Genomic DNA, 131,555 nt, shown 5'->3' on the forward strand with positions numbered 1-131,555 from the left:
ATTACCTACAAAGTATAACATTAAACAGGAATATGTTATTGAGCTGTTAGAAACTATGCAATATTAGACCGCTGCAAAAAATGACTTTTTGCTCTCATATGTTTTTTTCGATGCCTTTTGGGTTGTTGGGAGTTAGCGCAACGCGTTTCAATTTTGTGTGGAAGTTTGTATTGTGTTTGTATTTTTATCATTTTAACTGCGAATCTAGGCTCTAATGAATATACCAAAAGAGATCAGAAGTTCTCAAAACAGATTTGATGAAGCTTTCACTATGGATGAACTGATTTCGAAATATGGCAACCCCAACTTTTGCTTTATTCTATAAATAATAAAAAACGAAGATTTTTATTAATTATTAATTACATAAAACAAAAAAGTTATGGCTGTTCCAAGATTGTATTTTTGTGGCAAATTGTCGTTTAACACACAATGAGTACTTTTTACTCATTGAGTTTTACAGGACAATTTGTAACCAAAATACAATCTTTGAACAGTCATAACTTTTTTGTTTTAAGTCCAATCGAGTTGCAGTCTTCAGGTGAAATGTTAGTCTTAATTGAAATTTTAATAAAACTTACATAACCAAGCAATCGATTGATAAAGACAAAAATGTCTGATGGAAAACCAGTTGTTTATGCTTCTTTAGAACACTATGTCTCAGAATCCCTTTCACACTTTAGATTCAGTGCAACCCCTTCCTGTTGTCCGATTCTGCTCAAATTCGGCATATGGCCTTCTGATGACTCCTTTAAACCATCAAAGTCCTTTTTTGCAAGTATTTTGATTTTAAAGTAGGTATTTATTAAGACAAATTTGATAAATTAAATAAAAAATATTCTTAATTGTGATTTTTGTTAAGCATTAAATCGTGAATAGCTGTTCACACGTTGATACAAACCACATGTTTTGTTCAGCAAAGTTTAAGTGCACAAAAATCCGCATCTTTTGATGGCATTGGTATTAAAAATATTCTACGCTTGGTACACATTTTGGTCGGTTGAATTCAAAATTTTTGGACCAAAAATTTTTTTTTCCTTGAAAATAGCTTGCTAGTTTTACATTTTGATACAAATTTGGTTCATTTTGTATTTTTTACGTGTAGTTTTTAACTCAAACAAAATTAAAAAAATATAAAATATATAAATTTTATGAAAATTGTTGGACCCAGAATTTATTTAAAATCAAATCTTTTGAAAGTGGACTTTTTTTAAAGATCGCGCTTGCGGAACCTCTAAACATGATTTTTTTTAGTCGGCCCCATACAAAAGTTTGTTCGGCACATCCTAATCTACCATTTGGAGGGTGAGCCCCCAGATTCCCAGAAGTAATGCAATTTTGGGACACCCTACTGAACACCCCTCATTTTGAAGGTGTGTATTTTGATTTTGGAATTCTGGCTTGAAAAGCAGCATTTTCATAGCTTCCGGGACTGTCAACCAAGGAATTTACGTGAAAGAGTGTTGGAATAAACGTCTGCTGCCTTTCCTGAAGAAATACGGTTGTTCCGTACTGTTTTGGCCGGATTTCGCATCTTGCCATTACGGTAAAAAGGCCATGGAGTTGTACGCCGCCAACAACGTGCAGGTGGTTCCCAAGAACAAGAACCCTCCCAACACGCCAGAGCTCCGCCCAATTGAGAAATACTTGGCTATTGTCAAACGGAACCTAAAGAAGACCAAAAAAACTGCTAAGGACGAGCAGCAGTTCAAGGCAAACTGGCTTTCTGCGGCGAAGAAGGTGGACAAGGGGGCTGTACAAAATCTGATGACAAGGGTTAAGCGTAAGGCCCGGCAATTCGGATTTTGAAAAGCGGAAGCCTAACTGAATATTTTTCCTGAATTTTATACTAATTAAACTTGAAAAAGAAATTTAATGTGATTTTTAAATAGACGACTTCACCGATTTACACGCGTTTTCCCTGGACCAAATTTTGACCGTATCACCCTTTATAAACTTATTTGTATCTATTACCATAAATTTTCTACTTATTCAAATATAATAAATGTTATAAGCTGAACATCCACTATTTTCTTCAAAACTGGCATGAAAGAATTTAGGGAAGAATTTTAATAGGCATGTTTTCTCTGGTCATATTCCAAAAAAATATTATAAAAGTTATGATAATAGAGTATGTTTTGAAAATTTCCTCATTGAACTAATAAGAAACATAATCATATGGAGAATCAGGACAAATAGTGTAATATTGGGTACGCTGATTCATATTTCTTTTATATGTCCATAATTAGGAACACATATATTAACAATTTGGAACAATTAGGGCCACATTAGGAACATCGACACACTTTAAAAAACACGTTAGTTTTCGAAAATTAAAGCCCAAAATGATTATTTCAATCTTCAACCGAGTGCAAAAAAGAATTTGGAACTTAGTTACCCAAAAATTGTATGACTTACAATTGAAGATTTAACTTACTCTTATCAAATCTTAAAACCCCTGAAAAAAAGAATCTACCGCCTAGTAGTGAGTTAGAAAATTATCTGTTAAATTTCACTACTTTGCAAGCTATACCTCGATAGGCACCTGCTGTGATGCCAGTTCACTTGATTGTTTTCCAATGCCAAAAGATATACCTTCTAACCAAAACAGAAGTCTTTAGATCCCAGGTTATAAAAATTCGCACTACCATCTGCCATGCGGAGACCGCTCCGTCTTAGGGCATCTTGCCTTTGCCTTTACAGTATGACCCATAAAAAATACGAAAATCTGTCACCAAGGATTAAAAACACTTTTCTTGATGTTAACATGATTTAAAAACTTTTTTTTTAAAAGTCAGGCATGTAGATAAACATAATAAAAAACAATCACTCGATGTGTCCACTTTCGTTGTCAACTATTCTCTACAAGCAAGATCTGAATCGGAAGCCAATGAAATAGTCGAGAGGGTTCAAATCCATACTGCTAGGAGGCCAAAGATCCTTCGGTTGAAATTTCATATTCTCTTACAGCCAGTGTTAGCGAAGGCCGGAAGTAAAAATCGGTACAGACTGTTTCTGACAGTTTATTAGCTTCAGATCTAAAAAGTATAAATAATTTTAGTAAGGATTCCTGCGATTATAACCCAACTTACAGTCATTATACCGTTCGGATTCTGATTTTCCCTTCGCTAACAGATTGCGTGACTTTACGGTTCCTGCTAATAAGGGTATTCTGAGTTTTACAATAAATCCAAATATTTACCAATGTTCCGAAAATCAATCAAAATAAACACTCAGGATGCGTTTCCTGTTGGATACATTCTGATTGTATAATGGGATAGTGCCTCTCGCAACTGTTTCGCCCGACTGGTATGCAATCTCGATCAGCGCTCTACTCAGCAATGCCAACCGAGTCCCATCATTCAGAATCATCGGGTTTGCAAACATCGCATATCGGAGATGAGTGAGATACCAACTGATCCATTCTGTATGTCTTTCACTCAGTATCCGCCTGGCTGATCAGAAATTGAAAAGACGGCGGAAGTGACCATCTTTCCATCACAAACACAACTACAGTTTTAATTTTATTCTTACTGTAGTAAAAAAAGCTGTAAAATCGAATAAATTTCTTAATTGGCTAAGTTTAAAATCAAACAACATTTGCTAATGATCGGTTACATGTATCACTCGCTCACTGCATGAACCATTCACTCCTGATCCTAGCCCAACATGATTCGCCGTATGCATCGCTCAATGGTGAGGTTCCAATTTAATGATAGTGCTGCACTGTTTTGACAGCTAGCATCGTGCGAGGCGATCTGTATTTTAGCGATGAATAGAACGATCGATGATCGGATAAGTCCAGTAGCAATCAATAACAAAACCCGATCGCTGTACGTTCAGTTGCGAAGTGCAATCAGGAACATTCATTGAAAATGAGTGATTTTCGGAACACTGATATTTATCAACAACTATTCTGACTCTTCTCGTATGTTTACACTACGGAACTTTTTCCGAAACCCGTTCAGCACTCGTCGGCTATTGCTACTAAATCTAGGTTATTTTAACTTACTCAGACGAATATCTCGAATGTGTAAATAAATATCAATCACTGATTGAAGATACTACGCTTCTTTTACTCTAAGAATCACTTAAATTGTCTGCTGGTTCTATTCGGTAAAAATACGTTTGAAAAACGGTTCTTGCTTCTCTTCCTCGTTTTGATATTACTTTTATTCTAGCGGCAGAGAAACGTAAGGAGAGATGTCATTTACAGGTGCACTCATAATTATAGATTCGCCTGCTGACACAGCCACAGCCAGGTTTGTGTCCATTTCGAGATAATGCATGGGATCCATCTTGTTGAAAAACAATATTCTCGGGTTCACCTAAGTTTGCCCGAATCCACGAAAACACCTAATTCTTCAAAATGTCCATGAAGACTTCAGTAGATATTAACTTTTACTCCAGCTTTGATGAAAACAGGAGGCATCTCCAATCCCTTCGAAGTAACCGTTCCAAATACCGTGACTCCGGTTGGATGCTTGGTAGTAAAATTGAATTATACATCCTCTAGAACGTCCTTAGCCTTCAAGTTTTAAAATACCGATCCGTACATGAATTGGATACCGGCTAAATCGGACAAAGTTTCTCGTCTAAGAATACGCCGATCAGCTGCTTCGTCTTAAACTTTGACAGAAATCGTTCGAGCGCTCAAGCAGCAGTGCTTTTTTTCGCTCTGTTCTCAAATGGCGCTTTGCTTTTGCCTTTGATGATACATTCAAGTCATCTTTGGCAAATCGTTGCATTAAAAAATTCGAAATATTCGCTTCCTTAGACAGCATCTGGATTGATCTTACTGGATTCCACTTCACTAACGTCTTGTCCAATTTTAATACTTTTACCGAATGTTTTCCACTACCCGGCCTCCGTTGACATGGTCCATCAAGCAAAGAACATTTAACGCGGTACACTATCGTTCAACGCGGTAAAGCAAACTGGACACTATCTCCTTTGTGCGTATTTTGTCGATATAGCGTATACTGTATAACTGCATTGTTTATGTCAATTGACATATGAAGGTTAGAACTAATACATCTACAAAAAATATCCTCAAAAATCATTAAAAACAACCCAAAACATTCTCTTAAAACATTTCGTATTTTGTGCATTGGTTAAACTGTATATTGGTCTGGGTCCTACCGAAGTTTAGAGCCAAAATGTTTGACGGGCGATACCTGTATTGAGCCACCTTTTACAGCATTACCAAGTGTTCTCGAGGTAATATTCTTGACCCCTACCCCAGAGTGAATTCCCGATCTTTGTCCCTTGCACATTTAGGGTTCCCGAAAGGTGAAGATCCTTTACTTCCTGGTTCTTATCTTTCTTCGGTTTTTCTAAACTCATCTTTCCGATTCTTCATCATCTTTCTCTTAGATAACCGCTTAGCGGATGCTTCCGTTTCCATGTTTACTCCCACCCATACACTTGAGTGGAGTTGAGAATCTACCCTAATCTAGGCTTGCCAGATACTCTCAGAAAAAAGCGGGACATTTCACGAAAAAAGCGGGACAAAGCCGAAAAAAGCGGGACATTTAAGAAAATTTAAAAAAAAGCTTAATCGCATAGCCAAACTTATACGTATACCATCAACCAAAGTTTTTCATAGAAAGTACACTAATGTTTTTTTTTTTCACGCGGATTGATTTCGCCCAGTTTTATCTCACATGACTTTTACACGGGTTTTTGACGCGAATTAACAAATTAGAGAAAATATTTCAAGTGCTACATGTAAATGGTGAATTTAATACCGCGTTTAAACCTTTGTGTAGTAACATATATATTTCGAATTTGTTTTAAACATTTGAAAACCCAAGAAAACTTTCATAATTGTACACCTTGGACAATTGCGTCTTAAAAAGTGGTGCATAATATAAGGCAAGTTAATTAAGATTCCGGCAAAAAATTAAGATCTTTAACAAGAAGTCACAATATTCTAGACCACTTTATTTGTAAAGTAAATGATGTTGCGCGCGTGAAAAACAAAACTATCATTAACGATGTAAGTGATCATCCCAAATTATAACTTCTTTCGAATTACTATCAAACAAGAAAGTAGTTCAACTTTCAAAGACCGTAATTAATCACACCAAGTTAAACGACTTGTTTGTAAACTATTTAAGACAAGAAGTTTCTGTGGCTAGCCCTTGATCAAGCTCAAAAATAATTACATCAAAAGAGTCAAAAATAACCCCGAAGATTTTCACCTCAAGGTAATGCTCACCCATGTTTCAACAAAAGTTGATATCTGTAAAAGAAACTGTAAGCGTTCGTACTATGAAAATATTCTTAACAATACAACGCACTCGAAATTATGGAAACAAATTAACTCAATGTTGGGCAGAACAAAAAATGTGTCAACAATCACTCTCAGAATTAATGATATCCAAACCGACAATAAACGTCAAGTGTGTCAAACACTCAATAAATTCTTCACAGGCATGGGCAAATCTCTCGCCCAAAATATCAATGTTGATCCTTCCTACGAGTACTTTTCGAGAATTGATCGTATCTCTAGTTCAATTTTCTTACGACCGTCAACTCCTGCTGAAGTTATGCTAACGATTCAGTCATTGAAAAATAAAAAAAAGGTGTGAACCGGATAAAATTTCGTCTAATGTTTTGAAAAACCACTCGGAGTTCTTTGGTCGCATTCTTTCAGAATGTTTCAAAGCATCGCTTTGAAAAAAAAAAACTACAATTTTTAGATGATTCAAAAGATAATTTTACACCTATTTTAACCCTGCTGAAAGTATGTCTGTCTGTTGTTTACTGTCGTTGCATTGAAGCTTTGTCATTGCCCTTAGCTCGAATCTTCAATCAGTCGTTTCAGCAACGTAAGTTTCCTGATATATGGAAAAAATCGTTCATGTTTCCGGTCTTTAAGAATGGCGAACGTCGTAACGTGAAACAATATCGTGGCATTACCAGTTTGTCAGCAGGATCAAAATTATTTAAAATTATTGTAAAGCTTAGTTCTTTTAGAAATGGGACACTTTCATTTGCTAATAGCTCGTTAACTAGTTATTGGATATTAAAAATTTTAACAGCATTTTGTTGCCTGTAAAAAGTACTATTCGACCTATTTTTTTCAAAATTTAAAATTTACGCGTTTTTGAGATATGTACGATGCAAGAGAAAAAGAAAAAAATAATTTTGCCCAGTTTCCTATAAAATTCGTCATTATCAAATTGATAGCTGACAAAACCGTTGATTATTCAAAGAATTACTGAGTTTTTGTGGTGGATAAGTATGCAAACACTGTCAATAATGTCCACAAAGTTCAAATCAAGCATTGGAGTGAAGCAGATGATCGGCAACAACGGTTAAGGATCATCAAGGAATGCAAGTCTCATACCAGCATTTTTAATTTTCAATAAACGAAAAACTAAGGGTAGATCGCTGAAATGTCCAAAACAATTTTCTCCGATAAGCTGAAAGTGTTGCCTAATGATGACTCATTGAAATCCAACCTCAAACAACCATTTTTTGATAGTTCCAAAGCTCTTAAGCTGTAAAACCGGTACCGAAAAAAAAACGTTTAAAAATGTGGTCAAAAATAATCAAATTTGTTCATTTCGAAACAACTGTATCCACTAGAATGCTTCCAGTTTCCAGTTTCCAGGGAAGTATTGGACCAAAAAGTATCAGAAATTGAAGAAGGAAGGTGAAGCCACCTAAAATATAGATTTTAAGAAGTATAAGTTGGAGAAACTGATCAATACCATGACTGAAAAAAGTGTGCGCCGGCCAATGGGAGATACCAAGAATAAAGTAGAAATTTCTTTAACAAAAAACGGTAAATATTTTTTTTCAAATTTTTTCATGAAAGATCATAACATTGCCTTCTTTTTCTTCATAGAAAGTATTTCGTTCAAACGAATGGTTTTTGAGATACAGGCATTCGAAACTGTCCCATTTCTAAAAGAACTAAGCTTTAAGTGATGCCCTTTTACGCGCCTCATCACAGTATATAGCCATTGAACAGCACGGGTTCATGCCAGGCAGATCAGTTTCTTCGAATCTTTTGGAATACACATCTTTTTGTTTGAATCAGTTGGAAAAAAAACAAGTTGACGCGGTGTACACCGACATCAAAGCTGCATTCGACACAATTGATCATGGAATTCTACTAGCTAAGCTGGCTAAGCTTGGAATCCATAACAACATGATTGTTTGGCTGAATTCATTTCTTACTGCGCGATGCATAAGAATAAAGCTTGGCAATAGCATATCTTTTCCCTTCACGAATCAATCTGGCGTTCCTCAAGGAAGTAACTTGGGACCTCTATTGTTTGCGCTATTCTTTAATGATCTAATTCTCAGCTTAGACGACGGAACCAAAATTGGATACGCTGATGATTTAAAAATATTTGTTCCCGTTGAAACCACTGCTGATTGCGTTCACCTTCAAGTGCTGTTGCATCGTTTCGGAGATTGGTGTAAACTAAACAAACTGTCCGTCAGTGTCTCGAAATGCACTGTCATAACATTCCATCGAGGTAAAACGCCACTTCTTTATGATTATAACATCGGCAACCAGATTTTGAACCGGGTTTCGGAGGTAAATGACCTTGGAGTTATACTTGATTCGCAACTCACGTTCAACAGTCAACGCTCTTCAGTCATCAACAAAGCTAATCGTCAACTCGGATTCATCACCAAAGTGGCACGTGATTTCTGTACTGTGCCCTCGTCAGGTCAGTGATTGAACATGCTTCTATTGTCTGGGCTCCTTACCAGTTAAGTTAGATTCTGCGAATAGAGCGTGTTCAGAAACGGTTTATCAGATTCGCCTAGAGACACCTGCCCTGGCGCCATCCCGAAGATCTTCCTGCTTATCACGACCGATGTCAGCTCTTGGGTCTTGATACTCTTGGATGCCGCCGAAAGACTCAACAGGCCGCATACATCGCCAAAATAATGAATGGAGAAGTGCAATCGCCCAAGCTGCTAAGTTTGATAAACTTCAGTGCCCCATCGAGGAATCTACGATCTAATTCGTTACTCGCAAGTCAAATTCACCGAACTTCATACGGCTTCAACGAGCCACTAAGTGCAATGATGCGTTTGTTCCGGGATACTGAACATCTATACCAGTTTGGAGAGCCTATTAGTCGTTTTGTTCGTCGTATACGCCAATCCAGGTTTTTTAATTCAGTTTGACTTTGTTTTTAATATCCGAACCATCTTTGGCGGCGTACAGGAGAACGGAGTATGGAGGCGAAGGATGAACCACGAGCTCGCGCGGCTCTACGGCGAACCCAGTATCCAGAAGGTGGTGAAAGCTGGCCGGATACGCTGAGCGGGACATGTTGCGCGAATGCCGGACGACTGTCCTGCAAAACAGGTGTTCGCTACGAATCCGGTAGGAACAAGACGAGCAGGGGCGCAACGAGCGAGGTGGTTAGACCAAGTGGAGCGTGATCTGGCGAACGTGGGGTGCCCGAGAAATTGGAGAACGGTTGCCATGGACCGAGTGAATTTTAGGAATTATGTTCGTCAAGTTATGTCGTACGACGGAATACTATGTAAATAAAATAATTGTTTTTAATATTCATTTAAACTTTAATGTTCGATGAATTAATAATAATAATAATAATAATAATAATAATAATAATAATAATAATAATAATAATAATAATAATAATAATAATAATAATAATAATAATAATAATAATAATAATAATAATAATAATAATAATAATAATAATAATAATAATAATAATAATAATAATAATAATAATAATAATAATAATGTCTTCGTGAATTTGATATTAAAGATTTGAACTCTTTTAAGAACTTTGTCGAAAACTGCAGAATGATTAGACGTATGGTTTGAGAAAAATCTAAGATTCAATTCGGATCAAAATTTTCTAAAAATTTTGTTAAAATTCATGTATTTTGCAGAACAACAATAAACAATAAGAAAACTACCAAAAATGTTTTTCTCAGAATTCAAAATGACGCGCAGTCTTGAGGGAAAGTTTATCTTTGAATTAAAACCTTTAATTTACAAATTTTCACGAATTTCAAAGATTTTTGATATTTCAAGTGTAAGTCAGTTAACATTTTGCAAGAAAAAAGCGGGACATTTTGAGGAAAAAGCGGGACGGCGGGACATTCAACAAAAAAGCGGGACATGTCCCGCTTTTGCGGGACGGATGGCAACCCTACCCTAATCGGGGCTAGAATTATGTCGTCTTCAATTATGTGGTCGTATTTAATATTCCACAGGCAATCTTGTTGGAGGGTTTGGCATATAGTTTACCAGAGGCATCCGTCGCCTGCATCCTGTAATTAAAATTTTGGAAAAAAAACCTTCAAAACAATATTTTTTGTTTGAATTTAGTGAATTCCGAAGTGATCACTGTTCGGAACCAACCCAGATCGTCAAGCTTTAGCTCAAGTAGAGCTTTACCGCTTCTCAAAATGAAAGAAGAAAACCCCGCAAGGGGAAAGATCCCCCACCCAGACAGGGTGTGCTGGACGTAAACAGATTAACTGCCTTTTATGGGCTTCGAAGTCGTATACATACAAGACGATCTGCTGGGAAGTCATCCTACACGAAAATCGAAACACTTTACAAGTCGACCCGCGGGCTGGCTGCCGGCTGGAACCAATAATAATGGTGGCACTCAATGAATATGAGCTGATCGTTGCTGCAGGAGAGAAATGATTTCGAGCGTTATTGGTGGTGGGACGCCGGGGAAAAATGTCGCCCGGTAAATCGTACAGGTCCTACGTATAGCAGCTTAGCGTTATTCCGAATAAGTAAGATGATTCCGGTTAATGGCGTTATGGCAAAGAAGCTGAGATTATTCAAGCAATGAATTTTTAATTGGTTCGAAATGAATAATAAAACCCCATTGTCAGCCCAATGGGGAGCTAAATTGTTCGATGAGCGAATCAAGACATTATAATCTTCGGCGGGAAGAGTGGAAATTAAGTAAATATTAATATTCATTAACGGTTTGGAAAAAATAGTCTCATGGGAGGAAAAGTAACGTGGAATTTGACAACTTACTTAATAACGAAGCGTTTGTTGTTGAAACAATTTTTGTACATATCAAGTTCTAAACCAACCAAGCCCTTCTTCCCACACGCCTGTACACATATTGTCAAAGGGTCTAACCAGAGTCAAGGACAACATGTTAGAGACCATTCAAGCCAGGGTCAAAAGATAATTGGCTTAGTGCAAAGTTTAGTTCATGCGCTACTCAACAAAATATTTAGAAAATGTCAAGTCCTCGCCAAGCCGCTACGAGACACAGATAGTTTCTTCTTTTTTTTTTACAAACTAGTAGCAAAATCCAGCTGGAAATGGTACAAATTGAGGTGCGATTCTAATCCCATCAAGACCCAACATTCCAATTACCAATCTTTTCTATACCGCCCAGTGAGCAACAGACAGTGCAAGAGCGCAAAATCAACCGCTCGCCGGAAAGATATCGACTTAAGAGTTTAAAAGACAGAAAACCGGGTTCAACCCGCGCGCCAAAACCAAACGGTAACCGAACAATAAAATGCACGTGGGTGTCTAGCTGATTTTTTGCATTCTGCGCACCTCAACTTCAAGCAGCTATGTCGATCCTTCTCACCTTTCGTACTAGCAACAACGACCCCTCGTTGTCAGTCCTGCCGCAATCGTCGTAAGCTCTTAATGGCCCGCAGATATTGAAGAGTAACTGACTCGTTATGGCCATATATGAAAACAAAACACGAGAGAAAAACAACGCCGGTCCACCGGTTTTGCGTATTCCTATACATACTTGAAGTTATTGTGGACATTCTTTCTTCGAAGTCAACCTACCCGATTGCTCGTCTTACTCGATGATAATCGGATGGAGTTGCGTTTGGCCAATAATTCCGGAGCTGGGATACCGAACCGTCCTGATCTGGGGGTTCGTCTCCAGAACTTATTCGTAATACATCCCAAATAACCAAAAGTTCCTTGAAACTGACTCTAAATGGCTTACGTTGCCCTTCTAGATTTGAATGATAAAGCAAAGTTCATCTTAAATCTGGACGCATTGCAACGGGTCTATCTCAGAGCAATGTAAACAAAATAATAATGTTATAAACTTCAATTGCACTTCAAAGGAGAAATAACAAAAAAAAACATTCCGATGTGGTTTTGATGAAATCTTGAACTTTTAGGCAAGTTCCACTTATCATAGTTTGGACACCCTGTTCGCTGACCTCATCAACTATTTTGTTCCTCCATTTTTTTTTTCATTTTTTCTAACATTTGGGGATCGACTGGTTTTTGTGTTTTTCTTGGGAAATTCCGGCAGTCTATTTTAGAGCAAAAACGTTTTCGATTTATGTATCCAACGTTTCAATCCGGTTTGGATCTTCTTCAGGGACCAAAAAATTGTATTTTCCAATTAATTTTTGGCCGATTAAAAAATGTTCGTTGTGAGATTTTTGAGTTTTTGCTCTAAAATAGACTGCAAGCCGGAATTTACTCCATTTCTTCATCTTCGTTGCATCCTGAGTCGTCCCACCATTCTTCTTCATCTTTTGCTTGACAATTTCCCAATATGTTTCGATATGGCGGAATTGAGGACAGTTGGTTGATATCCTCTTCGATAATATCCATCCCGTTGTCTCAATACCACTGTAGAACCTCCTTGATAAAGCTGGCCAAAATTTACTGGTCCTTTGTGAGGTCTAATGAACGGAAGAATACGTTTTCTCAGACACTCCTCCTTGTACATTTTGGAGTTCATAATCTTGTTTGTACCTTGATAAATCAAACACTTTCTTGCAAACTCATCGGCAAAAAGGAATTTGAACTTGCCGAAACATCACCGCGAATCCAAATCCATCTTCACGTAAGTTTCGTCATTCATGAGGATTAGACTGCCCCAAAGTTTTATGGGAAATTAGAAACCTGTGAAACGTTATGCGCTGCAGGCACAAATTGATCCTAAGCCTCGAATAAGATTTCATGCCAAATTTGGACCAGATCGGATCACGGAAAGGGGTCGCTCAAAACAGCCTGAAGTTTGTATGGGATTTTGAGACATTTCGTTCGGGAGAAACATTGAAAACCAGTTTTTCATCAATAAGTTTGGTTACCTTCGGCCGATTTCCTTTGAATATGGTTTTATTAAAGTCCAAACTACTACAAATATTTTATCCGAATACTGTAATTCGATAATAGTTAAGATAGAAATATTATTAGGCGCGACTTATATCAACGATGCAGTTGGCAAACAGTCATTGAAAAACATATCCGGACATCGGCTCGGGAAGCAACTGACTTGCCAACTGAGCTATATCATATACAAGGCATATAATTAATATTAGCCTGCAGCGCATAACTTTTTTTAAAAGTCGGGTCATTTGGGGCATTCTAATGAGGATGCATCCGTTGTAGTTCGGTAGAACCTTGTTGTATAACTTCCGGGCACGTTCTTTGGCTGCTACATTCTGCTTCAATGTCCGGTTTCGTTGCTTACTGGCCCGATAAGATCGCATTCCTCCGTGCATATGAACCCTTCTGGCTGTGCACAGGTTGGTTTGATCGTCCTCAACACCTTCAAATGCAGTTTCCGATCCTTAATTCCACTATGACGCTTGGTATGAACCTGCCGATCGATAGTGTGCACCTCACGAAAATGTTTGAGAACGCAGCACATGGTCGAATTGGACATTTTTAACGATTTCGCAAATTTTGAACCCAACCCCGTCGGGTTTTTGACGTGGGTGTCCAAAATTTATTACAGAATCGACAAATTAATAGGAGCGCTATGGTATAAACAGTGCGTCCAGATTTAAGATGATGTATGCTTTAATACCGTATTTGTTTATGCCGAGTGTTGCACTAGTGTTGCACTAGTGTTGCACTAGTGTTGCACTAGTTGCGCACTGGTGCTGTCAAACTGTTTGTTTATTCGGACAGTGTTGCTCTGGTTTTGACCTAATGTTGCACTGCCATCGGGCGGTGTTGCCCCGAAAATTTTGTCAGTGTTGCGAGAAAGCGTGTGAGTGAGTGAGGTAGCAATACACTGGCGACGATTTGTGTTTGTTTTTATCGAGTACGGTGGAACAATGAACGAGGGGAGAAAACAAATATGGTATAAGTATGCTTCGTTCGTTGCTGAAAATCGTCGTTTGAAAAGAAAACAGACTTTCTATGTTGATGCCTCGTTGGTGACTAGGACGGGGGTAAAAAATCATTCGAACGAAGATCAGCAACCTTGGCTGGAGATACTGACTTACCAGGCAAGTATGGTACCCCTGATTGCATTCCTATGCCTGATGATGTTCTATCTTCCAGTGCCCGTCTCTTCAGATCCGCTCCGGGTCCTTTGGATTCCGTAACCCTTCACTAGCTGAATGTAGGGGGTATTAATTCCTGCCTGACCGACTACCTGCTCGCAACTTCGTGTTCCTGCCATGACATCATCGCCTTCACTATCAAGTCAGATCTTCGGCCCTGATTACGCAGTGTTCCGCTGTGACCGTAGTGCCCGTAACAGCAAAAAATCCAGTGGAGGCGGGGTGCTACTTGCCGTGAAGTCGAATCTCCCAGCGCAGCTCATCGACAACAATTCCTGGTGCGATCTGGAACTTGTGTGGATTCGCATTAACCCTCATCCGCATTAGATTTCATTACCCTAATCAGCACTTGTGGTGTCAATTTGACACCATAAGCTCAAATCGTTATAACTTTTGGCGTGTTAGACCGATTTAAACAAAACTTACATCAATAAAAACCTTGTAATGTCAGTAAAATATGTTTAGAACATTATATACAGCTAAAGTTACAAGTTTTCTCATTATTCAGCATGAAAGAAAAAAAATCCGAAAAAACATGCCTCACGAAAACTGCTGTAGTTCATATGTTACACGTCCAAAAAAATATTTGTCTTATGCATATGAAAGCTGAAGTTAATGCCTACATCATGGAGACAAGAAATATATTTTTAAATTTTTTTTAATGAAATGGTCACAAAAAGTTTAAAAAAGTGGTCTAAAAAGCCTACTTTTCATTCGATTGCTAGTAAATACTGTTTGAGCGATGGTAGAGTTTTGAAAAAAATATGACTACAAAATGTATTAAAATTCCAACATTTTGCTGTCTTTAGATTTTTGATGCAACAAAAATTGAATTAACTGGAATTTTTCAAATTTCACTACTTTGCGCGATTTTTTTACAAATTGAAATTTCATCTGTTTTTGTGGTCCACTGTCAGGTTGTACCCAGATTATCAGTGCTTTCTCTTTGTTTGGACCAATCAAGAGTATATTCATTGGAAAGCACATTTAATCTACATTCTTGTGAGGTGCTACAATTCACGCTGTGAGATTTCACAAAAATATGAAAATTATAAACGTAAAATCATTCCTGAATTTCTAGAACTACAAGCACCGCGTCCAGCAAATCGTGTTTGTTTGCTCTCCGAGTAGGTACGGTGGGTGGTGATTCGGGCAGAGAGCGAAGCCGACAGACGAAATAATGATGCGTGTCGTGACTAGCAAACGAGAACTACTGTCAATAGAATATTTCCAACCGCGAAACGTACGACACGCATCATTATTTCGTCTGTCGGCTTCGCTCTCTGCCCGAATCACCACCCACCGTACCTACTCGGAGAGCAAACAAACACGATTTGCTGGCCGCGGTGCTTGTAGTTCTAGAAATTCAGGAATGATTTTACGTTTATAATTTTCATATTTTTGTGAAATCTCACAGCGTGAATTGTAGCACCTCACAAGAATGTAGATTAAATGTGCTTTCCGTCACTTCCATCTGTACCGTTGAGCCGTCAACACGTACGCCGGAGCATCGTATCGTTGCTGTGTACCTGCAGGAACATTTTACATTATTTATTTTTTCCTTACCTGTATTTCAATCAGCACTTTTCAGTGCTAAAATTATTTTCATTTTCTTTTATTCATATTTTCTCTTTTCTTTCCAGCATGGGGAAGTCATCGGCTGGCTCAAGGGCCGGTAGGAAACGAATTGCCGAGCCTAATTCAGGTCCATCGCCCAAAAAAGTTGAAATTTCCAACTCATTCGATGTCCTTCATAACATCGGTGATGAGGAAATATTCATATTTAATTCTGATAAGAGTACTAAGAAACCTTCTTCTTCTTCTTATACTCTTAAAAACGAAAAGATTCCACCAATAACGGTCACAATTCCTGACTTCAATGCCTTTCGAAAAGAAATCGTCACTTCCGTCAAGGATGTGAAGATTTCTTTTCAGATCGGTCGAAGGGGAACTGCTCGTATATTGGCGGAATCTTTTAATGATTTTCAAAAGGTTTTAAATTATTTGAATAATAAAAAACACCAATTTTTTACGTACGACACTAGAAGTGATCGTCCATTTAAAGTTGTACTTCGTGGTCTCACTGGCGATCAAACACCGGATGAGATCACAACTGAATTAAATTCTTTGTTAGGTTTTTCTCCAATTCAAGTAATTCAAATGAGGAAAAGAACCAACACGAATAATACCAGTAGTGTTGGTTTTGCTCCTGAGCTTTATTTGATCCATTTTAAAAAGGATCAGGTTAATAATTTGCAAATTCTTGGAAAGGCTCGTCTTATGTTTCATTGTCGAGTCAAATTCGAACCTTTTCGTAAATCTTCTACCAATTTTTTACAAAACATTACTCAATGTCGTCGTTGTCAAGCTTTTTGTCATGGCACTAAAAATTGTAGAATGAATGCCAGATGCATGTTTTGCGGCTCATTCGATCATGAAAAATCTAAATGCCTTTTTGGTGGTGATAAGCCAAAAACAGAATTTTTTAAGTGTGCGAATTGCGCAGGTAATCATTCCTCGAATTCTCTAGATTGTCCCGTTAGGGCAAAAATTGTTGCTTCTAGGAAAAACCCCAAAGTTTCCAGAAAAGTTTCTTCTCCTCCTTCCTCTTTTTCGTCTACACACGTCAGACCGGCAAACAACCTGCCTGTTCGCAGTCAGCCTCGGCCTACATTGGAATCACGGCTGGGTAATACCCGAAGTGATTTTAATGTTACCTGGGCTGATTCTGCGCCACAGACTCGTTGTTTATCGTTCTCAGAGGTGGTTGAAAATGGGTTGCCCTCTTCAGGTTTGACTAATAAAAATGGGAAAAAACCAAGTCTCAACGTTCATGCGAAGGCTTGGGAAAATCCCCGAAATTCAAATACTTTTTCTTCTCCTTCCTCTTCTGATTCTAACAATTTTGTTGATTTGGGTGAGATTACTGAGGAAAAATTAAAATTTTTGCATCAAAATTTAATGGAAATGATGCAACTTATGTTGAAAGCAAATTCAATGTTTGAAGCTTTCCAAACTTCTTTTAATTATGCTAACAAAATTATTATGACTTTACGATTCCCTCATGGATCCAAATAGATGTTTAAATATTATGAATTGGAACGCTAGATCTTTGCTGGCTAACCAAGATGAGTTCTTTTTATTTTTGAAAACCCAAAACATACATATTGCTGCCATCACTGAAACTTTTTTAAAGCCAGACAATAACTTGAAAAGCAATGCTTTCTTTAAAATTTTACGAAATGATCGACTTGATCGACAAGGTGGGGGTGTAGCTATTGTCATCAATAGTCGTCTCAAATTTAGACTTCTTCCTTCTTTCAATACAAAAGTCTTAGAAACAATTGGAATTGAATTAGAAACTTCTATGGGGAAAATTATAATTGTTGCCGCATACTTGCCTTTTCAATGCAGCGGTGAACAGAAAAATTTTTTGAAGGGAGATTTACAAAAACTCACCAGAAATAAATCTAAATTTTTTATTATTGGTGACTTTAATGCAAAACACCGATCTTGGAATAATATTTCATCAAATTCTAATGGGAATATTTTGTTTAATGATTGCTCTGCAGGTTATTATACTGTTGAATATCCTAATGGGCATACTTGTTTTTCTTCAATTAGAAATCCTTCCACAATTGATTTGGTTCTAACGGATTTAGGCGAGCATTGTAGTCAATTAGTTACTCATGCGGACCTTGATTCAGACCACCTTCCAGTAACATTTTCTTTATCCCAAAGTCCCATTGAAAACCCTTTAAAATCAACTTTTAACTTTCAAAAGGCTAACTGGGAGCGATATATGAATTTTATTGAACGTAATTTAGATGTAAACGTTCCACTGAATTCAATAGAAGATATTGATTTGGCTGTAGAAAATTTGACAACTTCAATAGTCAATGCTAGAGCCGCTTCAATACCTAAAGTTAAACATAAATTTGATCAACCTTTAATTGATGATGATCTTCAGTTTTTGATACGACTGAAAAACATTCGTCGACGCCAATATCAACGTACTAGGGATCCTTATTTAAAATTTATCTATTGCGATCTTCAAAAAGAGATCAAACGTCGTTTAAATTTCATTCGTAATGAAAATTTTGCTAAAGCAGTAGAGGACATAAAACCCTACTCAAAGCCATTTTGGAAATTAACAAAAATTCTGAAAAAGCCCCAGAAGCCAATTCCTACTTTGAAAGATGGGGATAAACTTCTTTTAACTAATTCAGAAAAAGCTCAAAAATTAGCCCAACAATTTGAGTCTGCTCATGATTTTAATTTAAACGTTGTTAGTCCTATTGACGCTCAAATTTCCCTAGAATTTGATGATATTCTTTCAAAGCAAAATGTGTTTGAAAGTTCTTGTGAAACAAATATTGATGAACTTAAATTGATTTTCAAAAAATTTAAAAATATGAAAGCTCCGGGGGAAGATGGGATTTTTTATATTCTTATTAAAAAGTTGCCTGAAAGCACTTTAAATTTTTTAGTTAAAATCTTCAACAAATGTTTTCACTTGGCTTATTTTCCCAATAAATGGAAAAATGCCAAAGTAACTCCAATTTTGAAACCTGGAAAAAGTGCTTCAGAGCCTTCAAGTTATCGACCAATTAGTTTGCTTCCTTCTTTAAGTAAACTATTTGAGAGAGTTATTTTGAATAGAATGATGATTCACATTAATCAGAATTCTATTTTCCCTGATGAACAATTTGGTTTTCGTCATGGACATTCTACTACACATCAACTTTTGAGTGTAACTAATATGATTAACGCTAGCAAATCTGAGGGTTATTCAACTGGTGTTGCTCTTCTTGATATTGAAAAAGCTTTTGACAGTGTTTGGCACAAAGGTTTAGTAGCTAAATTAGCTCGATTTGATTTTCCTGTATATCTCACCAAAATTATTCAAAATTATTTGACTAGGCGAACTTTGCAAGTAAGCTATCAAAATTCATGCTCTGAAAGGATACCCATTAGAGCTGGTGTCCCTCAGGGTAGTATACTTGGGCCTATTTTATACAATATTTTTACTTCTGATCTTCCTGATGTCCCAGAAGGAAAAGGTAGAAGATTATTTGCTGACGATACTTTGCTTTCAGCCAAAGGTCGAAATTTACGGGTGGTACGCAGTAGATTGCAACAAAATTTAAATTCCTTTTTGAATTACTTGAAAATGTGGAAAATTTCTCCTAACGCTTCCAAAACTCAACTTATTTTATTTCCCCATAAGCCAAGAGCAAATTTTTTAAAACCTAATGAAAATCATTCCATAACTTTTAATGGGGTTTCATTAGAATGGTCTGATCACGTGAAGTACTTGGGACTTACACTTGATCGGAATCTTACTTTTAAAAATCACATTGAAGATATTCAATCTAAATGTAATAAATACACTAAATCTCTTTATTCTCTCATCAACAGGAAATCCAGGTTGTGTCTGCGAAATAAGATGTTAATCTATAAACAGGTCTTTCGACCAGCGATAATGTATGCAGTTCCGATTTGGTCTAGCTGCTGCGCGACGAGGAAGAAAGCCATCCAGAGGATTCAGAACAAGATTCTGAAAATGATTTTGCGGCTTCCACCTTGGCACAGCACCGAAGATCTTCATCGGATTGCAGGCATTGAATCTATCGAAGAGATGGCCAACAAAATCATCTCCAACTTCAGAGGCAAATCGATGCAGTCTCCCATCGCAGAGATTCGTTCTCTTTACAATTAAGTTAGTTTTTAGGATTTAGGATTAAGTTTATACATTTTTTTTTTGCTCAACAGGATATTCTCCTATAAATCAAATTATTTATTGCTTAAGCAAATTTAAATCAAATAAACAATGTTTAAAATTAACTGTATCAAAGAGTTGAACTGATCATAATTGATCTGAACACTTTAATTTAACTTTAATAATGTAACTTAAATGTAATGATTAAAAGACTAATAAAGACATATTTAAAAAAAAAAAAATGTGCTTTCCAATGAATATACTCTTGATTGGTCCAAACAAAGAGAAAGCACTGATAATCTGGGTACAACCTGACAGTGGACCACAAAAACAGATGAAATTTCAATTTGTAAAAAAATCGCGCAAAGTAGTGAAATTTGAAAAATTCCAGTTAATTAAATTTTTGTTGCATCAAAAATCTAAAGACAGCAAAATGTTGGAATTTTAATACATTTTGTAGTCATATTTTTTTCAAAACTCTACCATCGCTCAAACAGTATTTACTAGCAATCGAATGAAAAGTAGGCTTTTTAGACCACTTTTTTAAACTTTTTGTGACCATTTCATTAAAAAAAATTTAAAAATATATTTCTTGTCTCCATAATGTAGGCATTAACTTCAGCTTTCATATGCATAAGACAAATATTTTTTTGGACGTGTAACATATGAACTACAGCAGTTTTCGTGAGGCATGTTTTTTCGGATTTTTTTTCTTTCATGCTGAATAATGAGAAAACTTGTAACTTTAGCTGTATATAATGTTCTAAACATATTTTACTGACATTACAAGGTTTCTATTGATATAAGTTTTATATAAAGTTCATAATAATTCAAACGACTTAAATAGATTTTACTTTTGTGGTGTCAAAATGACACCAAAAGTCGGAAAAGGGAGTTTTTTTTGTCCGGGCTTCCAGGGTTCGTCCATAAAAAAAAGTAGAGATGCAATATTGAAGAACTTTTGAATTCATTTAGGGTCCCCGAAGAAATTTTTGTATTTTGAAGCTTCTGAAAGAAGTTACAAGCCTTCAAACTTGCAATGGTGTCAAAATGACACCCTAATGCGGATGAGGGTTAATCTTGTAGACCGGAAATTGTACGTATGTGTGCTGTACCTGCCATCGATCACTCAAGAGATGTTGCTTTCGCTGAGTCGTTTTCTCTCTGCATCTTCAAAGTTAGTTCCTTCTGCGCTCCAGAAGATGACTTACTTGTAATTGGCGACTTCAATATGCCCGGTTTGAAGTGGTGCTCTAACCATGCAGCTTTCTGTACCCGGACCCTGCATGCTCTCCTTTTTCGGCGCCTTCAAATATCATATTGGACTCCCTGAGTACAGCGACCTTACGCCAGATTAACGGCGTGGTGAACGAATACGGTCGTACGCTGGACTTCTGCTTTGCCAATGATGGATCTCGTTTACCGATCATCGAACTCGCCTCTGCACCGCTTGTTAAAGTAGTTCCACATAACCCTGCTCTATCGGCATCACTTAAAATAACTAGTCTGAACGCTACAGTAGAAAAACCAGCGACCTTCTATCTATACTTTAACACGTTCGTCGCCACGTCACCCATATTCGGCAGACGGGTGTATTTCCTGGGGGGCCCCGTCACATCAAAAAGCAGGTGACGCTCTCTTACTTGAGTTTACCGCTCAGCTTCGCCACACGTTTCAAATATGGGAGTTCTCCCTCTTTGCTTTCTCTCTCTGAAAAATTGTTTGGGCCCGGCTAGCAAAACTACCAAAATGAGCGTGGCGACGAACGTGTTAAGAACGCTAACTTCGATGACATCTCACATTCTGGCCAGTATCGACTGGGTATCTGAGCTTGATCTATCAAATCCCAACGCTGCCGCTGATACATTCTGAATTATGTCATCGATCGCCACGTTCCAAAACGCTCTAGTGGCGGAAATACGCGAATCCCCTGGATCACGACTGAATTGCGACAACTGAAGACGGCAAAAAGGTGTGCTCTTCGAAACAACAAGAGCAAAAATCATCCTACACCAAGGATATATATATATGTATATCGTAAACTTAACTCCGTTTATAAAAAAGCCAGTGAACGTTGTTACCATCACTACCTACGTCGCGTACAACGTAACCTTAAGTCTTTTTTTTTCTTTTTAGCTGGCCCCCCACACTCCCCCACACCAAGAAGCTCGAAAAGCCTCCTGGTAATGGACACTTCAGTTCTCAGCATGTCTGACAGCAATCAGGTTGAATTTAATTTAAAAACGCGAGCAAAAACACAAAATTTACGCATGCTGAGAACACAATATATACTAACTTTTAAGCTCGGAAGAATGTAATCAAATGTAAACAAATACAGTGAATCTCAGTGCAAAAAAGTTTTCCTTTTGAGAGATCCACTTCTCAATTGAAGAAATTCAATATAATATAATAAAATAAACTAAGTTAAAATAAGGTGAAATTAAACTAAACTACAGACAAACAAGTCATGCCCAACTCTGGCAAAGGTGGGGGCGATGGAAGGCGACACGTATCAGCGTGAAATCGCCTTCAACGAATTTTACTTTTTAGTTCGAAGAAACTCTCTTGTCAACTGGCAGCGCGAATGGGACGAGGATGAGTTGGGTCAATGGCTACACTTGATTATCCCAAGGGTAAGCCTTAAACCATGGTTTAATAGATTGGACCTGAGTCGAGGTTTTATTCGTATATTTTCCCGTATCATGTCAAATCATTGTTCCTTAGACGCGATACTCTATCGTTTTGATATTGCTGGCAGCAATTTGTGTAGTTGCGGCCAAGGTTACCACGACATCGAGCATATTGTTTGGTCGTGCGAGGTCCATCTTGTCGCTAGAACGAATTTGATAGACTCCCTTCGGGCCCGAGGAAAACCACTCTATGTTCCAGTGAGAGATGTGTTTTGCTGACCCTTATTCGGCTCATTTTTCAAGCTTCGTTTGATAAAGCCACCTTCTCTCTACTATGGAAGGAAGCTTACATGTTCCTGGTACATAAAAAAGGAAACAGGAGAGATGTTAAGAATTACCGTGGAATCTCTGCCTTATGTTCGATTGCCAAACTTTTTGAATTGGTGGTCTTGGATCCTTTTTCACGTCCTGCAAAAATAACATCTCCAATGATCAGCAAGGATTCATGCCCAAACGCTCTACGACAAGTAGCTTGCTAACGTTCACTTTTTGTGTGCATGAAAGTTTTGCTGCCAAATCTCAAACTGACGCAATCTATACCGATATGTCCGCTGCATTCGACAAGGTGATCCATGAGATTTCCATCGGAAAACTCGAACGCTTAGGATTCGGTGGTACTCTACTTGGTTGGTTCCGCATTTACTTTACTGGTCGTAATTTGATTGTTTTAACAGATGACACCTTTTCCAGGCAGTTTCCAGCCACCTCCGGTGTGCCCCAAGGCAACCATCTAAGACCGAATATTTTCCTAATTTATTACAACGACGTGTTGTCGCACCTCGACGTCCCCAAACTTTGCTATGCTGATGACCTAAAACTATTTTACACCATAAACGACCACGACGAGATAAATTTTCTGCAATGTCAATTCAACCTCTTCGCTGATTGGTGCGAAAAGTGCCAGCCATTAAACCGCAGCAAATGTTCAGTCATCAGCTTCTCTCGTAAGCGGTAGCCTTTAATTGCGGAGTACTTCCTTGGAGACGAATCCATCTCATGTGTGAACCACGTTAATGATCTTGGCGTAATCTTAGAAGAGCGCCTGGAATTCAAGGCACACACCAACTACGTGATTGACAAAACATCCAAAAGTCCTCATTGCCTGAAAAGCCTATACTGCAGCATTGTTCGTTCTATCCTTGAATATGCATCAGCTGTCTGGTGTCCCTACAACCAAAACGGTGTCGATCGGCTCGGACTATGGCTATATTCAGCGGCGATTTTTGCGATACGCCCTAAATAGACACCTGAGCTGGTATGACTCTTGTCGCTTGCCTAGCTACGAAAATCGATGCCGCCTCATAGATATCGACACCCTTCAAGTCTGCAGATAAGCAACACCTGCCTCATTTGTCGCCGACCTTCTGACATCGCGAATCGCGAAAACTGTCCCACGCTTCTGGAGGCTATTTCGCTTAGTGTACGACCCCGTGGTTTTAGAAATCAGGATCTTCTATTGTACATTCCCTATCGAATGAACAATTACGGAGCTAACAGCGCCCTCATCGATGCAATGAGATCGTTCCACCGTTTCTCGGTGCATTTTGACTTAGACGTTTCGAGGGATGTTTCCGAAGAAATGTGATAAGGGACTTGAGAACCCCATAGTTAGACTTAATGTTATGTTTTTAATTTTAAATTTAAGTAATCATATGGATCAGCATGTAATCCGTTGATCAGAAATAAATAACACAATTTATTTTTCACAGTTTTTCAACACAGCTTTTAAAAAAAATACTGGACTGAAAGGTTGATCCTTGGAAGTATCTTACTAACAATCCTTCCTTCATCCCTTATTGACTACTAGGACGTGGCCGGCGCTGTTATTGATCTTGTTTTTTTTTAAGGAGAGAGCATCAGTTTTGTGCACTGAGTATGTGTCCCAAGCTCCATTCTATTGCCCTCTGCGCAAAGTTGATGGCCTTGGTCAATCACGGAGTAACACCCATTGGCGAGGTAGAACTTGTTCTACTTAGCCACTCCAGCGATTGTGAGATTCGAAATGCACACATTTAAGCTTAAAAATTATAACATGAGATTAGGCTGGAACAAATATAAATTTCTTCTTTTGTCACCCCCCCCCCCCCCTCAAAATTTTTAAAAATCCGAAGGGGGAAATAAATAAAGTATGAAGTATTTTAGGTAAATTTCGAGAAAAAAATCCAATATCCGAAAGATTACAAATACAAAAAACAAATTTGTGAAGATTGGAGCTGTTTCAACTTTTGTATTCTTGATTGGATTAAATTTTTCGATAAAAAATTTCTTGATTTATAGGTTTTGTGCAATGATATAGTATACAATTTTTTTTGCATACAAGCTTTCGTGCAATTTATTCCAATTTATTTGTTTTTCGCATTATTTTTTTTTCCCCCCCCTCGCGATGTTCCAACTCCGAGTGACAAAAGAAGGATTTAAAATTTGTTCCTGCCTTATTGAAAATGATATAAAAATAGTTATTTGAATTCTGCGTTTCGGGTTCTGCCATTTGAGATGGATATAAGTAGTAAACTAAGCTAAGCCAAGCTATTATGTTTTACATTAATTTTAATTAATTTTAAATATGAATGAAGTTTAAAATGTTTTTCTTGGAATGTTGCCAAAAACGAACGGGGTCTGATTTGTTTCTAGGCGAGTTTTACAAATTTTACTTTTACTGTCCAAAAATATCAAGAGACAATAAAGACGACTAAATCAATTCTCAAGTTTTTAAGCTTCGAAAATGAATTCAAAATTTGAGTTTAAGAAATTCACCTAACCCAACGGTATTGCTTCTTTCAGATACAACATTTGCTGTCCATGAAATTTGGAAGTCAATGAGGATTGCACTAAATATTTTTCTTGCTAAGCATGGTGTTATCTTTGAAGAGAGATATCTAGTACCTAAGTTGATTATTTTTTAATCCTCATGATACAAAAGCCTTTGAATTGTCAAAAAGTTTCATTCTTCCTGGAGGTAACATTTAGCAGGCAATGCTAAAAAAAATTTAGTTGCAAAACTTCCCCAAATTTTACCAAAATAAATGGTTCTTACAAAATTTTATAGGTACAGTTTATTAATATACTTATTCTCCGTGAATATAACAAATCAAGTTCTATTTTTTTGTGTCGAAAAGAGAAGTAGGTGAATCTATTTACGTCTATATTATCAGATACATTGTCACGTATTATGAATATGCGAATAAACAATCGTGTGGGGGGAGTGACAGTGATATTGATTCCAATTGATTCATAATTTGCCGTATCAATTAATTTATACCTACTCCAATCGCTAACAAATCGATAGTGAATGGCTCGGAAGAAATACAACATCATTACTCCACACAGAGCCATATACGATCGCATTCAAATATACGACCACCATAAACTTTCGGCGACTATATCGCGGAAATTCTAATAGGATTATTAATTATTTCTTTCGTTTTTATCAATGCTGTTATTCACACCCTCAGAGCGCCATCCAGCCAGTCAGTGGCAAATTCGACCGACAGCAGCAGGGGACGCTAATGGACAGGTGAAAAATCGTTTCATTCCGAAAAGTTTTAAAACCGAAACGAAAGCGGAAACCCGAGGAGCTCTGTCATCAAACGCCCGAAATCGACTCTGCGCAGAAGTGAGTGTTTGCGTGCGCGTTTCGAATTGGAATTGGGGGGAGAGTATCGATATTTATGGTGGCAGGTCGATAAAATAATCCCCATTTTCAGCACCACCACACGCTGTTTTATGGAGCTCCATAATGATGAACTTTAAAAGGAGAATGAAGAAAGAACACGACTGCATCTCATCATCATCATCATCACCGGCATGGTCGAAGTCAAATGGTCAACAACAGCAGAATGGTCCTGATACCGGAAGAGCTTTTTAACGGTTCCCATGGCATCAGGCGAAAAGCGAGGTGCATCTACTTAAGCTGAGGCGCGAAATCGTAGAAGACTTAAGCGGAGAGCGATGTAAATAGTATGCAGTTCGAGACCTCAGTCAGACCTTTCAGCTGAGAGTAGGAACACTCGACGCGACGATATGAAGCTCTTGCTCAGCTGTTGTAGGTATGTTTATGGACTTAATCCCGGTCCATCCGTGTTTGTTGTCCGTCGTTCGTCCGTTCGTCCATTGCCAGTTCAGGAAGCGTACCAAATTTGGCATTAATCGCTGCTGTCGCGTTGAGGCGTTCGAGTCGCTAAAAAGGAGCAAAGCGCGAAGATGTTTTGCGCGCAGACTTGATGCGGATTTTTGTTGAGAAAAAGAGAACTGATCGGGAGGGCGATCGTTAAACGGTCAAAACTTCCATAACCTTGGACGTGGATTTTGAGTTCAAGCAACCGGCCATCCAGCGCAATTATGAAGTGAAACAGGCAAAACGAAATTCATGCCCCTCTAGAGAGATGTTTTTTTGGCGGGGGTGGTCAGCAAACAAAGATTGCTCATTGACCGTAATCAACACCGTTTGTAGGTAGGGTAGGTTGTCTGTTTATTGGAACATTTTTCAACTGAATAAAATTCTTCGATGTCATTCCTGCAGAACGTCTGTCAACTATTGGTATTCAACCTTTTCGAGCTGAAATTTATGGTCGGGGGAAAACGTTTTAGTAGGTAACTTTGATTACTGTCCGGAGATATGAGTGGAGCATAGATAGATCTACCACTCTCACATAGTACCACCTCTTATGGCTTTGACATTTGATTCGAGACTATGTTTATGCCTCTGCTGGAGGTGTGGGAGTAGGCAAATGGATATTTGTAATTAATCGTTACGAAATGTAAACTACCTTGAATGGATTCAGAAGAAAGGTTTAGTTCAACATAATATTCTAAATTGCTTTTAGGATTTGATGAAAAAAAAACAATTTTATAGCTTAGCCTTTCTTATTCAGTAAGGCCTCTATGAACATCAATACACTTGCTCCACGAAAATTAAATTAATAATTACCATCGCTAAGGTTCGAATTTGAGCCAAGCCTTCGAAAGCTTTTTTTTAAGATCTGTGAATCAAGAAAGTCGCTAATTTGTGGTTTTGAGGAAACCGATCGATTTTTTTTCTTCAATTGACCTATGTGTGAGGGTATAATGAAAATCGTGATTTCTTGTTCTTAAATTCGCAAGTAATATACGTAATGTTCAAACTACTTTTCAGTCGCTTGATTTCATCCGTACTAGAGATGTTCCGAATAGTGGTGTTCGGCGAACAATTTTCAATAGAAATACTTCTATTTATTTCTTCTTCTATTTCCAATAGAAATCTTCTATTTCTACCATCTTAATGCCCCTCACGTTTTTAAGTTGATTTTTTCCAACCAGATGTATCAGATCTTGAAACTAATGAGTTTACCCGACAAAACTCAGTAACACGAGACTCTTTGACCTGGGTCTCAGCGGGAACAGGGCGGACCAACCTTTCACTTTACCAAGACACTTTCCTATCTGTCAGTAGAAAGACTTAATTTGTTCTGATGGGTTTTTATTGGTACAATGATTTGGGTGTGGGTGTGGGTGTGTAGTGTGATTGATTTTTATGGGCTTTTCTGGGTACATACCATCGATGGTTCTCTCGTTGCTTGTGGTTTCCGGTGATGACGACCTTCACCAGGCCACCAGGATTGGCCCAGATGAAGGCAGAGCTCGTCTGGTGAGCGGACCTCGGCTGGACGCAGCAGCACAAAATGGCGGGGTAAGTCCTGGATTTGTTGGCTTAACAGCTCGGAAAAAGGCGATTCCGAGCTGCGTGGAGTGTGGATTACAGGCACTTCCTTCGTTGGCGAAATCGGTTGGCTCCGGACGGTACCGGTAGTTGCCAGCCCGAGAAGGGTAAGGTCTCCTTTATAATTAGAGTCAATCTATGACCCGAGACGTCCTCCTTAATAGTTATGGGGCGCACCCCAGAGGACAAAACGCTGGTCTTTTACGGTTAGACGTAGGTGAATCCCTGGGGCCACCTAGGCCGGGCGTGTGCGGTCGAACGATCGTAACCGACGACAAGAAAAACTTCAAAGTATTCGAAGTGTCCCTAACGATGGGTACACTTCACACTCCACAAGGATGCACACGCTTGCCTGTTCAAACAACTAATGATCGATGGCGCACCACTGATCGATTGTTGGGTTTTTCTTTTAGAAATCCAGCCCTATTCAAATTTTCCCGCTTTTCAACAGCTTTTCCCCGCTCATGCGTCTTGCTCCTTCCATGCGTAGTTGCTCCCACGTGAGCAGCCATGCTGCTTGGTATGCGGTACGTGTTCGCAGAGTGCACCCAGTAGCCCAGGTGTGTTCAAAACTGCTGTTTTAATTGTGGGGAAGTGAATGGTCGATAATCAATGTGCCGATTCAAAAAAATAAATTTAAATTTTGTAACCTACTGGTTACAATCTTTTTTAAGTAGAGGTCTCTTTGATTTTCAAAATGCCACCATTAACTGAAAGGACATCAGATGAAAGGAATCAGATGATGAAAGGGGGTATGGCAGTTTGTCACGGTTTGTGAATTTTTGATAGAAAATTTGATAACAATGTGTTACGTATGGGGGTGTCGAAAATGATCGAAAACTGTGTTACGTAATATTTGAACGGCCCCCATCTATATTTCTGGCCAAATATGGAGGAGTAATCCATGACTTATTGGCAATAGACGTGGTTGTTTTTCGCTCCGTCGGTGAAAATTTCATTTTAATATTTTGCTGGTGATTTTATTCAAGAATTGTTATTAAACTCGGTGCATTTTAGAAAATTGACAAAATGAAGTGAAAGATAGTTTAAAAATGTGTTAAGTTATATTTATTCGTGATTGAATCAAAGGTACTACGCTTTCCGGATACCGTCAAACGGGGCATCATGAAACAGCAGGGTTAGATGCAGCATTTGTATACCACAACACTCATTCAATTTTAATTTCAATATACAGTATTAAAATTATCATTGAATGATAACAAATTGATGAAGACATAGTTTTTAACACCGTGAAAAGTTTTTGATTCTCATAAAAAATTAAAAAAATCGTGCAATAGATGCAATAGGTGCCATTTTCACATTTTTCGATGCGTTAAAAACTATACCCAGTATGACGGATTGGCTTTAGATATCACCTACAAACTTTATAATGCTTTCATTATCCTACAATTTTTTCGGAAATATTTTCGGACAATCACCAATTTTTTTTTAATAAATATTTTTATAATTCGGTTACCTGCCTGGGGCAAAATGCAACAAAATGAAAATCAAAACTAAACCTCATAAATTTCGTTTCCATGTGCTGGGATATGATTGTTTGCATTACGCGATTGTTAACATTAAAATTTCACCCATCCTAATATTTATTTTCATGATTTCAATTAATAGAATATTTTGTAGTATTTTTTCCCCCTAAATGTATGCAGCAAATCTACGCTTTTTGCTTAAAAACATTTTTGACAGAAATAAATGTAAAATTTAATACGAACATAATGAAAAATTACTGCAATGTGTGCTTCATGCGTTATGACATCACTAATATATAAAAAAAACTTTAAATTTTCAAACGTTTCCATTTGCTTTTTCATTAATAACCCGTTTTTCCTAGGAGGGTGAAAATCGCATGTTATTGTAAATTTAAAATACACAGTAAACGAAAATTACCGAGTTCGGTAATTATTTTACCGAAATCCTAACATGTGGAGTTCGTTAAACTGTTCGGTAATTTTTTTCATGGCCGAGGAGTGACAGCTGTCAAATATTACGGACCTTTTTCGGTAAAAAATAACCAAAACTCGGCAGATCATCTGTCAAAATATTGACAGTTGTTAACATGACAGCTCGTTATATTACCGAAAACCGGTTTTGTGGAACCGAAATGTCTTTAATTATTACCGAAAGGTCGGTTATTATTAACCAAAAAACTATAAAAGCTCGGTTATATGAACCGAGCAACCGGTACAGTTCACCGAAACACCTGTAATTATTACCGAAATACCTAAAACTCTAACCGAAATCCCTAAAATTTTTACCGAAATCCCTAAAATTTTTACCGAAATCCCTAAAATTTTTACCGAAATACCGTAATTATAATCGAAATATGGATCATTTTTACCGAAAAAACTGTAAAATTTCGGTAATATTTACCGAAAAATCTGTAGAGTTTACCGAAATATCGGTAATTACTACCGAATTACCGGTAAATTTTACCAGACAACTTCAAAAAGTTCGGTAATATTTACCAAAAAACCGGTGATTTTTACCGATATGTCTGTAATTACTACCGAAAATCCGGTAACTTTTACCGAAAAATGGGTATTTTTTTATTTTTACCTAAATGACGAACTTCGATGTGAGATAACACGAGTCGATTCCAGAAAGTGCTCCATGCAAAAAACGTCGTTTTGACTGAGCTTCTCATGCTCATCAGAATGGATATGTTTCACTTGTAGTGTCGTTTGAAAATGCCGGTCGGTTATTTTTAACCAAAAAACTATAAATGCTCGGTTATATGAACCGAGCAACCGGTACAGTTCACCGAAACACCTGTAATTATTACCGAAATACCTAAAACTCTAACCGAAATCCCTAAAATTTTTACCGAAATCCCTAAAATTTTTACCGAAATACCGTAATTATAATCGAAATATGGATCATTTTTACCGAAAAAACTGTAAAATTTCGGTAATATTTACCGAAAAATCTGTAGAGTTTACCGAAATATCGGTAATTACTACCGAATTACCGGTAAATTTTACCAGACAACTTCAAAAAGTTCGGTAATATTTACCAAAAAACCGGTGATTTTTACCGATATGTCTGTAATTACTACCGAAAATCCGGTAACTTTTACCGAAAAATGGGTATTTTTTTATTTTTACCTAAATGACGAACTTCGATGTGAGATAACACGAGTCGATTCCAGAAAGTGCTCCATGCAAAAAACGTCGTTTTGACTGAGCTTCTCATGCTCATCAGAATGGATATGTTTCACTTGTAGTGTCGTTTGAAAATGCCAGTTATAATTACCGAAAACTGCAAAATTCAGGAGTTTTAACCAAACACCGTAAAATATTCGATAATTTCAGTTTATATGATGCACAAACTGAAATTACCGAATGTTTTACGATGTTCGGTGAAAATTTCCGAACATTTCACAGTTTTCAGTAAAGTACTGGCATTTTCAGGCGACACTACAAGCGAAACAGATCTATCCATTCTGATGAGCATTAGAGGCTCAGTCGAAACGAAGTTTTTTTTGGCATGGAGCACTTTCTGGAATCGACACGTGTTATCTCACATCGAAGTTTGTGCTGTGCGAAATAAACCACATCATCAATTCAGGATTTCGACCCTCCCGTCGGAATCCATGCCTTATTTTAAGTAATGCAACCAATTAATTAAAATTGACTGTAGCTAGTTGATATCAAGTTCAAAAAATATAAAATAGGAATTAAATTAATACACATATATTTTTAATGTCTCACAACATTTCTTAACATACATGTTGTTTACTATGAAATTGTTTTGAATTTAAAAAACATCTGATTCCCAAAATATCCCTCGAGGACTTAAGCATCAGTGCAACTGGTTCGCAGAATCCTAAAAAAGTTATAAAAATCACCAGAAGCGATAAACATATTTCAAATTTTACGGTTATTACCTTTTTCGGTTTGACTGAATGCTTGAGTCAAAAAATGTTCGGACGGTTTTTGCAAAAATGTTCATCAGTCTGACACTTTGCGCCAAGCCCCTCCCATAGCAGCCATCGCCCTTCTGTTGTTGCGTTTTGCAGGAAAAAAAACATATGTCCTCATATGTTACCATTGTTTTCAAACTGCTTACTTATTTTGCTGTTCTACCTAAAAAACATCCAAAATAAAAGAAAAATTCAAATTCTGACACATTTCAAACAAATAAGAACGATATGTTTAATAGAAATTGGCTATGGCTATAAAATTTTAGAAATATAGTCCTGGAAAGATGAATATTGTGGGTTCAGGTAAAACAACTAAACTCATTGTAATTGTGCAAGTTCAATCATCGAGTGGAAATCACGCAAGCGCAGAACACATGATAATACTTACCCTTTTTTACGACGCCTATTAAATTCTCAATTCTCGCATTAACTTAAAAAAAATTTTTTTTTGAAGTAACAGTTTTAAATTTTTTCTTAATTTTTGCTTACAAAAATACTAATACTCACCAGAATTATCAGGCTTATGCGAATATGAATCGGGGCTTAGCAAATTCGAGGCTGTATAATTTTGATGTCCTTGTTGTGACATGTTGAAAATAAAAGTATGAAATCGACAGTAAGAAACAGGTAAACTGAACATCTGTGTGCAACGGATCAGTCTTGATTAAATCGTAAATAAGTTTTTGCCTTTTTTGTTAATTTATTATAAATTACTATTTGAAATGTCAATTTTCAGTTGGAAAGCTGATTTCCATCTGCATCTAAAGTCAATAGGATATCAGCATAAATTTTACATTTTGATTTTTTGACAAGATAATGAATTTTAAATTTAAACATGTTCATACATAAAGTTTTGAACGAGCTTTGAGTCAGTTATAAAATGCTTGAAGCTTTTCATTGGCATTGCGATTGATTTAATTAAAAAAATACCTTGGTCGTTGATCGAACCGTGTGCCGCTGTTTCCTGTTCACAAACTTTCGACGAAATTTTTGAAGAAAATGAATAGCAGTTCATTACTTTCTAATGTTGATGGTAGTGTGGTCAGTGGTTCGGTACTTGAAAATTGAGTTAAGTCTGATTTTGGAATACCAACGTTGTTCTGCATACCATCTTTTCACGCCAAATCGTACCGGTTCGGTACCAACGCCTCGTTATGGATGCGCAAGTTTGACGAAAGATCAACCAACATGGGGGCATGGGAGACACATAGGACCAATTTGTTGCTCTTAACAAAAGAGCTTCGATTTATTTTATAAGCTGACCAAGGTTGCATTACACCAGGATAAAAGGATTGCTGAAATGGTTCCAAATAAATGTACCTATTACTAATTTTTGCCCACAAAATATACCAATTAATTACAAACGCACAAACCTATCAGAGAAAGCCTCGCCAATTATTGCAGCCGCTTGAGTTGGACCGTATACAGTAGATGCTGCTGCTGAACAGGCTGCAGGTGCTGCTCTCAGGGGCAACAGCTGTTGGTGCAGAAGGTGAAGGCGTTTGCTCGGAAACCATATGAAGTCATTTATGATTTACCCTCTAGATTATTCAAATAGGTATCACATTTCAAACGATGATATTCTGTTAGACAAGAGTTCCAATAACTTAAATGAAACTCTTAACGTCTTTCCACAGATAACTGGAGCCTTTCTGGGCATCATAAGATTCAAAATTAATTTCGGAATGGTTGTGAGCCAATTTCTCAAGAGGTAAACCGTAGCCCTTTCTACGGACTTCTAGCAGAAACAACGCATCATCCATAGCGGCTTCGGAGAAGCAGATTGTAGTTGCTAAGTACGGCTGGTAGTAGCTTCCGAAGCTATCAAGTTTTTTTTTTTAACAATGCTCACTGATGCCTTGGTTTGTGATGTTGCTGCTTGGCATAAGTAACTGGTGCAGTGCCTGACGTATTTTTTAACTTGAAAATCGAGATAATTAAAATAAAAAAAAAAACGAACAACATCAAGGAGCTTACATACCTTTTACATCAGCTTTTGGCTTTCGGATTCAGTAGCTTTTGATTGATAAGTGATTATTACCGCGTCCAGCTTATCAGCACCGATCAACGCAATTGATTTCCTGAAACGGCACAACATTGTTTATTCGACATTGGAAAACCGAGGTCGTTTTAATGTATTACCGTTACTTTTGAAAAGTGTTGAGTGCTCTTGAAGGACTATTGCTTGAAGCATCCCAAAACAAAGCTTTGTGTAGATCAAAGCTTGTATATCGAAACAGTGCAACGATGGGATCATACATTTTGATGGGGGTTTCACTGACGGTAACTGCTTCTGAAGGCCATGCACAAAAGCCAACTGATGACGTGAGATGGTATACCTACTCAGAGATCCGATCAAGATTATTTGCTTGACATTAGGTTGTAGAAGAATCGGCACAATCTTGGGAAACATGTCTTTCGAAAAAATTCGGACTGATAGAAATCGTTTTGTTTCGCCGAACCGTCGAAAGAAATTTTCTCTTTCGTTTTCGTTGCCACCACAGAGCGTTTTATTAGCCAGTTGAACAGTGCCCAAAACATTGTCGGAAGATTCCGCTCTGTGGGAATAAAAAAATCAAAATGAATGAAGAAGACATCTACACTTTAGCTTTAGAATTTGAAATCAATGAATGAGAGATTGAAAAGGAAGAAAATTAAAAGCACGGTAGGCGAATCGATTATGAGTTGTGCCGGAAGTTCCGAGCGATGCAGAGAAACTTGTTTTTGTTCCAGCATAAGCGTTTAGTTAACTTCCTTAGTTTCATTTTAAAAATCCTCCCCATTTTCAATATTGACGGAGTTTATTTAAATCGAGCCACCAAAAACAAGGAAATATTTTAAAAAAAACTTACCTTGTTGTTGTTTTGGTTTGTACGAAGATTCTAGCGAACTTTTCTCTTCCGCTGTTGCGTCGCCGGTTGTTGTTATACGTTAACTGTGGCAGGTGCCAGCCTCGTTCCACTACTGCTGATGCTGCTGCTGCTGTTGCTTCCACACACCCATGCCCACAGTTGGACATTGGACTCTTTCATGACCAACAAATTTATCGGGGTGGTAGCGGTGGTAGCTAGATTTCAGATATACTGATGTGGGAGCTTTGAAGGCAGTGTTTTTGGTGTGTCCGTATGAAAATATCTGAAAACATAATTGTACTGATTTAATAAAGGGGATTCTATGAAGAAACTAAATTGCTATACATAAAATCAAATAATTTCAAAATAATTAATGCTTACCAGAAATTTCGTTGAAACTTTGGAAAATGAAATTTTCATTACTCTTCTTCATTAAGACGCATTTTGTTCTTATCTCGCAACTGCTCAACTGGTTGCTTGATGAAAGACATGCTCGCGTTCAAGCAAAAACTCGAAACTGCTGAAACCACCGGATTTTGTCAGATAGCGCTCCGTTCCGACTTTCGGAATGGGCGATGGAAGCGGAAAGTTATTCACACTAAGACGAAACGAAAAAATGGCAGTGAAACGTTTCCTATTCGACTTTGCCTTTTGTCACAGAGCAAGCGGGATGCCACTAATACATCGTTTATCAGAGAAAGATAGTTGCACTCAAAGTTGCGAGAAAAGGACGCTCGATATTTGACCTTTGTGTTGACAGAGACATTGATTTACAGATTTCGGTGTTTTTTTACCGAAATTTTTTGGCAAAACGATTTGTTTACATAAAAATAAACGAACTTCGGCAAATCAAGAACTGATTTACCGAACTCGGTAAAAACAAGACGTCAGATCGAGCAATTACCGAAAACTTTCGAATTACAGAACTGGTTCTGTAAAATAAATTACCGAACTCGGTAGTTTTCGTTTACTGTGTAACTGGTAAAACCAATAATTTTTCTGACTACGTCAATTTGGTGTCCCATCAACCTTAAAACTTTTGATGTACAGAAGGTCTGTGGACATTAAGTTTTTACAAGTCATTGAAGATCAAAAGTGTTGCAAGTTGCCCCAGTTCACGGAAAAGATCAACCTAATCATAAGCTAAGTGCGGATTGCAGAAAACATCTGTTTGAGACAGTTTTCAGATATAACTCAAAATATTTTATTGTATTTTGTAATATTTATAACCACGTAAAATTAAGTTAGGTCAATTATCATAATTATTCATTGAGTATCTTTATTGGCATATGATAAAAACAGATGGGATATAATTTAATCTTACAATACCTTAACTTTTTCCGTACAAAATTGATTAAAATGATTTATTTGGTACTAGCTGACCCGTTGTGCTTTGCTACACCTTTCAAAATCGAATGATATTTTCAGAATTTTTTCAAATTTTTATTGTTTTGTTTTTTTCATCTATATATATAAAAAGCAATTATCTGTATGTTTGTTTGTTTGTTTGTTTGTTTGTCCTCTATAGACTCAGCCGTCTTAAGAGCTAGAGATCTGAAATTTGGCATGGATGCTCATTAGGACCAGGAATGATGAAAAATGTTTTTAGATTTTTGGACGATCTCTTCTGAAGGGGGTCGTCCATACAAGACAAATATTGTTTTTGCGATATTGGCGTTATTATACATCGGATTGTGATGAAAATTTGCACATGAGTGTTTTGAGAGACGAGCAATCGATTACAGTTATCAAATTTAGGGTCAGGGGTCGGCCAAAGGGGTCGTCCATATCCACTGATTAATGTTTTTGCGATATTGGCGTTATTATAGATCGTATTGTGATGAAAATTAGCACATGAGTGTTTTGAGGAACGAGCAATCGATTTCAAGTTTCGAATTGCGGATCAGAAGTTAGTTGAAGGAGTCGTGCATACCCAACTTTAATGTTTTTGCGATTTTGACGTTATTCTACATTGGATTGAGATGAAAATTTCCGCATAGGAGTTTTGAGGGACGCTTTTTTGCTTCCAGGTTTCAAATTTTGACTCAGGGGTCGGCAAAAGGGGTTATTATCTGTTCACTGATTTTACGATATTCTCTTGATTGAGCATAGAATTGTAATGATAATTGACACATGGGAGGTTAACAGAAAAGATAATTGATTTCAGGTGTCAAGTTTTAAATCGTGGTCAAAAAAGGCCGTCCATGTTAGTTGCTCACTGTTTTCGTGATATTGTCGTGATCATGCATCGGATTGAGATGAAAATGTTCAGATGAGGGTTATAAACTATGAGCAATTGACTTCAGGTAGCATGTTCCGTGTCAAGGGTCGGCGAAAGGGGCGTCTATATTCACTGATTACTGTTTTCAAGTTCCTGACGTTATTTTACATATAATTTGAAAAGAAAAAATAGCACAAGTGAGTTTTGAGGAACGTAAAATTGGTTTCAATTATCGAATTTCGGGCCATGGGACTGAAAAAGAGGGGTTCATTGAAAGTTCAGTGTTTTGTGCAATAATTTTGTTGGAGGCAGTTAATTGATACCAATTTAAGTGTGAAGGTCAAGCAAAAGAGTCGTGCACATAAAGAAATAGTACATGTTTCTGCCATAATGTCTAGATTTTGCAACCGATCGAGAAGAAAACACTCTCACATAAACTTTAATAAAAAGCCAATCAACCGTTTAATTTGAATTTCATATAGTTACGACTTTAAACACTGTTGAATTTTTTCCCCGAAATTGTCGAAAGAATGTTTCGAATTCATTTTCTAAACTCATTTTGACGTACCAATGATTTAAAGCGAAACGAAGTTCGTACGGGTTCAGCTAGTTTTAAATAAAATTATAACATAATTCATAAGCAACCGCTATAAAATGAGAGCTGCAGTTAGAGTTTCGGATTGCAACACAAAAATAACTTAAACTTATATTCTGAATCTTGATTTATAAATTTGTGTTAAAGATCTGATAATTTTAATCTGTTTCTTCAAATTTAGCCCTAAAAAAAGGCGGGTCTCAAATTAGTCGTACGCAAACAATCCAACTGTTAAAATATGGTTGTTTTTGCTTGATATGTTCTGGATTTATGTTGAAAAACTGATAAGAGACCCCCCCCTTGTTCTCCCCTTCCCTGAATGGAGGTCGTGATCTTTAATAATCATACCCATTTTTTCGCTCCCAATAATCCTCTTCTATGAAATATAGTTCCATTGGTTGATAAGTTTTTAACCTTTACAACAAAATTTATATGGAACCCCCTCCTTTCTTCTTCCTCTACACTGTAAAGCGTAAGGGTCTATAACAATCGTAGAAACATATCTCGTAACCTAGTACCTTTCCATGCCATATTTGTTTCCATTTTTTGGCTTCGTTAGCATAAATTGAGAGCTTAGGATAACAAAATTCTATTGGGCTCATCTCCCTCCTCCCATGTACCTACTCACTTAAAGGAGGATGGTGTATTAGATAATCATAGCATCATACCAAAATGATTTTCCATGTTAAGTTTTGTCCATTTCTAGGATTTTATAAAAAAAATCTCTTCCATTCTCCCCATTGAATGAAGAGGTGGGAACTTAATATTCATCAATGTATTTTTTGTTCTCAAATACTTTTTGATATCAAATTTTATTTCATTTTCTCTATTTATTCTCGAGTCATGCAAAAAAATTGTATGGGAGCCCCCCTTTCCCCCTTTATATCATTTCGCTGAAAAAAAGTTGGGGCTTCATTTATAATAGAAACATTTCTCGTATCCAAATACCCTCACATGCCAAATATGGTTCAATTTGCTCGATCAACTCTACAGTAAGGGAGACCTCTCCTCCCCCATTTCATCCACCTTTTTGAAGAAGTGAGGGATACCAAATATTCATAGAAGCATTTCTCGTACCCAAATATCGTTCCATGCCAAATTAGGTTTCATTTGCTGTTGTAGTTATTGAGTTATGCAGTAAAAATTGTATGAAACTCCCCTCCTACTTACCTTTCTCCCCGCTGGAAGAAGGAATGGGTCTCAAACAATCATTAGAACATGTCACGTTCCCAAATACCCGCCCATGCCAAATATTATTTTCTAGGTTTTGAAATTACGTGCAGATCTATGTATGTACTAGCATTAGGGTTACAATGCATGTATGAGCAAAACTTCATTACATATCATATTTCAAAAACGGACCACATACGTTATGTTCTTAGCCCAAGCAAACTGTCCTGCAGTGTCCAGCACAAAAACGCTTATCCGCTGATCGCTATCTAGTCTAGTACGAATTTATCGTCTCGTTAAATTTTTCCTCAGCTAACGGATAAGAAAGTTGCGCCAATTTTTAGATCCGCTAACTGAAGAACGCTACCTCTTTGAAGTGTTAGTTTGGCCATAGACTTTTAGATCATAAATTCAATTTTTGAATCCGATCAGTTTTTTAAATTTTCGTTAAAGATTGATTTCAGAAGCTATTCGACCTTGATTTTGACTGGAATCATAGGAATAAGCGTCTTTTTGAATTGTCTTCACTTGAATTTATGTCTGAAGCATAAGCCTTCTTTGCATATAAAAAAGATGAACAAGTTGTAAAAAATAGAAATTTCTAGGACAAAATTAGTCAATATATCAATAAATCTTTTGAGTATTAATGTCAAAAAAGATGAAACACTATTTCAGACAAAACATCTACCTAAAAGAATTTATGCTTTAACTGATGTAAAAAAAATGATAAACGGGTGACTATATTGAAAAAAATAAAAAATGATTTAAAAGTTTTTCCTTTTACTTTCCACCAAATAACTAAAACATAAAGCGGACAGACGCAACTGATATGGACAGAAATACTACATAAATTTCCCATCAGGATATTTGTTCGCCCCAAAAACCAGTAGCACGAGCCGAGCGCAATAATACTTCAATCAACCCAATTTATCCCAGCTAGGCACCAGCAGTGATTCCAATTGAATTGATTGTTTTTCAATGCGCTTCATTTCATTCTGCTTCATTTAATATTGGAACGAATTCTTTTGCTCATTGTGGCGCTCCTAGTGGACGAATTTGGAAACTTTTTTCACCCACGTGTCGGGAAATTCATTACCTTTCACCATGTATTTATGTCATAACACCAAACGATAGCATTTTGTAAACAACCGCCATGGAAGCCGAACGGAGAGATCAAATTGTGCACAGTTTTCTTGAAAATCCATTGTTGTCGGCATCGAAGCTAGCTAAACAGCTTAAAATGCCCAGAAATACCGTATGGCGTGTTATCAAGCAGTACAAGGAAACATTGACGACGGCTCGGAAACCGCATTCGAAGCGTCGGAGTGGAACTGTCGACCGGAAACTGCGTGGGAAAGTCATCAAGGCCGTCAAGAGGAATCCCAATCTTTCAGACCGCGATTTGGCCAATAAGTTCCAGGCCGCTCACAGTACGGTGCGACGAATTCGTCTCCGGGAAGGAATAAGGTCATTCCGAGCCAGCAAACAGCCAAATCGGACGCTGAAGCAGAACAATGTGGCCAGAATCCGTGCTCGAAAGCTGTACGACCAAGTGCTGACCAAGTTCGACGGATGTAAAGTCTGCTTCATTTAATATTGGAACACAAACAATTGCGTGTAGTTCAGTCATTTATTAACGAATTCATAATTTGTTTTTCATACAAATGTAGCATTTTCTTTACTCTTTCATAAAAAAAAATTAAAAAAATTATTCATTGCTGTTTCGAAGAAATTCTCGTACTCGTACTCGTAAGAAAACTGTGCACAATTTGATCTCTCCGTTCGGCTTCCATGGCGGTTGTTTACAAAATGCTATCGTTTGGTGTTATGACATAAATACATGGTGAAAGGTAATGAATTTCCCGACACGTGGGTGAAAAAAGTTTCCAAATCCGTCCACTAGGAGCGCCACAATGAGCAAAAGAATTTGTTCCAATATTAAATGAAGCAGACTTTACATACTCCAGGTTATAACTTTTTTGCCTAATAAAATTGTAGGCTACGGTCCTCAACAAAGTGTCCTTTAAAGAATATTTAAAAAGGCACAAAAACCATCAGAAGGCTCGATTCCACAGAAGAAACAAAAAATATGTTTATTTTTTCAGAACAAAATATTCAATTTTTCCCACACAGGCCTAAAAATTAAAATTCTCTCATGTAATCGTTACCTACTTATTTTTATTTAAAAAAAAAAAGAATGAATTTGAACCAAAACGATGCTTTTAAGACCTCAGAGTTTGAGAAATTAAAAAAAAAGACCTCAAATCGACTTAGTCTACCGTTACATTCCTGCCTTTCAAATCTAGCCTTAGTTTTCGGAACATAAAATGCCAAACGATGAAATGTGCCTGTTCACCTTAACAACCACCCACTCAATAGCGAACTGAGCCGAGACAAAACTTTGACGAGGAACGACGACGACGACATCAAGTGTCGCACCGCTTATGACCACTTGAATTGGCAATTTCGTAGTTCACTCTCTCAATCTCATACCACAGGTTCCTATCCTCGATTCCGGCTGGAGATGTCACTTAATTCAGCGGATTAATATAAAATGTTTGCCCAAACCATGACTAAAGGTAGGGTTTGTTTTGCGCGGCTGATTTGAAGTGAGAACACAAAACGGTCCCAGCAAGTGCTCTTACTCCGAGTGGCAATTTCCATATGGACTGACAATTTCTTACCAGGTTCGTATCTTCTCTAGAGTGCCAAAAAGGTCGGAGATCTCTAGAGGAAGAATTGATTTTGTGCCCATGTATGACACACGCGGGACTCTTCTGAAGCTCAAACCCTACAGCAGCGTGTTTACGTACCTACAATGTGCAAAGGTGAATAGAAACAACGTCAAGCAGTGCAGGATTCCCGCACTTGGAAAGTTGTAGGTAATACCTAGGAACGAGACGCTTGGGACAAGTAAGTAACACCGAGATGTGTACAAATGCGGACGAGGGCAATTTTGACACCAACGCATTTTCCGCAGTTCAAGTTTAACCCACAATGAGCGCGATCTGGTCCGCCATCCGATCCTACCTGTTGGAAACCATCGAACGGTCGAGTTAAGAGTTTTGTTGGGTTTAGCCCAACACATCGAAACCTATAAACTACCCATAGAGAAAGATCTTGCTGTAGCGTAACTGTGAGTAACTTTGTACACTATTCAAGATACACTAGATTGATGTAAACTTTTTACTAAACTGGAAGTCAAATGCCTTCATCAGTCCGATAAGGTAACATTTGTTGAATGGAAAATTTCTTCGAAGAAAATAAATATTTGATAGAAAACAGTTTTTGCAGTCGACTGAAGGGAATTTTTTCGTTAACCAATAATTTGAAACAAAATTATATTGACCATTGTAATATAGAGGAAGGCAATATGTAAAATTGTTGTACCTAGGTAGGAACAATAATAAAATTCAAGCTGAAAATCAGCTAATGTTTAAATTCAATGTTTGCTAGTTTTTTTTTATAAATTTTATTTCTATAGTAAGGCTGTTGTACAAAACCAGGTTTTTTTAGATATACAAGTATCTACTTCATTGCTCAAGAAAAGACAGCAGCTTAGGTATAATGGGTGTAGGAAATAGAGCCTGGAACACAAAAATAATTTGAACAACAAAAGTATTGTTAGGAATAATATTATAGATTATGTCGTCGACACACCCTAAGCTTGCAAAGTATGTGTCAACTGTGGTAGAGAAATAGCACTGATCAAAATTGAATCTCCCTTTTTATGAGATTTAAATATAGATTGTTTGTAGGGAAGATTGTTCGGAATCATATAAAGGGTGATACGGTCAAAATTTGGTCAATGGAAAACGCGTGTAAATCGGTGAAATCGTTTATTTAAAAAACAAATTTAATTTCTTTTTCAAGTTTAATTAGTACTTCAGGAAAAATATTCAGTTAGGCTTTCGCTTTTCCAAATCCGAATTTCCGGGCCTTACGCTTAAGCCCTGCTATCAGATTTTGTACAGCCACCTTGTCCACCTTCTTCGCCGCAGAAAGCCTGTTTGCCTTGAACTGCTGCTCGTACTTAGCAGTTTTTTGGTCTTCTTTAGGTTCAGCTTGACAATAGCCCAGTATTTCTCAATTGGGCGGAGCTCTGGCGTGTTGGGAGGATTCAAGCAATCAGCGAAAAATAAACTTCGACGCGGGCACTCTTATTTTATTTGTTATAGATATCTTTCCTTTCGAAAAAGTTAATGAACTTTTTGAAAATCACTAAAATTTTTCCATCTTCAACACTGATTTAAAAAATTTTTGTTCAAATCTTCATAACAAATCGAACAACATTCCTTCCCAGATCTATTCACTCAGGCAAATTCTTATTATAATGTTCATAAGATGCGTCTTATGAACCACTTTTTAGAGTGCAAAATTGGTTTTCATAAGAGTCTTATGAAATTCTATCAAGTTTCATAGGAACATCTTATGAAAAATAGAAGATACGGCATTGTGCAAATAAAATGAACACATTCATTAATTCCTTCAGCTTTTTTCATCAAAAGCCAAAGAACTCTTGTTAAATTATATGTCTTCCTTAGTGCATAGTTGAATGTGATTGTGGTATTTTAAATGGTAAGTTTTAGTTTAAGTTTCAATTTTTGCTAACGTTGAATATATTTGCGAACTCAAAATACATATTTGGTTTACTTTTCAGCATACTGACCGGCAAAAAGCGCAAGGCCAAGGCGCAAAGAACCGGATGCGGCAAAAAACTTTATTGGAACTGGGTGTCGATTTACTGCTGATGGTGAGCATAGTGCATTCATCATGTTATTTCAAACGAATTTGACGAAAAATAAATAGTAAACAACAAATAACATGATTTTTTATCATTATACGTGACATTTCATGTTTCCATAAGATCCTCTTATGAAAAGCAAAAACTGCTCATTGAAGTTAGTGTTCATTTCAGAATTCATTCGCGTCATAAGAGAATCTTATGAATTTCAATGATTTTTCTTATGGTGCCACTTCATAAGAGAATCTTATGGCATGTATAATAGTATTTTTCTGAGTGTTGGATACTATGCTGATGTAATCGAAAAATATATTGATTGACTATTTTTTTATCAAATAACATCTGCTTTATAATGATCGTATTTAATGTAATAAAAATGGCTAGCTTAACAAGAAAAGATTGTATGAAAATCATTTTTTTCTGATTTACTACAGATTTTTAACTTTCAACTTGTAGGTAAAATTTCTGTACAAGTTGGTAGTTTACGATTCTTTCAATTTTTTCGGTTTGTTTTGGACGATTATCTACAACAAATTCATAAAAATGCTTAAAATATCAACCACCATGCATCATAAAATTATCGTTTTACAGTGAGGGGCAGAATAAAGTGTCCAAATTATTTTTTTTCAATTTATTTTATTTTTCTGGTTAAAATTCAACGAAAACAAATCGTAATCATTTTTAAAATATTGTTTATTATGTTCTTTTCAACTTTTGTTAATGTTGCGCTGGTAAAAAAAAGAAAGTTTTAGTGATAGAAAAAAACAGTTAATATTCCAAAAAAACAGGGGCAAAATAAAGTGTCCAGATCAGTACAGCTTCAAATAAGTCAAATTGAAGGCAAACAAAAACGATTTAATAATGGGTATGGCCTCCTTCAGCATTCAACACCTCCTACAAGCGCTTTGGCATACTTTTAACAAGGTTGTGCAAGTGTTGTTTGTCGAGTTCTTCCCACGCATGCTCCAGGGCATCAAAATAAGTATTTTTATTTGTCACGCCAGTCTTATCAATCAGAGCCGGTTGTTTATGAAACGTCAAAATATACAAAACAAAAAAAAATCGAGGCGCCTCGCGATGGAAACTTATCGAAATTATATTGGATTTTGAGTTGGACACATTAGGGTAACGGACTTATTTTGGACCGGGTACATATTTTTCTCATAAATCATGTTATTCATAAGAAATTTGAACAAATATAGTTAAAACTACTTCTTATGATTCTAATCACATCTAAAATTTTATTCAAGTAAACTGTTAACGGAGAGAAAATTGAAAATAAAGTTTTGATTTTTCAAAGTTGGACCGAATCAGGGCCATTTCAGGAGGAAGTGCCATTATTGGAGTCAACTTTCAAGAGGTTTGCTGCATAGCTGTGATGAATTTTACAAATACTAACATGTTCACAGCTATGATAAAACACGTGAAAACTGTTTTGCAAGCTCGAAAAAGCAAAATAACTGGTTTTAATAGCAATTTGACCCATGTCGAAAATAGGTCCTACTTTATTCCTTAGGGACTTATTTTGGACCACTTAATATAACCTGGGTATTACACTTGCAGTTAAATGTTCATGAACATAATAAGACGTTGTACGACGATATGAATGAATTATGCACACTATTTCAATCGCTTATTATGAATGAAATTTGGAATTTAAGCATGATTTTATTTAATCAACTCGCCAAAGCCCAAACTCGCCATTAGACGAGGTTCACTTTAGTCGGCATAATACCAAGCCAATCATAGTTTTAACCTACTTTTTGTGCACTATGCTTTGAATCACAATCTAACAATCTACATCAATGGCAATTGTTTGATAAGCAGTTGTTAAAAGCTACAGATTAAAGAAGCCTCAAAATATGAAAACTTGGACTTGCACCAATTTTTTATTAAGTGATTGTTTTTTATGCTTCATGAAAAATGATTGAAAGTTTGGTCTAAAAGTTTCAACCATTTAGGATTGCCAGTAAAATGAGTGCATTCAGGATTGATTTTCGAGGAAAAAAAAACTTGGGTAGGTAGAAGAAACGAAATATTAAACCCGACTAAAGGAGAGGTTTGGAAAAAAAAACGACAACAAATCGGCAAATATATTGCAACCAGTTTAATTTTTGTAACAGTTGAAATATCTCAGTTAATAATAGAACTTGTTTTCACATAATATATTCAATTATAGCTAAATATGTTTCCAAACTTGGGAAAAGGTGGTTGAAATGTGTAAATATTACAAGCGATCAAATACTAAAAATCTAGATTTTCAGCCCCTGTGGTTATGCAATTAAAAAATACTGTTGGAAAATTACTCCAACGATAAATTTTATCCTAGAACATAGTTAGTATTAGTATTAGTATTATTAGTAACTGAATTTTTGTGAAAAAAAATCTGGCTTTTGGATGGTTAAAAAGATAGCATAACTCTCGCACATTTTTATCATTTTGAATCTATCTACAGAACTGAAGCCAAAATAATCCACTAAGGTTTTGGAAGTCAAAATGCATCAATTGATGTCGTGATTCTCAAATTATCATTGGGTCGCCTGAAGGAGATTTGCGTTCTGAAAATTAAGCCTAAAGATAAGCCAACTGGCCAGTATTGAACACTGCAGAACAAATTTCGTCGAGATTTCAGTGTGCTGTCAGAATTTTCATAACATATGGAGCACACTATATAACAGGAATTTTACTGTTTTTACTCTATTCTTATCGAACAAACAAAACTTGACTAGTTTATTACAATAATAAAAGACAAAATAATCTGAATAATTCGCATAATTGAGCATCAATTGCTGTCGAAATATAGCCAAATTTAGAAAAATAACTTCCCAACAAACATTTTTTGCTGAACAACCGCTGAACTGAAACATTATTTAGTTCAAATTTTAAATTAGCTATCATGCTGAAAGAAGGCAACCAAAATTCAGGGAGAAGCTGCTGTTCAGCCCTTAAACATCGAGATTTGTAGAAAATAATCAGCGAAGATGACATGAAAGATCAATTGACGGATCAACAAAAAAAAAGACAAAAAGATGATGACCGATGTTTGTCCGATGTTTGCCAGCTAATTTTCCCCTCTCGTGTTATTTTTTCTTCATATAAACTTGTCTCGAACTATGAGCCTACGACTTGTTGGTCTCACGCCGCAGAAGTCAGAACCAGCCATGCATTCTGCGAATGATCAGTAATCTGTCGTTCTTAAGCGAGTGCTCTCAACCAAGGTCAATTTCATATTAAGGAATTGAAATTGAAATGCTTCGAGAATGAAAAGTAAATTTTCCGGCTAGGCCATTTATCAAGCAAAGTGACGATTAAAAAATCCTTATTTCGATCCATATCATGCATTGATTGATCAATGATTGAAAAACAGAAAGTTTGTTGTAGCTGAAAGGCACTTTCGAAGTTACCTTTGTACAGTTTACGGCTGTCAAATTTGAATGGGGTCAAAAATGGTTGGACAAACTGAACGAGTTAATCTTCAACCAAATTTCCCCTACTTTCTATTGGCTGGTATAAAACTTCCTTACATGCTGAAACAGCGCTGAAGTATTTCTTTCTTCAGTCAGAAACCTAAAACAGCAATCAGCACCTTAACACAGCATACGATCAGAGAATTGGCGTTTTTAATCAGCAAAAATGTTTGTTGGGTTATTTAGTTTAAGGGTGGTCCAAAATAGGTCCAAAGGGTGGTCCAAAATAGAAACCTTGTGGTCCAAAATACTGACCAGAGTAATGATTGAAGAAACGTGTTTTTAGGCTTAAATCTTGTTACATTGCAACAAACGACGATATTTTTCGATAGAAAAAGGCTTGATCTTCGTAATGAACGAATAAAGCAGTCGAAAATTGTAACATATGCTTGTTTATTCCAGAAAATTGCATAGCCACTTCCCAAAGCGGTCCAAAATAGGTCCGTTACCCTATTTTGCCCATTTTTTTTTTGAATATTAACTTTTTTTTCTATTAGAAAAACTTTCTTTTTTACCGGCACAACATTAACAAATATTGAAAAAAAAAAACATAATAAACATTATTTTAAAAATGATTACGATGTGTTTTCGTTGAATTTTAACCAGAATAATAAAAGAAATGATAAAAAAATAATTTGGACACTTTATTTTGCCCTTCACTGTATATTAACAGGGGCTTACTAGAACTCTCATAAAAAGATTTTCAAGAAAAATGGTTTTTTTTATCACAAAAACTAATTTCGCAGAACAGAGATAAGTTCAAAAGATCTTAAATTTGGCAGAAATATACATACTTAAAAATGCATGAGGAACAACCCATACATATGTCTAGTGTAGATCCATAGCCTTTTGTGCATGTATCACTCATTCACTGCCTGAATCCACTACTCCTGACCCTAGACCAACATGATTCGCCGTATGCCTCGCTTATTGGTTAGATTACAATTTGATGATAGTGCTGCACTGTGCTGCATCGTGCGAGGTGTTCAGTGATTTAGCGATGAATTGAACAATCGATGACCGGATAGGTCCATTAGCAATCAACAACGCAACACGACTGCTGTACAGTTGCGAACTGCTATCAGTTACATTCATCAGATCGGGATGAACCATCCCAAAGGATGAAAATCCCCAACATTCCCTAAAGTAACATTCATTATAGGGCGGAATGATACAAAGTGGTAAATTCCTGCCAAAAAAAATTCATTGATAATGAGTGATTTTTGGAACACTGCCTATAGGTATACACTAGGGTTACCATACGTACTCTTTTAAGAGTACATGTACTCTTTTTCGATCAAGAAATGGGCGTACTCTTCTTTTTGTGAAATTTTACCAAATGTACTCTTTTTTGTTGAAAGACATTTGATCAGAAAAACCTATGTATATCTTCCATTTTATGAGATTGTTTCAGATTTAATGCGAAAACTACGAAAGGAATACAGCTTACAACAAATTACTTTAACAGCTTGTTTTCATTAACATGCATATTTAGTCGTAATAAAGTGAGCGCTATAAGCGCCTTTAAGTATGCAAACAATAATCAATATATACACAACTTAGGTAATATGCTTAAATGCGCACAAATCTCAAATAATGATTGTAAAGGAAATGTACGCGTCAATAAAAAAGAAAACTGGAAATGGATTGTTTTATAACGTTTTTGTGGTTGCTCAGCATCAGCAACATCTAAATACTGCCTTTGAATAATCCAACTTTTGCATAGCCTCAACAAATTAACAGTATTTGATTGAATTGAAATATCTCTGAATATTACAGTAGTTCCCCGTTTATTCAAGGTAGTAGAAGTCTCATCAGAAAATACGAAATATGTACATCCTTTCACTTTTGTTTTGAATACCTTCCGGTGCAAAGATCGATAGTTAAATGGGAGTTAGAAAACCGGAGTTATATCGTTTCTCCTGACTTTTTTGGGTAAAAGATCTCAATGTACTCTTTTTGGTGTTTGAGGATCTGGTAACCCTAGTATACACTAGCCATCAAAGTCTGCTAGCACCAAGTGACGGTAGATGAGATTCGATCCGACTCCTATCGGCATATCGATTGGAGTTTGAGCAAACCGTTTGTTCTTCGCTGTTCCCAACAACCGGCTGCAGCTGCTGCAGGCTGGAGATGCTGAAGAGATCACCAGCAAACAGCAACGAACGAGCTACTATTATAGTAGTACGGTCTCGCGATCGCGAACACATTCATACCTATCGAAACAGGTACAGGTACCAGTAGATAATCCTGCCTGAACGACGCATGGAGAGACAACAAACGGAGCGGGGTTTGTCTGTTGTTAACTTGCCGTCAAGCCGCGCCGCACGTTGGGGAATCCAAAGAAGCTTTTGGCGTAAATATCTTTATTTGTTTTGAAGCGTTTCGCGCGGCAAGTCGCAAGTTCCCGCTTCGCGGTTCGTTAGCGGTTTCCTTCAATTTCGGTTTTGCGGGATTCCAAATTTGTTTGACATTCGAATATTACCTACGGTTAAGCTGTGCATTTATCGAAAGTGTTCCAGAATAGTTATCCACGCTAGTATAAAAAGTGTGCGTCAGTTGACTGAGTCCTATCGTGTAATGGAATCGTGATCCCGAAAAACCGTTATCGATTTGGGTGGGCTATAATTTAAAAGGTTAATTAACGTCAATTAAAAAGAAAACGTGACTGGCCTACCGAAAGGTGTGAAGGAAGAACAGTGACAAACAGAGTGGTACAAGAGAAGCAGAAAAAAAAACATAAGAAAGATATGTGCAAACTTGGCTGCCACTTGCTGAATGGATATTTTGTGAATGAATGCAGACAACATTATGAATGAAATTCACGTGTGCCCTATCGTGTCGTGCTGTATGGAGTGTGTATGGTGTAAACTTTTCGTTTCATGAATGGAATTGATCGCACTAAGCCGAAGAAAAAGAATTTAAACATACGATCAGGAATCGTCCGACTGGGATAGGTATAATGCGCAATCATACGCGTACTATGGTGGATTACTGAATATGGAAAAGGAGGAAACGAATCGCCATTATTCATCGACAAATGTCCGCTGTTGTTAAATGATACAACGATAGTGTCAAATAAAAAGTGATTCATTCGCTGTGAAATGTGTGATGTCGCTTTTGATGTTGGACATTGGATATCGCGTTGTAAGAAAAGCTGTTCCAGTCAATCAACTCCAGCCAGATACAATCTGAATTGTCCGCGCTGCCGTCATTGTCGATCGCAATTATACTGGCGCTCATTAAATATGGATTGTGAAAAGGTGAGTCAGATTGCTTTTTTTTGCGAATCGGTGAATACTTTTTAGCCGGCTTAGAATTGTTGGTATCCAGGTGTATAAGTTGTCTTCATCAAGTGTGAAAGGATAATTTGAGAATTTACTTATAAAAAAATTGTGGGGTTTGAGTTTACAGATATTTGATAATATTTTATTTAAAAAAAATTAACGAATCTGACTAACGAGTCTCATCAAACGTATAAGAATAGCCTTTTTCTCAATTTTTGAAGAGAAATATTCAAAAAGTATTTCTAGAACGTATAGGTTTTCGAACTTAGAAACCAAATTATTTTCGAAATTTTGTAATACTTTATTACTTTACAAAATCATCTCGGTTAAGGTTTTTTTTTAATACATTCTAAAATCTGTAGCCCAAAGTCAACTGAAATCATAATTATAATGTGTACCAATTTCACTCAATGCATTTGGTAGAATACCTTCAACGATTTTCGGATTACTACAAAGTTTCTCTACACCTAACAATCAAAATAACAGCCAATATTATTTTTTTACGAAAAAAAAAATGAAAATCATGTGATGGTGAAAAACAAAATCAACACATTAATCCTCATTCGTCCCTGAACCTTTAACCCGTTACAGTTCCTGGAATGGTAATTTGACACTCCTGAATAAAAGCAGTATATCTCTCTTGTTTCTCAACCGCAATTTTTAGTTTTGGAAACTTCGTAATGTAACTCAAAAATGTTTTTTTGACGGTAATCGCTGGTCCAATGATGGCATGGGTTTGATTCCTTTCTTGGTACTGGGTGATAAATCTTAATCGTAAGTTTTCCACGTCATTTATTCAGTCTGTAAAGCCTAAATCAGCTAAGACACGAACGCGATAAACGTGGTAAAGTGTCTATAATTGAAGTAAAAAAGCTAAGACAATGTATGTCTTTTAATTTCGATTTAATTTTTCTATAATGGGCGGCCCATTATGGGCCCTTCACAAGCTAATTTTGAGAAATTAATATCTTTTTTATCATAACCCCAATCATTATTTAATATTTTTAATAATTAAAAGATTAAAGCTTCGTTAAAAACTATAATGATAAAAAGAAATCGACCGATAAAACTTAAGAAATTGGTGCAAAACTGATTTTCATGTTTTTTTCTTATAATTCTCTACGAATTTCAAGCTCGTTGCGCCGTCTCTTTCCATGATCCGATCCCCCCAAATTTAGCATGCGACTTTGTGCTAGGCCTAGGATCAATTTTAGCTGTTTGTAAGATTCTCAGCGAAGTGAAATTAAAGTTTGAAGAAAAGTGAATTTTGAATGTTTGCTTAGGTCGTTTATATATTTTAGAATCGAGAAATTCTAGGTGGAATTTCGGCATTTCATTTATCTACCAACTTAGTGTTTCAAACCAAACTATTATTGAAATGAAAAATGAAAAAATAAGTTTCTTCAATTCAATTTCCGACTTGGAAAAATCATCCTAACCATTGCTGTTTTCTGCTAATAATAATAAATAAATTAAATGTTTTTCGATTATTCACTTGATTCATGATACTAACTTTTATTTTTATTGCGCTTGAAAATTCCAAAAAAAACATAATTGGATATAGTGTCTCCAGAACTTGATGGATTGAGAAAGTAGAAATAAAAGGAAAATATAATTTATTATTATGGTTACAGTTTATTCATCACAATTTGCCATCTATAAAAAAACAACTAACATCATTGCGATACTAAACGATATTGTCATCGCGCTCTGGAAGTATACAATTGTTATAATAATAATTAATAACTTTTTTTCTGCTTCTTCTAGCACAAACTAAACGACAATAAACATATTCAATTCCAACATTGTTGACATGCGCTATTCGTAGATTCCAGTGTTCGGCATCGCTAACTGAAAAACTAGCGCCACTAATTGAATCGCTAACGTATTAAAAGTTAGCGATCGCTAATTAAAATCGCTAAATGTGCTGTGTGAAATGTGATGAACTGAAATGTGTGCTGTGTGAAACGTTAAAAACCGATTTTTTTAAATTAACTTATTTCGGTTTACAGTACACATTCGTACTGTAGGTAATTCAAATATCCGAAAGATTACAAGACCAAAAAACAAAATGTGGAAAATGGAAGTTATTTTACCTTTTATGATTTTAATGAATTTTTTGATAAAAAATTACTATATTTATGGGTTTTATGCAATGATATAGTATCCCGATCAGGAGAGCATATCAAAATAATTACTCAAACGTATCTCACCAAGATATTTACATCTGATTTAGTTATAATTAAGTACTCGAAATTTTCGATTTTAAGTTTCTCCAATCTGAATTATATCTTGTTCTGATTGACAGACTTGAATGGAGTTGAGCTAATTTTCAATGATAAAGATTTTTTTTCGGATTGTCCTAAAATAAAATGATTATATCATATTTTGATATACGTGCAACTTTTTCTGAAACACGGACATCGAAGTCAACGGCCCAAACCGTGCATTAATGATTTTCGCTCAACAGTTTAAAAAAATTGAATCCAATTTTTAGGAAACCAAAAATGGAGCATGGTTTTAGCATATAATCCCGATCAGGAGGGAAAAGCTAAATTATATCAAGATGAGATATTTTGATACTAATTTTTTTTCCTATCTAAATGAGTTATTATTCAGTACTCGTAGGATGTTAAAATATCTCAAATTATATCAAAAAATCTATGCGATCATAGCTAAATTATATCAATTTTAGATATGCTCCTTTCAAGTTTATATCTTATTCAGATAGCATAGTTTGATATTGGACAGAACAAAACCTATCAAAATTATAACTTATCAAGATATGAGTGCTTCAAGAAAAATTGCTAGTGGCATATGTCAATAAACCTCATTATTTGTTAAAACCATGCCCCATTTTTGGTTTCCCAAAAGTTGGATTCAATTTTACGAATCGGTTGAGCGAAACTCATTGATGTACGGTTTGGCCTGTTGACTTCGATGTCCGTGTTTCAGAAAAAGTTGCACGTATATCAAAATCAGATATAATCATTTTATATTAGGACAATTCGAAAAAAATCTTTATCATTGAAAATGAACTCAACCACATTCAAGTCTGTCAATTAGAATAAGATATAATTCAGATTGGAGAAACTTAAAATCGATAATTTGGAGTACTTAATTATAACTGAATCAGATATAAATATCTTGGTGAGATACGTTTGAGTTATTATTTTGATATGCTCTCCTGTTCGGGATGTGGTTTATAGACATTTCACTAGAAATTATTCTCGAAGCTCTCATATCTTGATAAGTTATAATTTTGTTAGGTTTTGTTCTGTCCAATAACAAACTATGCTATCTGAACGAGATATAATCTTGAAAGGAGCATATCTAAAATTGATATAATTTAGCTTTGATAGCATAGACTTTTTGATATAATTTGAGATATTTTAACATCCTACGAGTACTAAATTATATCTCATTTTGATAGGAAAAACTTGACTATCAAAATATCTCATCTTGATATAATTTTGTTATTCTCTTCTGATCGGGATGTTATTTTTGTAAACAAGCTTTCGTGCAATTTATCCAAATTTATTTTTTCTCATTAGGTTGGAATAAATATCAATTTCTTCTTTTGTCACACCCCCCCCCCCTCTCCTCCCCTTTGAAATTTCCAAAAATCACGAAGAGGGAATAAATAAAGTTTAAAGTATTTTATGTAAATATCCGAAAGATTACAAGACCAAAAAACAAATTGTGGAAGATGGAATGAATTTTTCGATGGAAAATTACTTGATTTATAGGTTCTGTGCAATAATATAGTATGCAATTTAGTTGCATTTATTTGGTGCAATACATTCCAATTTATTCGTTTTTCGCAATATTTTTTATAATAACCCCCCCCTCACGATGTTCCAACTCCGAGTGCAGTATGCACTTCTCCACTGAGTCCTTTCGAAGTGACAATTTTCGCCTAGAGCGTATACACGCTAAGAAAATCCTACACAAAAGTAAGTGAAAAGAAGTCAAAACAACCCGTAAGTGCAGGAAGCCACTATTTAGTATGTAAAAATGATGTTACGAAAAAGTATGTAGAAAGGCTGGTACGGACGAGTATGTAGAAAGTACTCCGAAAAATATTAAAATCACACAGAGTAGGAGAATCACATACTTGAGAATCACATAGTAGAAAAAATTCTAATTAAAAATTTAAAGACAAGGAATTCTTTCAAATTGAGGATGCTTTATTTACATTCAAAAGTAAGTTTATTATTTATCAATAATGAACGATATAATAATATTAACGAGATTTTGCGATTCTTTTTTCACTTTTTCCTCCAGTTTGTTCAAGAGATCCAGCTATTTTCATACGTTTTTCTTCGGGATTTCTGTTGAATGACTGTGGAGGGATGAAGGACATGGAAGCCAGTTGCCAATTGCATCAAGTTGCGGATTCCTTATACTTCGATGCCAATCTTTGGATTCGATGATGAAGTAAATCGGGCTGACGGTGGATATCAGCAATCTAAAAAGAATGAAGATTCTAATGAAAAACAAACATCGTAGAGCTTAGTTTCTCATAAACTTACCTAGAGCAACAAAATGATTCGAAGCTATCCTTTCGTTCGTAAAGTTTTCGCGACGCACACAAATTGAATGTTTTGATATTTACCAGAGCAGGATGCCGCTAAGACTGATCCCCAATTTTACATACTTTGAAGTTGTTTTCACAGTAAGGGCCTTCAAAAATAGAAAGAACTAGCAAAATATGTAATTTCTGGTACTCACTTCTACGTAAAAATGTTTGTACTTTAAAGTATGTACTTTTTACGGTCTCAACACGTAAAATTTTTTTAGAGTGTATTGGAGTCAAAAAGATCAACTTGATAAATGACAAAAAGTATACTTCTATCAGTATTAATTTATCAGTTTGAATATATCTATGTGTAGAAGCTTGTGGTCTTTAATTAGCGGAACCAAAAAAATAGTGGAACTTTTAATTCGCTAGCACAAACATAATTTAGCAGCAAAATTAAAAAAGTTAGCGGACTAATTAGCGATAAGCGGATTAGCGCTTTTGTTCCGAACACTGGCACTGGTAGATTCATTGGAATTTTGAGTGATCGGTCAAGTGAGCAGAGAAGTAAGTGGACATCCTGTAGAATTCAAGCGCCAGTCACTTAAAACTCGAGTGATGAGTAAGTGTATATTGTCTCGCTCACTTTACATGTAAGTGAGGGACGAGTGAAATGTACATGAGCCACTTGACATGAAGAAATTCACTAAATTCTTACTCTTAAGTGAATCTTCAAGTGTATTTTATGTCTAATTTTGGATTCAGTGTAGTATCTATTAACACACTTTCCATATTCCTTTGTTTTTCCTTCCCTTTACAATATAAAAATATTAAAAAGATTTAGAAACACATTTAAACACTTTTATGAACAAATTTCCCTAGTAGGTATTGTTTTGTTAATCATAGTCACGTGATCGCTCAAATAAATTTCGAAGTTGATATTCACAGTGTTGCAAATGGGGATCTTTTTTTATTACCTGACAATTTGCGCCGAGGGTCTTTAGATCTTCCCCAAAATAGAAAATTTGATTCATTTTTACGACTGAAAATCACATGTATTTTTTTTCAGATTTTTTTGTAAATAAAATCAACCTATTTTTCAAAGCTACATAACTCTATTATTTTTCAATGCAAATCAGAAAATGGCACATCAAAACGCATTCAAATTGGATCGGTCTCTTAAATAAAATATTCAAAAAAAATTGAGTAATGATCTTCAACATGAAAAATTGTAAAAAAAGCTTCAAATGGTGTCAAAAAGTACCGTCAGCATCACCGAATATTCTGCAAAAATATCATTGTATAGCCCAATTTATGATGCAACTTTCATCTGAAAACACCAAAGTTTGCCAAAAACTTTTTTAACAGTTATGAAAGAAATAATGACAATAGTCCTATTTGCCACTGGCAGTGTTCGTGATATTATGTCTATTGTTTCACCAATACTTATCAGTTTTGGGATAATCAACCGGCTGTCGACCGGCTGCCCGTTTTTTGTACCGAGAGTTTTCTAGGTTAATTGTCCCATCTCATCTATACACGCTTAGCAAGTATGCGTAAAGCGGGCCATAGACTACACAAATGGCCTGTACAAATTCGATGATTCCACGACGATTGTTGGATCTATGCTCGGCGCTCGCCCACACACTATTATAGGACAAACATTTTTGACGCGAACACAAACGATTGCTGGCGAAAACAGCAACAAAAAAAACCATCTCCACCCCGGCTGGGAGGATGGTTTGTACAAAATATTTCGATCCCGATCGATTTTACTCCAACCGTTTGGGCGCTCATTCAAGCAGTGCCATACACTATGCAAATCGTGTTTACAGCGACAAAGTTTCATCGAATTTCATCGCATTTGTACAAATGTTGTGTAGTCTGTGGCCCGCTTAAGAGATGTCAAAAACAACTCCATAAATATCTTTGTTTGCATGCATGGTCGAACATCTGCGCTCACATAAGGAGTGTATTCGAAAAAAGCAACACTTGGTTTTTTGTATAACTTTTGAAAGCATGGATGTAAATTGATGATTTTTTTAGCAATGCTATCTAGTAATGCAATGTTTATATGTGCAAGTTTTTGTGGTGTTCTGTCAAATGGTTTTTGATTTAGCGTCCGATAAATAAGTTTTTCGACTTCAATATTTGGGCAACACTTGTGCCATCTATAATGCATACTATTAATCGTCTCTTTTTTAAAATTCAAATTAAGACTACTTTTGATTAGGTTTTCTGTTTCCTGAAGCTAACTCAAAATTTAGAATTTGGTTAAAGTTATAACAAAATTAGCCGATTGCCCTCCTTCGGCACAAGAACAATTTATTAGACTTTTTATCACTCCCCCACAATTTTTGCGTAATGGTACGACTCCAGATCCAACTTAAACACAACACAACTTAATTTGTGGGAGCTATTGAAGTGCTTTGCAGGGAAAATGATTCCATTTGGAGGCAGTCTTCTCTGTACTATTAGATATTCATCGTATCAATTGTTATGAAACAATGAGTGATTTGCAGTTTCAACAGTTCGTTAGCGTCCTCAAGTACTAGACATTAAATTTCTCATTTTTTTCTCATTGTTTATCTCCGGGAAATACAGGCAAAAAGTTTCTGGTTAGAAACCTGCCAGGTGACGGGTAAAGAGTTCGTTGCACTGTCCATTACGAAACTTTTCAAAATATCTTCCCACTAGCAGTCTAAATATTTTGCGCACGACTTGACCACCGTATTTTGATTATGTAACCGGTGGGCAGCTTTTTACCTTGTAGAAATGAATTCAGGCCATTTTTAGTCAGCTTGACGAGCCAGTCAGAAAAATTTATCTTTTTTATCACTTCCTCCATTAACATTTTGGGATTGAGCTTGAAAAAACCTTTCACATTCATTAACTTTATGGAATCAATCATCATCACTTTTATTAAATATAGTTCATCTTTTAGGACTTCTTAAACGATTATCATGATACTTAAATGATTTTTATGGTCGAATAGTTGATTTCCAGCTGTTTTGGGGACCCAATAGAACTTATCTGGATTTTTCTCGATCTCACCCATAAAATTTCGTCAATGAACTTCAGTATTGGACGCTGTGTCAAAAACCACTTGACAGATTGTCACCAAATTTTGTACACGTACACAATACATTACTAGGTAGCTTTACTGAGAATTTCATCAATTTTCATCCATGCATTTGAAAATTCTTGACAAAACAAAGTGTTGCATTCTTTTCGAATACACTGCCTGTGCAGTTAGCGTGCGCTTCTAACAACGTGGGAACAAAAATACTTATCTAAGCAGGTAAAAAACACTATATTTTGTGCTTTGTACAGTGTTTGCAGCAAAACTGACTTCAATTGTTGCATCATAAATTGGGCTGGCTATGCAATGGTATTTTTTTTCAGTATATTCGGTGATGCAGACTGTACTTTTTACACCACTTGAAGCTTTTTTAAAAAAATTCATGTTGAATGTCAATACTTAAAATTTGTGAATATTTTATTTGAAAAGCTGAAAAAATTTCAATGCGTTATGATTTCCGTTGAAAAATAGCAGAATTATGTAGCTTTGAAATATGGTTATATTTTACTTACAAAGAAAAACTCACCGAACCTAACCCGAAAAATAAAAATTTTAGAAATCTGAAAAAATACATGTGTTTTTAAGTCGTAAAAATGAATCCATTTTTCAATTTTGGGGAAGGTCTGAAGACCCCCGGCGCAAATTGTCAGATAATTTAAAAACTCCTCAAACGTTCGTGACGTCACAATGCTTTGCAAAACCATGTTTCGCAGAAATTTACCATTCCATGAGAAAAATAACGCAAAAGCTTGAAAATCAGTTTAAGAAATAGTTATAGATACATGTTTACGAAATAAAACTATATCGAGATTGTCCTTCTCTTACACTTAGAGAACAAAATTGATTTTTTTAATCCGTTAACAATTTCCAAGTATGACAGTTTTCCCATCGATGTACTGACTAGCATATTGCTACATGATTTCTTTGCATAATTAACATGTCTTCTCAAGCGATTCAAGCTGATTTTCGCTTAAAACAGCTCGAATCAATTAAATTGTCATATTTTCGAGAGAAGTGATAAACTTCTCAAACTTTGAAGGCGTTGAAAAATCTGCGCTCATCACATGCTGGGTACTACGGTCGGCTATCATTTCCCATTTAGTGTATCTTTTTTCATCTCCTACACATATAGGAGGTAGGTAGGTAAATTCCAAGTCTTCATCAAACGTCTCTTAGGGGTTTTATTTCAAATCGCTCGCGGAATTCGTGGGTGACAATCGCTTTCAACGCACGCGCTCTGTTTTGTTATTTGCGTGGTTTATGCGGCTGCGATGTTTTTCGGGGCGGAGGCAGGCACACAACTTATGAGTTTGTAGGCATATACCTGGTTCAAGCAAAATGTGACCGCGTTGATGCGACGACGACTTGGAGATTGAGACGCCCCTCGATGTTGAATGGTTGTCGGTTGGAAGATGTTACTGAACACCGTTTTGAGTATGTTTTATACCTAGTCGTTTGGGGATGCTCCTCGAAAAAAAAAACTCAACCACTTGTTCCATATCACTCTTGATCGCACCATGCAGGATCACTTCGAGCGAACACAAATTGATGGCTGCGCGTACTCCTACGCCTCGAAATCGGGTGTGAGTGCGAGCTTTTCGATATAAAATCAATGATTTAAAAGTGGTGTTTAATGAGGATCAGCTTTCCCGAATGGTGTGGAGCTTAGATTACATATTTTATGTGCGAATAATATTAAGATATTTTTTGGTCTAAATAATTTAACGGTCGTATTTTTGAAAGAATGGTTACGCATTAAAATGTTACTTTATATGAACTTTTATGTTTATCTGTGACTCGTTTTGGAACTTAGTCATAAACTATCGTGACACGATATGGGTTATTTGTTGGGAGTTAAGAGTTGCGCTATTTAAAGTGACTGATTCTTTTTATTAGAGCTAGCTCTAACTCGGATTAGTTATACCATCGGGTTTTATATTCTATTTACGTATAAAAAATGTTGCAACTAGTCGATGCATGTGAAAATGGATTACTATTCTGACTATTAAATAAAAAGTATTGAACCGATACCCATGAATTATGCCAAATAGAATTTAAAGATGAACAAAGCAGAAGCAAACATCAATTTTCTCATGGTAAATGGATAAATCTACATATCTCTACAATTAGTTTTTCTTTGCGATAGAAGAAATATAGGGGGCAATGACGCTTCTTGATCCCTTAGCTGTATATCTCGTTACTTACTTACTTAATGTTCATGCGCCGATCCTCCGGTACATAGGGCCATGGTAAAAGACCTTCACTGTTGACGATCGGGAGCCAGCGTCTTCACTTGGTCCCAGTCAAGATTCTCGTCGACAGTTCGGATTTCAGCGGCTAAGCTTCGCCGGCAAAAGATTCTGGGTTTGCCTCTTCTTCGATGTCCTTCTGGATTCCATTCAAGCGCCTCTCTAAAAATCTCATTCTAATCTCTTCGCAACGTTTGCCCAATCCATCTTCACTTATGTTCCCGAATCTCGATCTCTACCGACCTTTGATGACACCGGCGATGTAGTTACTCATTTGAGTCTTTACCGCATTTGTGCACCAAGTTTCCACCCGTACAACAATACGGATTTGACGTTTGAGTTGAAGATTCGGATTTTTGTTCGTAGAGAAGATGACGTGAGCGACAGATGTTGCGGTGACTCGCAAACGCAAATCGGCCTTTTCTAATCCGGGTTTCGATGTCTTTCTTGGTACCACGATCAGGCGTTATCTGGCTACCAAGGTATTAGAAGCACTCCACATTCTTAACTTGTTGCCCAGCTACCATGAAACTGGAGGGATTTCCTGTGTTGATTTCCATCGACTTGGTCTTTCCGACATTGACTTTGAGACCTGCTGCCTTGGAGCTTTCGGTGAGGTCGTCGATTTAGCTCTGCATATCCGGTTGTGTTTGGGCGAGCAATACAATATTGTCTGCCAGGTCAAGGTCGTTCAGTTGATCTATTGTTGAAGGATTCCACGGCAATCCTCGGTTCGGTGCACAGTCGATCGATCCTGTCAGAATCTCATCCATTACGATTAGAAAAAGTAGCGGTGATAAGACACATCCCTGTCTCACTGCAGCAGTCACCGGGATTAGATCGGACAAGACATCGTCGTGCAAGACCTTGCACGAAAATGCCTCGTACTGTGCTTCGATGAGATGGACTAGTTTCTCTGGGACCCCTCGTCACCTCAGAGCTGCCCTGATGTTTTCATTTTTTTTTTTTTTGAATATGTCTTTATTAGTCTTTTAATCATTACATTTAAGTTACATTATTAAAGTTAAATTAAAGTGTTCAGATCAATTATGATCAGTTCAATTCTTTGATACAGTTAATTTTAAACATTGTTTATTTGATTTAAATTTGCTTAAGCAATAAATAATTTGATTTGTAGGAGAATATCCTGTTGAGCAAAAAAAATGTATAAACTTAATCCTAAATCCTTAAAACTAACTTAATTGTAAAGAGAACGAATCTCTGCGATGGAAGACTGCATCGATTTGCCTCTGAAGTTGGAGATGATGTTGTTGGCCATCTCTTCGATCGATTCTATGCCTGCAATCCGATGAAGATCTTCGGTGCTGTGCCAAGGTGGAAGCCGCAAAATCATTTTCAGAACCTTGTTCTGAATCCTCTGGATGGCTTTCTTCCTCGTCGCGCAGCAGCTAGACCAAATCGGAACTGCATACATTATCGCTGGTCGAAAGACCTGTTTGTAGATTAACATCTTATTTCGCAGACACAACCTGGATTTCCTGTTGATGAGAGAATAAAGAGATTTAGTGTATTTATTACATTTAGATTGAATATCTTCAATGTGATTTTTAAAAGTAAGATTCCGATCAAGTGTAAGTCCCAAGTACTTCACATGATCAGACCATTCTAATGAAACCCCATTAAAAGTTATGGAATGATTTTCATTAGGTTTTAAAAAATTTGCTCTTGGCTTATGGGGAAATAAAATAAGTTGAGTTTTGGAAGCGTTAGGAGAAATTTTCCACATTTTCAAGTAATTCAAAAAGGAATTTAAATTTTGTTGCAATCTACTGCGTACCACCCGTAAATTTCGACCTTTGGCTGAAAGCAAAGTATCATCAGCAAATAATCTTCTACCTTTTCCTTCTGGTACATCAGGAAGATCAGAAGTAAAAATATTGTATAAGATTGGCCCAAGTATACTACCCTGAGGGACACCAGCTCTAATGGGTGTCCTTTCAGAGCATGAATTTTGATAGCTTACTTGTAAGGTTCGGCTAGTCAAATAATTTTGAATAATTTTGGTGAGATATACAGGAAAATCAAATCGAGCTAATTTAGCTACTAAACCTTTGTGCCAAACACTGTCAAAAGCTTTTTCAATATCAAGAAGAGCAACACCAGTTGAATAACCTTCAGATTTGCTAGCGTTAATCATATTAGTTACACTCAAAAGTTGATGTGTAGTAGAATGTCCATGACGAAAACCAAATTGTTCATCAGGGAAAATAGAGTTCTGATTGATGTGAATCATCATTCTATTCAAAATAACTCTCTCAAATAGTTTACTTAAGGAAGGAAGCAAACTAATTGGTCGATAACTTGAAGGCTCTGAAGCACTTTTTCCAGGTTTCAAAATTGGAGTTATTTTGGCATTTTTCCATTTATTGGGAAAATAAGCCAAGTGAAAACATTTGTTGAAGATTTTAACTAAAAAGTTTAAAGTGCTTTCAGGCAACTTTTTAATAAGAATATAGAAAATCCCATCTTCCCCCGGAGCTTTCATATTTTTAAATTTTTTGAAAATCAATTTAAGTTCATCAATATTTGTCTCACAAGAACTTTCAAACACATTTTGCTTTGAAAGAATATCATCAAATTCTAGGGAAATTTGAGCGTCAATAGGACTAACAACGTTTAAATTAAAATCATGAGCAGACTCAAATTGTTGGGCTAATTTTTGAGCTTTTTCTGAATTAGTTAAAAGAAGTTTAGCCCCATCTTTCAAAGTAGGAATTGGCTTCTGGGGCTTTTTCAGAATTTTAGTTAATTTCCAAAATGGCTTTGAGTAGGGTTTTATGTCCTCTACTGCTTTAGCAAAATTTTCATTACGAATTAAATTTAAACGACGTTTGATCTCTTTTTGAAGGTCGCAATAAATAAATTTTAAATAAGGATCCCTAGTACGTTGATATTGGCGTCGACGAATGTTTTTCAGTCGTATCAAAAACTGAAGATCATCATCGATCAAAGGTTGATTAAATTTATGTTTAACTTTAGGTATTGAAGCGGCTTTAGCATTGACTATTGAAGTTGTCAAATTTTCTACAGCCAAATCAATATCTTCTATTGAATTCAGTGGAACGTTTACATCTAAATTACGTTCAATAAAATTCATATATCGCTCCCAGTTAGCCTTTTGAAAGTTAAAAGTTGATTTTAAAGGGTTTTCAATGGGACTTTGGGATAAAGAAAAAGTTACTGGAAGGTGGTCTGAATCGAGGTCCGCATGAGTAACTAATTGACTACAATGCTCGCCTAAATCCGTTAGAACCAAATCAATTGTGGAAGGATTTCTAATTGAAGAAAAACAAGTATGCCCATTAGGATATTCAACAGTATAATAACCCGCAGAGCAGTCATTAAACAAAATATTCCCATTTGAATTTGATGAAATATTATTCCAAGATCGGTGTTTTGCATTAAAGTCACCAATAATAAAAAATTTAGATTTATTTCTGGTGAGTTTTTGTAAATCTCCCTTCAAAAAATTTTTCTGTTCACCGCTGCATTGAAAAAACAAGTATGCGGCAACAATTATAATTTTCCCCATAGAAGTTTCTAATTCAATTCCAATTGTTTCTAAGACTTTTGTATTGAAAGAAGGAAGAAGTCTAAATTTGAGACGACTATTGATGACAATAGCTACACCCCCACCTTGTCGATCAAGTCGATCATTTCGTAAAATTTTAAAGAAAGCATTGCTTTTCAAGTTATTGTCTGGCTTTAAAAAAGTTTCAGTGATGGCAGCAATATGTATGTTTTGAGTTTTCAAAAATAAAAAGAATTCATCTTGGTTAGCCAGCAAAGATCTAGCGTTCCAATTCATAATATTTAAACATCTATTTGGATCCATGAGGGAATCGTAAAGTCATAATAATTTTGTTAGCATAATTAAAAGAAGTTTGGAAAGCTTCAAACATTGAATTTGCTTTCAACATAAGTTGCATCATTTCCATTAAATTTAGATGCAAAAATTTTAATTTTTCCTCAGTAATCTCACCCAAATCAACAAAATTGTTAGAATCAGAAGAGGAAGGAGAAGAAAAAGTATTTGAATTTCGGGGATTTTCCCAAGCCTTCGCATGAACGTTGAGACTTGGTTTTTTCCCATTTTTATTAGTTAAACCTGAAGAGGGCAACCCATTTTCAACCACCTCTGAGAACGATAAACAACGAGTCTGTGGCGCAGAATCAGCCCAGGTAACATTAAAATCACTTCGGGTATTACCCAGCCGTGATTCCAATGTAGGCCGAGGCTGACTGCGAACAGGCAGGTTGTTTGCCGGTCTGACGTGTGTAGACGAAAAAGAGGAAGGAGGAGAAGAAACTTTTCTGGAAACTTTGGGGTTTTTCCTAGAAGCAACAATTTTTGCCCTAACGGGACAACCTAGAGAATTCGAGGAATGATTACCTGCGCAATTCGCACACTTGAAAAATTCTGTTTTTGGCTTATCACCACCAAAAAGGCATTTAGATTTTTCATGATCGAATGAGCCGCAAAACATGCATCTGGCATTCATTCTACAATTTTTAGTGCCATGACAAAAAGCTTGACAACGACGACATTGCGTAATATTTTGTAAAAAATTGGTATGGGATTTACGAAAAGGTTCAAATTTTACTCGACAATGAAACATAAGACGAGCCTTTTCCAAAATTTTCAAATTATTAACCTGATCCTTTTTAAAATGGATCAAATAAAGTTCAGGAGCAAAACCAACACTACTGGTATTATTCGTGTTGGTTCTTTTCCTCATTTGAATTACTTGAATTGGAGAAAAACCTAACAAAGAATTTAATTCATTTGTGATCTCATCCGGTGTCTGATCGCCGGTGAGACCACGAAGTACAACTTTAAAAGGACGATCACCTCTAGTGTCGTACGTAAAAAATTGGTGTTTTTTATTATTCAAATAATTTAAAATTTTTTGAAAATCATTAAAAGATTCCGCCAATATACGAGCAGTTCCCCTTCGACCGATCTGAAAAGAAATCTTCACATCCTTGACGGAAGTGACGATTTCTTTTCGAAAGGCATTGAAGTCAGGAATCGTGACCGTTATTGGTGGAATCTTTTCGTTTTTAAGAGTATAAGAAGAAGAAGAAGGTTTCTTAGTACTCTTATCAGAATTAAATATGAATATTTCCTCATCACCGATGTTATGAAGGACATCGAATGAATTGGAAATTTCAACTTTTTTGGCAGATGGCCCTGGATTAGATTCAGCAATCCGTTTTCTTCCGGCCCTTGAGCCGGCCGAAGACTTCCCCATGCTGGAAAGAAAAGAGAAAATATGAATAAAAGAAAATGAAAATAATTTTAGCACTGAAAAGTGCTGATTGAAATACAGGTAAGGAAAAAATAAATAATGTAAAATGTTCCTGCAGGTACACAGCAACGATACGATGCTCCGGCGTACGTGTTGACGGCTCAACGGTACAGATGGAAGTGGCCTCCCTGATGTTTTCATTGTTAAGTCGGTCGAATGCTTTTTCGAAATCAACGAACACCAGCAGAAGAGAGTCCTGGAATTCGTTGTTTTGTTCCAGTATTATTCGTAGCGTTGTGATGTGGTCCACACATGGTCGTCCGGATCGGAATCCAGCTTGTTGCCATCGGAGTGTAGCGTCGATGTTCTCCTGGATCCTATTCAGGATCACTTTGCAGAGTACTTTGAGGGTTGTACAGATCAACGTTATGCCTCGCCAGTTACCGCACTCTGTCAGGTCTCTTTTCTTCGGGACGTTTTCGAGGATCTAGTCGGCCGGGAATGTTGCGGTATCCCAAATGCCAGCGAAAAGACGGTGCAACATTTGTGCTGACAAGGCAGGGTCGGCTTTCAGCATTTCAACAGGGATTCAATCGATCCCAGGCGCTTTGTTGGATTTCATGTCTTTCCTTGCTGCTTCCGAGTTGACGCAATTGATGCGACTTACTGTTGGCGCGGTTGGCGCTTCGAGCTGCGAGTTATGTTGGCCAGCGCTATTCGTGACTCGGAAGAGTTGTGCAAAGGGCTCAGTCGTTTGAGCTGATCTGTTCGATCGGTCAATAACTGACCTGCTCGGTCTTTTAGCAGCATTCTAGCATTAGTCCTTGCACCACTAAGGCGTCGAGAAATGTTATAAAGTAATCGGCTATCTCCAGTGGCGGCGGCTCTTTCTCCCTCTTCGGCTATGGAGTTTGTCTAAGCTCTCTTGTCTCGTCTACAAGCTCGTTTAACTGCCTTTTCCAGCTACCCATATCGTAAGCGGGTGGCTGCTTTGGCTGACCCGGTACATGCCTGCTCAATTCCGACTTTCGCCTTTCTCCGATCATCGACCATCCTCCAAGTTTCATCCGACATCCATTCAATTCTTCTTCCACAAACTTTACCGAGAGTACCATGGCTCGTCGTGATAAAGGCATTCTTGATTCCACACCACTGTTCTTCGACTGTTCCGTCTGTCGGCAATTCCGAGTATGCCCTTTTCACCTCTGGATTCTCCAACCGGCGGACGTCATATCGACACCCGACTTTCTCCTCGCGCCGTTGGACACGCGCAACTCTTAGTCGTATCTCGCCAAGAACGAGGTGGTGGTCAGATGCAATTCCTGCGGTTCGTTTGTTGTGGACATCAAGAAGGCTCCTTCTCCATTTTCGGCTGAAGCATATGGGGTCAATTTGATTTTCTGTTCGGCCATCTTGGGATACCCAAGTGACCTTATGTGCTGGTCGATGGGGGAAGAGCGATCCACCGATCACCATGTTGTTGTTGCCACAAAACTCTACAAACAGCTCTCCGTTTTCGCTCATCTGTCCTAGGCCATGGCACCCCATGATGCGCTCAATCTTTGCGTTGAAGTCGCCCAAATGGATTTGAATGTCACCCTTCGGAATTTTCTCTACCATTCTTTCGTTTATCGGTCCCCATCTTATGAGGGCCGCGTAGGCCTGCGGGTTTAATAGCAAACCAACTCCTCGTTTCCGAGTAGCGCGTTCTCCTCGTATGCCAGAGTACAGCAGTACTCGCCGGACTGTGTCTTATATTCTCCAGTTTTAGGCCAACGGACTTCGCTCAGCCCCAGAATTTTAAGTTTGAGGCGGCTAGCTTCTCTAGCAAGTTGTGCCAGCTTGCCTTGTTGGGCAAGAGTTAAAACGTTCCAAGTTCCAATTCGTGTCCGTGTTTTCACGTCGTCGCCAAAGTTCCAGGTCGGTCATTTCTTGTCGGTTGTTAACCTAAGGCCCCTATCCCGTCAGGCCCCGCCCCTGACCTGGAGAATGTATATCTCGTTACCGGGATCTCGAACAAAAAGCTAATGTTCTAGCAAAATTTGCCAAATAAATCAATACATCAGAACTGTTACCTTAGAAAATTTAAAAAAATATATTTTCTCAGTTATTGAACTTGGCAGGAGGGTGCTTCTAAGGCTGAGGAAGGTTCCTATTACAATTTGAGACCCATCCCTCTTACATGAAGGGGGAGGGGGTCTCCCAAGAGAAATGTTTGAATAACTTGGGAACCATTCAAGCAAATGGTATCAAATTTAGCCTTTTAACAGTAAAGAGATATGAAGAGGGGAGGGGGGCTCTCTTACATTTTTTTTACATAATTCGAGAATTAGTCAAGCAAATGCATCCAAATTTGACATGCGAAGCAAGGCCGTGCGAACGGGGGGGGGGGGGGGGGATTTAGGGGTTTAACCGCCTTCCCTCCTTCTCCATGGGAGATTGTTTTGAAGTAAAATTTACACCGTAGTATCGGAAAATTATCTGACCTTAAAAGGTTTTTATTAACCAGTGTAACTAAACAGGAACAGAGTTTGAAACGAACCATTTTATCTTCAAAATGGTTTTTCGAGTAGGCCTTGCTCGGGTGCGGACGCGTTTTTCTGTATTTTCGTTTCTCTGCAGTTTTTAAAGTTTTGTCTTTTAAAAATAAAAATTCTAATGGTTTGAGAAAGTGAAATTTTAAAGAAAACGAAAAAATGTCTTTTCGTGTTCATAGTAAATGAAGTGGAATTAAAGGATATTGGAGTGATTTTTTGGCAGGAAAAGCTGAACGTGCACTAAACATGGATGTCACAATTCGGTAGACGGCAGACGGATTAGACCACAAGGACAGAAAATACCGTTGAGAGCTTTCCGATTTCTTTTTTGCTTACTTTCACTCTCCGACGGCTTTTGCTGATTTGAATTTTTACATTTTTTATCGATGTGGATTGTGTTAATTTACTGTGTGCCTTTCTACGGGTCGGTATTGTGAGTATATCTCTTCATTCTTATAAATACCAATACCATACTTTACACAGTACCGGTGGAAAATCCAGATTGCCAAAAAGAAGAATAGACTACAATTTTTTTTAGGCAGCAGTGGAAATAGTGATGATCAGAAGTTCGGTTTTCCCGATCGAAAAATTTTGAGGGTTTTCTTTCATTTTTTTTTTTTCAAGCAGATGGTGTAATCGTAACAGCCATCGATTGCTTTGATCGTTTAAAATAATCGATGCAGCTATTCAAAATACATAGTTAAGTAAAGCATTTAAGAGTTTTTCCCTTATCTTAATTTCACATCACTTAATTTTTTTTTGAGGATATGGTATCATAAAGTTCATTATTATCAAGTCAAAGTTGGGAGTAAGAACAACGAGGTAAGCGAAGTGCAGTTGGTTGAAAGGTAAGATGTAAAAATATGTGCAAATATGTAACTTCTCATTCATTATATATTTTAAATAGCTTAACTCTATTCTTGGTGATTAGAGGGGGGTAGGACAGGGCATCAAACGAGCGGAAAACTTATATACAATGGATTGTGGGTTTAAGCCAGCCGGAGTATCTCGGCAAATTCGGAATCATGAATAGGCTACTTAGGTTCCTTTTCAGGATTCTTAATTTGTGTCTAACAGTTTGAAGGGAGTGAGATGAGTCAAACATGCTTTTTTCCATCAGATTTTATTATTTAAATAACTTTTCAAAACAGGTTAAAATTATTTAAAGAAGTTTTGCACTTTTTTGACTGAACTTGAGAACAAAAACATAACATTTTAAAATAAAAGTCAATTATCAACTTTCCTCAAGACTTCAAGTAATTTTGAGTTCTACGACAAAAGTTATGGAATATCGAAATTACTTGTAATTATATATCCAAATTTTGAAAATCAGTTGAATTTTAATTTTTTTTATCATACACCATCATCATCAAAATATTATACTTTAATTGAAAGGAGTATAATAAACGAAATTTTTGATCAACCCTTCAGTTGAAATTAAAGAAAAGAAATGTGAATTAAGATGAATAATAAATAACAATTATTATTATTTTCCTAACAATTTATCATGGTTATTTTTAATCTGATCTGTCATTTATTTTAAAATTCTGATTTTTTTTAAATCGTGTTTTGGATTTATATTTTTGAAATTAGAAAACAAGACTGCTTTGAAATTATGTTGAAGTAAATTTCTAGTTCAACTTAAGAAACATCATTTTGGAAAATTTATCAATGACTTACCGAAAATATCGTTGATTTGAAAATTTCATTGTGATTTGTTTTGGAAATTTTGATTTATTTTATCAGTAAAATTTATTATTTTTTGAGTTTGGGTGATAATCATGAGTACGAAAAGGATGTCAGAAATTAATTTTTAATTTTATAGTGTGTTTTTGTACTGTTATTATTTTAAGCTTAATTTGAATTTCGAAGACCCCCTCCCCCCCCCCCCCCATGGACGGGTCCTTCGCATGGGCCTGAGTGCGGGGGTATTTGGATACGAGAAATCTTTCAATGATTATTTTAAACCCTTCCCTACTCTAAGTGAGATGAAAGAAAAGAGGGGGGGGGGGGGGGGGGAGCTATGTGAACGAAATTAAAATGTTACGTACCGTAAAACGGGGTAACTTTGATCGCCGGGGTATCTTTGACCAACGATACATTTCTGAACATTATCATCAATAACTCAGTCAATAGTTTGAATTTTTCAAAACTGTTTTCTACGTTTGAAAGCCTTTAAGTTCAGTATAAAACAGGCAAAATTTGGTTTGTATTTGAATTTTTTTCCTGATAGTAAAAATATAATTTCAAAATCTTAAAATATCGATTTTATCAAGGCTCGCAAACAAACAGCTCTCCTGATGATATCGAAAAGCATTTAGAAGCAAACGGGTTGTTGAATGTGAAAAAACCACTTTTTTTCCTTTGTATATGTATAGCTGTAGTGTGATTTTCATAGTCATTTGATGATTTTTTTTTATTTAAAAAAATAAGGAAATTTTCCAAAAGTAAGCCCGTATTGGAAAAATGGATAGAAACCCTATCAAATGGTTAACTTTGAAGAAAAAATTAAAATGGAAATAGTGGGAGGGCCTAGGAGAATGTGTGAAGGTAAAATTTTATTTGTTATTTGAAACTAAATCTATTTAGCAATTGTTATAATTTTTGCCCCTAAATATATGCAGCATCATTGATCTTTTTTCGATTATAAATGTTCTTAAAAGAAAACGTTAAACAACAAGGTAAAATTGAAAAACTAGCATTTGTAAATATTATGAAGGTGTTTTGTATCCTTTATGATCAAGAAAACTAGATAAAACCGTCAAAATAGAGACTGATTAATGTTAGCCCAAAGCATCCAATTCTGAGAAGAGACTAAATCGATTTTTAAATCAAATTCAAAGTAGTCTAATAAATTTCTGCAACCATGTTTTACGTGCAATGGAGTCCACAGTATTGATTTTAAAAATATGAAACATGCCACATTCCCCTCTACAGAAAAAAATAATCGAAAAATATTGAAGAAAGTGATAAATTTTACCCCGGATTACGGTACTCAAAATGTAGGTTTCTTATTGCACAAGGAAAAAAAAAACAAACAAAAATTTCCGATGTGAGGACTATACTCGAAAAAATGCAACACTTTTTGTTGTGGATAATATTTTGAATGTATTATTAGAAATTGATGAAATTTTCAGTGAAACTACCGTATAATTTAATGTTCTTGGCTATCAATGCTTCGCGGTCCCTAGTGTGTTAAGATTGGAACAGCAAATATTATTTTGAAAGCAACGTTATCGAATGTTCTACTTGATTTCGAAACATCAGCAATGGAGTAAAACGTCAAAAAAATGGATCTAAATAGTATTTTGATGAAAATTAAGGTTCTGTAGAAGATTTATTACCGCTTATTCCAGTATTTTCTGTAAATTTCACAAGTTTATCATTTTACAAGCGTCTCATAAAACTTGTGGAAATGAGGTGGTGTGCTTTATTGTACTTGGTATTTTGTAAGCTTCGTCTTTTTCTGTACCCAAGTTTCCTTGGAAAGATTTTCTCATTACCTTGAAGCCTTATTTGGGCCGAAATAAACTTTATATGTATATTGGTCGATATTTCCATCGACATTTCGATGCAAATATTAACCAATAAGCATTGCCCGGAATGCGAACGTGTTAACATCAACCACCCACGATGTCCAGGAACTTCATCGACAAGTTAGTGTCGCAACTATCCCATACTGTAACGGCCCGAAAGGTGATTGCTGGTAACCTGACGTCACCCACCGAGTACAACTTTGGTCAAAATCACTTCAAAGGCTTGATTTAAATTAGCAGTCATAAAACGCCGTAAAATCAAATCCACTTCAATAAAGAACACGCCTTTTTCTTCTTCAAAAGTCTCCAATCGTCGTCTAAAAGCCGGACTCACTTTTTCAAGCATTGCTCATCGGAGTGGCCCGAGCGCCAAATAACGTGCTCTAGGCCCCCGGACATGGAATTCCGAGAGCAAACCAAATCGATGATGTCCATTAAAAACCAAATAAACTCTTCAAATATCGTCAGTTTTAGATAAGCCAAATAAATGCCAAATACAGCATCCAGTCCCAAACGCCGCGGCGACGATATGAGGGTGCTTCACCCGGATAAAAAGAAACAAGAGAAGAAAAAACTAAATTGAGCAGCGTCGCCGCCGCCGGACCGGTGCGAAAATGACTTGAAACTTTATCCACCCACACCCTCGATGGAGCAGCAACTCCCGCGACATGAAAATCAAATGTTGTTTTGTGCGCGACAACATGTGACGAATATGGAACTAAATGAGTTGACTTTTCAGTGCGACCCCTAATCTAGCGCCCGTTCGGCCGTTTGATCGTTAAGAGGAAGGAAAAAAAAAACTTTATAAATTCGTCTGTCGCTTGATCGGTATCACCTTTAAAATCAACAATTTGCGTCGGCAGAATGTTTAAGACCATATTATCAGCACCTATTTGCTAGTTTGAAAAAAGCATTTTGGAAACATGCGTTTTCATTCAGTAAAGATTCAAGTCGAGCAATCACCCTACGAAGAACATAATTTAATTTGTATACTTTATTTTCCATATGCAAGACTATAAGCAGCGTTGAAAGTTTAAGGGTTTGTCTATCATTCATGACCGCAAGTTCAACTTAGAATTACAAAAGTTTGTCTTTTTTCACTGTTTTTCTAGTGATGAATCAGCGTGACGTGAAAAGTGTTAAGTCAAAGGTATTAAAAATTTGTTTCCGAATCAGCCAGTCCCATTGGTACATCAGGTGAATTGTGTTGTCAAAACATTCTTTCACATACAATTTTGTGGATCATTTTTCTATAAATGAGTATTTGTGAAGAGAAAATTTGGTTCATTTTCAGTTGTTTTTTTACACAGCAAATGAAGAAAAAAAGCCAGAAAGTATAATGGATCAATTTTAACATTTTCTGCGTAGTTTTCCCACCCAGTGATGGTAAATTTCGCCCGTCACGCTTGACCCGACTAGTTTTGTTTCATCAAACGACTGGCACTGTTCTCAATTGACGGAGCCTCACTACTCGCATGACGGATAAAGCACGACAACAATCAACATTTCCCCATCATCGACTGGCGAAGCTCCTACACATGGTCAAAATTTCTCCTGAGAGTGACTGGCAAATCTCTTCACACTTCGATCGGCTGCTGACGGCAGGTACAACTGACTAATTGAACGACTTGCTGGCAGAGAGCAACAATAGCAATAAAAAACTGAAAACGAGCTTGCTGGCAGGAGCAACCAGGCTTGGCAAAAGTCATCGTCATGAGGCGTGAAACTGTGACTGTGAAGCCTCTTGGTCCGTCAAACGCAATTGACTGTTCCTTAACGACCAGTCACTTCGTTTGCCAGTCATTCATTCCCCATTCATTTGAAGCTAAAATAATAACCTTGTCAAGCAATCGCATTCAAACGACCGATGACGAAAAAGAAACGCATTTATTATTATTGTTGCTCCTGCCAGCAAGCCGAAGACGACCGAAGAGGAACAAGAAAAGCATTTATTATTCGTCCATATTAATTGTTCAATGTTTTTGCGATATTGGCGATATTATAAAGCTTAGTTCTTTTAGAAATGGGACACTTTCATTTGCTAATAGCTCGTTAACTAGTTATTGGATATTAAAAATTTGAACAGCATTTTGTTGCCTGTAAAAAGTACTATTCGACCTATTTTTTTCAAAATTTAAAATTTACGCGTTTTTGAGATATGTACGATGCTTGAGAAAAAGAAAAAAAAATTTTTGCACAGATTCCTTTAAAATTCGTCATTATCAAATTGATAGCTGAAAAAACCGTTGATTATTCAAAGAATTACTGAGTTTATGTGGTGGATAAGTATGCAAACACTGTCAATAATGTCCACAAAGTTCAAATCAAGCATTGGAGTGAAGCAGATGATCGGCAACAACGGTTAAGGATCATCAAGGAATGCAAGTCTCATACCAGCATTTTTAATTTTCAATAAACGAAAAGCTAAGGGTAGATCGCTGAAATGTCCAAAACAATTTTCTCCGATAAGCTGAAAGTGTTGCCTAGTGATGACTCATTGAAATCCAACCTCAAACAGCCATTTTTTGATAGTTCCAAAGCTCTTAAGCTGTAAAACCGGTACCGAAAAAAAAACGTTCAAAAATGTGATAAAAAATAACCAAATTTGTTCATTTCGAAACAACTGTATCCACTAAAATGCTTCCAGTTTCCAGTTTCCAGAGAAGTATTGGACCAAAAAGTATCAGAAATTGAAGAAGGAAGGTGAAGCCACCTAAAATATAGATTTTACAAAGTATAAGTTGGAGAAACTGATCAATACCATGACAGAAAAAAGTGTGCGCCGGCCAATGGGAGACACCAAGAATAAAGTAGAAATTTCTTTTACAAAAAACGGTAAATATTTTTTTTCAAATTTTTTCATGAAATATCATAACATTGCCTACTTTTCCTTCATAGAAAGTATTTCGTTCAAACGAATGGTTTTTGAGATACAGGCATTTGTAACTGTCCCATTTCTAAAAGAACTAAGCTTTAGATTTGATTTTGATGAAAATTTGCACAAAAGTATTTTGAGAAACGATCAATCGATTCCAGGTTTAAAATTCAGGGTCAAGGGTCGGCCAAAGGGGTCGTCCATATTAACACTATTAATGATTAAATATATTGGATTTAGATGGAAACTTGGTACGTGGGAGTTTCAAGGAACGAGTAATTGATTTCAGGAGTCAAATTTTTATTCAGAGATCTGCAAAAGTGTCGTCCATATAAATTGTTTAATGTTTTTGCGGTATTGACGTTATTATGCATTCCATTGAGATGAAAATTTCTACATATAAGTTTTGAGGGACGCTCAATTGTTTCAGGTTTCAAATCTCGAGTCAGGGGTTGGCAAATTATCTGTTCACTGTTTTTGCTGCTGTTCAATATTTTTGCAATTATTACTTTACAATGAATTCGGAAGTGCATCTGGAAAATGCTTGGCAATTGCCTTAAAAAACAAACTGTTCATGACATATTTCAAGTTGAAAGCGAAACGGAGTTCGTATGTGATCAGCTAGTATAGTATAATGGACAAATGACTGGTCATAAAATTTTGATTCCTCAACTGTTGGATAAAAAAACGTTTGAATTACTTCAATGGATTGCAAAAGATTATTTTTAAAAATATTTAAAAAAAAATCCCAGATGTTCAACCTGACATCCAGCTATATTGAAATGAAGCTAGATTAATCTATCCAAAAGTTCCTTTTTTTATACAAGTGCGCAAAATCGAGTTCGCGATATTCGTTGGAATAATAAATGCTTATTTGAAAAGCATTTTTGAACATTTTTTAATATGAGCTAAAACAGTAAGACGTGGTGTAAAATGGAAGCAAGAAAAAATAGTCAGACAGACAGACAGATATAAATATAGTGAATACAATATTACGTATGTAAACGGAAGAAATAATTAAAATAGAAAATTTGGAAGAACACAAAATATACCGTTACCTGCATACAAGGCCGTGGGTTTAACTCCCCCTTATGAAGATTTTTCCCGAGTAAAATTTTCACATCAAGGAATGAATTTACTGTAGTATCGTGAAATTTCTTGATCCCAAACAAAAGAAATTCTAATTTATTCTGGTGCCCTGAAACTTTCGAAAATAGGTAAAAATAATAAAGAAAGTTTTGCACTTTTCTTACTAAAATAATAGTTATTATTCACTTTCTCCAAAACCGAAAGTATGTAATTTTGATTTCAGCAAAAAAAGTTAAAAAAGTTTTCCAAGTGTCTACTTTTCTTAAATCTGTGATATATGTAACTGATATATTTTTGCAGCGGCTAGACCAGCCAAGGCAAGGTACTCTAAAAGCACGGAACCTCAGGGCCGGCTGGCTACTGGGTAACCAAGGACTTTACGGATAAAATGCAAAAAACCGGAAGTTTCATGTTTCTACGTTATTTTAATTGATGTTTTTATGTGGCGTGTTGTCTGTGTGTATAAATCAATGTTCTGTCTGTAAAGGGCGTGTAAAAGAGCTCACTAACCATGATGTACTGCTGCTGTTGCTGTTCTGTAGCGACGTCGCGGTTCCGGAAATCCAGTTCCGGAAGCAGGAAGGCCATCGATGTAAGGACGTATCGATAGTGTGCCGAAACCGTCGGCGCCAGCGGGCGTTGCTGGACTCGGTCGTTGCAGGCGTCTTCCTTCTTTGGCTTTTAATCGGCCTGCCCACGAAAGTGCCCCGTATCCGGACAGGCCGAGAAGGGAAGTCCTCCTTGAAGTTTAGGGATCCGCAGAACCCGAGGACGAAGATGATGATCCTATTACGATTAGGCGCAAGACCAAAAAGGATCTGGGGGCCGAGCCGTGAGGATGCCAACCGGTGTTTCCGGGTGAATTTCTTAGAATTTCACGAACACTAAACACAACACGGACTTTACTCACGGACGCCTGATTTAGAAGAGAGCGATTTTTACGGAAGCAAGCTTCTTTTTCGCCTTCCTTTCTTTCCTCCTTTTCCTCGTCTGTGAAATGACAGCAGCCATCAGTAAAATGTAGCCTACTGTGGTGCTATCTTGTTGTGAGACAGACTGGACAAAGAACATGAATTTTCTAGAGCTAAATATACAAAACTACAGAATTATACAAAAATCAAACGATTTGTAACCAACCGGTTACAGATAGTAGATTTTGAACGATTTTTTAAAGAAGTATTGATTAAATTTAATTCAAGATATTTTTTAATACAAAAATCAAATAGTTGCAGACTTCAAAAAATTTGTTCAAGGAATTGAATCATTTTTTTTTAACTTATTTTAGTTATATCAGAAATATATTTCATTACAACTTTAAAAAAAGGAATATTTTACTAGTTAAGATCAATTTACTTGTTAAGATCATTCAATTTAATATTCCTTGATTGAATTAAGTAAAATAATCATTTTCAGCTTCAGTTTGTTTTGGAGATTTTTCAAATCATTAGTTATTAATGATTGATTTCACTCAAAACTGATTAATTCAATTCGAGCACAGGACGCCAAAATCTACCAAAACAATCATTAAACATATAGGAATCAAAATTCCGTCTCTTGAAAAATCAATTAAATTTTATTGATAAGTTTTTTAAATGGTAAGCCCTTTAATTAAACATTTTTTAAATACTTAAAGTGTACAAAAACTTAGCTTTTTAATCTTCATATTATATTTTAATTTATGATGAGTTTAATCACCATTAGTTATGTTTGTTAATTTTATTTATAGACCTGATCGGTGACCCACTTTCCAACCTGTTTTTTGTCAGTGGTGATGAATTAAATATGATGTAATTTAAATTTTAAAAGTATTCTTTTAAGCTTCAATCAAATATAAACTATTTTAGCCTTTTATTTTGATACCTGGAACTTGACTATAAAAAAGGATTAAATCCTTTTATTGATTTTTAAATAGTTATTTATATCTTACTTTCAGTACTGGCACTTTAGCAGAAAAAATGATATTTTTTATCAAATTAAATTCAGTCATCATCTTTTGAATGATTTCTCTTTAGTTCAAATGGATCAGGTTTCCTTATCTTAAATTCACATGCAAATCGTGATCGAATATATAATTCAAATTTGAAATATTACAGAAAAATTTTGAAATTTTGGATTAAAAATGAAGAAAAGAAATGTGAATTATTAATATTTATAATTAATGAATGACATAATTTTCCTCAACAATTTTTAATCATGGGTTATTTCTAAACTGATCTGGAAATAATTTTTGAATTCAGATTATTATTTTTTAAATCTTGTGTTATATTTTATGAATTCTAAATTTTTTATGAACTGATTCTTATGTCCAAAGTTTTAAATTCTTGTATTATTTTTTGTTTATAATTCGCATTCGTTTTCTGTTTTTTTTTTTGAATATATTGACTTAGAATTTCTAGTTCGGAGTGAGGATCAGCTTTTTGAATAATTGATCGATTACCTACCGGAAATAAGAATTGATTTGAAAAAACTTTCAAATTCTGATTTTGTATCTGATCAGAAAAATTTATTTTCTTTTCGAGTTTGAGTCATGAGTAAGAAAATTGTGATAGAAATCAATTTCCTTGTTTATTGTGCATTTTTGGTATAATTATTATTTCTAGCTTAATTTGAATTTCGTTTTCATACTTGCCAATTTTTTATGCGACCTGATCGTTAAAGATTCAGTTGTGTTCAAACTTTATATTATTCAAAACGTTAAGAAACTAGGCCAGACAAAAACAAATTCTAAATCCGTGAAACAAAAGGGAGAAAGAGAACAGCTGGTATTTGAAACAAAGTTTTAGATCAACTTTTTCATCAAAATGATTATTATTAAAATTACGAAAATACCGTCAAACGGGGCATCATGCAAAAGCAGGGTGAGTTGCAACATTTGTATACCACGACACTCATTCAATTTTTATTTCAATATACCGTAATAAAGTTATCATTGAATGATAACAAATTGATGATGACATAGTTTTTAACATCGTGAAAGAGTTTTTTTGAAGTTTTTGATTCTCATAAAAAATTTAAAAAATCGAGGAATAGATGTACAAATTTTTACATTTTTCGATGCCGTAAAAAACTTGACTTAGTATGGCGGATTGGCTTAATGATATCACCTACAAGCTTCATATTTCTTTCATTATCCTATACCAACACTGTTGCTGTATAAATATTTTTCGGAAAATCTCCAATTTTTTTTAAATAAATATTTTTATAATTCTGTTAGCTGTCTGAGGCAAAATGCAGCAAAATTCAAATCAGAACTAAAGCTCATAAATCGCGTTTCCACATGCTGGGATATGATTATTTTGCATTATGCGTTTGATAACATAAAAATTTCATCCATCCTAAGAATTATTTACATGATTTAAGAAAATATAATATGTTGTAGAATTTTTTACCCCTAAATGTTTGAAGCAGATGAACACTTTTTTCTTAAAAACATTTTTGTCAGAAAAATGTGTAATTTTTAATCGAACAAAACCAAAAATTACTGCAATTGGTGCATTATGAATTATGACATCACAAATATATCAAAAACTATAAATTTTCAAACGTTTTCATTGTATTTTTCATTAATTACAGAGTTTGTTTCAACTTACCCCTTTTTCTTAGTAGGGTGAAAATCGCATGTTTTTGAAAATTTTGAAATAACTGGCAAAACCAATAATTTTTCTGACTACTTCAATTTGGTGTTCCATCAACCTTAAAACTTTTTATGTACAAAAGGTATGATTATCTGTAAGCATTAAGATTTTAGAAGCCATTGAAGTTGAAAATTGTTGCATGTTGCCCCAGTTGACGGTACTAAACTTATACAAAACTACTAATGATGGTTTTATAGACTCTTAATTGTATCTTCATTGAATCAATTTTAAACGTGACTCAATATTTGAGAATAAAAAAAAACTGAAATCTGAAACTTGTTGTCTTGCCAACTCCAATAACTTCGAAACGAAAACCGGCCCTCAAACATTCGTCATAAACTTTTAATTATGACTCCGATTTGATTTTAAATTCTGCATATACTTGATGAACCAAAAACCTATCGTGTCGCATACATTTTTGAGGAATGAAGAATATTTTTCTTCAAATAATTACCAAAAACAATTTCCCCTACTTCAAATTACAATTCACACCACGTCTCTTATAAAATCATTTTTTTTACTCGTTTTCTTTAAAATCGCAATCAGATGGACGTTAACAACCAAATATGGACTTTACCAATCGGTTAGTCGATATCACTCCACCACATCCAACATCAGAATGCACCGCAGTCCTCCCTACACTTTCCACGTCTTGATTGTAATGTCCCTCATCTCTCTGTGATTCTCACTGTCTGGCCGCACAACACACATCAGATGAACAAACCCAAGATTGCCCAAGATCACGCTCAGTGTGTGAAAAATAAGTCTATTTTTGTGCCAAACCAAGAAAACCAGAGCAAACCAGGACCAGCAGCAGCAGCATCCATCCATGCTTTGAGACGATCAACATCATGGGCAGCAGCATCAACAGAAGCAACAGAGGAGCAACGCAGAGGCCCATTTTCATTTCTGGTTTATTTTCGCATATGCGGTGTACCGGGGGCCAAGCCAACACCGAAAATGAAAATGTCCACAAGCAGAAGAAAATCCCGGCTTTATTTTCACTGGGCGATGAGTTCACCTCGAAACTATACACCTAGCAGTGTTGTTTGGGTTAGTAAAATAAGAATAACTTCATCGGATATCGTGTTTTATTTAAATATTGCTATTGGCATTTCCTTATCAAATTGAAAGACTTCTGCATGCATATAGGGGAGAATGAGGATACTTGATCCCTGGGGATACTTGATTCCTTAGCTATATCTCGAAACTGGAATGTCTTACAAAGATAAAATGTTCTAGAAAAATGTGCCAAAATGAGCAAAATAACAATGCTTGTAGTTTAAAATTTTTTAACAAAATAATTGTTTGAGTAATTGAACTTTGTTTGAAAAATTTCACAAAATGTAACTTGAAGATCTTTTTTCATCACTTTAAAATGTTCCTTACATGGGAAAATTATGAAAAAAATATTTGTTCCAATGTATCAATCGTTCGAGCGTAAAATGAACTTCATAATGCCATATTTTCAAAGCAATGGAAAACTCTCAACTTTTTTCAGAAAAAGTTTTCTAAAATGTTGATTATGGGTACAATTGATCCCCTAGAGTTGGGTACAATTGATCCCCCTTCCAAACGGCATATTCTACTTCTGAATTGATCGTTATGATTGCTGATTTCTAAATTACTTATATTTATCCAAAAACTAATATTTATCAAACAATTGTCTGAAGAAAAGAGCAAAAATAATTAATTTTCTCTTAATTATAAAAAATAGCGCCTTTAAGTATGCAATGTAATTAGCGTTGAGACAAAGTTATAGAATTTTCTTCTTATGTCTGCTATAAATTGTGAAATGAGAACAAACATGACCAAAATAGTCAATTAACACTCTATCTTGGGGTTTTGTTTGATTTTTATACAAGGATTAGGGCTTCCTGAATAAAAGATCAAGTCTCCTTCAATAGGGGATCAAATCTCCCTTAACTTCAGAAAAATCGAAATTTTTTTACTCTCACGAAAATGCTTCTAGATCATCAACTGGTTCAAGTGTCGTTCTAATTTTTTGAGCATAGAAACTTGAAGTTACAAGCTGTCAGAAAATGTCAAAGACGGTGAGTTGCTAATTTTTTCTAAAAAGATATGGTGAAAATAAGAAAAGGGGATCAAGTATCCCCACTCTCCCCTACCTATTCTTGCACTTAGTTATTTCATTCTGCTTAGTAAAGGTTCGTCAATTTAGAAATGGGACAGTTATTAATGAGTGTGTCTTAAAAACTGTTCGTTCGATCGAAATATTTTCGAAAAGGAAAAAAAGGTAGTCTTATGATAATAAAAAAATTGTTTTTTCGTTTTTTTGTAAGAAATATTTCTCGTTTCTTCAATTCTTCACAGTTTTCATCAGTCATGATATTGAACAGTTTTTTCCTTTAATACTTCGTCTAATCTGTATTGTAGGTGACCTCAATTGACAAGCCTTTTTTTAATGTTTGCGCCACTTGAACGCGTTTTAATTGGAATTTCAGCCGAAATAATCAGACAAAACAGAATTATTTATTGGATTCAAATAAAACAATCGATTCGTCGAGATCGTAGGTTGCGAGGTATACATACAAGAGTACTCTTTCTAGGCTTTGAAAAACAGTGAACCAACCAAAGTTTTGTCACGAAAATTGTGTTTTTTTTTAAATCATAGTATTTTTCGCAAAACATCCAGCAAATATATATTATATCCTGATTATTTAGAAATTTACGTAGTATGTTTTCTTTTAAATATTTTTCCATTTTTTTTTGGTTTCGATTATAGTCGTTTTACCATCTGTTAAGTTTTATATTTCGCATCAATCATAGTAATCCATGCATTCGTTCGTATGTTGCTCATTGTTTGTATTTGGTCTCATAGCTCTCTTCTTACTCGACCAGTGCAGTGACCAGTCAAGACGTTTTTAGTGTGAACATATTTAGTGGTCCTTCGGAACAGATTTTGGTAATTGATTAATATTAAAATTTTCTTTGAAAAGTTTCAGGTTGTTTCAGGTAAATGATTTGGTTGCGATATTGGATTTCAAGAAACGAACAACTGTTAGCATTGGGCCGATTATGGTGAAAGCCTTTGATATTGGGTCAAAGCATGAAAAATCGATTCCTCACTCGACATTGGGTCGAAAAAAACTTTGATATTGGGTCAAAGCATGAAAATACTTGTTCGACATTGGGTCGAAAACTTTGATATTGGGTCAAAGTATAAAAAACCTTTTCCATATTCGACATTGGGTCGATAAAATTTGATAGTGGATCAAATTATGAAACTCTCAACACATATCGATAAATCTGTTATTGGATCAAGGTTTAAAAATACGCTAGCTTACGACATTGGGTCGATTCTTGTAAACATGGATTTTGTCAATGTTTTTACACATGGATTTTCAATGGCTGATGTTGGGTTAGCTAGGATTTTACAATATGTTTTGGACTGTACAGTCGTGTCGTGTACCAGTATGGCTATGATGTGGTCCTTGTCAGCAGTTTGAGCATAAATATGGCGTTGAACTCCGGCAGGGCATAGGAGGTGAAAAGATAAATAGAAGCTAAATGGACGAAACACGTGCTACAAAATTCATCCGAAAGGAGTTTCCTTGTGATAACTTTAAAAAAAATCTTAGAACGGAATCAAAGCAATCTTCGCCGTTGACTTGCAATTTATTACCTACAGACGTGTAAAGCTAATTTGAGAATTATTATGTATTCGTTATGTTGCTAAATAGAAAACAAACCTATACATGAAAAGTGGTTAAAAATTGTTCATAGAACAGTTTGCAAATTTTGCGGTCCTGTACTGTAATTACCTTAATATATTTTTGATGTTTTAGTTTAGTGCCATGAATGCATGCTGGAAGAGTTTTTTGTCACCTATTTTGGAAGGTTTGCAGTTTGTACCATAACGTGTTTTCACAAAACAAGTAGTCCAGACAATTCGAATCACAACTATGTCATAATGTGCTTCTTCGTTCGCTTATTGAGGCTTTCAGCACCAGTTGGGTGTCCAACCAGCGACCATGTAAAATGTCATATCAATTGCATCAATTGCTTTTGCACGGTACATTCGTAACAGTAAGCCGTTGGGCAAACAAAAGTGACAACTTCATGCAAAATGAATACGATTCGAAGCAAGAAAGCCGTAATTTGTTTTAATTTATGAAAACTATTAAACAAATTTAACGTAGGCAGAACATTTGTTCACTTGTCTGTGGATTTGTTTTCTGATTTCGACAACGGTCAATTAATAAAAATGGAGATTTTTTTAAAGGATACGACCGTTGCTAGTGGAAGAGAACAAATATTGTTAAAGGTTCTTTCTAAATTACGCAACGATAGCTCTAAATTTCGTCCTCCGGGTACAAAATTCTATAAAACAAATCCCAATACGTCAATCAAAGATCAGGAGGAACCGTTTAAAGTGACTTACAAAAAATGATGCCTTTTTTCCGGTATTTAATCAAATGCATTCGTTTTTGGAAAAAACTACATTTTAGTTTAATTTTGATTTTGCCGCATATAAAAACATCTTATCTGTGCCCAACAGATCTCTAGCATGTATGTGTAGCAAGAGTCCTTTCGGCAATCCTTTCTATTGTTTGGTTCCGTAACTTTGAAGATATCTGGCCAACATACAATGTCGTCAGTGAATGTCGCCGTCGCTGATTTAACGAAAATTGCGGTTTGGGTATTCAGCGACAATATCATGCCAGATTTGTATGTCGATGATGTCGTAGTTCAGAAATAAGTTACCCTTCTTGTTGCCGGACAGCAGTTTTAAACTATTCTAACAATCGAGCATTCAAATTCAAGTTGCAGGCATGGATGTTCAACGAATTTTCTTGAGAGATACACACAGGTTTCAGGCACTTGTTGAACGGCAGCACAGATTAACTAAGGGATGAAGACAAGGTCGAATAGCATGATGCTTCACGAGGCTTAGTATCCTAAAAACGGTCGCTTGGAGTGCCTTCGGGCTCGACGACATATGTCTTGTTGTTTTGGAAGGGATAATGGTGATGGAATTTCCTTCAAAAATAAATATGTATGGAGTTGAGCTCGCTGCCTGTTAGATAGATCCTTGACAAACAATAAGCAAAAGAAAAACGAGGGCGATAATATTCAAAAAATGGATCACTCTCCTTGATAATTGCAAGCTAATGTCAAAAGTTATTGACTGAATTTGAGATTGGAAAGAATGGCCGGATAAGTTCCATGATGAGTATCCCAAGATGTTATATATTGAAAGAATCCATACTTTGATTCAAAAGAAGCCTTCTAAACGCAATGAAGATGCAACGTCAATGCGACTGTGGCATCCAAGTACAAACATAATCCTACAAGACGGGTATTTGCACGGAAACTTTTAAATTGCCCTTATTCCATTTTACAAACCTAAAGATATGCAACATTTTCTAACATGGTGATTTATAATCATGAGATTTTTAGAATTTTTCTTGGAGTTATGAAGATCTTCTAAGCTTCAGAGTAAACTGACTTTACAAAATAAATGCCTGATGCCAGAGATTTATGTTGAACGATAAATAAGATGAAATCAATCAGTTTTTTACGTGAATTGTTTCAATTGGTTCATTCATACAATAAATATATTATGTAGAATAAATATAATTTCTTATACACCTGAATCTATTTTAAGCAGTACTGTATAAATCACTCTACATAAAACCCTTCCTAATAAACAGGGATGAATGCACATAGGAGGTCACAAAAGCGTGTTTTTTTTGTTATCAGCGGCGATTTATAATTCTCGCTCAACTCAACTTTTATACCACCATATTATAGAACAATATGTTGATGTTAAATCGCTAATTTTTGGTGACATTGAAGAACACGCTATCGAGAAGGAGAATATTCATAGATAAATAGAAAAACATGGCATCACTTCAGGTCCGTATCATCAAACGGCGTTACATGATTAATGATGTGACATATTTTCGTCAAAACCAAATAGACAAAAGGTTATTGGAAATCAAAAAGTCCAAAACTTATGGGACATTCATTCTGAAATATAGTTTGCGATAAATAGTAAATGAGTTTGTGCTTGAATGAATATTAAGATTGTCGTAATCCTTATCATTTGTAAACATAGGCCTAATTCAGTTAAAAAAAAACTGCAAGCTCTCTAAACAAATTCTGCTCCCACAACTGGACTAAGCAGACATCAAGGCAAGATGGACATGCGTTTATTCCACTAACGAAAGAGAAACAAAAGAAGCACGACAGCTCGGATCAACTTAAGAAAATTTAATTGATACGACACAGAATTATATGAAGTGCTTTGCTTGACCTTCTCTACTCCACTATAGTTTCGTATGGGTCTGCCCGATCGACGATAGATTCAAATCTTTTTATTGGAGACCGAGATTTAAAACGGTTGAAATCACTGATCATTATGAACTGCAGTAGGGATTGAAATACATCGGAGTGCGGACCAAAAAGTCAAGGCTACTTGATTAAATTTACTCTGGATAGTTTTCCAAAAAATGATTGAAACAGCGTTATTGAACTACAATAATAACAAGCTTAACCTTATTTTCAAATAAGCATATCCTACCTCTGCCTCTCAACATAAGAATATAATTTATTCAATTCAGCTTGAACATGGAATTTTACGTCTGAACATTTGCTATGCAGCGACACTTTGTAGATTTTTGACCAGTAAAAGCTTACAAAGCCAGCTTAAATAAAATAAATCAAAGAGTAATCAAACGACTCATTCCGGCGGGGGGAGTATGTTAAGTTTTATATTTCGCATCAATCATAGTAATCCATGCATTCGTTCGTATGTTGCTCATTGTTTGTATTTGGTCTCATAGCTCTCTTCTTACTCGACCAGTGACCAGTCAAGACGTTTTTAGTGTGAACACCATCTTTATGGCATTCGCGACTTTATCAACGTTGCAGTTGGCGGATCGTTATTGAAAAACTTATCCGGTACAGCTGTGTTCGATGTTTACTCTTGGGCTCGAACTCGCGGACATCGGCTCAGGAGACAACATACTTGCCAACTGAGCTATATCACAAGCCCTGTATATATTTTTCCAATGATTCAGATAAATAGTTTGGAAATCAAACAAAAGCGGAATCTGTTTGCTATAATTTCTTATTTTTTCGGAGTTTCTTTTGTTCGGTGATGTTTTAAATAAAAAAATCGCTAGTTTTACGTTTCAGTCTACTTTTATTCGACCATCCTTAGAAAAAAAGCAATTTTTCCACTTGCTAGGGCTGTTTCTTTGCTCTAAGTTAGAGCCCAGACATGTTGGCCAATTGCCTACACCGGTTGATGGTCCGGATCTGGGACACAGAACAATGACAGAACAGCTACCGAAGGAGTGGAAGGAGAGGGTAATATGCCCCATCTAAAAGAAGGGTGACTGTCCTCAATGCCGCTTACAAAGTGTTTTTTCCGAATCCTTAGCCGCCGCGTAACGCTACAAGCTACAGTATTGGATTCACCGTAAAGTCGTGCGAGCAAGTGGTTTATCCTTCGCCTCCACACTCCATTCTCCGTGTGAAATCAATGGAAGTTATGAAAAGACTCCACTCTTAACTACTCTACACAACTTTACTCTACTCTACTTTACTCTTCTCTACTTTGCTCTACTCTACTAAACTTTACTCTATTCTACTCTACTATACTCTACTCTACTCTACTCTACTCTACTCTACTCTACTCTTCTCTTCTCTTCTCTTCTCTACTCTACTCTACTCTACTTTACTCTTCTCTACTCTACTCTACTCTACTCTACTCTACTCTACTCTACTCTACTATACTCTACTATACTCTACTCTACTATACTCTACTCTACTATACTCTACTCTACTCTATTCTACACTTCTCTTCTCTACTCCACTCTACTCTACTCTACTCTACTCTATTCTACTCTACTCTACTCTACTCTACTCTACTCTACTCTACTTTACTCTTCTCTACCCTACTCTTCTCTTCTCTACTCTAATATACTCTACCCTACTCTACTCTACTTTTCTCTACTCTACTCTACTCTACTCTACTCTACTCTACTCTACACTTCTCTACTCTACTCTACTCTACTCTACTCTACTCTCTACTCTACTCTACTCTACTCTACTCTACTATACTCTACTCTACTCTACTCGCCTCCACTCTACTCTTTTCTACTCTACTCTATTCTACACTTCTCTACTCTTCTCTACTCTACTCTTCTCTACTCTACTCTACTCTACTCTACTCTACTCTACTCTACTCTACTCTATTCTACTCTACTCTACTCTACTCTACTCTACTCTACTCTACTCTACTCTACTCTACTCTACTCTTCTCTACTCTACTCTACTCTACTCTACTCTACTTTACTCTTCTCTACTCTACTCTTCTCTTCTCTACTCTAATATACTCTACCCCACTCCACTCTACTCTTCTCTACTCTACTCTACTCTACTCTACTCCACACTTCTCTACTCTACTCTACTCTACTCTATTCTACTCTACTCTACTCTACTCTACTCTACTATACTCTACTCTACTCTACTCTCCTCCACTCTACTCTTTTCTACTCTACTCTATTCTACACTTCTCTACTCTACTCTACTCTACTCTACTCTACTCTACTCTACTCTACTCTACTCTAGTCTACTCTACTCTACTCTTCTCTACTCTACTCTACTCTACTCTACTCTACTTTACTCTTCTCTACCCTACTCTTCTCTTCTCTACTCTAATATACTCTACCCTACTCTACTCTACTTTTCTCTACTCTACTCTACTCTACTCTACTCTACTCTACTCTACACTTCTCTACTCTACTCTACTCTACTCTACTCTACTCTCTACTCTACTCTACTCTACTCTACTCTACTATACTCTACTCTACTCTACTCGCCTCCACTCTACTCTTTTCTACTCTACTCTATTCTACACTTCTCTACTCTTCTCTACTCTACTCTTCTCTACTCTACTCTACTCTACTCTACTCTACTCTCCTCCACTCTACTCTTTTCTACTCTACTCTATTCTACACTTCTCTACTCTACTCTACTCTACTCTACTCTACTCTACTCTACTCTACTCTAGTCTACTCTACTCTACTCTTCTCTACTCTACTCTACTCTACTCTACTCTACTCTACTCTACTCGACTCTATTCTGAACTTCTCTACTCTACTCTACTCTACTCTACTCTACTCTACTCTACTCTACTCTACTTCTACTCTACTCTACTCTACTCTACTCTACTATACTCTACTATACTCTACTCTACTCTACTCTCCTCCACTCTACTCTTTTCTACTCTACTCTACTATACTTTATTCTACTCTACTCTGCTCTACTCTACTCTACTCTACTCTACTCTACTCTACTCTACTCTACTTTACTCTACTCTACTCTACTCTACTCTACTCTACTCTATTCTACTCTACTCTACTCTACTCTACTCTATTCTACTCTAATCTACTCTTTTTTTTAGCGCAAATGAAAAAAATAACACATTTCGAAAACAGTACAACAAGCTTTTCAAGAATGGTTTTTTTTATAAACTTTTGATAAAGTATTTCAAGTTCAACGATTGGAGGAGAGTGTGAGTCGTCAATCAAGCTAAGCTTAGCTGAAATAGTTTGGGTGCACGGGTTAAAAACGAGCACTCAAATATGTATCTCAGTGAAACTTCATGTTTCTTCGAAGATATCTAAATTCTACTTAATTCTAGGCACTGTTTAAGGATGTAATAGTATTTTACAGATGCTAAAATCACAAGCCCACAGAAAGAGTACAATGTAAGACTCGTTCTCATCACCTCTGGCTTAGAAGACTGAAACGCTATCCACTAGGTAACAGTCGGCGGCAGTGTTTTTAGGGGACCTAAGTTGAAAATAAATGTTCTACCCTAGTGAAATATAATGTTAATAATGCCTCTAAAACATTGAAGTTATTAACATGGGGTTGTTACTGATTTCGTAAACAAATTCTTAAACATTCAAAATAATCCAACTGATTTCCGAAAACGACAGATTATTTAAGTTACAGCTAAATGGTATTTAGATATTTTTTAAATAAAACTAGGCCTCGACGTTTGCCATAAAAAAATTTCGATTCCTCCAATTTCCTAGGTGATTTTTAAGGGTTCAGTATCGAAACTGTGAGCAATCTGTTTCTAAATCTCAATTTGAAAACAAGTTTTAACGAAAGATACATTAACATATTTACACATGCTTAACCATAACCAGCCCATGAAATTCTTTCCGTATTTGAATTAGGCTGATCTTATCATATTTCAGAGCAATTATCTTACTGTTCTTCTACCGTACAAACGTAAATTCGGCACACTTCAGCTCTGACTCTACAGGTTGTCGTTGGTTGCATTGGAAAAACGTTTCACACACCCATTAAGTAGGTATAACATATCCACAGCGCGTGGGATATCCAGTCAGCAGCATGAGGAAATTTGCATACGTTTTATGCCCATCAGGGTAAATCTTCACCGGCAACGTTGGTAAAAATTGCGACATGTGTAGGACCTATTTTCAACATTCCTCACTTGCATCATCGTACACAGCTTTACGACATGCGTTTTTATGACCATTTACAATCAAGGTTTTGTGACGGGTCAAGCTGTGTGTTTAAGAAGTTTATGGGACATTTTGTGGAGCTCACTTATGAATTAGTTATTAATGATTAACGATAGTACTGAAATAATTCCTTTGATTGATTTAAAAAATACTGAACATTTTATCTTTCGGAAACAAATCTAACTTTTTTTTCATCAATCTTATGAAGTTTCTGAAGGAAATTCGACGTTGGATTTTTTCTCCATACAGATGGTCAAACGGGTTAAAGTATAGTGCGTCTCCATCAAATTCGAATGCATTCAATCGACACCCAATCACTGAAGTCCGATCAACTTGTGAATGAATCTAAGTCTATCCCTGTTCCCTTAGACCGTATATTTCAATCTTTAGGTATAAACCTAAGCTACACACCAGCCCTCCTCGTCGGCATTATGAGCAAACAAGCTCAAACGATTTCGAGAGAATTGAGAAACTGCTCGAGATGATCCTCCCTGCTTACGAAAGGCACTGTTATTGAGGAAAATTTAGAATAAGAAGCAACAAATTACCGGGTGAATCTAACTCAACGCATGTGGGTGGATGGACTCTCTGTTGTGTGAGAGGCGAACTGAGATAAGGTGGGAAAATGGCAGTAGAAGGAAAACCCGGCATTCATATGATGTTTTGATTCCCTTTTGGATCGCTATTTCGGACACGGACGATTTTCGGCTAGAAGTAGTCTTAGTCCAACTCGCATCGCGTCGCGACGTCGCCGCCCCGTGAATTCGAAAACACGCGAGACGACTTGAAAACGCGCACACGGATTTTCAAAGCGATTGGCACTGGGGAAAACGTGGTTCAATAAAAGGCAGAGTGAACGATTGCCATTTAGGGAAATTTCCTGGGCTGTTGATCGTGGGTTTTTTTCGACCAAAAAAGACAAGGACTGTACCCGGAACATGCACTCCTAGGAGCTGTCGGATGATTCGTTCCGTGTGTGAAGTGGCTAGAAACGAGTTCACCACAATTGAAGCAGATCTAGGCAAATCGGCAACCGAATAAAGTCTTCGCCAGTGTACGCGAATGCGTTGTCCGATTTTGGTGGAAAGTGTGGGACTCTGCCAAAAATTCCAACCCGATGATTGTGTCGGAAATGTTGCCAGAGCTGCTATTTTCGGGTAAAAAATTATGATTTAGCTTTCTGCCACTGTTTTGGGTTGCGTGTGTTGAACGAGGATTGCAAAATCGGCCCGGTTTTTCCTCCCTTTGAGGAATACTCGAAACTCTTGAGCGCTGCGCTGCACCTTTATTTATACTTGAAGTGTTTTGAAAGTGATTTTCAAGATATCAAACCATTGGAATCGAGAGCCACACGGCCGACCGCCCCCCGGGGAAAGATCGAGGAGCAAAACATGCCGGCCGACTAGAAATAAAAATCAAACATGGTGTTGTGTGATATCAGGGTAGAAAAATAATTTCGAAACAGGCAACTTATCAAGTGGGGAAGTCTAGGCGTGCCGGGCCCGGTGAAAGCTGTATTTAGCTTTCCTTTTTTGTTTTGTACGATTGCCGGTTGAGCTGATGGTGTTTTTTTTGCGAAAATTGCTCGTGGGCGTGTGCAAGGATATGCGAATTTGAACAGACAAAACATTGATTGTCAGTGGTGAAATTTCTTTACTCTGGTATTTTAACGGACTACTAATAAACACTAATTTATTATATGGTCAGAGTTGAAAACAAAAAGAACAAACATACAGTTCACACTTTACAAGGACATTTTGTGATTTTTCATAAGTAGCCAGCGGTCATGGTACATTCAGTAGCATATAGCTTTCTAAGCCAATGATCATAAAATTGAATTGAATTTCATGTGTCAGTTTTATGTAATTACATTAGCTACTACAAAGCACACGTAGAATCGATGTGATGCATCAAAAGCTTAGTTTACGTAAAAAATCCCGTATATTTTATTTCAAAATGTGTAATTTCTTTTACAAAGTATTCTCTGTTACAAATAAAAATGCATAACAAAGATTACTACGGCCAGGCCAACTATGTGGTAAATACCGCAAAAGATACTGGAACAAGGGAAGAAATGAAGCGTGGAGTTCACTATCAAAGTAATTGAAATCATACTCGCCTTCATTTTATGTGAAAAAATATATAAAAAGGTTGGTTCTCACCAAATAAATCGGCGTTTACTGTAGGGGAGAATGAGGATACTTGATCCCTGGGGATACTTGATTCCTTCGCTATATCTCGGAACAGGACTGTCTTACAAATATCAAATGTTCTAGAAAAATGTGCCAAACAGAGCAAAACAACAATGCTGTTATCTCAACAAGTTTTAAAAATTTTAATTTCGAGTTATTGAACTTTTTTGAAAATTCTTACAAAATGTGATTTGAAGATCTTTTTTTATCACTTTATAATGTTTCTCAAATGGAAAAATTATTATAAACATATGTATTCTAATTTTCAATGGATCGTGATCATTGGTTATCATGAAATTACTAATATCTGACCAATAACTAATGTTTATCCAGTAATTATCACTTAAAAAGGGCTAAAAATACTGTATTTATCTAAAAACTAGAAAATTGCGCCTTAAAGTATGCAATACATCTAGGGTAGAAGACAAACTTTTAAAATTCTCTTAGTCTAACACTTACAAACTGTGAAACGAGAACTTATATGGCAAGAAACAGTCAACGGACCTTTTATCTTCGGATTTTATTAGATTTTTGCCTAGGGTCAGCGCACCCTGAATTAGGGATCAAGTCTCCTGTAACTTAAAAAAATATCACAATTTTTTTAGTCTCACGAAAATGCTTCTAGCTCATTTACGAGTTCATATATCGTTCTAAATTTTGGAGCATATTAACTTGAAATTACACGCTGTCAGAAGACGGCAAGTTTCTAAATTTTCCCAAAAAAAATAATATGATGAAAAAAAGAAAAGGGAGCAAGTATCCCCATCCTCCCCTACACATCAAACAGAAGCAATTCATCTGGAAAATTGAAGGCGAATTTCCTACTTCCAAATAGCTCTTGCTGGTTTCCAATTATATTCTAGCACTTGACGGAGTCAACGATTTGATAGATTGCGAGGGAAAACATTTTTCCAACGTAACGTAACTATTACCTACTGGTACGCTGACTCACAGGCGCGGTCCTATGGGGGGGGGGGGGGGGGGGGGCAAGCGGCAAAAAACCGTTATAAAGTACCCGTAAATGCTCGAATTTCTATAAAAACTTTGAACTTTCTCTAGTAGATGTCCGTTTAAATTTTCAAAAATTTTCCACTCCGTGGGGGTTTTTCATCAACGAAAAAGTTGGTTTATCACTTACAGGCTCACGATTGAAGAAAAGTCTGTCTACCAAACTGTAACCCAGCTGTAACTTGCAATGCCCTGGATCGAATTATACCAATCAACTTCTGTTGAATTACTTTGAGTGTTGACTTTGAATTTGCTAACCATTTATCTACTTAACATTTGAGGTAGGTAATGAAATGTAGGGACATTTTTTTAATTGTCACTAAAATACCTCATATGCCTAAATTTTCATGAGCAAATTGTGATAAATTTTGTATTTGTTTCAAAATCTGAGCTTCTTAATTCTTCATTATGTTTTAAAAATTTTTGGAATTTAAAACTTGAAAAAGTCAAATAGGGGAGCGTACATTGTTGTAACACTGAAATACTTTAATATATTTTCTTCTGAAATCATGTATTGATTGCCTTTACAATGCAGTTTATTTTTTATTCTGTCAGATAGAAGAAAATAATTAAAATACTCAAACTATCTACGAATGAATGAAATCATAAGATTTCCAATTTCCTTTAATTTTCATAAATGACTATCATGTTTAGTGGATTTATAGATCTTGGTCATTCTAAGGAGTGAAAAAAATGCCTTTGAACTTTAAGTTTTAAATTGCCTTATTAGTAAGAAATTTAAATTATAGTCACATTCTTCATTGGAGTGATCAGTTTTCCAGTAGGCGCAAACGTGTGACTTCAATTGTCAGTCTTTGATACCTTCTTATCTTTCTGTTTGACACCAATATTTCACAAAATGAATTCAATCGTAATATCCAATATGTTGAGGCCGCATGAAATCCATTTTCAAGGAAGATTCGTCAACGAAAAGTTCCTCATTAGGATTTTTCTTTGTTGTTCCAAATATCTTAAAAACCGAAAGAATCGGGACGAAATATTATAATAAAACTTTACTTCAAGAATAAAAAGCTAAGACGAATCTGAAATTCGTCGAAAGGAAAGGTTTCCTAAATGGGCCTATCGGATTAAATGCGCCTACGGCCGTTTAACTAAATGGCTGACAAGACAACATATCTAATCAATGCATTTTGAGGGTGGTACGCTTCGAACATAAGACAAGAAAGAATTTATGAATAAACTAACTCAGAAAAATTTAAAAATTCATACAAGGTTTTGATACCGTTTGGTGTAATATTTTGACTTTTAAAAATTATACGTAAAGAAGCTCAAAAAAAAAGTTGGGTGGTTTTTGTTTCTTATTCAAATGAACCTTAGAAGTAAAACAAATTTAAGCTTTTATGATGGTTTCATAATGATGGGAAAGTGGAACAAGAGAGTGTTTTTGTATGCCGCCATCATGTTTGTAAAATGCCGCTACTCTAAAATAACAAATTTAAATAGAATGAATACAAGATTTTTATCATTGAAACTTCAAATCTTAGCTCTAATTAACATCTTAAGAGCAAATGGAAGATCTCAAAACAGATTTGATAAAATTTATCTTAGGATGAAATTCCTCCACATGATGGTAACCCTAAATTTTGTTTATTCCATAAAGTTATAAAATACAGAGATTTTTATAAACCTTCAGCTTTGTCGTATAAAAGTTATCAATTTCTAGCATTTCCAATGAAATTATACGAAAGTATTGCCAAAAAAACAGAAATTTTACCTAAAACATAAAAAGGCGCGTTGAGCCCGCACGGTTTGAGGTTCGGCAATTTTAACAAGAGTTATAGTAAAATCAATTTCTCAAAAACGGAGGAGATTTCAACAAAAAATTACTCGAATGTATAGAAAACAGATGTCTGCTGATGTGTTTATTGTTTTTGTACACATATTCGATGTAATATTTGATTAAATCAGTATTGGGCTTAATAGGCGCATATAGCCCGCTCCTCCCCTAATGGATAACCATAAAAAGATCAAGTACATACTACCAAACAGAAATTGAACATGAAAATTTTAAATTTTAATTTTGATTAGTTAGAGTTTGAATTTTAAAATCTTTAAAGATTTCTAAATTCAAGTTAATAAAACACAAGAGATTTCAGTGCAACAATAAATCGGAAGATGAAATTGTGGGCAGTGTTTGTAATTTTCGCGTTCCCTATGAGTTTTTAGAGCCAAAAAGGAATAAAAACTATTTACAAAAGCTGCTTTAATATGAAGGATTTGGTGATTTGAGAAAGAGATTAAAATTCATCTTTAAAACTCAAAATCTGCATTCACATTTATAACATAAGGAAACAAAATTCACATTTTCCGAGGTGCAAAGAATTTGAAAACTGACTTTGATTTATTTAGGGGTACTGAATGCAAATTTATATTTTTTCTATCTGCTCTGTTTTTCGGTATAACTTTTGAAAATTCAACGTTAGATAAAATTCATAGACAAAACCAGTGCACTTTTTAGCAAAAGTTAACAGTATCAAAAAGATTTAGAAAAAAAGGATCTAACTACATGATCAATTTTTTTGAAGACTGTGAGTAATTTACCGTGACTTCTGGACGACAAAATTATAGAATTAAGAAAAATGTTAAATTTATTTTATTCAAATCGTTGTTTTTTAGGAACAAAATATGTATCGTTTTTTTCTGAAATTTGCCACTTAGTGGCATTCTTTCCTAATATCTGCATTGATGAATGAATAAAAGATAATTTATAGATTCATAATAGTTATTTGTTGTTCATCTAGGTAAGTTGCTTCATCATTAATCGATTAAACTTTAAAATAATTAGTTTTCTGACAAAAAAAACTGACAAAAAAATCGAGTTAAGGTCGCAAAACTTTTACAAAATCAGTTTTCCTATTTTTTATTTTTCCCCTTGTGGATTAAAACTTTCCCGTTGTCAGTCGATTATTTTTTTGGCAACAAGGCTATCCATCAAGCTAACATTCGAAAAAGCTTTTTGTGACATTTGACTTATATTGCTGAATTTCAAGATCTACACCAATTATATTGCCGAAACTGCTTTCAGCTCATCCACATAATAATTTTGAAATTTTAAGTTAAAATCCAGTTTAAGATTTGATACTCAACGTCTGAAAGTTTGGCTATTTCAATTGTAATTGATAAATACTCTTCACTAAACTTACCCTTCATGGCTTCATTCCATGTTTTTTTTATTATAAATCAATATCATTTCAAGAGTTTGGAATTATGAAGATACAAACAAGAAGAAAAAATTATTTTTAACTTTTTATATAATTTATTTGTTGCTATTTTTATTTGTTTCTGTACAATCAAAATTGAAACTTTTTAATTATAACCTGAAATTCAAGAGCATATCAATTAAAATTAAGTTCCAGAAGCTTCATACTTCAGTATCTGATTTTGATAATCTCATTTTCAACTAAATTTATATTTAGAGTGTTGATTTTTTATTTTGAGAATTTGAAAAATCAAAACCAGAATTTCAAAAGAAGATTGTGTTTCCAAATTTAAATTAAAATTACGAAATTTCCAAATCACTATTCAGTAAATTCATCCAATGAAAAGTTTAATCTCCGATAAACAGTTTGAAATTCATAGCGATAATTAACTAAAACTTATCTCGAAAATATACTTTTTGTTTGGCCTAGTACCAATATTCATAAGCTCAACAACGTGTGTATAATTTTCATTTGTAAAATGACATTTTTAACAAGAAATTCTTTAAAGATCTTTTTTGCAGTGAATATTATAGATTTGCTGGTTGTTCTATAATTAATGAAAAAGTTTGTTAAAAGATTTCATTCTTGTCTTATTTCATATTTATCGAAATACATATGATTTTGTTCAGTGAAATAGAAGTGGGGGAGGAGGAGTAGTGTGCAATTATATTGTACTCATTTAAAAGTGACAACCCTCAACGCCCCCCCCCCCCCCTGCCACCCTCCCCCTCTTTTCGCTTTTTCAAAATGATCTTTTTTTCAACAGATATTACGTTCCTTCATATTGACTAATTTTTGAAAATTTGGAAAATCACCCCCCCAAGAGCCAACTCTAGAACCGCCCCTGATGACTCATCAGGCCATTCGATTTAAGAACAACACTATTTTTTAGATAAACATGCTAGCGATGTATTTAAATCAAAATTATAATCGACGGAGCGAAAAAAAACACGTCTGTTGTCCTATAGGGAAGAACGGAGAAACTTATTCTCATTTTCTTGTTTTCATCATATTTTTTCTAGAAAAAATTAGCAACTCGTCGATTTTCGAATATTCTTACAGCATTTAATTCCAAGTTTATATGCTCCAAAAATTATAACGATACTTGATCTCGTAGGTGAATTGTATACGTTTTCGTGGAGCGAAAAATAAGTGTTTTTTTAAGGTTAGGGAGACTTGATCTTGATAGTTTGAGAAAAACTTATTTTCTACAATCCTACAATGATAATAAGAATATTAGTGTTAGGATAATTAATTGTAATTTTATGCTAAGCAATGATCACGATCTAATAAAAAAAACTAACTTTTTAAACTCTAGGAAGGGAGGGGGTAACATGCAGTTATAAAATCCTTTCTCGTTCTCAAATATTTACCATCCTACTCCTAATTTGGTTCATTTGCTCGATTAGTTCTCAAGTTATGCATAAACATGTATGAGAGCCCACCTCCTCTCTTCCTATATTCCTCTAGAAGAAGTGAGGAATCCAAACCGACGAAGAAATGTTGAATGTCCTATGTTGAGTTCCAAAATCTGTATTAGGGAGAAATTGTTTGGGATGCGAGCCCAATTTTTACAATAATTGGAAAGGTTTTTCAAAACAACCAATCATCTCACTACATATGTAGGTCAGGACCGTAGGAAGGACCGGCTCATGAGAGGATGGGGGGGGAGGCTTGATGACATTTTTTCCTATAACATATTTGCTTGAATAATGCATTCACAAGTAGAGAAATTTATGTACACTAAGTACAAATTATTTAGGTTTATCTTACATTTAAAGTTTTTTTTTTTTTTGAAAATAAGCCCTAGGAGAAGTTGCCAATTTTTTTTCATGAAGCTTTAAAAAATATGGGGACGTATGATATAGCTCAGTTGGTAAGTCAGATGCTTCCTGAGATGATGTCCGTGAGTTCGAGCCCAAGAGTAAACATCGAACACCGTTGTTCTACAAAAGTTTTTAAATGACTGTTGTGCCAACTGCGTCGTTAATATAAGTCACGGATGACACAATGATGTAGACACGACTATAATAGGAACAAAAGAAAAGAATTTTTAACGATTCATTTAAAACAATAACTTTTTATACTCACTGGAGCAAGTCAATTATTTTTAACCACAAACATAACCATATTGATCATGGGTGAAAGTGTATCAAATATTCAGAAATAACAAAAAATATTAGGTTTACAGTTCAAATAAGGTATATTATTTTCTACTCTTGTGAACTCGATTAAAATTTTAGATTTTAGTTAGATAGAACAATTGATTTTGAAAAAAACTACAATAGAAATAATGCTAAATAAAACTTCCATCTGAATTTTCACCGCAGGATAAAAAACAAGTTAAAAAATTATCATATTTCATTTAGTATTTCATAATTGAAATCCTATGTTCAAAGTTTTCAAAACTAAAATCTATATTTTTCAAAAAACAACTTGTTTGAAATGAATCCAGATTTTATGTTTGACACCAGGTTTGTGTTTCTAAACTGACTTGAATATAAAATTTTAATTTCAATCAATAATCAAAGTAAGGAAACTGCAATCTCCCTCAATAAGAATCCTTCATGAAATTTTAACAATGATATTTTAATATTGATTTTCCAACTTGAATTTGAGCTTAATCTGAATATGAACCTTGAATTTTAGTTTCAAGTCGGAATTCTGCATTTTGAACCTAAATTCAAAACCTGAATCTAAATTTCAGATAAGAAATCCTATTAATTTGAAACAAAAAAGTGGAATTTGTATCAGAATCCTTAACCAAAAATATTTTATTTGATTCTGACTTTATAGTTTCAATACGATTTTTTAAATTATTTATTTAATTTGTAAATTTAAATGTAAATTTAGATAAAATTGTGAATGATGAAATTCCTGCACATTTTTCAATTCTGTACTCATGAAATAATCTTATGTTTAAAACCGGCATATAAATTGATGATAAAAACTCCAAATCCAAATCCCAAAAATGGATTGAATTTTAAATATATTTTTTTCATATTATATAAAAATATGGAAAATTAAAAATATGGAAAATTCAGCATATTTTAGATTGAATAGCAACGTCAAGGTTCGAAGCAGGGTTCTAAACCAATAATGAACCAAACTAAAAATCAAGAACAATTAACTTGATTCTTACTAGATATTTTTCCGCAAGTATCCGGGCTGGGAAAATCCGGGCGATTTTATCCAAAAAAAACGCGAAATAAGGATATATTGTTGCTAAATTTTCCCCGAAATTTCAGTAAAATTTCAGAATTATTTCATTAAAATCAAAAAGAAAAACACGTGGAAAACTGTTTTTATTTTATCGAAACACATCAGCCGATTCAGAATCTGAATATTAAAGGCTTCCAAATAATTGTTTATGTTTGATTTGACTAAATTTGTTGAAAAAAATATGATTTGGACGCAAGATAAATAATTCTTAGGGCTCAATAAAAAATTTTCGTTTGATTTTGCAAATAGTGTGAGAGAATCTCCACGAGAGTAAGAAAATCAGGTCAAAATCCGGACAATCTTAGTCAAACTTTATAGGGATTCAATATTTGGGACTCAACTGCTATAAACAAGTGAATTTTTTTTTTTGAAAAACTGTTGCAGAATGGTGGTCCTGAAATAGATATCAAGGTTTTGGAGTCGAAATTGTTAGTGTATTGTTAATCTTGAATCATTTTAGTTGTTCATCGAAATTTTATTAGAAACATCAAATTTTCTGTTTAGCAAAACAAATTTCAACAAGATTCATGCATCTAGCCATGGTAACCAATGTGTGTCTTGGAAAAACAAATCAGCTTTAAAAGTATATCTGTTCCGAAGTAAGTACTGCAGAGCCATCTACGATACCTTAAATGAGGAAAAACAAATTTTTTTGGTTGATCTTTTGGACGAATTATAAACCTTATACTGCCATCCGGAAGACACTTGATTTGAATTTGAATTCAACCGAAACTCAACTTTTCTTATTTTACTCTGTTCGAGAAGAAAATCACCTATTCAATGCTCAATTGGGAATCTTTTTGCTCATAAAAACAAGCATGTTGAAAATTGGTACCAACAGTGCGAATACGAACAACGGTTGCTTCGATAATTTTGTATGTAATGGGCGATGGAAGCGAAAAGTTATTCTTTCTCTCCTTAAGAAAACCCCTTTACAACTGTCAAAAGTTGGGTGAAATTATAGCTGCATCCCACTTGCACTAATGCAAAACCATCACCCAAATTCGTCAGCGCTTCCATCGCCTATTTGACGTTGACGTTGTTGAATTCTCAAACTATTGACCTCCATGGAGTATGTACAAGCTATTTTAGTCACCTGTTATGAGACCTTTTCTCAGAAGGGAGCAGCACTGAGCGTATAGAAAGAATTTTCTATAAGTTACATGGATGTGCGTGATGTTAAATTCGAAAAAAAAAATTATTGTGTGAGTTTAAGTACTTTTGTTTATTGCTCTTGAAATTCCTTTCTTTTTTTTCAAACGGACGTGTCCAAATCAATGTATCTTAAGAATTACTAAAATTTGAAGGACCATCCAAGAAAAAATAAAAAAAAAAAGACTGAACACAAACGATTTGCAAGTAAATTAAATTAAATTTATTACATAAGTACCTAAGCAAGTTTTGACACATTGAGAAGATTTCCGGCATGTTTCTGACATAATGCTAATTGTATTAAAAGGCATCTTCAAGCAAAATGAAAAATAATCAAATAGATTTTTATTCAAATTCGGTAAACAAGGAAACTGTTGCTGTTACTTTAAGGGGGGGTAGGGTCTAACGGCTATAAAAAAACACCATTTTCACGATTTTTTTCTAGAGCTATCGTTCAAACAAATGTATTTAAATTTTTTGCATTATACAAAGCATTGTTAAAAGAACATTTAGTAATTTTTTCGTAGAAAAATATTGAAAAATGAGCCGGTGACGGAGCACTTTCGAGGATGCCTTTTAAAAAACAGGATTTGCGGTGGACACTGTATCTCAGCACAGAATCATCTGAAGACAAAAAATCAGAGCAAAATATTTTTAATAGATGTTTTTCTGGACCCCAACGTTTTTATTTAACTTAAAATTTTTTTTATGAAATTTTTGTGGCTGTTTGAAGTAATAACTACGATTTTTCACGAAAAAATCCGCCATTTTTCACCTGTAAAATCTCCCCAAAGTAAAAAAAACAAAAAACAAAAACGTTGGGGTCTGGTATTTTATATGTAGAAAACATGTTCCAAATTTGAAAAGAATCGGATAAGTAGTTTTCAAATGACGATGTCCACGGACTTCAAAAATGTGCTTCCGAGAAAAACGCGTTTGAAGTTTCTGCTCTTGCTTTCTTGCAGTATTAGATAGGAGGAGATAAAGGCCTATAACTTCTACAGTTTTGCTTCAATTGAATTGAAAATTTGACACAACATTCTTGAAATGTTTTACAATAAGAAAATAAAAAAATAAAAAAATCGATTTTTTGAAAGTGTTAGACCCTACCCCCCCCTTAATAAAAAAATTTTTTTTTTATAGGGCATTTGATCGTAATCAAAATATGGTTTAAAAATCTTTTTCCGTCATTTTCAAATGATTTCGTCACAATCTAAAGTTTAAACACCTATCAAGCTTCTTCTGTTGGCGCACTAATGCCTGCATATCCACCTTTCTTTCATATTCTATATAAATAAATTTATCTCTAGAATTTCTTCCCGCCGAACATGCCATCTAAAATTTCGAATCACAAATATACAGCGATTAAAATCTTATAGCAAACAGAAATGTTATTACACTGATAATCCTAGAAAATTTTATCTATTATATAAAATTCTCTTGTAACGGTGTTTGTAGTACTACTCCTCCGAAACGACCGAAACGATTCAAATGAAATTATTTTTAGAATATTTTGTAGCCATGCGAATCGGTTTATATCGAATAAAAACAACACAAAGTCGCATCAATTGTCCGTAATTATTAAATTTGTAGTTTTTTGAATGAAATGAAAGTCATGGCTTCCATTTTTTCGAGATTTTTTTTTTCTTTGGGCGGTTTGTTTTTCGTCTCCAAGGTCGAGGCGTCGCGACCTGACGTCGTTAGAAGATAGTAACTATGGCATAGCATACTGATCAGTGAGAATATTTTGGCGCGTATTTCTCAACCAAGCATATTTTCAATGCAAGTGGTGGCGATATGATGCCTTGATGTGATTTTTTTGTTCTTGAATCCTAGCTCACATGGTTATGAATGACGCCTAGATGTGACTCAGGTTGACATTTTGCTGATCGAATAAAACATATAATATTTGTTTTGCCAAAATCTGAAGTTGAAAAGTCTGGCATCCATTTTTAGAGATTTTCTTTTCTTCGAGGGGTTCGTTTTTCGTCTCCATGGGCGAGGCGTCGCTAGCAAACGTCGTTGCAAGATAATAGTAACCAAAGCATACTGTTCATTGATCGCTGGAAAAATTTAAAAATTAGGCGCCTATTTCTCAACCAAGAACCTATATTTCTTATGCACGTTGGGGCGATATGCAACCTAGATGTGTTTTTTCCTTACTTATTTGTCACAGCACATGGTAAATAATTAATGACGCCTAGATGTGACAAGGATTGATATTTTATCGATCGAATCAAAACCATATAAACGATTTCAAATATTCAAACAATTTTTAATTCGTGTTGATTTAAGTAGTAAATTGTTGTCCAAAAGATATGAATTTGGTAATGATAAATATAAAATAATGACATTTTTTGGATGTTTGAAAATAAGAAATTGGGAAGCTTTACATTCAATTTCGTATAATCCGATACGCCTAGAACGCTGGACACATTAACTGAACGAGAGTCTGTGTGAAGTTTTTAAAAGCCGAATGAACTTTTTGATTTTTTGCAAACGTAAGTTGTTATCAATAAAATAATCTACTTTTCTATAACAAAAAGTGAGGATATGAGTTTTCCGGAAGAATTTTCAATTAAGAAAGTCAACTAGAGCAAGTGCCAACTTTCAACTTTTATGAAAAGTGTATACATTAATTCTTCATCTAAAAATTGTTGGGCCCAAAAAAACTATCTGATTAAATAAACTCAACTTTTTTTTTAAATAATTCATCAAAAAATTGTTTACACGTTTACTGTTTGTTTACACACAATTCAAGTACGAACTTAACATGAAAAGTATGTTTTTGTTTAACATATTTTGGCTACATAGAAAAGACTTTTGATTCACTTTTTTGTTGAAAAGTTTTTTTTTGTGATTGATATTCCAGGGGCAGCAGATTTTTATGATGAACTTTTAATATGACCTGAAAGTGTTAAAAGTAATATAAATTCATGTAATTTCTTTGGTGGAATAAGTGAAAACGCGCCATTTAGCAATGAAACATCTACAATTCAAGAATTTTATCTCCAAAATGGCCAGAAAGGATATCCCGACTGTTGAGTCTGAAGCGGATATTCAAAATCATTATAAAGGTCTTTGTAAATCAAGGTCTTTTGGTTGAACAGCATTCAGTGAAATTGAAGTACCAAGCATTAATTTATTCCGGAGAAAACTTAGTATATATCAATGAAAGTTGATAAAACAGACAAACAAGAACAAGTATTAAATTCATTTTAAAGTCTTTTCACTGACGCATCTGAAAAAGACCTATGTGTTATCACTTGCCCCAATAAATGATACAAATGTATACTTCGATATTTCTTTTTGTCAACATAACTAATTTTTTTTTTTGAAAATATGATTTTTTTCAGAAAATATGAAAGTTGAACTGTGGTGATATTCGTTTGCATTTGCCCCTATGTTTCATTTTTGAAATGAACTCACGAAACCATCAAAGCCTGAACAGATTATTTCATTTCGATCTATTAAATTTTAAAAAAAATCTGCTTTTCAATTAAATGTTATTAATCTTAAAAATATTACATAATCCTAAATAAAATCAAATGAACTAATTTGCATTTTTGGCTTGAATAAAAAAAAGGAATTTGCAGTATACAAAATCGTCAGATTTAATGCCATGACAAATGCTGTTTGGGAACATTTTAAGTTGAAAAGTGTGAAGTCTATAACTTAAGTATCAGGCGAAACTTTTTGGAAATGATTTTGGTGAAAATATGGATTTTAATTCAAACTGCTTCGAAGCATGAGGATGATGAAATAAAAGCTGTTTGAAAATGGTTAATAAAAAATCTTTTCTTATGTGTTTCAATTATTCAGCTCTTAAAAATACACCATCCAAAGCTAATTGGGAGCTGAAAGCGCTGCGTTAGGCAAAATATTCGGAAAACACTTCAAAAATTTTCCAAAGATTCATGAGCAATATATTCCAATAAATGAGATACTTTTTATTTCGGTTTAAACCTTATTGTGAACTCGAACAAAACGGAATAAATCACTAAATGGAATACAGCAAATGGAACATACATATTATCAACATACAGTTATTTATGGAACAAGTAACAAAAATTGTATTTAAAAAGACCCGTTGATTTGAAATTCTATGGTTTAATTTTGATAGAATTAAGCGGGACGATTCGAGTAAAGGGAAAGAAGGGAAATGTAAAAAAAACTAGGAAAAATTGAAAATGGACGAAAAGTTTAACATGGTAAGACGAAGTTTACCGGGTCTGCTAGTAATCTATATAATAATAATCTTGGTTTTTAAGAGATACATAAGTATCAAATAGAGTGTAAATAGCATTTATAAAATCGATGTATCATTGAATATGAATATTGTATTTTTGATCATTTTAGTACGCCTTGTATAAAAATTTAAAAAAAAACTTTAATAAATAAATCATTAAAAAAAAATGCGTGTAGATTTTTATATCCACCTCAAAATATTGAAGAAAAGGGTAGGATAAGTAAAATTATGAAACTTCAAGTGCCACCTGATTCAATGTACAAATGTATTGATCTTATGGAATGGCATAATTATGGCACCAACTAAAATTCGATGGTTTTAAGATTGAAAAAATCGGTTGTGTAGTGACTGAATTTTATAAGTGTAGGATCTGTCGTTCCCTTTTTTTTAAGATTGGACCTTAGTGTAAAGTGTAGCGTAGTTAGGTCTTTAAATGCAAACGTCAAAAAATGGTGTACCCATATTTCGGATATCAACGTTCATATGAATCCCAACTATTTTCCCTAAACTATTTGTTACAACAACAGTTCCCAATACGAGAAAATGCAAACTATTTCCTCGCTTAGAAGTATACCAAATCCAACACGTGTTTTCTATTGAGGTGATTCACGCCCGGGCCAAACCAAATTAGACATTCTGCTCCAGACAGACCTCGAAGAAACAAACATACACCATCGTAAGGTGAATATGTCAGACGAGCGATTCTCCACTGAATGTAACGAGTCATAGCTAGGCCCATGTAAAGGAAAAACACACCCAACATTTATAGGCCAAATAATTTATCACGAAACGGGGAAAAATTGCACTCCCAGGAAGCGCGCATATGCTGCCTCTGGTGGTCGGTGTGTTTTGGGTAGATATTTTTGGAATCGTGAATCATCTTTCCGTGAATGGTGCACACCATCACCGGATCAGATTGGGCAGGAGATGCGGGACAACGCAACGATATGCCAGCAGCTTCCAACGAGCGCCAGCCACCATATCGGTACCATTTTGTGGCCCGGTAACGGTGAACTAATGCGCGAATGGTTAAAAATGTCTTTTTAAAAAATAAAATGAAGTCGGGAGTTTTAGTTGCCCATTTATGGGAACACTTTTTGTTATTATCAAGTAAGACAGCCGTTCAGGAAGCACGCGGCGATACAAATCTTTTCTGAGGATGGCTGAAGGTAGTAGGCCGAAACGTAAAAAGTATTGTTTTTATTTGATTTCAAATTCACCGAAAGGCATCAACTAGAAAAGCCAATAACAATGGGAACACTTTTTGAAAAGTCTGGATGGTGGCTCCAGAGATATGCATAAATAATATTGTTCAACCTAACAAATATGATTGATTTCACCGATTTTTGATGAAGTTTATTTTCTCTTTCAGTTGGCAGTAGCATGCAAGACTTCACCAAGGATGAGTTCGGTCTCCTTGGTGGAAGTGTTGTAGGTAGCGATAAGGTCCTGGACCCAGCCGGATCGTTGATTCACGTCACCGAAGGGCTTATCAGCTCAAATCAACCCTTTATCGGTGCTCATCAAATTGGCAGCCATCAGTACCTTAATCATCAACATCATCAGCAGTTCCAGCACGGTGCTCAGATACTCCAGAACTCGTCGGGGTTGATCGTTAATGGATCCACCGGGACTGTGACCGATGAAATCAAACTAAGCCAATCGAACAGTGATTTGATCGATACTACCGGCGGTAGTAAATTGGAAGAAACCGATCGGCATTTGTACCCTTGGAATACCAGCCACATCGGGAGTCAGTTTTTGTGAGTATAATTCAGTTTATGATTTGTGGAAGTAATTTTTAAGAAGAACGTTTGTAGAATCAGGCAGATTGTTTCGAAGGCCAGAATTTTATAACGATAGAAGAAATTAGTACGACAATGAATAAACAGGAAACAATGTCACTAATCTGGTATTATTTGAAAAAAAAATCTGTTTTGGACTTTTAACCGTATTTTTTGAGGATTTTTACTAAGAATTGGAATGTAAAATAAATCACAGTTTTTTTTAAACTTCATGTAACCTTAATGTTCAAGTGGAGTTTTGTCCTTTATTTTTGTCTAGGGAAATCCTAAAAAAAAATTTATAAAACTCAAAAAAATAGAATAACAATTAAATTAAGCGAAAAATAAAACCGAGTTTCGTACAAAAATTTAAAGCCATAAACAAAATCCGTTCTAATGGATTCACTTAGCCCAATATGAGCTTTACTTATCAGAAAAACCATTTTAGTTAAAGGTTTCATTAGATTTGCAATTTGAGAAAAGGATATAAAAGATGTATAGCCATAATATGACATTATCCCCACAAAAAGTGAGATACTGCATGACTACTTTTCATGCAATAATTTGCTAGACACCCAGCAGTGATGTCAATTGAATTTATTGTTTTTCAATGCCAAAAGACATGCCCCTGTTGCAAAACTAATAATTTTATTCCCTAATTAGATAAAAAACGATGTTCATTTTCAGTACAAAATATTCAATTTTCCTATACAAACCTAAAAGTTCAAATTTTCTCATGTAGATAAACGTTACATGAAAATTCTGCATCAAATCATGAATCAGTTTTGAATCAAAACGAAGCTTTTTAGACCCCAGGTTTGAGAAATTCGAAAATGACCCTAAATCGACTACAGTGAAAAGCAAAGGGTATGTAAACCATTTCGACGAAACTAATACTCCAGTTAGGTTCTGTAAGCAATTGAGAGCTTTTTCATTGTAATACCCTTTTATTTATAAAAACACATTTAGAATGTTTTGGGTAACATAGACTTGAAAGATTCCACGTGAATTTTATTGCCAATTTAAAGAAGGTTGCAAAATTTTCAAACACATTTTTCTAGAAACGTCATAAATGAGGTTGAAAAATTGCGCAGTTTTATCCGGGTTTGCTCGGATATTCAATACAAAATACAACAAGAGCTTCAACAAGATTTGAGAGACAGGAACCTACCCTGAATGTCTCAAGACAGCTAGAGTTATATCAATATTTAAATCTGGAGATACACTCGATGGAAATAACTATCGTCCAATATTATCTTTAAGCATTTTTAGTAAGGTTTTCGAAAAGCTCTGAATAACCAGAATGAACGAAAATAACGTTTTCTATAATCTTCAATATGTGTTTAAATCTGGAACATGTACGCTTACAGCCATCTGCAAATTGCTTAATTCTGTGATTGAAAAAATAGATGCCAAAAAATCGTGGGTGGACTCTTTCTAGACCTTAAGAAGGCCTTCGACACTCTTAATCATGCTATATTACTGAAAAAATTGAAGTGTTATGGCATAAGAGGCCCAAGCAACCAGAATTCCCCTAAAAAGATTCCAAAGAAGCTTAATCAGCTCTCGTTTGTGTCTGAAGAGAATGCTAATCAGCCCAAGATTTAAGTTCTTAAAGCTACTTTCAAGTTCGTTTAGGTGGCTGTAGAGAACGCTATTCAGCTTCTGAGAGAATGTCAAGAAACTTCTACGCGCCGAAAAAAAAATCCGATTGACAGATTGCTCTGACAACCACATGTCAGATTGCTAGGTTGCCGGTCTATCATGGTCTATCTCATTGATTTTAATTATATTGTTTTGATTACAAAAGCTGCTTACACGCCTAGAGAATTGAATCGCTGCTCTCTAGGTTGCAATGAAACTCATCAGCCTCTCGACCAATCCAGCAATAGCTAATTGCCACTGTAATGATTAGTATTATAACTTAATGTCATTTGAGATGATTGAGTGGGTTGGTCAATAGAAGGTACCTTATTTCGTTCAAAGGACTTTCAGTACACAATATGAATCTTCACAAAAATTCGCATCATCAAAAATTTATTCGAATATTTTATTTAACACTAGCTGATCCCGTACGAACTTCGTTTCGCTTTAAATCATTGGTACGTCAAAATGAGTTTAGAAAATGAATTCGAAACATTCTTTCGACAATTTTGGGGAAAATATTCAACAGTGTTTAATGTCGCTACTATTACTATTACTTGAAATTCAAATTAAACGGTTGATTGAATTTTTATTAAAATTTATGTGAGAGTGTTTTTTTCTCGATAGGTTGCAAAATCTAGACATTATGGCAGAAACATGTACTATTTGTTTATGTGCACGACTCTTTTGCTTGACCTTCACACTTAAATTGGTATCAATTAACTGCCTCCAACAAAATTATTGCACAAAACACTGAACTTTCAATTAAACCCTCTTTTTCTGTCCCATGGCCCGAAATTCGATAATTGAAACCAATTTTACGTTCCTCAATACTCCCTTGTGCCATTTTTTCTTTTCAAATTATATGTAAAATAACGTCAGGAACTTGAAAACAGTGAACAGTTAATATAGACGCCCCTTTCGCCGACCCTTGACACGGAACATGCTACCTGGAGTCAATTGCTCATCTATATATATAAAAAGCAATTATCTGTATGTTTGTTTGTTTGTTTGTTTGTTTGTTTGTCCTCTATAGACTCAGCCGTCTTAAGAGCTAGAGATCTGAAATTTGGCATGGATGCTCATTAGGACCAGGAATGATGAAAAATGTTATAGATTTTTGGATGACCCCTTCCGAAGGGGGTCGTCCATACAAGACAAATATTGTTTTCGCGATATTGACGTTACTTTTCGTCGGATTGTGATGAAAATTTGAATATGAGTGTTTTGAGAGACGAACAATCGATTGCAGTTATCAAATTTAGGGTCAGGGTCGGCCAAAGGAGTCGTCCATATCCACTGGTAAATGTTTTTGCGATATTGGCGTTATTATACACCAGAGTTTGATGAAAATTAGCACATGAGTGTTTTGAGAGACGAACAATCGATTACAGTTATCAAATTTAGGGTCAGAGGTCGGCGAAAGGGGTCGTCCATATTCACTGATTAATGTTTTCGCGATATTGGCGTTATTATACATCAATTTGTGATGAAAATTAGCACATGAGTGTTTTGAGAGACGAGCAGTCGATCACAGTTATCATATTTAGGGTTAGTGGTCGGCAAAAGGGGTCGTCCATATCAACTGATTAATGTTTTTGCGATATTGGCTTTATTTTACATTGGATTGTGATGAAAATTTGCACATGAGTGTTTTGAGAGACGAACAATCGATTACAGTTATCAAATTTAGGGTCAGGGGTCGGCCAAAGGGGTCGTCCATATTAACTGATTAATGTTTTTGCGATATTGGCGTTATTATAGTTCGTATTGTGATGAAAATTAGCACATGAGTGTTTTGAGGGACGAGACATCGATTTCATGTTTTGAATGTCGGATCAGAAGTCGACTGAAGGAGCCGTCCATAATCACTGATTAATGTTTTTGCGACACATGGGAGTTTAACAGAAAAGATAATTGATTTCAGGTGTCAAGTTTTGAATCGTGGTCAAAAAAAGGCCGTCCATGTCAGTTGCCTACTGTTTTCGCGATATTGTCGTGATCATGCATCGGATTGATGAAAATGTTCAGATGAGGATTATAAACTATGAGCAATTGACTCCAGGTAGCATGTTCCGTGTCAAGGGTCGGCGAAAGGGGCGTCTATATTAACTGTTCACTGTTTTCAAGTTCCTGACGTTATTTTACATATAATTTGAAAAGAAAAAATGGCACAAGGGAGTATTGAGGAACGTAAAATTGGTTTCAATTATCGAATTTCGGGCCATGGGACAGAAAAAGAGGGTTTAATTGAAAGTTCAGTGTTTTGTGCAATAATTTTGTTGGAGGCAGTTAATTGATACCAATTTAAGTGTGAAGGTCAAGCAAAAGAGTCGTGCACATAAACAAATAGTACATGTTTCTGCCATAATGTCTAGATTTTGCAACCTATCGAGAAAAAAACACTCTCACATAAATTTTAATAAAAATTCAATCAACCGTTTAATTTGAATTTCAAGTAATAGTAATAGTAGCGACATTAAACACTGTTGAATATTTTCCCCAAAATTGTCGAAAGAATGTTTCGAATTCATTTTCTAAACTCATTTTGACGTACCAATGATTTAAAGCGAAACGAAGTTCGTACGGGATCAGCTAGTAGTTTATAATCCTCATCTGAACATTTTCATCAATCCGATGCATGATCACGACAATATCGCGAAAACAGTAGGCAACTGACATGGACGGCCTTTTTTTGACCACGATTCAAAACTTGACACCTGAAATCAATTATCTTTTCTGTTAAACTCCCATGTGTCGCAAAAACATTAATCAGTGATTATGGACGGCTCCTTCAGTCGACTTCTGATCCGACATTCAAAACATGAAATCGATGTCTCGTCCCTCAAAACACTCATGTGCTAATTTTCATCACAATACGAACTATAATAACGCCAATATCGCAAAAACATTAATCAGTGAATATGGACGACCCCTTTGGCCGACCCCTGACCCTAAATTTGATAACTGTAATCGATTGTTCGTCTCTCAAAACACTCATGTGCAAATTTTCATCACAATCCAATGTAAAATAAAGCCAATATCGCAAAAACATTAATCAGTTGATATGGACGACCCCTTTTGCCGACCACTAACCCTAAATATGATAACTGTGATCGACTGCTCGTCTCTCAAAACACTCATGTGCTAATTTTCATCACAAATTGATGTATAATAACGCCAATATCGCGAAAACATTAATCAGTGAATATGGACGACCCCTTTCGCCGACCTCTGACCCTAAATTTAATACTTGTAATCGATTGTTCGTCTCTCAAAAGACTCATGTGCTAATTTTCATCAAACTCTGGTGTATAATAACGCCAATATCGCAAAAACATTTACCAGTGGATATGGACGACCCCTTTGGCCGACCCTGACCCTAAATTTGATAACTGCAATCGATTGTTCGTCTCTCAAAACACTCATATTCAAATTTTCATCACAATCCGACGAAAAGTAACGTCAATATCGCGAAAACAATATTTGTCTTGTATGGACGACCCCCTTCGGAAGGGGTCATCCAAAAATCTATAACATTTTTCATCATTCCTGGTCCTAATGAGCATCCATGCCAAATTTCAGATCTCTAGCTCTTAAGACGGCTGAGTCTATAGAGGACAAACAAACAAACAAACAAACAAACAAACAAACAAACAAACAAACATACAGATAATTGCTTTTTATATATATAGATTTATAAGAAAAAATCGAAAAAATCTTGAATTCCATTTGTAAATATCAGTACAGATATAAACAAAACAAATACCATGACAAGAAATTGACAGACATTTTTGACATGTCGCTTAGAATTCCCATATAGGTTCTTTAAAACACCTTCAAGTATCTTAATGGTGCGTTTTAGAATGTTACGCGAACGTTATCGACCTTCTTGAAAGAAGTTCCATTAAATGCGCTTAGAAGTTCCGTTATCGATAGTTTAACCTTTCAAAGGGCGATGGAAGTTCCTGAGTAACTTTTACGCGACAAGAGTCACCTGAAGTTCCCGTAAAACATTTTTTCAGCCAAATGTGAACTTCGGAGTTCGGAGTTAAGTAAGAACGCGACTTTTGGTTGCTTGGGGGCCTAGCCAACAATCTTATACGGAGCTACTTGGCTAACAGGAAACAATTTGTCATCTTAGGTGAGGCAAAGAGCTCCCTAGAGAGCTTGGAAGTTGGTGTCCCACAAGGCAGCAATATAGGATCTTTACTGTTTTTACTATTCATCAATGATTTCAGCAAATTACCACTGCGTGGTATACCTCGTCTATTTGCTGATGCCTGATTGCCTTATTTTATCCTGAAAATGGTCCAAATGCTGTTATAACCAACATGAAAGAAGATTTAAAACTCCTTTACAAATATTTTTCAGCTAACCTCCTGACCCTCAATCTTGCTAAAACGAAGTACATGATTCTTCACTCTCCGAGGAAAAAAATCGAACTTAATTGCAAACTCAATCTATCCAATACAACTACAGAGAGGGTTACCAACTTCAAATATTTAGGAATAATTCAAGACAAATCTCTGTCATGGCTCTGCCACATTGATCAACTACAAAAAAAAATTTCATCCTTGAGCGGAGTTTTATGGAGGGTGAAAGCTTTTGTTCCACGTCATATTTTACTTAAATTTTATTTTGCTTTTGTACACTCTCGTTTATACTATTTATTATCTGTTTGGGGCAGAGCGTCGTTATCCCTTGTTTCTCGCCTACAAACCCTTCAAAACCGTTGTCTGAAAACCATATTCAATTTTCCTTTTCTCTATCCAACCAATTTAATTTATTCTAATCGCTCTCACAATATATTACTTCTCTTAAAAGAAATATTTATATATAAAAAGAGTAACTAAGAATACGACTAATACTACATAATTTAAATTAAATTTATCGCTTAGAAAATTAAAAAAAAGGACTGAAATAAGTGGTTGGTTGATCATCGGTTTAGGTTATCCTTGTAGTACTGCATAAGTTTGATCTTAAAAATATTTCTGTTGGAACTGTTTTTAATTTCTTCAGGAAGGCTGTTGAATTTTGTTGGACCAATGAAGGAAATTCGACGTTGGTCAGAACTAGTTGAACTTGTACTGCGCATATAATGGTGAGATTGACGAGTATTGTGATATCGCAAACCCGCATTGAATCTTAAGTTCGGATTATTGTTTGAATAGTTTAAGTTATCAAAAACATAGGTTATAGTTTGAAGATCACAAAGTATGGAGAGCCTTAAATCTTAGTTTTTTCATTAGATCAATAATGAATCTCTTAAAAGGAATATTCTTCCACTGAGTTTCATTTTTAACAAATATTGTTATATCCCTTATTACATTTCATCGCATTAAATAATCACTTTGAAAGTTCTCAGCATTATTAAAACTTTGCTCGCGTTTTCAAGTACATATTAAGTTTTTTTTTGTTTTGCTACCATGCTGATATCAGTTAGCGTCCATTAACAGGGGGCTCAAATAGAGCTTTTTGGGATATGGGAAAAGTCCGGTTCGGCTCGGTAGCTCGGATTTCATTGAAAAAAAAACCCCGGATTTTGCCCGGATTCATTCACTTTATTTGTCAAAAAACAAGATTGGTTTTTTAAGTCTAAAAGACTATTTAAAATCTGCTGATGCGATTTCATGGGAAAAAAAGTATTTTTATTTTCAAGTCTTTTCTTGATTTTTGTTGAGCCTAATTCTTGGATTTTAACTAAATTTTCCTCGATATCGCCCGGATTTTTTGGCGACCATTTCGAAATCAAATGCCCACAATTTGCCAGGTTTTTAGATAATTTTTCCCGGATTTGTCCGGCCAGGATACGCGCTGAAAAAATTCTGGCAAACCTAGTCATAAATGAACATAGAACCTTTTCACGTGTTGATACTGAATCCATTTTTTACGGTATTTTCACGGCATTCTATTTCCAAATTTTCAAACCAAAATACCGGCACTACCCAGAAAAATTTGAGAAAAATCCTGAAACGGTTCAACAAAAATAAGAAAAAAACATTTGAAACATTATATTTGCATCGAAAAACATAACCAGATTTTGAATTGTATTTCAGATTCCCAAAAAATCGTTTATGTTTATTCTGATAAATCTAGCTTGAAAAATTTCATTTTTGACGACAAAATTCTAAATTATAATGATGCGATTTGAATATTTTGTTTGATTTTCCAAAAAATGTTAATGAATCCGGACAAAATCAGGATATTTTCGGGAAAGTCCGGGTAAACTGGTCAGCTTAGTTTTGCTTATTTGATTTGAACTTACTATGTATAAGTTTTGTTTAAGTAAGCCTTCAATTTCGACAAATTTCTAAGAATAAATCCAAATTAAAGATAAAAAAATTAAAATTTTGCGGTTCAAATAGGATTTATGCAAACACTATTTTAGTTAAAAGAATTTAGTTTGAAATTTGGTTCTTGAAAAAACTGCAATATTAATAATGTTGACCATTATGCTTAAACCATATGGAATTCCTTGCAATTCCTTTTAAAGGAGATACATGTGTCTTCATCATCAATTACTTTTAATTAAAAATCAATTTCTGTGAATGGTTTATTTAAATAAGTTTTTCATAAGTTAAAACTTGCAAAATGAATTCAAATTCTACTTAATTTTTGTCATTTTGGCTAAGTTGTGCAAACAAACTGACTTTGGTTAAATTTGAAAATCGAAAAACAATCAGAATTATAAGCCTGCGGTTACTTGCAATTTAAACTCCCCATTGAAATTGTCATCTTAATAGTTTTATTTTGATTGTGGAACTCATCTACGAGCTAAATCTGAATCTGAATTTAGAACCTGAATTCCCAATTTTGAATTTTTAATCTGTTTCGGAATTTCAATACGTTCTCTTAAATGTACATAAAAACGGTTTCTTAATTAAGAAAATCATGAATCCATAATTATAATTCGGTTGTTTTGGGTTTCATTCATTGTTCTTTATTCCAATTATGTATTTCTAATTTCTAATCCGACTTTCAAATCTAAATAAAAGTAAAAATTTCGAATGATGAATCTATATCGCCATTTTGAACCGTTATTATGTTTGAATGTTGCATATGATTTTTAAGTTTTTTATCATATTCGGAAAAACATTAACTAAATGTATAAAATGCGTATGAGTTTCGAAAATCATGAGTCATTTTTTTGTAATTTTTTAAATAAAATTTAAAAGACGATTTCAAACACAGCTTTTCATTTCAGTTTTTAATGATGATTCAAACAGAACAACAAGAATCCATAATCCGAAATATGAAAACACAAATTATTGAATATAAGGAACCAGAATCTCTGAAATGAGTAAAATCTTATTTAAAATTTAGTATTCAGAAATGAATAACTATCAATAAGTGACAAAACGACGAAGTACATGCTGGCCTGCGGATCCGAGACCGACCGAACCCGCTTGTCCAGTAATAACAAGGTCACGATCGACGGCGACGAGCTGGAGATAGTCGAAGACTTTGTCTATCTCGGCTCACTGGTGACCGCAGACAATGACACCAGCCGTGAGATCCGGAGGCGAATTATCAGCGGAAGTCGTGCCTACTATGGACTCCACAAGCAACTGCGGTCGAGAAGACTTAGCCCTCGCACGAAGTGTAACCTGTATATGACGCTCATCAGACCGGTTGTTCTCTACGGGCACGAGACATGGATATTGCTCGAGGAGGACCTGCGTACACTCGGAGTATTCGAGCAACGAGTGTTAAGAACCATCTTTGGCGGCGTACAGGAGAACGGAGTGTGGAGGCGAAGGATGAACCACGAGCTCGCGCGCCTCTACGGCGAACCCAGTATCCAGAAGGTGGTGAAAGCTGGCCGGATACGCTGGGCGGGACATGTTGCGAGAATGCCGGACGACTGTCCTGCAAAACAGGTGTTCGCTACGAATCCGGTAGGAACAAGACGAGCGGGGGCGCAACGAGTGAGGTGGTTAGACCAAGTGGAGCGTGATCTGGCGAACGTGGGGTGCCCGAGAAATTGGAGAACGGTTGCTATGAACCGAGTGAATTTTAGGAATTATGTTCGTCAAGTTATGTCGTGAGACGGAATACTATGTAAATAAAAATAAATAAAGTGACAAAATTTTGATAAATTGTAGCTGAATTCTGAACCTGGGATTAGTTTTCGAAGTTTTGACATCAGTTCGGAGTCAAGATTGTTACTATAGAATAACCTTACTCCATCATCGAAATTTGATTAAGAAAAACAAATTTTGAATGAAGAGTAGAATATCTCGCTTGCTCTTGATGAACCCTCATGGGGGGGGGGGTGTTAACCCCCTAAACCGCCCTTCCCCTCGTTTCTACGGCCATGGAGGAGCATAGTGGTTTTTGAAAAGAAAGTTTCAAACGGTCGATTTTCGGAAGAATCATCTTTTTTCGAATGGAATGTGTGGCTCCCATATGATTTTTCGATAACTTTAGGGTCACCAAGCATCAGTGTAAAATATGAGATGATTCGGATGATTCCTGAATGAGCGCAACGCGTTTGAATTTTGTATGGAAATTTTTATGGAAGATTTTTTTTTGCATTCAAAACCATTCAGAAAATTCAAATAGGCTTGAAATGAAGTTTGTCTTCAATTATTGGTTTTGTCTATTCTTAAGCTTCATGTTTTGCTGACATGAGAAGAAGCTAAATATTTCATGAAAAATGTTACATAACCATTTCAAAATAAAAAATCATTTGAAACTATTTAAAAGGAGAAGGTTTTGCCTGCAAGCGTTTTTAAAAAGCAGTTTTTTGCGATTTTTCATTCTTATCACACGGTTACGGTTAAACAGCTTTTAAAATTAGCAGTCTCAAAAAGGCTTATATTTGAGAAATATATTAAGATTTTTTTTCTGTATAACACCGAATATCTTTTCTGGGGGTACTAAACTAGTTAGGTGAGTGGATTGTACATTTGAAATGTACTGCAAGAATCAAGAAATTTTTAAACCACCTTTAGGCGGGGTCCACTAGAGTCGGAATAAAACCAATTATAATTTTTACTTACTTTTTACGCAAAATGTTTCAAAATATGTTAATCTAACAATCTATACTAATGAAAACTGTTTGACTAGCAATTGTCAAAAGCTACATCTTTGAGAAGCTTAAAAACATGAGGAATCAGGAAATGAACCTATTTTTCGAAAAATCATCAATTTGGTGGCTTCAGAAATCCTTGATCCATGTGCACAATATTCACTTTCAATATAAGTTGAAATATCTTACTTTTTTGTGGAACAACTTCATCATAAATTAGTATCAAAATATAGCTATGGTTGTAGTGTGTGAAAACTACAACCGAAAAAGCAGTGATTCAGTGAAGGTCAAGTCCCGTAGCCCCTGTGCTTATGCAATTTTCGAGAAAAAATGTCAAAAAAATTTCCTCACATATGAAGTTTTTCGCAAACAAAATTTGTTTGTAATCATAATACTAAGTTTCTGTATATTTTTCAGTGAAAAAAAAACATGGATTCTATAGAGTTAAAATAAAAAAGGCTATTTTTTTAACTACCAGTAGATACATCTCTGTTTTTTCTTCTTTATTTTGAGAGACTTTCAGCCTTTGGCTGGTTCGTCTCTATACATCTCTGTTGATTTTATAATGAAAAATTTTGTTGTCCCATCAAAATTGCCATTGCGCTAATTCAGGACTGAATGAATAGTTTTCAAAATTATTATTGCTTTTTTTGCAGCAAAAACAACGAGAAAAGTTATGGATGGGGTAATAATTTATAAATTTGAAATTTTCCTACAAAGCTTGCAGCGGTCTAGTGTGTTTTTCAAATTGTAGAATCCTTAGGTTTTTCGAGATTTACGGGTACCTCTTTATGCCAATAATGTCACCAAGCGAAGATGCCATTATTGGCGTTGAATTCTATCTAAGGGAAATTAATTGTTGACATTGATTTACGATTTGAGTCAAATTATTCATAAAACAAGGCCTATTATCTGTTATTAAATTCGTATAAATAAACATTCAAAACATTAGGTCTTATGTCTCGTGTACTTTTTTGTCCAATTTCAGACGAAGCTCCGACGATCCTCTCATCTCTGGAGGAACCAACGACAACCAGAACGATAATGAGCTTAGTGTTGCCACGGCATCTCAATCAATGTGCTCATCACCGACGCCGTCTCCCACTCAAAAACATCGCAACACAATCCCTGTGCCCACCTCGATTCTATCGCCAGAGCTGCCGGACACACCGATCTCACCCGTTCCCACCCCTAAGAAGGCCTCCAACGCACAATCCACCAGGCGTAACACTTCAACCGGGGGAAGTCGACAGAGGCGTAAAGGACCCCTCAAGTTACGGTTCCACCATCAAGCTTTGCCACCAGAATACCTGGACCATTATGAGGCAACGCAGAACCTCACGGCGAGAAGAGAACAGCTACTACTACAACAACAACAAGGAAACACTTCGGGAATACGAGCCAGCAGGATGGATAGACACGCTATACAGGAACGAGAAGATAGCACCAATGAATCTGTTCGTAATTGGTTGCAGAAAATTCTAGAACTGCAGAAGGAAGGTGTTTCTTTGGCCCCGATAAAAGACGATGCAGGGTCCACTGGTGAATCTAATACTCAGAGGACTACAAGTGTCCAGCCTAACAAAATAGTTAACTACACTGATCTACCTTACATGGGGGAGATGACGCTAGAAAATTCTAAACCGAGAAGAGGCAGAAAGCCGAAGAAAGCGGACATTTGCCATTTGATCTACAAGAACTATGGTACAATTCTTCCCGGGACTCCCAATGCGGAGTCTGTGCAGGAACGAAGCATGAATGGCCATCGAACACAGACCAGAAGCAGCAGCTTATTGGAACGGAGACTGATGACTGCCGAGAAAAACGCTACTTCCGAAAATGGTAAAGGTAAACGCGAAGAGCCACTCAATCTCTGTGTCAGAGATGTTGAGGGTGAATCGGTTGCACTATCCAGTTCCGAAGACGAAAGTGACGAAGTGTACGGTTCATCCTGCCCTACTCCTATCATAACCCCTTCTGATCTCAGTACCGATCAAGCGCTAGCAACTAATATGAAGATGTCACTCCCCAACCTCCAAAATACAGGTCTACCGACACCCTCAAGCACCGAAACACCATCGACTGCCGATACTCCACCGGTGTACTGGCCTAATGTGAATGGCTTCATTCACCCAATGGCTCTGTACTATCAAAAATTGGTAGACTCTAACAACACGGTTCCAGCAGCAGGTCAAGCCAGTTCTTCGATTTCCAATTCAAACCCTAGCACACCAACAGATACACAACTTCCAAAAACATCAACAGCTTCGTCTGCTGCTTCCACAACTCCCCCTTCATCGCCAGCCACACCGAAACGAGAACATCAACAGACACTGGTGCCAAAACCCATTTCACAATTGATAAAACCAGAAAAAACCCACAAGATCACTCAAGAAACACAAACATCTACCAGCAAAAATTCACCACCCGCTCAAAAACGCAAACGTTCAGCGATCTTCATCCCGCCTGTTCCAGCAGAGAACAGCACTAACCCTGCCACGGAAGTTAGCATTTGTAAGTTCAAGTTTACTGGTGGGGTGAAGCCTTGTCTGCAGGAGAAGAAAATGCTTAGCGTCGATTCCGGTGGAAACTTCCGGTACTATTCTGGTACTGGTGACAAGTCAATGCGGGGCTATGAATTCTTTCCCCGAGAAAGTCTTCAACAGAGTAGTCTTCATTCTTCAACAACGGCTGGTGCATTTCTGAATACACCTCCAGTCGAGAAGATAACGTGTGATATTCCCCCGCCCTCTCTGGGTCTTGGCAACGATATCCTACAAATCCCGGACTTCCCTAGTGCTGGGCCAAACCTGCCAGGTTTGCCTTCACCGGGTAGTGCCTCAACATCTAGCAATCAACGCCTCTCGCAGCGTTCCGAATCAAGTGAGGCAAGACGCGCCAGGCGAAGATCCCGTCGATCATCTCAACGAGAATGTCTGGAAAAAACCTTTAAAGAAAAGGGATTCCTGATCCAAACGCAACAACTCCAATCGGCCGAAGGTGCGACTTACTGTAAGTTTAGACAATTACGTAAATTTACCCGATATCTCTTCCGAAGCTGGAAAGACTACCTTCCCGGAGAACTTCATCAGGACCCCACTGGACTTGCACCAGGAGAGCATCCTCAGCTTAGTGGGCTATCCATAAACAGCCCCGAAGGTTTACTATTGGACGATGATAGTCCGCTGCTGGACAGTCCAAATCCGTCCAACTCATCGCCGTCGCCATTCAACGGTATCGGCTATCTGGACCAGCAACGGCAACTCTCGCCATCACCGCCTCTGTTGGTCGCCTCGGAATTCGCACGATCTACTCAGGTACATCCGATCATGACCGGTTTCCGGCGGACTCCCTCTCCCGCCCCGCCAGTTCCGACGATGTTGCTCCATTCCGTCGATCAGCTCACCTCACCGGAAGGAATCAGACGAAGCTGACAACTGAATCAACCAGCTAAAAGAAAACAGTGCCACATATTTGAGAACTAAATTGCATTTAGTTCAAATAAAGAAAGAAAAAAAAACACAATCTCGCCAAAGATTAGTGATAAGCACGGGAATAGCTAGTTTCTTTGATATTATATTTTTTTTCATTTTGATCCACTTTGTCTTTAGTGAAATTAACTCTGTTCAAACAATGGTGAAAACTCTAGTCGTTTTATTTTTTAATCATTATGAAGCGCTTCTACTTTTGACTTTGATAAGTTTTCATTTATATATAGTACGAATAACTGAACTCTTCTGTGTTGCCATCAAATGTTTTTTTTATACTCCTTTGTAGGATTTTTTGTTAATCGTGTTGTATGTTACTAAATAAAACAGGAAGTAATACTTCTAATAATCCAACAAAAAGCAATCTTTCTCTATATCACTGCCATATTGAATCGATAAGCAACAAAGAAAATGAACAACGCAGGACCTGGATAATTCCCATGAGACATCCGAGTAATGTTTTGAGGCATAAAATAACCGCAGAATATGTTCAACTAGCTGAACCCGTACGAACTTCGTTTCGCTTTAAATCATTGGTACGTCAAAATGAGTTTAGAAAATGAATTCGAAACATTCTTTCGACAATTTTGGGGAAAAAATTCAACAGTGTTTAAAGTCGCTACTTCACTTTTACTTGAAATTCAAATTAAACGGTTGATTGGCTTTTTATTAAAATTTATGTGAGAGTGTTTTCTTCTCGATCGGTTGCAAAATCTAGACATTATGGCAGAAACATGTACTATTTGTTTGTGTGCACGACTCTTTTGCTTGACCTTCACACTTAAATTGGTATCAATTAACTGCCTCCAACAAAATTATTGCTCAAAACACTGAACTTTCAATGAAACCCTCTTTTTCTGTCCCATGGCCCGAAATTCGATAATTGAAACCAATTTTACGTTCCTCAAAACTCCCTTGTGCCATTTTTTCTTTTCAAATTATATGTAAAATTACGTCAGAACTTGAAAACAGTGATCAGTGAATATAGACGCCCCTTTCGCCAACCCTTGACGCGGAACATGCTACCTGGAGTCAATTGCTGATAGTTTATAAACCTCATCTGAACATTTTCATCTCAATCCGATGCATGATCACGACAATATCGCGAAAACAGTGAGCAACTAACATGGACGGCCTTTTTTTGACCATGATTCAAAACTTGACACCTGAAATCAATTATCTTTTCTGTTAAACTCCCATGTGCCAATTTTCATTACAATTCTATGCTCAATTAAGAGAATATCGTAAAAACAGTGAACAGATAATAACCCCTTTTGCCGACCCCTGAATCAAGATTTGAAACCTGAAAGCAAAAGAGCGTCCCTCAAAACTCCTATGCGGAAATTTTCATCTCAATCCAATGTAAAATAACGTCAAAATCGCAAAAACATTAAAGTTGGGTATGGACGACTCCTTCAGCCGACTTCTGATCCGCAATTCGAAACATGAAATCGATTGCTCGTCTTGCAAAACACTCTTGTGCAAATTTTCATCACAATCCAATGTAAAATAAAGCCAATATCGCAAAAACATTAATCAGTGGATATGGACGACCCCTTTTGCCGACCTCAAACCCTAAATTTGATAACTGTAATCGATTGCTCGTCTCTCAAAACACTCATGTGCAAATTTTCATCACAATCCAATGTAAAATAAAACCAATATCGCAAAAACATTAATCAGTGAATATAGACGACCCCTTTTGCCGACCTCAAACTCTGAATTTGATAACTGTAATCGATTGCTCGTCTCTCAAAACACAAATGTGCAAATTTTCATCACAATCCGATGTATAATAACGCCAATATCGCAAAAACATTAATCAGTTGGTATGGACGACCCCTGACCCTACACTTGATAACTGTAATCGATTGCTCGTCTCTCAAAACACTCATGTGCAAATTTTCATCACAATTCGACGGAAAATAACGTCAATAACGTGAAAACAATATTTGTCTTGTATGGACGACCCCCTTCAGAAGGGGTCGTCCAAAAATCTAAAAATATTTTTCATCATTCCTGGTCCTAATGAGCATCCATGCCGAATTTCAGATCTCTAGCTCTTAAGACGGCTGAGTCTATAGAGGACAAACAAACAAACAAACAAACAAACAAACAAACAAACAAACAAACAAACAAACAAACATACAGATAATTGCTTTTTATATATATAGATAAGTATCTATTCAACTTAATCCTCAATAGAGCAGTCACCCATCATTTAGGGGCACAGGGGCATTAGTCAGTCAGACAAGCTTATGTGAACAAAAAAGTTTTTGAATAGCACAAAATCGCCCGAAGCGATACACAAGTAACAGAGTTAAAAGTGATTCTAAAAATGTTGCGTATATTTCTGGTTTGTGAGGCAAAAGTGACTCCAGAGAGATATTTCTCTGGAGCCATTGTGAATCCCATAGATTTGACCTTTCGTGGCATCCTTTCCGCAGCTGTTTAAAACTTCCATTCACTTAAATATAACTACAACTAGAGTGTCAAACCCGGGATTTTCTGACCAGGAACAACCGGGAATAAAAAAGAATCGGGAATTCCTGAATCCCAGGTAAACGCTAAAAAATTCTGGAGATTCCTGAGGCCAATAAAAAGCGCAAAACTACTAAAATTTTGAACGATTAGAATTGGAAAAATGGATCAGATTGAGCAAGGAAAATGACAGTTCTTCCTTGATACATAGCTTGTATTAAACATTTATTTTATCTAAAAACCAGTTAATACATTGAGTATAATCTATCTATAAATGTAAAAATGAATTTCTGTCTGTCTGTCTGTCTGTCTGTTCCCTATAGACTCGAAAACTACTGAACCAAATTGCTTGAAACTTGGCAAGTGGGTGCTTCTTTGGCATGGGATGATATTTGGATACGGAAAAAGACTCTATTGTTTTCGAGACCCCTCCTTAATCCCAGCTAACAAATGGGAAAAGATATCGAAAATCAATCTTTCGAAAGGAGACGAATTTAGTGTGGATTTGTATTTTGGCAGGTTCTATAATTATTTGGGACCCCATTCTTTATCTATTGAATGCGATAGAAAGAGGATACAAGCGTCCCATACATTTTTGTTGTATGTCTTAGAATTGTCATACGAAAGAAACCAATTTTCTATGGGAGGGTAATAGATTTCTTTGGTTATTCGGGAAACCTTCAGCTCCCCCTAATTTGGTAAAATTTCAAGCAAATGAGGCCAAATTAATCATCAGAATGGGGGTAGGCTTAATAGCGGCACGTTATCCAAACATACGGGAAAATTGTGCCTAACCTAACCGATCTGCGTGAAATTCGGCAGATAGGGGTATGGGAGACCGGGGAAAGTTCCTGTAATTGTAATAACCCCTTCTTCTTCCTGGAAGGGGAGAGGGTGTCTCTCATATAAAAGTATCAAGCCTAACTCGAGAACTGGTCATGCAAATGGAACCAAATTTGGCATGGGAGTGTATTTCGGCACGAGGAATGTTTCTATGATAGTATGGAACCCCTCCTTAACGTTACGTAACAATTTCTTCAATTTAACGATTCTCATTCTGCTCGTAGCTATTTTGCACTAAATCCAATTTTATGCCATGTTAAGTCAATTCTTACAAATCAGAAATGTTTAGCAAACCAAAGTTAGCTAAAAAGCTCTAAACTTCATCATCTTTGAAGCTGGATTGTATTCCAAAGATTCTTCAAGAGATTTCCTTATAATCTGAACTGCATTGCTATGAAACTATCGTTTGAAAACCGAATATTACGATGAATATTTCACATACACAAGCTAAACTATCAGACAAAAAGCGTAGATCAATTCGTAACATGGCTATCGATAAGTATGAACAGAAAGTTACAACTATTGAGTACTAAGACGCAATCAGGATAGATGTGGACTCCGATAGTGAAGATCTGTTTAGTTTAGTTTCTTTATTCAGTTTCATGTACATAACATTTACATTTTTGATTTTATACTCCACTAGTTACACCGTTTTAGGAGTATATCCTCTGCTAGCTAAACCCTAAAAATCTATCTTAAACTAGAATGTATTTTTATAATTGTAGATCCTATCGAGAGCTTCTGGGAGCATTTGTTAACTCAACTACTCAGCACTTCTGTTAGCAATCGACTCCCTGAAATCCCTCATGATTTGTGCTCTTCTCCCAAGCGTTCGTTTCGAGCGAGATCGAGAACATGTCTCTCTTTGATTCTCTTTCAAGTTACATTCTATTAGAATGTTTCAATATTCGATAAACACGCACTCTACAATAATGATTCCAAAATTAAATAATTATAAAAGCAAAATATTTACACAAACAAAAATTTTATAATAATATTTAACAAACGTTCTTTTTGATAATTGAATTTCAGACTAAGCTAAACTATAAGGTTAAAATATCATAAGAATTAAGTAATGTTGATAATAAATGAGTTTCTAATAAGAATATCGTTATTTGCTTTTTTAACTAAACATTATTATTGAAAGGTCCACATCTTTCCTCAAAATAATTAAAAAAACTTAACACCACGAAATGAAAGAGAGCGTTCCCCAATTGTTGATACGATAGTGGCCGACTGAGTATATTTCTATTGCGTGTGAGGTATTGATGGTTACTGCGATTGAAAGTTATATTACAGTGAGTACTGTATGTTGTTGTATAATTGGACTGTCTGTAGTTTGAATTTTTGAAAACTGTTTTCTGCTTTGGAAAGCGTATTAGTTAAATATCAAATGAATTTTTTTCTGTTAGGAAAAAATCTAATTTCAAAATCTCAAAATATTAATTTTTACAAGACTCGCAAACAAACAGCTCGTCTGATGATACCAAAAAGCATTTAGAAGCAAACGTGTTGTTTAATGTGAAAGAACAACTTTTTTTCTTTGTACATATATGAACAGTTATAGTGCTATTTTTTTAGTCATTTGATGATAAATTTTTGATATTTAAAAAATAAGGACATTTTCCAAGAGTAAGTCCGAATTGGACAAATGGATAAGAATCCTATGAAATCGTTAATTTGAAGAAAAAAATGAAAATGGAAATAGTGGGACGGCCTAAGCGGATGTGTAAAGGTAAAATTTCATTTGTATTTTGAAGCTCAAACTATTTAGCAAATTACTCGAAAATCCAACTTTTTTAGTACCGATCTTGAAGGACAAGAAATCCTTCTTGTATAACATGTTTTCAATGTGGCAAATTTCCAATAAATTCTTTGAATTATCAACGAAAAAGGCAAATTTTAATAGATTTTTCGTGATTATGACGTCGCAGCCTGTACCAATACTAAAGCATGGATCACTACAAATCTGGACGCGTTAAAACGGGTCTATCTCGGAGCTATGTAAACGAAAAAAAAAAGTTTTATAATCAAAATGTAGGGTTTTTATTGCACTTCAAAGGAAAAATAAGAAAAAATATTTCGATTTTTTTTTTTTGATAAAATTTCGAGCTTTTCCTCTAGAACCACTCATCAAAGTTTGGACACCCTATTCACTGACCTCAGTGGCCATTTTGTTCCACAATCTCTTCATCTCTGTTGCTTCCCGAGTCGTCCTACCATTCTTCCTCATCTTCTGCTTGACAATTGCCCAAAATTTTTCGATAGGGCGGAATTGAGGGCAGTTGGGTGGGTTGATGTCCTTTTTGACAAAATCCACCCGTTGGCCGAATACCACTGTAGTACCTACCTCCTAGCTGTAGTGGCAGCATGCCAAATCTGGCGAAAACTTTACTGGTCTTTTGTGAGATCTATTGTACGAAAAAAAAACATTTTTAAGGCACTCCTCCTTGTACATTTCGGAGTCCATGGTCTTGTTTTTCACAAAAACCGGAATTTTTCGTCCGCAGCTGCAAATACCTTGCCAGATCAAACACTTTCTGTGGGAGTGGAATGACCCCCTCAGTTGTTCTACGCCCCTGCAGAAAGAGAGAAATAAGCGCAGCGAATTTTATCAGTATAGAGTTTCTTGCTGTAGAGATTTGCTATTGTATACGTTAGTCAGTTAGCATTCAGATTTTGTACCGATCACAAGCTAATAAAACAAATCTATATTTTGTTTGTAACTGCCGCGTGTTTTACGTTTGTCCGAAGTTTTTCGTCCCTTTTCCGAAGTTTCCGGTTGTGCTCTGCTCCTTCAGGTTATCGGACCCAGGAGTGAAAAGTGGACAGTACAGTTTTTCGGCGGAATACGGGTTTTTCCGGAGCAATCTCGATTCTCCGAGTTCGTACGCGTGCAGTGAAAATAAGATGGCGGAAGGCATAAAAATTTCCTTCGCCAAGTTGAACGCCAGCAACTATGTTGCGTGGCGATACAGGATGAAAATGTACCTGGAAAGAGAGGATGTTTGGTACGTCGTCGAGCAAGTGAAGCCGGAAGAAATCGATGGCCATGATGTGGTGCAAAAGTGGATCAGAGATGATCGAACGGCCCGATTGAGCATTTCCCTCTTCGTTGAGGATAGCCAGTTACGATTCGTGAAGAAAGCGCCGACGGCTCGCGATATGTGGCATAACCTCAAAAGCTATCATGAAAAAGCGACTATCGGGAATCAAGCGCTTTTGTTGCAGCAGCTTTGTTCGCTGGATCTCAGCGAAAGTGGAGACATCGAAAAACACATCGAGCTTATGGAAGATCTTTTCGAACGTCTGGATAACGCTGGGGTGGAGCTAAGCGAGCTTTTGCGAATAATTATGCTTTTGCGAAGCTTGCCTGCGTCCTTCCATAGCTTCGTCACGTCGCTGGAGAACAGGCCTCAGGAGGATTTGACAATTGACCTTGTGCTGACGAGACTTCGGGATGAATGCCAGAAGCGGGATAGCGAGGAAGCAGCGTCAAAATGGAGAAGGCAATGAAGGCAACAGTGAAACCGAAAAGTGAAACCCGGAAGTGTTATTTCTGCCAAATGCCGGGTCATCTGAAAAGTAATTGCCGGAAATTTCTCGCCTCGAAGAAGGAACAAAGTCCAAGCCAGTTTAGTCGAAAGGAAGCTTCAGAAGCGAAGCTAGTGCAAGTGCCAGTGCAGCGGGATGCTCAGAAGTCGAGCGAAGAATCTAGTGCCTTTGTCGGTGCAGTGTGTTTTGCTGCAGGAGGAGTGATCCCAGGAGCATGGACAGTGGATAGTGGTTGTACGTGTCATATGACCAATGACCGTAGTTTTTTCAACGAGTTGAAGAAAAATTTTGTTGTTGAGGTAACCCTGGCTGATGGAACAAAAACCATGTCAGCCGGATGTGGAAGTGGTGTGTTGTTTGGCGTCAACGGAGACGGAAACCGAATCGCTATTACGCTGGAGAATGTACTTTACGTTCCCGCGCTGGAAGGAGGGCTAATTTCAGTTAGAATGTTAGCACTCAAAGGTTTTTCCGTGGTTTTCGGAGTGGATCGTTGCGAAGTAAGGTCTCCTGATGGCATTGTGGTGGTCGTTGGTGAAACTGTCGGCAACCAGTACAAATTGAAAACGGCCGAACAGTGTACGCTCGCAGTGACGGGCAATCATACCGCGACATGCCAGCACACTTGGCATCGCAGGCTTGGCCACCGTGATGCTGACGTCTTAGGGCTGATCAAGAAGAAAAATCTGGCTAGTGGACTGGAGATCAAGGATTGTGGCGAGCAGATAGTTTGCGAATGTTGCCTGAAAGGAAAGTTGGCCCGTCATCCTTTCCCAGCATTGACGGAGCGTAAGTCCAAGAAGCCTTTGGACCTGATCCATACGGACCTGTGTGGCCCGATGGAAAATCAAACACCGAGCGGCAACAAGTACCTGATGACCATGATCGATGATTTCAGTCGGTTCTGCGTGGTCTATCTCCTAAAGTCCAAGCATGAAGCAGCAGGGAAAATCATGGAATATGTTTGCTGGGCTGAAACCGGATTCGGACGGAAACCCCGCATCATTCGATCTGATGGCGGAGGTGAGTATTGCAGTAACGAATTGGCAAACTTTTATAAATCCGAAGGTATCGAAGCACAGTTCACGGTTCCCTACTCTCCGCAACAAAACGGAGTAGCGGAACGCAAAAATCGAGCGCTTCAAGAGATGGCTAATTGCATGCTGCTCGACGCAGGTCTGCCCAAGCGCTACTGGGGAGAGGCAGTACTAACAGCAGCATACATTCAAAACCGCCTGCCTACTCGTGCCGTGGAACGCACACCGTTCGAGCTTTGGACAGCGTCGAAACCGGACTTAACCCGAATGCGAGTCTTCGGTTGCCCTGCCTATGTACACGTGCCAGACTGCAAGCGGAAGAAATTTGAGCCCAAAGCGAGAAAGCTCGTGTTCGTCGGATATGCGGATCAGCAGAAAGGATGGAGATTCCTAGAAAAGGAAAGTGACCGGATCATCGTCAGCCGCGATGCGCGGTTCATCGAGCTGGGCAACGGCTCAGAGGAGGAGAGTGTAGCTCAAAAGAGCAAAGAAGTTCCGGAGAAAATAAGTGAACAAGAAGAGTGTGAAGTGATACTCGTCCCGAAACGAGATGAAGAGGTCATTGAAGATGCCGAAGAATCAGTGTATGAAGACGCTGACGACGATAGTGATTTCCTCGGATTCGAGGGTGAAGAAGTTTATCGTGGAGATAGTGAAACTGGACTACAAGTGCAAAGAAGGGCTCCTCGCTCTACGAGAGGTGTTCTTCCAAGAAGATTGGTCGACTTTGTTGTCGGGCTGGCATCTCACGACGAAGAACCAGAGAACTATCGTGTGGCAATGAGTTTGCCTGAGTGGAAAAGTGCTATGAACGATGAACTAAAAGCACACGAGCAAAATAAAACGTGGGATCTCGTGAGATTGCCAACCGGAAAGAAAGTAATAAGTGCAAAGTGGGTGTTTAAACTAAAACGCGATGAAAGTGGAAAAGTGGTTAAACACAAAGCAAGGATCGTAGCCCAGGGATACTCGCAGATGTTCGGCGTGGATTTCACGGATGTTTTTGCCCCGGTGACGCGCATGACCACGTTGCGCGCGTTGCTGGCCGTTGCGGGCAAGAAAGGATTGGTGCTGAAACAGTACGACGTCAAAACCGCGTACTTAAACGGAACAGTGGAAGAAGAACTGTTCATGCGGCAGCCACCAGGTTTTGCCGTACCTGGACAGGAGGAGAAAGTGTGCAGATTAGTAAAAAGTATTTACGGGCTGCGCCAATCGGCGCGCTGCTGGAATAAGGCGCTGCACACTGTTCTGACGGAGAAGCTAGGATTCCAACAGTGTACATCCGACTCGTGCCTCTACACCCGAGTTGTCGATGAAGTGAAAGTGTATTTGCTAGTGTATGTCGATGATTTGTTGCTCGGTTGCGTAGACGAGAAGGAGATCGACAAAACATTCAAAAACTTGAAGGTGGAATTCGAGCTGACGTTTCTAGGTCCAGTACGTCATTTCTTGGGTCTGGAAATCCAGAAAGAGGACGGCATCTACTCAATGCGGCTTACGGCCTACATCGAAAAATTGGTCAGGAAGCTGGGTATGGACAAGGCGGCACCGATCAAGACACCGATGGATCCGGGATATGTGTCCGCCAACTCTGACAGCAAATTGTTCCCAGATCAAACAGCATACCGCAGTCTAGTGGGTGCGCTTTTGTATTTGGCTGTCAATGCAAGACCGGACATATCCGTCAGCGTGGGCCTGCTTGGACGGAAGGTAGCCGAACCGAACCAAAGTGACTGGTCCGCAGCAAAGCGTGTTGTCCAGTATTTGAACGCGACCAAGGATCAGAAACTAGTGTTTGGGCCAGGCCAAGGATGGAAGTTAATCGGTTTCTCTGATTCCGATTGGGCCGGAGATCAACGAACCAGGCGATCAACTACTGGTATGATCTTTTTCTATGGTGGAGGACCGATTTGCTGGGTGAGCAAAGGCCAGGATTCCGTCGCACTCTCGTCGCTAGAAGCAGAATATAATGCACTTACGGTGGCATGTCAGGAGGCAATCTGGGTCAAGCGGTTGCTCTCTGACCTAGGCGAATTTCAAGACGATGCAATTACAATCTTCGAGGACAACCAGGGGTGCATCTGTTTTGCGACGGCGGAACGATCCAGCGGACGAGTTAAGCACATAGACACGAAGAAGCACTTTATTCGTGACCTGTGCGAACGCAAGATCATCGTACTGGTGTACAGTCCTTCAAGCGAGATGGTTGCGGACGGATTGACCAAGCCGTTGGGACGGCTTATGTTCAACAAGTTTATCGAACGGATTGGACTATCAGCTTAGATGAAGTTGGTGGTCATTCAGGAGGAGTGTGGGAGTGGAATGACCCCCTCAGTTGTTCTACGCCCCTGCAGAAAGAGAGAAATAAGCGCAGCGAATTTTATCAGTGTAGAGTTTCTTGCTGTAGAGATTTGCTATTGTATACGTTAGTCAGTTAGCATTCAGATTTTGTACCGATCACAAGCTAATAAAACAAATCTATATTTTGTTTGTAACTGCCGCGTGTTTTCGTTTGTCCGAAGTTTTTCGTCCCTTTTCCGAAGTTTCCGGTTGTGCTCTGCTCCTTCACTTTCTTGCACACTTATCAGCAAAAACGAATTTGAAGTTGCCGGGGACATCACCATGACA

General features: G+C 36.2%; 1 protein-coding gene across 4 annotated transcripts; it reads left to right on the forward strand.

The window, feature by feature from the left end:
• The first annotated feature begins 49,637 nt into the window (after positions 1-49,637).
• Positions 49,638-121,298, forward strand: LOC129748230 (uncharacterized). Of its 4 annotated transcripts, none has more exons than XM_055742755.1 (4): positions 90,747-91,168; positions 106,428-106,818; positions 118,509-119,368; positions 119,567-121,298. In XM_055742755.1, exons 1-4 carry the CDS (start codon positions 91,129-91,131, stop codon positions 120,952-120,954), a joined length of 2,679 nt encoding a protein of 892 aa, XP_055598730.1. In that variant the 5' UTR covers positions 90,747-91,128; the 3' UTR covers positions 120,955-121,298. The 4 variants fall into 4 exon arrangements, with proteins under 4 accessions (XP_055598729.1, XP_055598730.1, XP_055598731.1 ...); XM_055742756.1 differs by having other exon boundaries at positions 118,509-120,520; positions 120,579-120,812; XM_055742754.1 differs by lacking the exon at positions 90,747-91,168 and adding an exon at positions 49,638-50,648 and having other exon boundaries at positions 118,509-121,297.
• Positions 121,299-131,555: the final 10,257 nt, after the last annotated feature.

This window comes from Uranotaenia lowii, chromosome 2, assembly GCF_029784155.1.
Source record: "Uranotaenia lowii strain MFRU-FL chromosome 2, ASM2978415v1, whole genome shotgun sequence".
NCBI lineage: Eukaryota > Metazoa > Arthropoda > Insecta > Diptera > Culicidae > Uranotaenia > Uranotaenia lowii.

Excerpts from the sequence above, each read along its gene's own strand:
- LOC129748230 (XM_055742753.1), top strand. The coding sequence starts at position 91,129 with ATGATTGTGTCGGAAATGTTGCCAGAGCTGCTATTTTCGG. Across the intron at positions 91,169-106,427 it reads GCCAGAGCTGCTATTTTCGG|TTGGCAGTAGCATGCAAGAC; the intron begins GTAAAAAATTAT and ends TTTCTCTTTCAG. Across the intron at positions 106,819-118,508 it reads CACATCGGGAGTCAGTTTTT|ACGAAGCTCCGACGATCCTC; the intron begins GTGAGTATAATT and ends GTCCAATTTCAG.